The 144,179-nt window shown below is 35.1% G+C and overlaps 6 protein-coding genes, 2 long non-coding RNA genes and 2 pseudogenes across 39 annotated transcripts; 5 read left to right on the top strand and 5 right to left on the bottom strand.

Moving 5' to 3' along the window:
• Positions 1–22,576: 22,576 nt before the first annotated feature.
• Positions 22,577–24,178, bottom strand: LOC110007008 (uncharacterized). Its single transcript, XR_002280477.2, has 2 exons — positions 23,682–24,178; positions 22,577–23,418 (listed from the first exon to the last, which is right to left on the bottom strand). It is a non-coding gene; the product is annotated as an uncharacterized LOC110007008 (long non-coding RNA).
• A 14,400-nt stretch (positions 24,179–38,578) lies between these two features.
• LOC148783361 (uncharacterized) lies at positions 38,579–45,068 on the top strand. The gene is made up of 2 exons (XR_016049661.1): positions 38,579–39,098; positions 44,692–45,068. It is a non-coding gene; the product is annotated as an uncharacterized LOC148783361 (long non-coding RNA).
• A 19,747-nt stretch (positions 45,069–64,815) lies between these two features.
• LOC18431427 (neutral/alkaline invertase 1, mitochondrial) lies at positions 64,816–78,097 on the top strand. Its single transcript, XM_006841552.4, has 6 exons — positions 64,816–66,190; positions 67,807–67,972; positions 68,068–68,279; positions 71,603–72,096; positions 77,247–77,295; positions 77,403–78,097. The coding sequence occupies exons 1-6, from the start codon at positions 65,351–65,353 to the stop codon at positions 77,727–77,729; spliced, it is 2,088 nt and encodes a 695-aa protein (XP_006841615.2). The 5' UTR covers positions 64,816–65,350; the 3' UTR covers positions 77,730–78,097.
• An 8,920-nt stretch (positions 78,098–87,017) lies between these two features.
• On the top strand, positions 87,018–91,177 carry LOC18431428 (gibberellin 2-beta-dioxygenase 1). Its single transcript, XM_006841553.4, has 3 exons — positions 87,018–87,439; positions 89,800–90,148; positions 90,731–91,177. Exons 1-3 carry the CDS (start codon positions 87,102–87,104, stop codon positions 91,001–91,003), a joined length of 960 nt encoding a protein of 319 aa, XP_006841616.2. The 5' UTR covers positions 87,018–87,101; the 3' UTR covers positions 91,004–91,177.
• Positions 91,178–91,663: 486 nt separating this feature from the next.
• PGN (Tetratricopeptide repeat (TPR)-like superfamily protein) lies at positions 91,664–94,580 on the top strand. The gene has a single exon (XM_006841555.3). It carries the CDS (start codon positions 92,315–92,317, stop codon positions 94,049–94,051), a length of 1,737 nt encoding a protein of 578 aa, XP_006841618.1. The 5' UTR covers positions 91,664–92,314; the 3' UTR covers positions 94,052–94,580.
• Positions 94,581–96,442: 1,862 nt separating this feature from the next.
• LOC110007005 (uncharacterized) lies at positions 96,443–113,758 on the bottom strand. Of its 25 annotated transcripts, none has more exons than XR_016049655.1 (8): positions 112,966–113,737; positions 112,635–112,828; positions 111,669–111,898; positions 110,545–110,590; positions 103,796–103,915; positions 97,355–97,416; positions 97,108–97,240; positions 96,443–97,026 (listed from the first exon to the last, which is right to left on the bottom strand). XR_016049655.1 is itself a non-coding variant. In XM_088858633.1 (8 exons), the coding sequence occupies exons 5-8, from the start codon at positions 103,893–103,895 to the stop codon at positions 96,904–96,906; spliced, it is 390 nt and encodes a 129-aa protein (XP_088714759.1). In that variant the 5' UTR covers positions 103,896–103,915; positions 110,545–110,590; positions 111,669–111,898; positions 112,635–112,828; positions 112,966–113,737; the 3' UTR covers positions 96,443–96,903. The 25 variants fall into 25 exon arrangements, 7 of the variants coding, with proteins under 7 accessions (XP_088714759.1, XP_088714761.1, XP_088714758.1 ...); XR_016049654.1 differs by having other exon boundaries at positions 103,810–103,863; XM_088858633.1 differs by having other exon boundaries at positions 97,122–97,240; positions 103,810–103,915.
• Positions 97,820–99,442, bottom strand: LOC148783360 (uncharacterized; annotated as a pseudogene). Its single transcript, XR_016049651.1, has one exon. The product of XR_016049651.1 is annotated as an uncharacterized LOC148783360 (transcript).
• Positions 113,759–117,870: 4,112 nt separating the features above from the next.
• On the bottom strand, positions 117,871–118,551 carry LOC105420444 (putative pentatricopeptide repeat-containing protein At5g59200, chloroplastic pseudogene; annotated as a pseudogene).
• A 1,780-nt stretch (positions 118,552–120,331) lies between these two features.
• SFR2 (Glycosyl hydrolase superfamily protein) lies at positions 120,332–126,656 on the bottom strand. Its single transcript, XM_006841556.4, has 10 exons — positions 125,984–126,656; positions 125,417–125,798; positions 125,031–125,169; positions 124,553–124,719; positions 123,811–124,032; positions 122,338–122,509; positions 121,964–122,197; positions 121,563–121,712; positions 121,125–121,254; positions 120,332–120,671 (listed from the first exon to the last, which is right to left on the bottom strand). Exons 1-10 carry the CDS (start codon positions 126,159–126,161, stop codon positions 120,475–120,477), a joined length of 1,971 nt encoding a protein of 656 aa, XP_006841619.1. The 5' UTR covers positions 126,162–126,656; the 3' UTR covers positions 120,332–120,474.
• An 11,228-nt stretch (positions 126,657–137,884) lies between these two features.
• On the top strand, positions 137,885–143,575 carry LOC18431433 (insulin-induced protein). 7 transcript variants are annotated; one of them, XM_011623986.3, is made up of 5 exons: positions 139,362–139,808; positions 139,944–140,068; positions 142,462–142,650; positions 142,980–143,026; positions 143,113–143,575. In XM_011623986.3, exons 1-5 carry the CDS (start codon positions 139,428–139,430, stop codon positions 143,121–143,123), a joined length of 753 nt encoding a protein of 250 aa, XP_011622288.1. In that variant the 5' UTR covers positions 139,362–139,427; the 3' UTR covers positions 143,124–143,575. The 7 variants fall into 7 exon arrangements, with proteins under 7 accessions (XP_088714754.1, XP_011622288.1, XP_006841621.2 ...); XM_006841558.4 differs by having other exon boundaries at positions 142,980–143,031; XM_088858628.1 differs by lacking the exons at positions 139,362–139,808; positions 139,944–140,068 and adding an exon at positions 137,885–138,224 and having other exon boundaries at positions 142,980–143,031.
• Positions 143,576–144,179: the final 604 nt, after the last annotated feature.

Here is a 144,179-nt window from a genome sequence, read left to right as displayed (position 1 = left end):
ACGAGTTGCTGCTTTTTCGTCTTTGATCAAGGTCTGGAATTTTTGTCTGATCAATCAAGCCTACTTTGATATGTCCATCAATTTATGAGGCCATATGTTCCTGAAGCTTGTTGATCTGTTGTTACTTGTATCTACTCTATCCGAGCCTTCTATTTCTGAGGCTTGTTGATCTGTCGTTAATTTATATGCACGTTGATCAAGCAATCTGACAATGGCAACCACTGCTTTTAGTGGTCATGCTATGCACCTAAAGATCCAACTGCTCGTTTCTGCAATTAGTGTTCAAACTCCAGCTGCTCTCTCTCTCATAACTTCTTGAGTTTGAGGGGGAGTCCGAAAGGAAAGTATATATTGTTTACTAAGTTATATTGTCTATCAGGTTAATATGGAAGGTGTATATTATAATCCTTATATGTAAGGTGTATATTGTAATCTATATATTTGAGAAAGGTAGATACAATATCTTGTATTTATGGTAAGTCTGCGTATAAAAATAAATCTCAAATTCGTATACTATACCCAGATTTACCATAAATACAAGATATTGTATCTACCCTTCTCAAATATACATATTATAATATACATCTTCCATATTAACCTAGTAGACCAGACTAGGGTTGAACATGGATTTTTAAGCCATTATATAGTTCTCGACACCAGCACTACATCTTCCAATAAAATTTAGAGGTGTGCCTTGTATAAGATACCATATACAAACCTCGCCCTAATTAAAAACAACTTGAATCTTTGATGAGGAATTTTCTTATTGAAATAAAAGGCAATGTTTAAAGAGGTTCAGGAATAAGAAGGTCAAAACCAAATGAGGCTTTACTTACTAAATAGTGGTGGAGGGCATTGGAAGAGGGCGATGGTCTGTGGATAAAGGTAGTGAGAGCACAATATGTAATGGCAAAGTACGGCAGTCTTATTAAGAGGCTGGGAGTCAACACCAGCATCAAACGTTTGGAATGTAATAGCAAAGTAAGGCATTCTCATTAAGAGGCTGGGAGTTAATACACCAGCATCAAATGTTTGGAAGGGAATCAACTCATGTAGATCAATTTTCAAAACTTCTAGCAGGATGGTGGTTGGGGATGGCTTATAAATTTACCTTTGGCAAAGCAAATGGATGCCCAGTACCTTCAAGAACTCAGTATCTGAATATTTATCATAAAACAGCCCAGCCATGGATAACAGTCAAAGAGGCAGTATCAGGATTCGGAGAAATAGATAGATTATTTACATGATGAGCCTTGTATCCCATCCTCTTGGCGAACTAGAAGAGTTAGTCTCAACATTTCCATTTCATTGACCATCTGCACATTGTTGTTTGCTGGCATTTACGCACCAGACATTTCGAATTTGTATGGTGCCCTACGCCCACACATGGCGAAGGACACATCGGTTCCGAGCAATAATAGTGGCCTGCAGGCCATAAATCTACAAGGTTATGCCCCCAACAGGAATCCGTCACGTGAGTGTCAAAAAACTACCTTACACATTGGAGATGGTAGAAGGGACCTCTAACGGATGTGATTTGGTTGCAAACTCAAAGATCCCTCATTTTGGAAGTAGAGGGTCCTAAAAAATAAAGGCTGTGCGCTCTAGAATCAGATATGGTCCAAATCTTGCATGGAGCGGTACCCCCTTGAATCAAATATGGCCCAGATTTTGCATGGAGCGGTTAATAAATGACCTTGGAAAAAAGTGGTCAATATGCGCACAATTGAGCCGGCAATCGAGCTGAAATTCATGACTTGAGATTTTTTTTTTTTTTTTTTTGGAAAAATTTAACGAAATACCTCTAAGAATTGAATCATCTAACATTTAAAATTTTTGTAACTATTCCAAGTCATAATCATGGGTCTTTTGATGATTATTTTAAATTAAATCAAAAGATATTGATAGATTGTTAAATAATTCATCTCTCATGGGTATTTGGATTAATTTTTTTTTTTTTTTTTTTAATATCCATACATCTTGAGGTTGAGATGATCAATTTGAGGACTTGAGATATGCCTTACTTCAATAATATATGGTTGAGAGAGAGAAAAAAGGGAGAGAGAGTTTTAAAGTCCAAACATCCAACTTACTAAAAGAAGATTGATAAATAAAGGTCAAGCAAATTGTTGTTGTGTGGTAGAAACGTAGCTAATAACGACAAATTGTTAATGATTTTTTTTTGCAATAAAGTCAAAATCTTTGAACCTTTTTTTGACATTATGTAGGTGATGTTGAGTTCTTCATGTCCAAGCATACTGCGGTAGGATTTAAGTATGGTTCTGGTCGTGACTTTGTTAAACACGGCCTTTGGTCATCACTTTGTATTAATTTAATGACTACCACTGGCTACATGATTTGAACATTCTTCCAACTTTGTTAAAGATTACTCAAAATCCTCCGTTTTATTTTACTTTCTTTGCTTCATTCTTATCACTAGTAATATATATTTTTTAAGCTGGTTGTTAGATTATTACCATTTTTATTCTTTTTTGAGCATGTCCATGGAAAAATTAAGCTAGCAACGAGCGTATCAAAATTGATTTCCCCACTAATCATCATGAAGTAAGTTACCCTAATACTACTTCTTGCATAAGCAATGATCGAATACATCCTGGCTTGTCAAAATGGTTGTATTGATCCAAATTTTTTTTGGTTTTGGACAAATTTTTAAATCTCTTAAAGCATGTTTGGTACGTGTGAAAATGCTTTCATGAAAGTATGGAAAGAATTACCCCATGTTATTAGGTATGAGAGTTTTTTTTACCAATTGGTCACATGAACCAATTGGTGTGAAAAAGCTTTCACGCCTAATCATATGGAGGAGTTCTTTCATGTGAAAATACTTTCAAGAAAATATTTTCATGCGTACCAAATATGTCTTTCAGTAAGAGCCCCCGTGATTTTCTTCTTCAGGATTTTAAAATATAATAAACTTAAGCTGTGTTCTTTCTTGTTTCTTTAATATTAGCTGAAATTCATTGGTAGTATGTATAGTAAGATAGGAATACTAGACAAAGTAAGCACAAGGAAAACAAAATAAAATCTTTATACCCAAAAGTAGATTGACGCCCATCAAACTTAAAACTCTTCTATTTCCCATGATAAAAGCCATAGCCCAAAAACAAAGCAAAAAGTACCTCTTTGGGCCATCGCACTAGTGTGGAGCCTTTGTATTTGAGTTCATCACCTTTACTTATCTTTCCCTTCTTTTATTGTGTTCCATCGCATTATTTATTCTCATTTGTCTCTCTTATTGTGGCTTCCTTTTGGTTGATAAGTGCTACTTCCATAAGCTGCCATTATAGAATAGGTCGTGCTTCTCTCTTATTATTCTTTGTCTTAGGGCACATGAGTCTTACGGGTTTCTAGAAGCTAGTAATTTATGGACTTATGATATTCAATTATATATTTCCATATGGACCACATAGAAATGAATAAAAATTGAGTTGCCGACTGGGCAGTTGGCTTTCAAGTGGGTTGCCAATGTGGGGGTCACTTGGTGCCTCAATTTGGAAGACTCATTCACCCCAAAAAGAGAACAATTGAGTAGGAAAAGCATATGGGAATTGAATCCATGTGTGTGTAAAAGGTTCTCTCTTTTCTTTTTAAGTGTTAGGACTTTCTCCCTATATTGACCATCATCAATGTAGATTCACACGCACAGCACACGGGATAAGAAACTAGCACGGGCTTTGTTGGTTAACGCTTGACGATTTGCAACACTACATCCTAGGAGGGGCCCTCTCCCCACTGACTCACCCAAAAAAACCACACATAGCACATGGGAGAACGCTCACACGCACATACGATATTTTTACGATATTTCATATTTTTTGACAATAGGAATATGATGACTCTTTGGTGGATCTCAAAATTTCAGATTAAAAAAAAAAAAAAAAAAAAAAAATCTCCTATGCAACTCTTTCACCTGATGGAATGAGTAGACTATACTCCAACAATATGATGAACCAGTTCTTTCGTCTTTCCACATGCCGGGCCGACTTTGAGGTCAAATCTGAGGCAAAGTGGCCATGAGTCCAAGCTTAGTTTGAGGAAATAAAATTCGCTTTCCAAAATTATGAGGTTGCAATTGTATTCTCTGTATTGACTCAATATACCATAGAGTAGGTAAGAGTTGGATTTGAAACTATACAAGAAAAAAAGTAAGCTTTTTAAACTTGACTCCTTTTGCACCTCAAGTTGTTTAATGTACAGTTTTTCCTTTGAAATCATTAACCAGTCATAATGATGCACAATAAAATTAAACCATTTTACGACTAATGGACTTGCTATGCTTTCACACTTGTGATCTTCTCCCATGGCAGAGAGAAGGAGCATGTAATTTGGGGAAGTAATCCATTTTGCGACTAATAGAATTGCTATACTTTCACACTTATGGTCTTCTCATCTACTTTCCTTCTATTTCTCACTCAAATCTTAAGAAAGGAATTTGAAATTTGGTTCAAATCATTTTTATTTAAGCTCTCCATCAAAACCCAGTATCAATTTCTAGTATTAAAAATCAAAAATAAAAAAATATATACTTATTAAATTTTGGGGGTTTCTAAACCAGAAATAAAAAATCTGCAATTTCTCTCCTAAAGTATTCCTATTGCATTGGTCTACTAAAGTCCTAAGAATGTGCTCCTAATAAAAACCAAAAATCTTGAATTTTGTTTTTTGGTTTTTTGGTTTTTTTTTTACTATTTGTCCTCCTTTTTCTTTCCAATTTTTTTTTATTGTTGTTTTTTATTTTAGGGTTTTTACATATAAGTATAGTCAATGATCGTATTTTAAAGACCATATTTTTGTCTCACCATTTTACATTAGCAAAATGGTTTGATAGGGCTACGGCCCTATCAAAATAAGTAAAGCCTCACCTCATAATTCATCAAAAATTACGATTCAAACATTAAAAAAACTTTACATCGATCATCTTGGATTGAACATTGTGGTTGTGAAAAAAATCAGGATTTTAAACTCTAAAAAAAGTGTATATTATAACAAATTATCTAGACCATCAATTTCACCCTAAAAATAAGCATTTAGAGATCCACAAGATCTAAACCATTTATTGAGTTTCAAAATTTATTATCAAAGATGGAAATTGATTTTAGATCTATCATGAAAATTTAAGTTGCCGAAAGTGCTTTAGATTTAAGGTGAGGATTTGTTTTGTTTTTATAAAGCTAGGCCCTATAGAAACTTCATCCTATACATAAAACATATACCAAAGGACAATACATAGCATGAAGGCCGTGACAAACATCAACTTCACCATGCATAAGGAGTGGAATGCCTACTTCAACCACCGTGTATTGGGGTTGGCGTGAGAGTTCATGGGGATCATTAAAATGGTCAATTTCCCTCTCTATTACAGGGGTTGTTTGGGTACTTTAAAATCTATTCCATTGCCATGAAATACATTACAAGGAAATCGGTTATTTACTTAGGCTATTTTTTATCCTTTTACTTCCTATGTTGTTATAAATGGAGGAAACAAAAGAAGAAACAAATCCCAGGCTTATTTGATGACTTATTTGACCTATATTTTGCATTTTGGTATTTCTAAGATGGTTTAGAAATGACTCATTTCACAACGTGCCCCTAAAGCGTTTGTGGATTTTTTTCTCTCTCCATAAGGATTTTATTATCTCTTTATTCGTGTGAAGCTTGACTTAGTAGGGATCTGTTGATCTCTTTCTTTAATCGTGATACATGATTTCCTTGTTTTTCATATTTAAAGGAATGAATTTAAGGAAAGTTTCTCTTTTTTTAAAAAAAAAAAAAAGTAAGGAAACATTCTCTAATAAGAATTTTTTTTCTATCTATTTTAGTGCGAGAATGCACCACGGCGGACTCGCTTTTCTACTATTTCAAGTACCACAATGCACCACAGTAGACTCACTCACAAGAATCACGAGAACATGGACCAATAAATCAAGAATGACTTCCAATACAACAGTTTGGCCTTGTTCACTTGAGACAGATTTTATTTTTCCTATGTGTATCTAACGTTGTTCTTGTTATACTATTCTTTTTCATCTTCAAAATTTTATTGTTCAAGAACATCTCGTGAACTTGTAAAATTGCAGTTATTGATATTTATTTTAGGTTGTGGTTGATATTGTCTAAAGAATCCTTTATTTGAATTATGAAGTACCTTGAAAAGTTTATCATGCAACGTTCTCTCTCTCGTCTTTTTATAGCTCCAAACCCCTTTACTTTTTTTGGATTGTGGGTCTTTCAAATTTTACAAAATAAATATGATAGGTTTTTTTTTTATGCACATCAATTTCTTTCATAAATTGATGAGAGATGAGAGAGAATAGATGAAGAAACAGGTGATATGGTGATAGAGAGAGAGAGAGAAGGATAGGCTTGGGTCTTATGGATGAATACAGAGAGGTGGGTTTCTGCTGGAGAGAGAGAGGAATGGAACTATGGCCGCAAAGGTCATTCTCTCATGGAAACTCAGTTCATGCGGGCTTGACCGCATTTCTACAATATGCGGTCCACAGGTACAAAGGTACCCATCAGAAAGATGATACAAATAGGTGGTTCATTTAAAAACAAGTGTAACTAACCGTACAAATGTTTTTTTAATATAATTATTATTTTTAGTTTTAAAAAACAAATTCTCATATTCATGGTCTCCCTGTTAAAATTATATATTCTCTAAAAATTAGGATTAAATTATATTTAAAAAATATGTTTATTGCTACAATATGCAGGATGGCTGCATAGAAACCGTGTCCTTCTCTGATACTGGAATTAAAGGTGGCAGTGTTTACCTGCCTGGTGATAAAGTATGAGGAACAGACGGCATTCCATTAATTTTTTTTCATTATTTTTTGGATGTAGTGTAGTTAGTTTTTTTTTTTTTAGGGGGTAATTCAGTGAGTAAGACAAGCTCCTCCCCATTTTTATAAATAGATTAGGAGTTAGCTTTTTGAAGGTTTAAGTGGGGTTGCGTAAGTAAATAGGAATGAAAACTTCAATGTAGTAACTAGGGTGTGGGGTGACCCAGCCTCTTTCTCAGTTTGATGTCGTTTAGATGGTGGAAGAATTATGTCATAGAGGCATTATTAGTAAGGGAGGATTGAATTAATTATGAAGAAAGGGAGGATTGAAATGTTTATATGTGAAAATTTTGGCAAAGGAAATGTGACCTCCGCCTTGTTTTCGTGTGCAAAGTCATCTATAAGTGTGTGTAGAGGATAAGGGATCCCGTCAAATTGTAATTCGGGCGAGAAACTGACTGTTAGACCGCTCTCATACGGATTACTAACAATTCCAGCTTGAGGGGCGAGGAAACCGAAAATCTGTTAGAAGGTTTAAAAAGAGTTTTCCGATAAAAGAGAGGGAGGTGTAGAAAAGGCTTTGGAAACAGACCAGAAATAAAATTAGAATAAGGAAAGAAATATAACTGATTGGCGACATCAGCACCACTACTCTCCTGTTCTTTCTGTAGTGTTGCCATTGCAAATGCAAGCATGGGCACTGCCAACACCAGTCGTAAAGATTTTTTTCACTAATCACTCCTTCCTATTTAGTGGAAATATTGTTTTGAAAGTGTGGGGCTGACTTTTGCTAGTATGGCCACCCTTACTCATGGCACCACCTATGCCAGGCCTAATCATTCACTTTTCAATTATTTGTACTGCCGCTTTCAATGAAAATATTGTTCCACACGTGTCACAGTTGTCCGGTTGCTAGCATTGGCACCACTAATACCGGCATGACCGCCACTAACACTAAGTTCACATGAGGCTTTGGCCCTTGTTTTCTAACAGGTCCTTAGGTCAGTGGTTCAGGCCAATCATTTTGATACACTATTGCTGACAGCGTTGCCACCTCTGACACGAGCATTAACACCCCCAACACTAGTGCAATTATGATGTTCCCAACTGGATTTCAGGCTCATCTTTCGGCCAATGATTTATTTGTGTTGTAGATTCCAGTAGGCATGTGGCATCGCTAGTCCTGACTTGAGTGTTGGGGACATGGCCTCGTTGTACCCCTTTTCCTACTGCGGTGCCAGTCTTGACGCCGGCACTGGTGGTCCTGACGTCGTGGTCCTTGGTGTCACTGACGCTTGGTCCTGACCTTGTAGTCTCTAGCGTCGCAAGCCTTGACTTGGGTGTTGGCGTCTCTGACACTTGGGCATTTGCCGTCCTAACTTAGGCATTGATGGTCTTGACACTGAGGACTAAAATATCAGTTTTTCCAACAAATTTCCCAGGGCCATAACTTACAAAAGTGCATCATATTCAAGCGATTCTTGAGCTGTTGGAATCTTGTGTCCTCTGCTTTTATTTAAAATCCATTTTGGGCCCAAGAGACTGATTCTTGAGGGCCCTATGACGCTTGGGCTTCAGGGTGTCAGTTTCAGGGTTCTGGGTGTCAGAATTGTGTATGGATTGATTTTTAAGGTATATGGTGATCCTAAAACCTAAGGTTCTGGGATGACTTCAAGATTCATGTGGTTCCCGGGTCTTCGACTTCCTAGAATTTCCTTAGAGGATGGGGTTTCCACATGAAGGACTCAACGATATAAAGCCAATCAGCCTTTCACTAGCCTTTATAAGATTATTGCAAAGTATTTAGCCAGAAGATTGAGAGAGGTATTGTCAATGGTTATTTCTGGTCCAAAATTTGTATTCATAAAGGGAAGGCAAATAACAAACACCATTTTTTGTGCTCAAGAATGCATTAGTTCTAGGAAAGTTGACAATGATCCTGGACTCATATGCAAAGTCAACTTGGAGAAGGCTTATGGCTAAGTGGACTGGGGCATATTAGGTAAAATAATGGAGGCAACGCATTTTGGGTTTAAATGGAGAAATTGGATTAAAGGATGATTATCCACTATCTATTTTTCAGTTCTAAATAGTGATAAAACAAAAGGCTTCTTTAAAGTTACAAGAGGTATTAGAGACGGAGATCAACTTTCTCCTTTTGTATTCACCATTATAGCCAAGGCTTTTAGTGAAATGCCGAAAGCAGTTGAGGAGGGGGTTATTGTTTGGTTTTAAAGTGAAAAGAGGAGGAATTGTGGTCCCACATCTCTAACATGAAAATGATATGTTAATATTTTGTGGTGCTTGTGAAAATGAGTTAGTGGTTCTTAAAAGATTTCTCAGATGTTTTGAAACTATTTCAGGGTAGAGAGTTAATTTAGGAAAAATAAATCCTATTGGAGTTGGCTATAGGGATGAGTGGCTGGCCAAATTTGCTGGAATAATTGGCTGTGGGGTTGAAGAGCTTATCTTGGGCTACCTTTAATTGATACATGCATGAATAGATCTTTATGGGACCCAATTGTGCAACAGATACGGTATAAACTTGACCTCTAGAAATCCATTTCTATCCCTTGGTGGGAAGTTAACCTTGGTAAAAGCTTATTTGTCAGACCTTTCAATACTTAATCTCTATACAAGATGCCTGGTGGCTTGGAGCAAGGCATGCAAGGTATGAACCTCTATGAAGGATGGTGGGTTGGGTGTAAGCGGCTGAAAGTGATGAATAATGCTCTTTTAACTATGTGGTATTGGCGATGTGAACATGAAGAGGACCAATTATGGAGCATTACTCTGGGAGAAGTTATGGGATATATCAAGAAATAGTTTGGTAGCTAAGGGAGTTAATAGGAAGGATATTTCTCAGATGTGGAGAGCAATTGCATAATGTAGAGAGATCTTAAGGAATATAAGGTTTTTAGTAAGAACGGAAGGAATACAAGGTTATGACAGCAAAAATGGATTTGTGACAAACCTCATAAAGTCCAACTTCCTGATTTGTTTGGAAACTTTACTCCCAAAATTATGAATATTGAAGAGAGAGTGTGTGGTTCTGGTACTAATACTACTTGGGATATTAGATGCCATTATAACTGGCAATCTGACATTGTGGCTGATCGGTATATTAGGTGCTTACAGATGTTACAGTCACATTACTGCTATCCCAGGAATAAATATAGAGCGATTTGGGAGCCGAGTGCAAAAGGTATTGTTACTGTGAGCTCTGCATATACTATGTTATTTAATGACAGGTAGATAACATGAACCGAGGATGTCAAGTATTTGGAAGTTGCCAGTTCCCTTGAAGGTGAGATGTTTTATTTGGCTATTATGTTTAAAGAAGTTGCTTACAATTCATTTGTCAAGGGAAAGGGGTAAAATAATTACTAATGTATGTACATTGTGTAAGGAAGACCAAGAAACAGGTGATCATGTGTTTCTACAGTGTTAGTATATAAAAGAAAATGGCCTTGGATTTCTGGTGAGTTGGGGATACAGATATGTCTCCTTGTGCAAGTTGTGGTGTTGATTACTCGGTGAAATTTAAGGGAGAGTGGTGAAGGGGGTAGAGTGCAGTAGAGAATTATTAAAGATGCAGTGGTGCGGGAATTATGGAAGGAATGTAATAGGAAGTGCTTTGAAGACAAAGGTTTGGGTGCTCACAATTTATGTGAGAAGATCAAGATTGTATTTGCTGATTGGGCATCAATAAGAAAGGAATTCTGAGGGACACAAAGACAAGAGTTAATGTACTTTCTAAAAGAAATGCTTATGGTTAAAATACAGAGGACAGTAATTTCAGGAGTATGGGATAAGCCTAGTGAGTGTGTAAAATTGAAATTTGATGGCAGTTCATCTGGGAATCTGGGAAGAGCTGGAATTGGGGGTATCCGAAGGGATTCTGGTGTTACTTTGAAGACTTATAAAGGTCCAATAGGGTGCGGACTTCTAATAAAGCTAATTACATTCTTTGTTGAAGTCCACAAAGAATGTAGTTCAAGGTGATTCATGGAATCACGTTCATGGAATCAAGCTAATTACATTACTATAGGGTGGGGACCTTGAAATTAGTTGATGGATTTCAAGGTGAAGTTATAGTTGAAGGTGATTCCATGAATTTTATTAATTGGGGTTTGAAGAAGGCTGATGTGCCATGGTGTTTGAGGCTATAGTGAGAGAAGGTGATGGATATTGCTGATATGATGAAGGTTATATTTGTACATGTTTACAGAGAGAATAACTCTATTGCTGATCTGATGGCTAAGGAAGGTGTAAATAATCAGGAGTTGTGGATTTGTTGATGGCTGATTTGGAGTAGAAACATATATTTTCAAAGTGTAGTAATGCAAGAGAGTTCAAGGATTGTTAAACTATAATTTTTTTGTTTTTCTTTGTATTGGTCATAGGTACCTATTCTGTAACTTGGACATAATTGTTGTTACTCTATTGAGTTGGTGAGAGAGAGAGAGAGAGGATGTGGTTATGAAGGATGATGATGAAGGTAAGAGAGATTCGAGTAGAAACTGAAAACATGGAAAGCCATGTACATTTCATTGGGGGGAAGAATCCCATTAATTAAGGTCACACTCTCAAACATTCTAGTATATTACTTTTCTATATTTAGAACTCTCACCATAATAATTAAAGGACTTAAAATATTTAATGAGGAATTTTCTTTGGCGTGGGTCAATAGATAACACTAAGTTTTACTTGGTGAAGTGGAACGCAGTGTGTCTACCCAAAGCAAAAGGAGGTTGGGAATAAGAAGGTTAAAATCGACGAGTGAGGTTCTACTCACTAAATGGTGGTGGAAGGCATTAAAAGAGGAAGATGATTCGTGGATAAAGATACTAAGAGCTAAATATGGAATGGAAAAGGACAGCATTCTTGTTAAGATGCAGGGAGTCGATACAACAGCATCACAAGTTTGGAAGGGAGTCAACTCATGTAGATGAATTTTAAAAGTTATTGCGGGATGGTGGTCGGGGATAGCTCCAAAATTTACCTCTAGCAAAGCAAATGGATATTCCCAATACCTTTGAGAATTCAGTACCCTAATAGTTATCAAAAAGCAGCCCATTCATGGACAACAGTCAAAGAGTAACAACACTTCCTGGAATGTTAACTTGAAATACAGGAGAATAAGTGATGAGCTGACCTCGAAGTATGCTTTGCTATAGTCGCATCTATAAAAATTATTTTACTATCCAGAGAGATAGGATTTACTGGTTTGGGAGCTGACTAAGGGGGGTCTTTTTACTGTCAAATCCTTATATGCAAAATTATGTGAGGATAGATACATTTCTCCTTGTAGATCCGCATAAAACATAAGGGGCTTCCTTTGACTACAGTTAGAAACCGATTGCTGTCAATAGAACAACTTAGAAAGGGACGATTAACTTTAGTGAGTGTATGCCTCTTTTGCAAATCCAGCGAGTACTGATCATCGTTTTGTGCTTTGCGGCTTTACAAGGAAATATGTGGATGGATACAACAAATGTTTCTGTTGCATTGGGCGACACCAGGATCGGTTGATCACTGATTTACAGAATGGATTTCCTTTCAATTCACAGAGATGGTCATTAGACTGTGGGGCATCACAATAGCAACAATGATGTGGTGGATATGAAAAGAAAGAAATATGAGATCCTTTGAAAACAAGGTGGATGAAGTTGAGGAAATTAACGATGGTATCATGGAAGCCATTGTTTGTTGGACTCAGAGCAGCTGAAGAGTTCAGGGAGATATAAAAAGAGGATATAATAGAGGTCAAGCACGTGCTTGCTCTCTCCAAAACAAGATGGATAACCAAGTCCGACAAATGGGATAGGCTATTAGAAGGATGGCGTAAATTGTACTTTGACGGTAGCTCAGGAGGAGAGGAAGGACTAGCAGGTTATGGCGTTCTTATCAGAGATCGTAATCAAAATATTATAGAAACATATTCAGGTTCTCTGGAACTGTGCTCCGCCAATGAAGCATAGTTCATGGCTCTAAAAATGGGGTTCACTAGTCTGCAACCTCATCAAGATAAAGTGGTGGTGCTGGGAGACTCAAGGAATGTTATAAAATGTTGTAGGAGCACTAATGAAACACCATGGTCTTCCAGGCAACTAATGGATGAAATGCAGTCAGCATTAAACCAAATGCAAGTCCCTTATTGTCATATTAACAAGGAGAGACAATCTAACCGATTCTTTGGCCAAACAGGGGGCAAACAAACACTCACAACAGCAGCAAGACCGAGGATGATTTAGTATTCTGATATATTGATGGCTAAAGATTTATTTGCCAATCGCTTTTTTGGGGTTTTTTCTTATGCCTATTGATAGAAAAAGGCATGGACAGCATGAATTTGGATCATCGCAATTCAGTAATTTTAACTGTGATGATCTTAATTCTTTCTTCTTGCCTGAATGTTGATTATTTGTTCTTTTCTTGCCGTTTTTTTTGCATGTGGGGAAAACAAATTCAAGTATTAAAAGAAGGTTGCAGTTTGTATAGAGCCTACCTTCAAATAGTGTCGAGAAATGTGGTTTCAATACTGAAAATCTTTGTGATAGTCTTAAAATATATTTTCAATTTTATTTATAAAGTTTAAGCTTCAAAAATAGTATAGATCAACAGATCTATGAAAACTTGAAAATTGACGGTCCAAAATGTATCACAAAATACCCTATTTTCAAAACTTGAAATCCATTTTTTTTCTCATGTCCATGCATATTGATGTCGAGATGATCAATTTGACGATATTTGGATATCAAAACAACCTCTTCTAATGAAATTTTTGAGGTAGGCTCTAATTAGAGCCTCGGCTCTATGTAAGCTTTTCCCTTAAAAAAAATATCTTGTTGTGTATTATCTAGTCTCGCCATATTCAAAATTTTCCAAAGTTTATAGATGTTCTCGATCTTCACCAACTTGGATCTTTAAATTTCATAATTACGAGTAGAAATAGATTTTCAGGCCAAGGATTTTCAGCTCTAAAAATTTATTATCCTTTGAAAGTGTGCATTACTTTGAATGTTTACAGTAGATGCCTTATCTAAACCAACACACAAATATAAATCATGAGGCTTGGATGTCACATGTGGTAATGTCTTCGATTTCGAGTTTGGTTTGGGCGGGTTTATTTTATAAAATATCAGAAAATATTTCGTCTACCCAAAGCAGTGATGAACATACGATGAAACCTTCCATCTGTGCAGCGATTAGGCACTTAGACGGTTCGGATGCGGTTCCTATTTCCGTTAAACATTTAGAGGACTAGGGGCATGAACCCCTTCTTTTCTACCGTTCTTTGTACTTTTAGTCCTTAGATGGTTTGGGCATTAGTCTATTACTTTGTATTACTGCCAAGTGATTAAATGGTTTGGTGTTAGCCCACTCGGCCTCAAAAACTGGCCAATGGCCGGTTTTGAGTAACCGGTAAATCGGCAGGTTCAACTGGTCTAACCAGGTTGGTCTCGGCCGGTACAAAAAGTGTTAAAATAATTAAATAAATAAATCTAACAAAATATGAAAAGTATATTTACAACATTATCAGACAAAGCACATCCAAATGAAGTTAAAAATTAGTGAAAAAAATGGATTTCAAAAAATCGATTTGCGCCGAAAGGTAGTTTTGAAATTTTAAAAAAAGATTGGAAAATATAAAAATAAGTATTCATAATCAAAACATTTTCCATTTTTTTGTCAAAATGATAAAAAAAAACATTCAAAAATACATTATAAACAAATTACTTATTTTTTGGGATTTTATATAAGAAAATTTGAATTTTTTTTAAAATACATGGCCAAACCAACAAAACTTGCCAAAACTGAATCGGCCATGGTTCCAGTTTGATGGGCCGGTTCCGAGTTGGACCGGCCGATTCTGTGAACACTGAGCCCACTCTGTCATGCTTCCAATGTTTTGGAGCTTGGGTCATTGAGCCCATCCATATGTGCCGCTACTGGGGGCATTTATCTGAGTTCATCATCAATCGTGTTTGTGCCTGCAGCCAGTTGACTCTTAAATAGTTGAAATGCCTACTCATCCATCTAAATATTAGGGGCATATTTGATCATTAGAAATGGAAATTTTTGTGCACCTCAAGTTTGGGACTTCAAGAAGCTACAAATTTTGTACTAAATAGGACATTTCGTCCTATATATATAAGGTTAAGAATCATACTAAATAGGAAATTTTTTATTGATGTTACATATATCTCAAAAAACCAAAAGATATAAGTCCGAGAGTCCAAATCTTTTTGGATTTTCATTTATTTTAAAAAATTTATCAATATCAATCACAATCCTACGTAATATATATGTGATTTTAGATACCACCAAATCCAATTGTTACAATGTGAAGAGAAAGGAGAGGGTATGAATGGATATAGAGAGAAAGGATAAAAAGTAAACTAAGTATAAAAAATTTCAATTTGAAATCTACTGACGTGTTCCACTAGTTAAAGGGTATTAGAATTTCACACTCACACTTATCAGGATGGACCGTTTAAAACATGCACACACTAACGCTGTATATCTAAAATATGCAGGATCATTCCCCTAAAAAGAATATTTGGAAAAAATAAAATGGTCAGGATACTGTTTGAATTATGAGGGTAGTTTGGTTATTTTATTTTTAAATTTTTTTTATTTTATTTTTATAGAAGTAGTCCAATGAGGCAAACACACTCAAACTTTATCTTGAACAAATTTTAAAATAAAAATAAAAATAGATGAAGATAAAGCCAACATTTCAAAATAACCAAACAATCGACATTGTACTTCACCTTAAAAGCTATGGATCTCAACCACTAAACTTAATCAAATAGTTGACATCATGTCTCAAGTACTTAGTATTTTCATGTCCATAGGAATGAGTAGAAATTTGGGGTGCCCATTCTTCTAGCTATCAATCGCCTCTAAAAAAATATAAAATAAATATTTTAAAAATAAAATGACCAAACTATCCTTAAAAATTTTGAATATTTTGGTCATTTTATTTTTCTTAAAAAAAAGTTTTTACAAATGCACTCCAATAAGGGACACAAGGTTTCAAATTTCACTTAGATATTATTTTTTTAGAAAAACAATAAAAATAAAAATATGGGATTGTATACTATAAGACCATTTATCTTTAGTACAAGGAGGTCACAATTACTACTAGCCGTTAAATATGAAATTGGATGCTTTAAGACATATCACAAAGTTTAATAAATTTTTTATGAACTTTGAATGTAGTCAATATGACATACTCACAACCACATGATTTGAAATCTGATGGACAAGAATGATTTTGACCTCTTTGTATTAAAAGTTAATGGTATATTTGTATACTTTGCCTAAAAATGTATATAGAACGAATTAGAAAATAACACTTTACAGTCCCTCCACCAGTTCCATATCCAAACCTTCGTCTCCCAGAGGGGCACTGGATTTGGGGTATCCACTTTGTAAGGAAATCAGAAGGTCCACACATGCCTCCCACTCTCACTTTCGGTTGTCAAACTCAAAATCCTAATGAAATTTGGAACTTTCGGCTCCCAAAGTTGAAAGTTTGAGAAATTAAACATGCCTAAACAATCAAAGTAAGGCGCACCTTCAAATAGCATCCAAAGACGTTGTTTCCATTTTGAAATTTTTGTGATGGCCAAAAAATTTATTTTCATATCTAATTGCAAAATTTAAAGCATAGAAAATAGCATACATTGAGTAGATCTCTTAGCACTTGAAAATCTTAAAATTGACGATCCAAAAATTGTATTACATAGCGTACTATTTCCAAGACTTGAAATCTATTTTCTCATATTATAAATCTTGAGGTCAAGATGATCGATTTGAATATTTTTTAACATCGAAACAACATTTTGTAGTAAATTTTTTGAAGTGCGTCCTAATTTGATTGTTTAGGGTGTCACCCTGGTATAAGCTTTTTCCTTTTCTTAAATGCAAAGTGGAAAATATTATCGAGTCAAAGGAATGGGCAAACAATTCGTGAGGGCAAAGCGTGAAGCCATATTGACGTCCCCAAGGTGCTCCAAAGCCCTCATTAAAATAACAATTCACTATTATCCTTGTCCCAAACAAGATTAACAATCTTATCCTTGTCTTCCAAGAGCATTGTGATGTGTAAACTAGTCTTTGGAAATGGGGTTGGAACATTTGATGGTTAGGGGGCGGGTACCTCTATGTAACGACCCACCTTATTCATACCACTAACAATAAATAAATAAATAAAATTGAGTTAACTAGTGTTTTATAGAGCTACTTAATAATGAAAAATACACATTGCAGATATGGTCAACGGTCGTGGTCGGTAAACAAAACCTATTTTAAGGATGCCTATTAAAAAAATAATAATGGTAAAGCCTCACCTCAACATCTCATCGGAAAAATACTTTGACCATAGGAAATCGATATGATGGCTTTAAATTCAGTTTTTACTGCTGATTATGACATTTGTATTTCAAAAAGGGTATAGATAATGAGGATCTATGAAATATTTTTTTTTAAGTTGAAATGGACGATCTAGATAACATGTTACAACATATACTATTTTTAATATTTGAAATCTTAATTGTTTTTTACAACCATAATAGTCGAGGTTGAGATGTTGGATTTGAGGGTTTTTCGATGCTAAAACTGCAATTTCAGTGAGTTTTGAGCTTTATTTATTTTCTATTTTTAATGATGAATATTCACCAGGAACTACGGTGCATCTTCACTATCCTTCTTGAGAACAAATGGTGGGTTCCTCAGCTGTGTATGTTGCAGCATAAATAAGATTTGCATGTTACACAACCTTTTTCGTTTTGGTTGTGTTAGTAATAGACCGAGAAATATCTGGATTGCGCTTCCGGCAGGTACCCTGAAACTCAACTTTGACGTTAGCTCTCTTGACAATCCTGGTTTAGCCGGAGTTGGAGGAGTGGTACGTGATTGTTTGGGTAATACCATTTTTTCCTATGCTAGACCTATAGGTGTTGCAACTGCAAATTATGCGGAGCTCAACGCGTTACTTGAAAGTTTTAAAATTTTTATTGCAAGGAAAATGTTAAATTGAAAAGGACTCCCTGAATGTTATCAAGTGGTGTAACAAGGAGCAATACGTGCTATGGGAACTCCGGCCTTTATGATTGCAAATTTTAGATTTGTTTCTCCTTTATCGGTATCCTTCTCTCATGTTTATGGAGAAGCAAATTTTGTGGCTGATGCTCTCGCTAAAGGTGATTCTTTTTTACCTTTTTTTTATCATTTCTAACAAAAATAATAACATTTGTCCAAAAAAAAAAAGATTTGCGTGTTGACTTTCCCTTATAACATTTTATGAAAAACGCGTCTTACATATTCATTGCTTCTATAATGTATAACGTACAAATATTTAGAGGGTCCAAAAGATTTCATACTCCCACAGGAGTATATTGTTTATTCACTTCCTCAAGTTAAAAACACCATCTAAGAACAATTTTAGAACCTTAAAAATTGAGGATGTAATATGTTCAACCTATAGACTAATCCAATAGAAAAATTACCAATTTGCACTATCCATGCACTTAAAAAAAAAATGTCACACTCTGCAATTAGAAGAGGGGGGAGATCTAAGCGTTTGAAACTTAAAACTTAAAATTCAAAATTATTTCTTTTTTTTAAAGGGAAAAGTTTATATAAGGATGCAATCTTAAAATGTAGAATTACAGATGCACCTCAAAAATCTATCGGAAATGTTGTTTTAATGTTGAAAAGTCCTCCATTGGTCATCTCGATATAGAGATGTATGAATATATATATATAAAAAATAAAAGTTTTCGAGTCTCAGAAATAGTGCATCTCGCAACACATTATCTAGACCGTTCATTTTCAAGATTTTCATATGATTATAGATCTCCTTGATTTTAACCATTTTTGGAGTTTAAAATTTTCTAATTAGATATGAAAACAAATTCTAAGATGATACTAAGAATTTTTTACAACAAAATTTGATAAAATTTAGAGGTGCACCTAAATTGGATTGTTTAAGTTGCAACCTTATAGAAACCGCACCCTTTTTTAAATAATCATCTAGAATTCGTAGGTGGTCTCAAATTGTCATATAAAAAAAAAAAAAAAAAATCCTTCCAAACATGTCATCTACCCAAAGGAGTATTTATATATTATGCTACTGCAGGAGCATAAAATATGTTATCTTCAGAGAGATTGTGAGGATGTATCCAATGGAAAGGTAGTGGTGTTTCGACGAGGTTGTCGGCCACCTTGTAGCTTTGAATCTCTGGTCGGTGCCACTATTTTGTTAATATCAACCCCTCTGTCTCTCTCTAGTATTTTGTTAAAATCAATCTCTCTCTCTCATCCTTATAAGCATACTTTTTTTTGTTTTTTTTTTTAACTTTAAGTATGCCGAAATATCTTTATTTTTCTTTTTGAAAGGTAGTATTCTCTTGGTTGTCTAGGAGGTTTTCCAACACGAAATTTGACCTATTTTTAGTCTTCTAGGTTAGCTTAGTTTTTCTTTATTCCTGAAGGAAAATGCGCCAAAAGAGAAGTTTCACCTTGACTGTCGCGTCTTGGTTTTTGACTAATCATTTCCCTAATATTATTTCAACCTTAATCCTGCTCCCAAAGTAGACCATCATTTCCCTAAACCTAAAGTTTCTGTAAAAATTTGGCTCTTAATTGCACTAACATTGGCAATGGCATCCATTCAAATAGAGAAACAGACAGATATCATTGAATTGAATTGAATTAGTTGGAAAGGTAAGCCAAAAGATTTCCTACTCCCGCAGGCGTTTCTAACCGTTAACTCCCTCGGGAGAAACACAGATAAAGAGTTTCTAACCGTTAACTCCCTCGGGAGAAACACAGATAAAGAATATCTTTTGGGTCTCAAATTTGGGGATATAATCTTCGACAACCCAAAGAATAATCTAAGCCAAAACAATTTCTGATATAAACTCTCTATGTATTAGGAAGAACTTATGGGTCAAGATTGAATAAAGACTGTCTAATTTTATTTTTTTTTACAGGATGGATATAAGAGCTATAAAACTCAAAATTCAAATTTAAAATTTTAGAAATAATCATCTAGTAACTCTTGTATGGTTTTCAAAATTTTAGATTGAGAAAATACCCCCCCAATAGTTGTTTTGAGCGAAGAAGTATATACACAGTACGCTCCCATGGGAGCATATTACTTGCGCTCAAAAAGTAATGATCATAACACCCGGCGAGGATCTGGCATGAAAGATGGGTTGACAAAGAAAAATGGGTAAAGTGAAAGGTCAAATATGCGCTCAAATGAAGAAATTAAGGTATATGACGAATAAATAAAACAACGAAATAGGATCCTTAGGATCAGAACCGTTGATCGTGAGTGTGAGATGGGTGTTGACTCCAGGGAATGGAGCGACCCACCATGTGTGTGTAGTGGCATGCACCACACGTGCAAGGAAATTAAGGTGAGGGAAAAAGGAAAAAAGTGGAAATGATGATGTCCAAAACACCGAACATTATGATATCCACTCTTTTCTAAATAAAAAAATAATTAAAAAAATGGTTTGATAGGGCTCCAGTTCTATTAAAATAAGTGAAGCTTCAACTTATAATTCATCAAAAAATACAATTTAAGGATGGAAAACCTTTATATTGATCATCTCCACCTAAACATATAAATTGTGAAAAAAAATTAAGCTCTAAAAATTATATATATTGTAACAAATTATCTAGACCTTCTATTTCACCTTAAAATAAATGTTTATAGAACCGCAAGATCTGTACCATTTTTTTTAATTTCAAATTTTATTGTCGATGTTAGATGTTAACTTAAATCCATCATGGACAGTTCCATTGCCGTTCTAGACTAGTATTTGTTGTGAGGCTTTATTTGTTTTTCATAAAACCTAGGCCGTATAGGAACTTCATCCAAAGAACTATTGATAACTAAATCCGGAAAATCTCTTTTTCCTATGTAGACTAACAGTTTGCTTCTTCTCCCCAATTTACAGAGATGGGGACAGAGGAATCATGTTTTGGTGAAATGGGGCCATGTGAACTTTGGAGAGATGTGCACATTTTCATAAATCACCATCTATTTTAGTAGAATAGAGCTCTCTCCAATACAAAACAAGGAGATGCTCGTGATGCTAGTATGTGTATCAGGAGAAACTTTCCCTCTAAAGAAGAGTGTACGGATGTATGCTTGTAATAGCTCTAAGAATTGCATTCCAATCTCAAAAGAGGAAATACTCTCTCTTCCATGTGACATTTCTATGCGACTTCCCTAAAATACACATACCAGATAGAGAGAGAGAGAGAGAGAGAGAGGGATTTCAAGGGCTATTGGATCTTTGTGGAAACCAGTAAAAATATTATCAAATTTTGAAATAAAATAAAAAAAATTATTTGTAGTCTTTTTATTATATTTTTTTATCATTTTAATAAATATTGGAAACTGTTTTGGCCGTGAATACTTATTCTTACATTTTTACTTCTTTTTTATTTTTTTAAAATTTCATTGATTATAAATTCATTTTTTAAATTATTTTTCACTACTACTCTTTTAACCTCATTTAAATGTGTTTTGTTTAATTTTATGTTAAATATGTTTCCAAGTTTTTTTATTTTTTAACACTTCTTGACACTGCCAGACCCTACCCGACTAGGGGCCGAGTGACTTGGAACTCAGCCCAAATGACTCGACTACTCAGGCTTGCACCATAGCCGATTCCATCCCCGATTCATGGTTTCCTACACTGGTGGAAACATTGAACTCTATGTCGCATGTTTTTTACGCAATGCGTTCTTTTTGGAAGTCTTGGACTATAATGCATATGTTTCTAATGTTTTTGTAAAGGAAAATTGTTTAAGGCAGATTGGACCGCATTTCTATATATGCCATCGAGAAAGTGTAAAGCATCCATCTTAAAGATGGATGCAAGTAGGTGTTCCATCTAAAAATAATGGAAACTAACAGTCCAAAATGTTTTCTTACTAGAATTATTATTTCTAGTTTGTGAAATTTATTTATTTTTCCATATTCACGATTTCCATATTAGATATTACATGTCTTTAAAAATTAAGTCTTAAAATTCATCTCAAAAATAGATTTAATAAGAGGCCCCCGTTTCTACATACGAGGGCTTGGCCGCATAAAAACCCAATCCTTTTGTAAATAACCAATTTGCCCTCGAAAATACTCATGACGAAAATTTCAACGTCGTATGGCAAAGAGATATCAAAATTGACAAAATACGGTGAGAGCTTAAAAGTGACCAAACTACCCCTGGTTGGGTTCTTCCCTTCAAACTGAGGGGAACTCCATGAACCCCTGTTGAAGGACATTGCCAGAGAACAGTGTGGCATTTCATGTAATACTGCGCTATGTTACATGGCGTTTTTTGAGTACGATAACCTCCATAATACCCAATATTTACAGTAGGGGGAGAGTGCTTTATGAATTACAAAATTTCTACTATATATTACTCTCCGTTAGTGTTTGCTATCTAAGAGAGAGAGAGAGAGAGAGAGGGAGAGATCTATTAGATAAGTGTCTTGCGTTTTGCGGTAATATTATAATTAAACTTTAAAGATATTGTGTACCCTCATGTATGGGCTGGGGCCGAGTTACGTGGCCGGGTCAGAGTTTCTTTTGGGATGAGAGAGTTTTTGTGCGAGTGAGAGAGAGAAGAGAGAGAGAGTCCTTATGAATTACAAGAACCCGACGAGATATTACTCACTGTTTACTGTTTAGAGAGAGAGAGAGAGAGTAAACTTTGAAGTAAAATGACTGATCACAATCACGAGAATGGCACTTACAGCACGGGGAGAATATTTACAATTTGCAGGCTTTGAACTCATCCTTTAGCCCAATACAATGCATAAAAACAAACACCAAACCGAAGAACCTGCACACATAATCCAAACAACACCTGCAAATATTTTTCGCCCTCTCTAATGATTTTCACCGCCCCAAAACGCTTGTCTTTCATCCACAAAAACCATTATTCTTACACAAAAAATGCCCAAGAAGTACTACATACAGCCGACCCATATTTCGTCAAAAAAAAAACAGAAAAGGGAAAAAAGTCATGGCTCATCAATAGGAGGTCATGAGAGTGTATTGAGAAAAAGTGGAATGAAAAGATGGATGAATGACTCAGTCATCACAAGGACGAGAAAATTTAGTTATAGTTCTCGCGCCGATCAGTCCGAAAGCTAGCTCAGGAGGGACAGACAGAAGAAGGAGATAAGGCACAGAGATGAGAGAAAGAATATCACAAACAGATTGCTTAATTGCAACTATACTCATAACGGGGGGTTGGGTCTCTAGCACCGGGTCTTACAAGGTCAAGAAAAGGTCTTACAAGGTCAAGAAAAATGTAGCCCGGGTATGATCCAACAAACAAACACGAGGAGAAAGCTAAAGGTGGAGAAAACTAAAAATGAAAAAACACGACTAGAGAAAACATGAATACGAGAGAGAGACTAAGTGAGAGAACAAAAAATTGTAATAAAGCTCAGGTAGGATAGCGCCAGACTATACTGACACGATCATGTTTTCATGGTGGACTCCAATTCGAGCTAGCGAACCGCTAGAAGCGCCCAATCCGAACATGGTAGTAATGGAAACCTGCAATCCCAATCACTGAACTATAAGAAAGACCAATATGATGCATAATTTTCAAAATGATGAAATAGTCATACAGAAGGGTGAAAGTTATAAATCTTCCAAAATATAATATCAAAATAGTAAAATATTCTCCAAAATCTGATACATTGCTCTTCAGAGAAGAGAACAGCAGAAACAGTATGTATAACCAGGAACAAAATAAAAATATATAAAAAAATGATGAACAAATTATAGAAATGCAAACCGTTGGGTTCCAAACCAACCTGAAGAAACCCCAAATTTCTTTTAAATGGATCTTGCCGTTTTTTCGCTTTTATTTATCTCCCTCCCTCTTAGGGGAGGGAGATAAAGGAACTGTGCCTTGTGGATAACAGAATGAAGAGATAGGTGAAGTGAAGTGAAGTGAAGGAGAGAGAAATGAAAGGTTTGTAGAGGGAAATATGGGGGTTATGAAGGCAGCGGGCAGCACCCTGCCCCGATGGCCGGCCTGCCCGCCGGGCAGAAAGTGACAGGTGCATGACAGCAAGGAAGGAATGTAGCGAGAAGGGGGTGCTCTTCTCTTTTATGCCGTCATCTTTTGGCCCCTGCCCGCAAAACTGCCCGCACTGCCCACCCGCCTATTGCCGTCTTTACGGTCAGATTTTGTAATAACGGTCTTCGCTCGCCCCACTCTCACATTGTTATACTCTCTCAATTTTTCTTTTTTATTTTTATTTTTTTAAAAAGTTTATATAAGATTATAAGAAGCAAGATGCACTCCAAAGTCTGATATAAAGGAGTTCACGAAGTTGAAAAATCTCCCAATTGATCATGAGATATATATAAATATAAAAAAAAAATTTCATGTCTTAAAAGTCGTGCATATTGTAATTTTGATGTTTTTATAAATCTACACCTCCTGCAGTAGAAAAATGTAGACCCTCTCTGTCTCTTCTTTGTGCCTCTTAGATGCACGAACTGAATACTAGTCTCTCCTAAAACCGAAATAAAAGCTTGCACGTGAATGAATGTTTTTAATCAAATACATGTTTCCTATATGTAAACTCACAATATTATGCCTATTTTTGCTATGTTTCATTTATACATTGGTTTGTGCTCACCGTGCAGATAATCCCCAGGTTATGTTCTCTCAAATCTCAAACGTCCCTTCCAACTAAGTTAACACGACTTCTTATTCAAAATTGAAGAAGTTTACAAGTAAATAGAAACATGATCCTAGAACCCTAAGTTGACATTTTCTATTTATTAGAAGAAACAGAGTTTGACTGCTTGATCCCAGTGCCGAGTAATTGGGCTCGCACCCTGGCGAGTCCGAGTTACCATGAGTTGGGTGCCCACCCAAGGATATTAAAATTTTTTAAAAAAATCATAAATATCCTAAGAAAATAAGGAATTTTTTTTATTTTTTATTTTTATGTTTTCTATTATTTTGGAAAAGATTTGAAAGTGTTTTCCCATAAATATTTATTTTTATATTTTTCCATCTTTTTTTATTATATCTAAAACACCTCTCATCACAAGTTGATTTGTTAAGATCTATTTTTTTTTACCATTTTTTAACATCATTTTTATGTGTTTTGCTTAATCTAACTTTAGACATACATTTCTCCCCTTTTTTTTTTTTTAATATTTTTTATAATTTTTTAAACATTTTTTTACTTCTACATTACTCAGCACTAATCGGGTCGAGTTCCCCAGTAGCGGTTTCCAATACCGAGAAGAAAGAAAAATAAATTCATGTAATCCATAGCAAATTCTAAAGCAAAAAATAAAAATAAATAAACAAAAAATCACAAATTGGACAAATTGGAAATTGTTTAATTATTTTCGAATTATAGGGCAAGTAAATGAGAGGGCATATTGGAAAATCCTCTCTTACTATGGACGTGTCGTGTGGGGAAGAGTGGAAAATCCTCATCCACAGTAGCAAGGGCGAAGCGAAAATTCGATCCGTGTCAGGCACTCGTGTATCCACACGTACGGAGGAAAGCATTTCACTATTTCTACATTGCCCCTCCCTTGCAAACTGGTGGCGCATGTAGCCTACATCTTTTCACTCCCAATTTTCCGGAAATTTCGGTTCCATTTCAAAAGTTGAGGATTCCCACCTCGAGGCCCTCACTATAAAAAAAATTGAATTTACTTCCACAAGCAAACAAAAATACCACCATACTTATTGTTTCGAAAATATTAGTTAGAGGCGCCGCACAAAGAGGGTTTGCAAATTCTAGTTGAAACAATGGGGTTAATTTGACCCCCAATTATTTCAAGGAAAATGATTTGATAGGGTTGCAGCCCATTAAAATAAGTAAAGCTTCGCCTCATAATTTTTCGAAAATTGTAATTTAAGCATTCAAAAACTTCACATTGATTATCTTAGCTTCAACATTATGGTTGTGAAAAAAATTAGGATTATAAACTCTAAAAGTAGTGTATATTGTAATATATTATCTACATTGTCTATTTCGCCCTAACAATAAATTTTCACAGATCCCCAAGATCTTGTACTATCTTTTAATTTCAAATATTATTATCGGTTTTGAAATTTGATTTTAAAGTCATTATGAAGGTTTTCGTTGTCACGAGTGCCTTCAGGATGAAGATTTGAGTTGAGGCTTTTTTTTATTTTTATAAAAATTAGGCCTTATAAAAACCTCATCCTTATTTCAATACAATGTTCAAATTGTAAGGTAGGCAACAGACAAGGCCCGTCTAGCCAGAGTTCGGCCCATCCTCGACCCCCAAAGAAGCCCTAGTGATGTCGAGGCAGATCTGCCCAATAGAAAACAAACCATAAAAAAAAAAAAAAAAACGCTCCAGGTCGAGCGGGCCTTGTCATTGCCCTAACTAGGGCCTGGCCTAGCCCTAGTACTTAGACCATGCCCAGCTATGTCCTAGCCCTCAAGCCACATTTGAGGGCCCACGCCCTCCGGGCTGCAAAGCCATTGCAAGCCCAACAATGAGCTCACAATACAGGACATAATCACTGGTGGAATACCAAAAAGACGGTGGAACTAGCCTCCTATGAAAAACTGTGACTTCTTGATATCTGTTTTTTATCAAAGAATAGCGGTGTTATTGCGTTCTGTTTTCCTTTGTTTTATAATATCGGGGGGCCTTGGGAATGGAAGCGGGTTGCACGCGGTCAGGTGGGTGGGGGTTTCATGAACCCGGTCTTCCAGAAATGCCCATGGTCAAATGCCCTCTGCTTTCCATTAAATACTACTTGTAGTATAAACGTTTCCGGCAGAGCCGACGGTCAACGCGCAGACCGGCCTGTTTGTTGGCAGCCGCGGCGGCGAGAATATTCCGGCTGCTCAGATTGATGGTGGCCTATAGGGGAAAGAGGGACTACCAAGGGTATAATGCTCCCTGGGGAATATATCCTCTTTACCCCCTCAGTAAAAACCCGCCTGCTGTTAATTTTAGGACCCCAACCTGCTGTTAATTTTAGGACCGCAAACCCCACCTACTATTAATTTAGGACCTCAAATTTTACGGTAATCGGATATAACATTTTCAATCTATAGTTTAAATTTAATAAAAAAAATTTGCTAATTGTATCACACATGAAAAAAATAATATCTCAAGATTGAATAGACAGCCTAATTTTTAGAGAGCGAGATTCAAGTGTTAGAAAATTAAAATTTAATTTTTTTTTTTCTTTTGACGATAATCACTAGTGATTTTTAGTGGTCTCTAAAGTTTGAAATAGAAAAAATCTTCCAAATAAGTCTTTTGACCGGGGGAGTATAGTATATGTGCCTTTCTCAATTTCTCTGTCTTGGTAGGGCTCTAACTCTCTTTTGCTGGATTGATCAGATGCGTAATTACCCAAATGACCTCTATCGTTTACTTTGGGCAGCTAGGCCTCTCATGAGAAGCAGCTTTAAGGCTTTTTTTTCTTGGAGTAAATGTTGGGCCTCTCTTTTGTTAGAGTGGGACGTTTGTCTTTGTTTATGGTAATGCATTGGGGAAGACAATCCCGGCGTTTTTTTTCAATTAGTTTAGGAGTTAGTGCGTTTTTTTTCAATTAGTTTAGGAGTTAGTTTTTTTAAAATTTTATTGATGTAGTTATCAATGAGAATAGAAACTACAACGTGGTGACTAGAGTACGGGGTACTACCACCACGGCTCCAACATCTTTCCCAAGTGGCGCTTTGTTCTCTGTATAAGTTGTGTAATTGGCGTGATCTTTCTAATCGCCAGCATGCCTTCATATTTAATTTAATTTTATGAGAATGATAGAGTTGATAGGGCTAATTATCATGATGTTTTTTTTAATAGGATGATTTTGATAATTTGACATGGATTCTAATCTTATGTAGTGTGTCAATGAATCGAGATGCTTCAATTCCTATTTGATGGGGTGAGCTCTCCACGACAATCAATCTAACACCTCATAAGTGAGTGCTCAATATACCAAAAAAAAAAACAATAACTTATGCATTTGATGTGTGCTTGTGTTGTAGGTTTGAGAATCCAATTTTATTTTTTTAAATTATTTAGTTTTTTAACTAACAACTTTAATAAGACATTCTTCTTCTTTTTTTGAAAGTTGGTAATTAATGAAAGTAATTGTGAACATTAAAAAAAAAAAAACTAAACTTACTCCGATCATGAAATTTGGGGATTTCAAATTTCGTGAGCTTTTATAACAAAAACAACTTTAAAGCCTTAGTGATGAACCATATAAATTCAATGTTTATCAATTGTTTTGATGATTTTGTATTCCATCTCTACTGTTTATTTTTCTTCCAATTTGTTTGTGCGCAGTTGCTCCGTGGGTTGCCATAACCACACATTCGCCATTTAAGTACGTGGTTGTGGTGATCCATGGGTGCAGTTCGTATAGAGTCGAGGCTCTTAACACTCAAAGTAAAATGCACATTTAAATAGTGTGAGAAATATAGTTTTAATATTGAAAATCTTTACGATAGCCTTAAAATATTTTTTCATCTTTAATTATAAAATTAAGGCTTAAAAAATAGTGTAGATCGAGCAGATCAATGAAAACTAGAAAATCTTGAAAATTGATAGTCCAAAAATGTGTTACAAGATGCACTATTTTCAAAACCAGAAATACATTGTTTTCCCATGTCCATGCATCTTGATGTTGAGATAATCAATTTGAGGATATTTGAGCATCAAATAACATATTCTAATGAAATTATTGAGGTGGGCTCTACTTCGATTGTTTGGAGCCTCAGCTCTGTATAAACGTTTTCCATAGTTAAAAGAGAAGTCTCACGACTAGGCATACAAAGTCATACAAGGAAAAGCTATATAGCCTAAGAAAAGGCCCAAGACAAATTAAAAAGTTCATATTTAAGAAAAGAGCAATGATATTATGCAATAGTTGTAGCATAATATGATGCAACAACGTTAAAAAACTATTTTATTACCATTTGTTTGATCCAAATTTTGAAATATATACTCTTTTCATTCTAATGAACAATAAAAAAAAAGGAAAAATCGAAAACATAATCTAAAAAATATTTTTTTAGCCTAATTGACGTAGGCAATTCATTTTTGTGAAATGCTTAGATCTAGGCTTTAGAAGGATTTTTTTTCATTTCCAATTTTTTGGATGGCTTTATTATCATTAGATGAACGATGTTAAAAAAGAAAAAAATGATTTTGAGTTTATAAAGGCTAAGATCTTGAAATTTAAAAAATGAATGGTCTAGATTCGTTTGTGAAGATTACTCATTTTGACCATATCTAGGGTTCAAATTGAATTTTGTTTTTTGGGGAGATTGATTATTGAGATGAAGAGAGTGTCTGTGCAAAATTTGGGGTCATACAAATACCACAAACACGGTTTTGTTGTATTATACTATGATACAACCGTTGCATTGGATCATTGCTCTTAACAAAAAACGCTTCAATTTACTAAAGTATTTATTGGCCAACAAATGAAGAGAATATAGAGTTTGTGGGTCTTCATTGTGCTTTTTAGTTGTCAAGACTGGATCGAACTGGTACTTTGATCGGCTGAACCACCAACTGATGTCTTCACAGGTCTAATCCATAATAAAAACTGAGTTTAAACAAAAAATAATTAAAAACAATATTTAATCGGTTTTGACTTGTTCATCCGACATATTTCGATTGGTTCAACAAGCTAAACAAAGTGGTCAAAATTTTTCTTGATATGTTATATAATTTTAAACTATTATTTATAGGAAAAGTATACAATGAGACCATTTATCTTTAGTTCAAGGCGATCATAATTAATCTTAACCATTGGATGTGAAATTGGGTAGTTGTATTATTCCATTGATTAAACTCAAAGTTCAAAAGAAATTTTTTTGAACTTTGTGACACATCCAAGCAGTTAAATTTCATATAAGATGGTTATAAATAATTATGACCTTATGCCAAAAGTAAATGATCTCATTGTATATAGTTCTTTGTTTAGATTTTTTTAACATCTTCAAATTTCAATTAGTCAAATAATTAAACCTATTTTGACTGAACCAAACCCTTTATTGACATATGATAACATTAACCAATCCGATCCTAATAACACGGTAATGGCACTCCCTGTGAAAAAGGAAAAGCAGTAAGTCTGTTGGTGACGGGCAGGGGCATTATGGTCATTTACTGAAATAACTGGGCATTTTGGACATGTTGCACAACGGGGCCGCACTAACATGATTCCAACGTTTGATTAGTGAGAGGGGCAGTGCAGAGATTCCGTCAGTGGTCCACGTTCGTCGTCTTCCAAACCCCAAACTTCCCCTCTTTCCAAAGATTCTCTTTCCACAAACGCCCACACGTAACTTTCTCTCTCTACAAACGCCCACGCCTAACTTTCTCTCTCTACAAAAGCCCACGCCTAGCCCAGCCCACCCCACACTATCCCTCTCCCTCCTCACGTGAGGCTTCTCTGGCCTTTTCCCATATATTCCATTTCCTCAACCATGCTCCAAATATGGGTAATTAATTATCCATGAAAATGAATTAAAGACAACCACCCCCCTCAATTTCACTAGTCAAACGGATTTGACCTTTCAATTATTACCCACCTTTTGATCCTTCCTTTTCCTTCTCCCCACCCCTGCAAACTTTCATGAACAAAACTCCTTTTTTAAAAAAAGTAAAATAAAATAAAATAAAATAAACAAAAAGATCAGTTACATTTTATTCCAATCAAACAACCACATATTACATAACTAAAAGCCTCATTGCCACAATTACACAAATCAATACAAAAACAGAAAAGAAATTACAATCTAGCCCAAACTATACATCAGTACTTGCAACTATAAGAATGTTACCCTCCACACCTCGTTTTGCTAGCCCATTCGCCTCCATATTGCTTTCACTATGTAATGGACAAAACTCATTATTGTACATTTATTATCTCGTGAAATTTTTTTGTGAGCATGTATATTGTGCTCCTTCGAGTGCATAATTTACTTTTACTGTTTTGACAAGACCTTTGGGTCAAAAATTTTAGGAACTACTTAAGAATTATTAAATGACTATTCTAAAAATAAAATTGGAATTTGAGTTTTTCAACGCTTACATCTCATCATCTAAAAATTGAATGGTCTCCACTCAATTTCATGGTATTACTTTTCCTAAAAGGCATACAGGGTACAATTAGGATTTTGTTTTTGTTGGGAATAATCTATGGGGTTGAAAAGGTTACATACAATAAATTTTGGGTCGTAAAATTAATTTTAGGCAGTGCTTTACCCGAAGGAGTAAATGGACATTCTACTCTCAGGGGAGTATAATGTCTTTTTGCTTTATACAAAATTACCCTTTAATTAATTGGATTTCAAATTGGATAGTTGTAAGAGTGATATTGAAAAAACTCAAAATTAAAAAAAACAATTCTTAGACTTCCTGACTAACCCAAGCCTTTCAATTTGACATCTAATAAGTAATAGTGATTTGTGACTGCCTTATAATAAAGATAACTAGTCTCATTATATCCAATCCCTTTCTTTAAAAAATGCGGTTTGTATAAAACCAAGGCTCTAAACAATCAAAGTAAAGTGCATCTACAAATAGTATTGGGAAATGTAGTTTCAATATTGAAAATATTTGTGATAGTCTTAAAATATATTTTCATCTTTAATTATAAAATTTAAAGCTTCAAAAATAGTGTAGATCGATCAAAACAAAAAAACCTTGAAAATTGATGGCTCAAAAATGTATTACAAGATGCACTATTTCCAAAACTTAAAATCTATTGTTTTTTCATGTTCGTATATCTTGAGGTCAAGATGATCAATGTGAGGATATTTGAGCATCAAAATAACCTCTTCTAGTAAAATTTTTTAGGTGCACCCTAATTTGATTGTTAAGAGCTTATATTAACTTTTCCCTTCTTAAAAGCAACCAGTAATGGAAGATTAGAAATTCAATCCATTATTATTCAACGGCCTAAATTGCTAGTTTTCTGTTAAATCTATTGCATTAATCATACTCAAGTTCGCTTGCTAGTGCATGAGACACTATAAAGTATAACATGAGGGAAATGTTTCTATGCTGGCCCTCCTGCATAAAAGTTCTATCCTCTCCCTACCATCCAGCCATCCAATTTTGATCAAGAGAGTCACTCACCATTTGATCTTAGATCCGACGTCTCAAAGTATTTTATTTTTATTTTTTTTATACAAATTGTATGAATATGAAATTTAGTAAGCACCATCTTCTCATTGGGGCGCGCCTATTAAAAATATTAAAAATAATTTTTTGATAAAATATAATGACCAAAATACTCTTAGAAACTTTCAAAAGTTTTTTGATCATTTTATTTTATTAAAAATATTTTTTTATATATTTTTTATTAGTGCGAGTTTAATAGAGGAATGGACGTCCAAAATTTTGTGTCAAAATAGTTTATAGAAAAAATTAAAAATAAAATAGTGTAGAGACGTGACATTGTGACTGGGACAATCTTAGCCCTCCGTTCAAAATGGACGGTTGGATAAAGGGAGAATAGAACTTCTATGCCATAAGAGAAGCATAGGAAGCTTGCCTATAAACTAATATTGTCTTAACTTAATCACATCCCTCTAAATTCACATCTAACTTCTAAATCTTCGTTACAAAATTGCTCTCATGATGCCAAATCATAATAGTGCTCTCTATCAAAGCTACAGTGTACGGTTTTACAAGAAAGCTCCCAAGGAAAGCCAAGACTACTAAATATAGGGTACTCAGCTTCAGTCCCCCGGAACACGCAAAGCACGAACAGTGTTCGCAAAATCGAACTTGAACGGTTAATCGAATATGGCCTGGAAGCGATTTAACCGGCCTAGTCAGTAAACCAGCTAATTTAATCGCTCTAATCAAGCAAGTTCTGGGAGGTCAAAAAAATGTTAAAAAAAAGAGATACAAAAAAAATCTACAAAAATATGAAAAGCATATAAAGAATGATTGAAATAAAACACATTCATTTGAAGTTGAAAATTAATGAAAAAAAAAACGATTTTAATGAATCGATTTGTGCCTAAAAGTAATTTTTAAAATTTTCTAAAAAAGATGATAAAATATAAAAGTGAGTATTAATGACCAAAACAATTTTGAATCTTTACCATAATATAAAATTTTTTAAAAAAATACATTACAAATCAAATTCCTTATTTTTGAGAATTTATATATATATATTTTGAATTTTTTTAATTTTAAATGCCGGTTGATCATCAAAACCGCCCAAAACCAGAACTGGGCGGTTAGCGATTAGATCGCCCGGTTTTTCCAACAGTGGCTCTGAGTTAAGGAGATAAACAAATTTCTGCCTACAATTTGAATCAGGCAAACTAGTTTTAATTTAAGAACCAACTTCTATTCAAATCACTTATATTTGTAGCCCTGTAATGGGCTCACGACTCGACTTGGCCAGTGTAGGAAAAATTGAACCAGAACGGTTAACCAGACATTGGTCCAAAAGCTGTGAAATCGGCCTAACTGATAAACCGGTCGGTTCAACCGTTCTAACCGGGCAAGTCTCGGGCAGTCAATTAAATATTAAAGAAATACAACTTTTTTTATTAAGCTATTAAAATTATATTTAAAGAAGGATTAAACAAAGCACATCCAAATGAAATTGAAAATTAATGAAAAAAATGAATTTTAAAGAATCGATTTGTGCCCAAGGGTATTTTTAAAATTTTTTTAGAAAAGATGGAAAATGTAGAAATAAATATTAATGACCAAAATAATTTTCAATTTTTGTCATAATGATGAAAATATTAAAAAATACTTTAAAAACAAAATCTCTTATTCTTTGAGATTTTATATAGTTTTTTATTTTACTTTTTTAAATACCCGACTGTCACCAAAATCGGCCAAAACCGGAACCGGCCGATTCCAATCGAACTGGAAGGTTACCAAGGTGATTTTTCCAACATTGGGCCCAGCCCTAAAAGAGTATGGCTTGTGCTACGAACTGTGGCCCCCAAGGCCAGGCTAGGAGGCCTAGCTCAGCCCTCTTCTTTTCTTGGTTTTTCCTTTATTTTTCTACATTTGTGTTTTGGACAAGGGCCCGGCCAGGGCCAAGGCTGGCCCAACCTGTTGCCATCCTTACCAATTAGAAACCTAAAGTGTCTTATTTTTTGAGCTTTTTGTGGAAAATTAAGATGCCACAATCAAGAACGAGATTTAGTGAGGATTCTAAGTGTCAAATAAAAAAAAAAGATTTAGTGATGATCTAAAACAAGCAAATGCCTCCATAGATTTTAATTTTTTGAAAATGTTGGTCTTCACTAAACTATTTTGGTTCATAAATTTTGATTTGGGTGATTATGGGTACCTGAAACCCTGGAAGAAGGCTTTTCCCCATTCATTTTGGAGTTTCTATTTGGTGTTTGCAAAGCCTCAGCAATCATGTTACATTATTATACGTGAGATATTGGTCCTAAAAGTGAACAAAGTTTTGTAATATGCAAGATGTCGTCGTTTACTCCTAAAAATGGACTCCTGGTCAAAAACATTCAACGCATTGTATTTCAAGGCATGTTTACTATATATATATTTTTTGGGTTTTATAGGAGAATGGAATAGACTTTGGTAGGGGTGGCCATCGAATCAGGTCAACCAAAAACCCAACCGAGGGTCGAGTATAGGTCCAAATGCTTGGACCTGATCTGGGTCAAGCCGGGTCGGGGTTGACCCAACCCCATATAATATATATAAAAAATATGAACTACAAAATATATAAATTATTTTTATTTTTTAATTTCTATAATCGGGTTGGATCTAGGTCCAACTGACTTGGATCTGACCCGGGTCAGTGTCCATGTAAAGTTTTAGTCGGATTGGGTCCGGCACCCAATCTGACCCATTGCCAACTAAAATATTTCTATTTTTTAATTTCTATACCCGAGGTCGGGTTGGGTCCAAGTCCAAATGAGTTGGATCCAACCCGAGTTCGTGTCCATGTAAAGCTTAGTCGGATTGGTTCGAGCTCCAAATCCAACCCATTGCCAACCCTAGCTTTTGGACCCTAGTTGTTTCTCTCTTAAGGATGTGTTTCTTACTTTGGTTTAGAGGATAGAAAAAATGACGAGGGATTTCCTCTGGGGAGCTATGGTGAGAAGAGAAAATATCACATTTTAAGATGGGATAGAGTGTGCATCTCAAAAACCGAAGGGGGATTGGGAATCAAGAAAATTTGAATCATAAATGACGCTTTTGTTGAGTAAGTAGTAGTGGCGCAGCCTTATTCAGAAGGATCAATTATGATTTAGTTATAAGCTAAATATGGTGTCGATAGGTCTGGACTGTGGCTGGGGGTGGGAGAGATAATTTTGCAAGATCTGTGTTTTGAAAAGATATATTTTTATGCAGATCTTACATGCATAGAGATATTAGATGGTGTATAGGTAATAGTTACGAAATTATGGGTAATAAGCATTAGATGGTGTATAGGTAATAGTTACGAAATTATGGGTGATAAGGTGATGCGGAATGTGCAATTGTCTTACAATAAAATGCCCGAAGAGGTGACGTCTCAGTTGATTTCATTGTTGGCTAAACTAGAAGAAGTCTATATCCTCCCGTGATATGGAAGATGAGCTTGTTTGAGAAGTTGATAAGGATGGAATTTATTCCGTTAAATCAATATATGCGCTACTGTTCAATGATAGATGGAGGTTGGTGCTACTATAAGTGGCCGAAATCTAGAAATGACCAATACCGCATAAGATTCAATGCTTTTTTTTTTTTAGCTTGCTGCACAAAATAAAATTTTGACAATATACAATCTCATTAAAAGATGAAAGATTTTGTCAAATGTTTGTCTAATGTGTAAAATTGATGGGGAGTCGGTGGCCCATCTCTTTGTTCATTGTAGCCTTGTAACAAATATTTGGGGATTCTTTTTTTACCTCCTAGGGATTAGAGCGGTCCTTCCTCATGATTGTATGGGTGTCATTTCTCAGTTGGCCTTCCATTTGTTGCCAACATTAGGGAACACTATTTGGAAGATCATTACGGGGACTATTGTTTAGGAGGTGCGGAAAGAAAAAAATAGAAAAACATTTGATGATAAATGCTTACCTACAAATGTTATTATTAATTATATCATCCACAGGTTGTGGAGTTGGCTTTTGGCTACGAAGGAGGGTTTTGAAATCTCTGAGGTGGATATCAGAATGAATTTCGCAAACTTAGCCCTCACACACAGCGTTAAGATAAGGCCAGTTGGTAGATGGTATCCACCTGGTAGTGGGTGCTTCAAGTTAAATTTCAATCGAAGTTTTTGCGAAATCCAGGTGAAGCTAGAGTTGGAGGCATTTTGAGAGATTGGAATGGTGCAATTATCTTTGTTTATGCATGGTGGATAGGTATTGTCACAACTAATTTGGCAGAATTATCGGCTGTACTTTTTGGCCTTCGTTTTTTCACTTCTAAGAATTTAGTATCAAATTGTATAGTGGAAGGGGACTCCTTAAATGTGATTAAGTGGCGCAAAAAAGAGCAATGTATTCATTGGGAATTCCGTTCGTTGTGGAATCAGATCATTGATTTGGTTAGTGGTTTGACCATATCTTTTCAACATGTTTATAGGGAAGCAAATTCTTTGGCTAATGAGCTAGCCCCAAAAGGAGTTACGTGTGACTCTATTCTAGTCGCAGATGATATAAATTTGTTGTAAGCCCACTCTTTTTATAAGATTTTATAACATTTGTCAATAAAAAAAGAAAACAAGAAAAGAAAAGGGAGAACACAAGAAGAGGGGGCTTGTTGCCCCTTAAGAATAAAGAGGCTTTGTGAGTTAGTTACTCTCGGATCATTCAAAATAGTAAATAGGGGTATTTGATATGAAAAAGAAAGGGGTTAGGGTCATAGTGGTAGTATCCCCACACCCAGTTAACGCATTGTGGTATCCATTCTTACCGCTGACACCCCCAATTAATACTTTCAAACTGTACCTCCCCAATCTAATGAAAAAAAAAAAACGGATAGGGACTCGCTGAATTACCATAAAAATGAAAAACTGAATTACTCAAAAAAAAGAAAAAAAAGAAAAAAAAAGAAAAGAAAGGGGCTCACGTTTAATGAATTGAAAAGGAGTTTTAGCTAAAGGGTTTCACCAGGTTTTCTATTGAAATGAAATGGATGTAATCATATCGTGTATTATGGTTTATTGTAGCATTTCCTTGTAGCATTTCCTTTTTATATCTGCACATGGTATTTTGAATGTTTCTGCAGCTTGCAGAACCATATGTTCAGTGTTTTGGTGCGTAGCTTTCAGCGGTTGGTTAATTTCCCAATGAGTTTTTGCGAATCATTTTGCCCCAATTTTCGAAGAGAATAAGGGAATTTGATAATCGAAATTATTTTGATTTGTGGAAGATTATGGCCATGACCTTCTAGTTCAACAAGGACAATGCTTGCGAAAGTCAACAAGCATGAGTCTACGAGGACGAAGATTAAGAATAAATGAACCTTAAGGCTATGGCTATAATCCAATTATGTTTAACACAAGGGGAGACAATACGACCGCTAGTTTGTGGATAAGTTATAAAGAAACTGGATTTTGAAAAGTTACAAGACAAAAGTTAATTTTCTACCCATGTTTCATTAAGAAAATTTTGATTGTCCATCCATGTTCTAAGCAAATTTCGATTGTCCATCCATGTTCTAAACCTCCTTTATATAAGGCCTTAACCATTTCCAGGTTAAGATAAGAAGTTTGGAGTTTGAGTGTTCTAGAAAGAGAAACCCTAACCCCTACAATAATCCAAGGTCAATTTCCTTAACCTCAAACTAACACTAGGTGAGCTTAATTAAAAAAACCCAATGTAGTCCCCAAAAACACCCCTGTGGAGAGAAAGCAACCCGCATTCTAAGGCTTACTGTGGTAAGAGAGGCAAGGTCATGCTCCCCTTCAAGGCTTATATTCCTCGAAAGACAGTAAGAGAGGCTCATATTCCCATCTTTTTAGCAATATCTTATGCCAAATCACCCTCTTGACTTCAATCCGCAGCCGGAATCGTGTAGGAGGCTTCTCCAGGTATCATACATGCCGGGCGGTCTAAAATGCCGGTACATTAGACTTGTATATTTTGTTGCTTTTTATCATGTGAATTTCTTGCTTCATCCATTCTTTTATATATAGATACATATACAGCACATACAAAAAGGGCAAGCAAAGACAACGCATCCAACTCTTGAAGGATGTGAAGCATCTTAGGACTCTTATTTCATAGTCTCAACTCTCAACAAGGACCCCTATGTTAACGTATGGATACGAATATGTATCATACTGATACAAAAAATCAGTATGATTTTTTTGTCATACTGATACAAAAATCAATATGATACATATCCATATATATCTATACGTCAACGCCCCATACCTAAATAATATGATGGAGTATTAAGACCATCTTGTGCTAGACCTCCATATCTATGCCAGAGGTATTAGAGTTGGATAAAGCATAAGCCCACCTCATCCTAAAGAGTTTTGAAGAGTTTTAAAAATATATTTCAAAGTTATTTGCGAGTCCCTGAAACTTGAAACACACTAATGTAATGAACCATAGGACACCCTGAACTGTAGTCCACACCCTAACCATTGTCCAGCCTCATAGTATTTCCTTAATATTATGTAGATATTGTAAATAACCTAAATATCCCATTTTAGAAAACTACAACCTAAAAATAGGTTGGACCTAAGCTAGAAAGGAAGAAAATAACATGTCACAGCCTCAACAAAGCATCTGATTTCAATCAGAGTACCACCATCAAACTCTACAGAGTCTCAAGTACTAATTGGAAGGGACCGGGGCTCAACAGCGTGCACCGCGATGCTACCCAATGATGAACTTTGTGCCACTAAAAGGAGTGCCTTTTGATTTTGGCTAGTCTTGTTCTGTAAAAGGACTCATTCCAGTCCTTTCGGGAGGACCTTTTTGAGGATGAAAAGCCTAACCCTAATCCTTCTCCCTCTTGAGCCCTGCAGCTCATAAGCCCTAAAAGCCTAGGTGATCAATAACCCTAGACCTTCCACAAATACAACAAACTCTTGGAGAAGGACATCCTCCTAGATCAACTAAAGCCTTAGAAGCAAATTTCTAAGCAGCACTTTCTTCTGAATTCAAAATAATTTTGGATAAGCAAAAACTCAAAGGTGAAGGAACAAAGACTCGCATCTTTCATCCGCCTGAACTCCAAGTGCCGGGCCTGAGGGCCCCACCTCTCAGGTATTGCTTTCCCTTTTTTTTATTTTTTATTTATTTATTTGTTATTATTTTTCTTCCCTAAATAAAAGAAATGAAGAAATAATTCGAAGTCATAGCTCACCCAGTGCAATCCACCCGAATGATTAGCCGTATAAACTCCTTGCATGGTAACTAACGGGATTTGGCAAAAAATTTTAGAACTGGATACAGTCAGTGAAATCAATCTCAGATCGAACCTAAATCTATAGTTCCCTTGAAAATGATGAATGGAAGCTCCTAGATAAAAATGAAGAAATTCCTAGCTGCCTACTTAAGACAGATGGTTAAACTTTGGTCAAATCTGATCATTTTATCTTTAATCCAAAGTACCACAACGCTATGCTCTAGAAATTAGGCCAATTTGAGGGTGGATAACCAAGATTCAAGAAATATAGAGCGGATGCCCAACACTCGAAAAATTAAACTTGGCTGGTCCCGAGTAACCAATAAACCAGCTGGTTCGACTTGCCTAACTGGGCAAGTTCCAGTAGATTAAAAAAGTATTAAAAAACTAAATATAAAATCCTAAAAAATTAAGAGATTTGTTTTTTTTATCATTTTGATAAAGATTGGAAAATGTTTTTGTCCATGAATACTTATTTTTACATTTTTCCCATCTTTTTTAAGAAATTTCATAAATACCCCTAGGCATATATCGATTTTTTTTTTTCCACTAATTTTCAACTTCATTTGGATATGTTTGATTTAACGGAAAATTTTATATAGAGTCGAGGCTCTAAACAATCAAATTTGAGCCTACCTAAAAAATTTCAGTAGAAGAGACTGTTTTGATGCCCAAATATCTTCAAATTGATCATCTCAACGTCAAGATGTATGGACATGAGAAAAAAATGGATTGCATTTATGGAAATAGTGTATTTTGTAACGTATTTTTGGACCATCAATTTTCAAGATTTTCAAGTTTTTATTGATATGTCGATATACACTATTTTTGAAGATTTAAACTTTAAAAATAAATATGAATATATATTTTAAGGCTATCAGAAAGATTTCCAATATTGAAACCTCATTTCTCGACAATATTTGAAGGTAGGCTCTAACTAGGCTCTTTACAAACTGCACCCTTTATTTAATCATCCTTTAAATATACTTTTCATATTTTTTTTAAATTTTCACCTTCCTTGTAGCTCGGGACGAATTTGAAACCACAAGAAAACAAGATGAATCCCATAGAAAGACTTATTACCTAATTCACTAGTTCATCCTACAGCACCCAAACTGACCATGCTAAGCTGAAGGGCCAATTCTGATGAGGCAAGGTATTGGGGAGGTTAGTTTTGCGGGTACTGAGATGGTCATTTTCAAAATCAAATCATCAGAGAGGAGAATCAGGAGATCCATAAAGGTCTCTAGATCCAGTGGTACTTAAACACGACTCAAAGAACACAAAAATCAGCAAAAATACTAACCTGAAAATTTACCTAGGATCACCTCTTATTATCGCCCCTTTTGTTTGTGCAAGTTATGTGACCCTAACATATTATGGATAAAGTAATAAAATCCACATAAAAAGAACAAGCAAAATCTTCATTAAATTGCAGGTGTTAGATATGGGCATTTATAAGAATTTAAGTTCGAATCCTTCCAGGCAAAGTAAAACCACTAGGCATTTATAAGAGGAGTGTGTCATTGCCTTTCCCACTACAACGAACCCTAGAGAGTGTCTTTCTGCGATGGGGCTCAAGGAATTATTTTGGTGTTTCCTAACTTGATTCACCTAGGTTTAGGGTTTGATTGGGAGATCTAACTTTGTGGTTAGGGTTTTTCTCTCCATGCGTAAATGATCTTCAACCCCTTAAAAAATGACTTAGGATTGGGCTTTATATAATGCAGGTTTGTGACGTGGGCATAAAATCAACTATCTATATAATACATAGGTGGAAAATCAACTTTATTTCCCATTAGTTTCCAAAAAGGCAATTTAATTGGGGTCATATTGACCAAAATATCAACTTTTACCTTTTTGATGTTTTGGGATTGCATATACATGTCATCCCACCACTTATTTATCCATTTTCTCTCCGTTTTGCGGCCATTTTCTATCAAAAAATGTTAGAGCACCACCCAAGGAACATCTTTTAACAAATTTCATCAAAATAGTCTAAGATTTGAAGGAGTTATATGGGTTTTTTATTCGGTAAAAAACATGATTTTAGCCCCATCTGCAAAGCCATGTCTCCACACACATTTCTTGCTCTTTTATTAGAGTTTGCTTATTCTGGTTCTGCATAATCATAGATAATGACTCTATAAGTATTTTTCCTCAAGTTTCACCCAAAAACTCTAAATATTGAAGGATTTATGGGTGTTTTATTCGGTAAAAAACATGATTTTAGCCCCATCATAAAACTTAATAGTGACTGGGCCTCAAAATCACAATTAAAGCAACAAAAACATGATTTTAGTCCCCATCATAAAACTTGACAGTAATTGGGCATCAAAATCACAATTAAAATTCAAGGGGATCATGGCATATCTTATATGGTTGGAAAGATAATTGAGTCTAAAATCCATAGAATTAAGTTCCATTGTAAAAATTCCCTCTCAATAAAGAGAAATGGCAGGAAAAGTGACCATAAGTCATTTGCCTATAAACTGGAATAAATCACAAACAACCCAACTTCTCTCTAGTTTTGACGATGATCCAATGTAGAAATCTACAAGATGTATACCTTGTCTTAAGGCTCTCGCAACAAGGAACAACATATCCAAAGCCGAGCTCATTTCTCCGCCCCTATAAAATCGTTAATGAATAGTAACCCGATTTTTGCATTTTGAATAGTATGATGTACCCTCCAAATTTCAGTAAATAGGTCGGATCGATCCCAAAATTTTGAAGTTTAGGATTTTCAATGATTATCATTGTCCATCAGGTATCTATTGGCATGTGCTCCTTTGTAATTGTCCACTTTTCCATGCTACCCATTTTGCTATCAATATCATTGCTTCTATATCTTGACCATATGATATCATAACAGCCTGATTTTTGGGGGATGTCTTTCGAGTACATTAGATTACATGCCCAATTTGGTGCCCATTCGCACTTGCTTTTAACCATGACTTTTATTAGCCGTCCGATCATAGGCTCTAGCTCCCGATGCTCGTGTCATTTTTTTTTTTTCGTGGAGTCCTCTGTCAACCGAAATGAGTATATATATTATTTTTATTTTATTTTATTTTTTTTGAGTCCCAGAAATAGTGCATCTTGCAATACTTTATTTATCTAGACCGTCAATTTTCAAGATTTTCATATGTTTGCTAATCTACTTGATTTTAACCATTTTTTGAGTTTAAATTTTTATAATTACATATGAAAATAGATTTTGAGATGATCCTAAGAATTTTTTTACCAAAATTACATGTTATGATAAAATTTGGAGTCATTGGGTTGTTTAAGGTGACAACCTTATAGAAACCACACCTTCTATCTTTTGTACATGGAGGTAACAATTATGAGCGCGTAATGGCTGCATAAAGCATTATGTGCTTGCTAGGTGCGTCTTTTTTCTCTTGTATACCACTTAGCATGTGATGCCTTATGCAGCCACATCCATAAAAATGCTCCCTAGCAAGCAGTTACAATCCAAAAGTAATTCGACAATTTTGGATTTTAGTTTTTAAGGAAAAAAATTATATAAAGGTAAGGCCCTAAACTATCAAATTAAGGAGCACCTAAAAAGTTCACTAGAAGAGGTTTGTTTTGATGTTGAAAAACCCTCAAATTGATCATCTCGATCTCAAGATATATGTACATAAGAAAAATAGAGTTCAAGTATTGAAAATAGTGCATCTTGTAAACCATCAATTTTCAAGATTTTTAAATGTTCAAAGACCTGCTCGATCTATACTACCTTTTCATATTTAAATTTTATAATTAGAGATGAAAAATTTGCAAGCCCTCATAAAGATTTATTATACTAAAATTATATATTTTGTCACTATTTGAAAGCACGCCTTACTTTGATTATTTAGGGCCTCAGCCTTATATCGATAGTTGGATGCTCATTAAAAAGCACAACTACTAAAATATGCTCTCATGTATATTTCCTCGTTTTCCTTAGTAGGTGAGATGATTCAAATTCTCGACACTATGTCTGGAAAACACAATAGGAAATATAACGTCAAGGGTTAAAATCTTTTACAAAAATTTTAAAGTCGTCGAAACGTCCCAACTAATACTAAGGTTTTTGTTTTCTAATTCTCGTTCCATTCAAGTCCCTCGTCAAAAGTTATCTTTATAAATATCCAAATTGTCTTATTCAGCATTGTAGCCTTTATTTTTTGGAAAAATTTCTTATAGAACTCTAATTCCTCATATTATTTCGTATAGAACCTATTTCCGTTTTTTTTCAAGCGGTATAAGTAAATCCCTAAAGATTTCACGGTACCCCTTCATCTCTTATCTCCCTCATTTATTGACTTTTGACCATAAAAACTAGCCCCAATAAATCTTTTTATATCATTTCATCGCAAAAACTTTTTTAACCCTCTTATTTTTTTTTTCCACCCATTAAAAATGTTTTTGAGTTAAAATGGTATAAAAATATTTGTCAGAGCCAATTTTTATGATCAAAAGTCAATAAAAGAGGGAGATAAAAGATAAAAGGGTATGGTGAAATCTTTAGAGGTTTTTTTATGCCGCTTGAAAGAAAAATGGAAGGAGGGTCATCCATGAAATGATACGAAGAATTAGAGTTCTATATGAAATTTTCCCTCCTTTTTTTTTTTTTCTTTTTTCACATGTTAACAATGACAATGGAGGGTGACCGATATGTTGAGGTATCCATGTTGACATATATGGCTATGAGGCCTTACATGTCTTAGCCTATATTTGTAGGAATTCCATATATCCAATAGTCATGTCCATATGAACGTAACGCTTCGTCCAACAGTCATATCCATATGAATGTAACCCTTCAGAAACCCTTTAAAGTTTAGGGAACTTTTTCATTTCTCAGAAACCCGTTGGAGCAATATAATGGTTACCCTTTCTTCTCCCTATAAAATGGGAAGCCTGAGAGATGATGTGTATAATAAAGAAAAGGCTTACATCTCTCTAAAAGGCAAAGGGATAAAAATCCGAGCTATGTGATCACCAGCCTCATGGCACCCCTTCTCTGATCTAGGGTTTGATCTTATACACGTTTCATCAAAATTTACTAACAATGGTATCAAAGCGACTAGGTTCCATCTTCCCCATTTTACTCTGAATTTTTTAACGATGGAGTTTATGTGATTTAGTTGTTACGATCTATGCCCAAATATTGTGTATTAATCGTGCTTCAAAATATCACATGTTGCTTTCTTATCTTGGTTCACAGTGTTATCTTGATTCACAATGTTAATTAATTAAAAGATAAGTATACGTGCACTTCTTTTGTATTGATCAATTTTAAATCAACTCTATCCCATTTTTTTTATGGGTTTTGGTTTAGTGTTTGAATTGTAAGGGTGATTATGTTGTTTACTTTATCTAATAAGATTTAATTTGCTATAAAATAGGACTCATATTTAACTCAAGATAATCATTTGATTTTCTATCTCAACTGTGCAGGTGACCCATCGTTGCTCATTCCTACTTTGATTAGATCTTCTATATCTAATAGGATTTAATTTACTACAAAATAGGACTTATATTTGGCATCAAGATAATTACAAAAATTATTTTACACTTGAGTTGTTTTATTTTTTTCAGGTTAAAAGCCTTTATTCTCTCGCTGACAGATTAGGGCTTTTAGAGATAAATTAAGGGTTTCGCCTTAACGATTAGGTTTGTACTGATAATCGTAGAGTCAACATATCATGCTGAAATTGATAAAAGAAGTTGAAGCAGAGGATGTCTTTCTAGCAGTATCTAAGAGGCATGTTGTAGCAATGGATAATTTGTATGGCGGGGTTGTGATTTATTAAAGATTTTTCTTTTTTGTTGGATTTATCTTTCGAGAACATACATTATACATAATTACATGTCCAACAAAAGTTGACTGCTTTTGGGGTTTGGTTCGAGCGTTAGGAATTATATAATAATTTAAAATTCAAGGAAGTCGAGAAAGAATTCAATATTTAATTGTTTGTGTAAAAATCAGTTTATGCCGAAAGTATAATTTGTGAAGGCATCTGAAATTTGCCGCCACTTGCGGAGACATGTGCCCCTTGGCTTGAGAGAGAAGAATCCGCCCGGCTTTTATATATATATATATATATATATATATATATATATATATATATGCCGGGACCAAAAGATTGATCAAGATGATCTAGAGTTATCATTGACAAATGGGAGTTGCCTTTTAGCAATTTAAGAGGATGATGCTCTGGGGATACATCACAATGAATTGATGTTAAAAAAATAAAATTTAAAAAGAATAAATAAAATAAATAAATAAATTTGCATAGCCGAAATTTTGGCGAAAAGTCTGTGGCAAAAAGGGACCTAAGGATCTCATCTCTCACAAGAAGAGTTCGATAAATCTCGGATGAAGGGAATGGGCTATAAAGGAAGAAGCCCATCTTCAGCCGATTGAGTCTTCGCCTCAAGAAATTGGGCTACACCATCAAATGGTAGTGGTGAATCCAGACAAAAATCATCTTCAAGATCAAGAACCTCCATTACTTTATCAGCAAAAAAAATAAAAATAAATAAATTAATTTTATTTGCATAAACATAAGCTTGCCACAGCGATTGGTCAAATCAGTTACTATGATGGGGCGATAGAGGAAGCATATAGTTGAACAAAGGCCATAAATGCTGTTTGCAGAACCCATGATAGAACTTGCTCAAAAGTTCAGGAGAGTGAAAAGGTAAAACGGTAGTGTTGGGGGTCGATGATTAATCTTCAACAATGGAAATGAAACAATTCAGGAATCATCATCATTCATCAATCATAGGACTGAAAAAGAAAGTTTTCCATGGGAAAACAGCAAAAGGCCACAAAACTTGCTGACCCATGATCATGGGTATCATTAATATGCAACACTATATTATAGTATAATGCACTGCAGAACCATGGGCAATGGGATTATAGTACTATTCTCAAAAGAATGGGAACTTGTCATGCAGTCTTATCAGATCGCTTTGGAGCTATTTGTTTTGGCCGTTTTGCTGATTTAAGGAAGTCTTCAGTTATTTTTAAAACTGAAATAATTCAAAAAATGTTCAAATACAATCTTTTCAAATTTAATGATATTGCTGATATTCAAATAATACCGATTTTCTTGGAAATGTTATCCCTAACGGAAAAAAGATTGTTGAGATCTGGCAGACTGCCACATGGCCATCTTATCAGCCATCAGCTAAGACAGTGATCCTCTGTGGAGATAGATCCAGCAAGTGGCAATATATCATCTTCTACATTGTTGTGCGTGTCTCCATTGTGTTAATGGAAACAGATGTACAACTTATAGCACAGATCTTGTTCAAGATAATTGAAGATCCTGTATAGGGTACAATCCCTTACGAGATGGCCCTACCAAAAAATAGGTGTATGCAACTGGTATTCTTTATATGGTTTAAAATAACATTGAAGACATAGGTACTTAACATTTCATGATGCCATTCTATAAATAGGATATGAAGTAAATAAATTGGACCATTGTGTGTATGTCTTGAAGAGTGAGAGTAAATTCACAATACTCTCAAATATATAAATGATATCCTAATAGCTGGAAATGACTTAGAAATGATTGATAAGACTAGTTGAGATTAAGGATACGGGAGAAGCATCTTTTGTCTTAGGCATAAAAATAACTAGAGATAGAAAATAAAAATGTTGTGCTTAAGCCAAGAGAGATATATTGACTATATTCTCAAAAGATTTAAAATGGAAAATTGTAAGCCATTGTCTAGGCATAAAAATAACTAGAGATAGAAAATAAAAATGATGTGCTTAAGCCAAGAGAGATATATTGACTATATTCTCAAAAGATTTAAAATGAAAAATTGTAAGCCATTGTCTATTCCTGTTGAAAATGAAGTAAAGTTTTCTAAAATAGATTGTTCAGTAGAAAGACAAAAAAAACCTAACGTTCCCTAAACACAAGCTATTGGTAGCTTGGTATATGCAGTAAGACGTACAAAGCCAGATTTGAGTTATGCCATAGGACTTGTTAGTAGATATCAGAGTAATCCAAGCATAGCTCATTAGAAAGCAGTAAAAAAAATTCTAAGGTACATGAAAAGAATAAAGCATCTAAAAAATTGTGTTTTCAAGCAGATAAGCTTGAAGTTATGGGATATTCAGATGTATATTTTGTTGGGGATAAGGATGATAATAAGTCCACCTCAAGACATATTTTTCTCTTTTGAGGGCCTGCTGTTTCTTGGTCTAACAAGAAATAAGGGTGTGTAGTTAAGTACACAGGAAGCAGAATACATTGCATGTAGCATTGTTTGTACTTTTGCCATCTGGATAAAGCACTTCATAGATAACATGAAGCTGCAAATAATCGACGGATCGATCCAAATATTTTGTGATAATCAAGTCGTAATTAAATTAATTCAAAGTGGAGCAAATAACTCCAAAGGAAGACATATAGATGTCCAATTGTTAGTTGAAAAATGTGAAGTAACTCCAAAGGAAGACATATAGATGTCACTACATTCAGGATATAGTTGAAAAATGTGTAGTAATTGTTAGTTACTTGTCCTCATCAGATATGATCGTTGATCCATTAACAAAGGGTTTAAGTGTTGAACTATTGTCTAAGCACACTAGTTTAATGGGACTTAAAAATGTTTAAGTCAAACAACTTTCATGAGTGAGAAATCCGCATTAGTGTGAAAATCCTCATAATAGACTAGCTTAATAGGACTTCATGAGTGAGACATCCGCATTAATGTGAAAACCTTCATAATAGACTAGCTTAATGGGACTTAAAAAGACTTAAAAATGTTTAAGTCAAACAGTTTTCATAAGTGATAAATCCGCATAGCGTGAAAATCCTCATGATGGATATTTGTTCAGTTTTATGAGTGATAAATCTACATTAGTGTAAAAATCCTCATGATGGATGACAAATTCGCATTAGCGTGAAAATCCTCATAATAGATGTTTGTTATGAGATGTGTATCTACAAAAGCGTGAGAAAACCTCATGACAATATATTTTCTTAAAGATCATACTAAAAAAAAAGATATTTTCTAAAAGATCATACTCAAAAGTGGGAGTATGCATGTGACTTATCATGCTTGACCATCATAACCAAGTGGGAGATGTTGACATGTATGGCTTTGAGGCCTTATATGTCTTAGCCTACATTTGTAGGAATTCCATATATCTAATGATCATATCAATATGAATGTAACCCTTCATCCAACGGTCATATATATATGAATGTAACCCTTTAAAAACCTGTTGGAGATCAGGGAACTCTTTCATTTCTCAGAGACCCGTTGGAGAAATACAATGGTTAACCCTTCTTCTCCCTATAAAATGGGAAGCCAGAGAGAGGATGTGTATAACAAGAAAAATGCGTACATCTCTCTAAAAGGCGAAGGGATAAAAATCTAAGCTCTGCGATCACCAGCCTCACGGCACCCCTTCTCTGATCTCGGGTACACTCTTTGTCAAAATTTACTAACAATCCACCCCCTAAACACCGATGCCTCAACCTCATTCCCTTCATTGTTGGTATGATGGAAAAGGCAAGAGCTCTTAAATAATTAAGTTAAGTTTGCTAAAAGGTTTCAACCAAATTACAACGCTGAATTAGTAGGATACTCAGAATATTTTAAAACCCAATGATTTTCTATTTTGATGGGAATCTATTGGGACCAAACCAGTTTGAGATAGTATGGGTCGTGTCCCGGATCTCCCCTAAAATCCCCCCTCATATATTTGTTTTTTTTTGTTTTTTTAAAGCTTATATAACGTTCTTTTAGGTCTTCTTTAAATCCCCACCCATAGATCCATATCTTATTTTTTCCTTTATTTTATTTATTTATCAATATTTTTTGAATCACTAATTTAGACCGATCCATATCATTGATCCAACAATTTTACACAGATTTGTAGGTAAACAATCTGCCCCACCAATCCGGGTTTTAAAACACTTATCTTGCTTGTTCAAGGTCCCCAATCTTGGGTAAGGGCAATTTGGCAAATCTAAAGATTTTTTTGAAGAAGTACAAGAGTGAAATAATATAAAATAAATCCCATGTTGTTAATTGGTTGAGTGAAATAAAAATTAGGAATATTTACATATAAATTATGTTTTATCTTTCATATTAAAAATTAGTCCTATGCATTTTATATTTTACAATCAAGTCCCATTTTTTATGAATAAAAAGTATATTTTAATTTTGTCTCGTTTCTATATATGGTATTATGCTTAAACTTGATATTTCATACTCATCACCATCATACACCTATAAAATACATTTACAAATAATTTAAAATAAATAAAACCACCAAACTACCCCATATAAGATTTAGGGTAGTTTAGTAATTTATTTATTTTAAAATATTTTTCAAAATATTTTTTATAAGTAATGATAGTGAGAAATATGAAAAAATCAAATTTGAGTTTAATCCCTTTTATAGCAAATAGATAAATTTATAAAAAAAAGTATGTTATCAAAAAATGAGACTTAATTGTAAAACATAAAAGGGTGCAGTTTGTATACAGCCGAGGCTCTAAACAATCAAAGTAAAGCACACCTTCAAATAGTATCAAGAAATGTAATCTCAATATAAAAAATCTTTGTGATAGCCTTAAAATATATTCTCATCTTTAATTATAAAATTTAAAGCTTCAAAACTAGTGTAGCTCAAGCAGATCTATGAAAACTTGAAAATCTTGAAAATTGATGAACCAAAAAATGTGTTACAAGATGTATTATTTCCAAAACTTGAAATCCATTTTTTTTTCTCATGTCCATGCATCTTGATGTCATGATGATGAATTTGAGGATATTTGGGCATTAAAACAACCTTTTCTAGTAAAAATTTTGAGGTGGGTTTTAATTTAATTGTTTAGAGCTCTAATTTAATTTTTGAGGTGGGCTTTAATTTAATTGTTTAGCCTTAGCTCTATATAAACTTTTTCCAAAATAAAATATATTGGACTACTCTTTAAAAACAAAACTAGATTTATGTATAAATTCTTCTAAAGAACATAAATAAATCGTTTAGTGTTTACAACAGTCCTTTTAAATACTTTATAAAGAGTTTTGATCCCTTAGATAATAATTTTCCAAATGGATAAATATGCCAAAAATAAAATTGAAGGGCTCCCACACATGTTGTCCTTGTCCAATCTGAATAGACCTTTGCTTGCACGCATAACATGTGCCACTTCATGTCACACGTTTTGCTTTGTCCGCGACCTTCTTGTCCAAATTACCCAAATGACAAGCATCTATCACCCTCCCCCAATGCCTTCGACTAAGTTGCACTGCACTTACAATTCGCTTTTAATTAAAGCAAAGGAAAAGAAGGGAGGAGAGTTTAGAAGGTCCTCTAAGCTTTTTAGGCAACTAATTGCAAGTTGTTAACCATTTTGGGACACCTTTTGTATTGTTGCTATAATATCTTAGGTGTTATCTTTGTTGTTTGATGTTAGAAAGGTCTTCAATTGATCATCTCGACGTCTAGATCTACGAATAGAAAGAAAAAAAGATTTCAAATTTGAAAAAGTAGCGTATCTTGTAGCACATTATTTCGACCATCAATTTCAAGATTTTCAAGTATTTATGTCACACCTCAAGAATTTACAATACTGTTATTCCTGAGATGTGACAGACAAAACATATATACATCTATTGATAGGACAAATTTACAATGGCGAGGTCTTACAAAGTAAATAAAGAAAGCTAGCACAACAACAGTATCTTCCAAGGTTGATCTTGACTAGCACTCACAATGAATCCTCAATTATCCTGAAAAAATGTTTACCATAGTTTGATGAGTTTGGCTACTCAATAAGTGATCATCATAATCCTAAAAATAATCATGATTGAAAGATATCAATATTTTCCAAAATGAAATCTATTAACAGAAATGCATCAACAGTTTCACTTTCAATAAATGCATAATTAAGTATAATCCGAATAATTGAAATGCATATAACACTTTAACGGTAGTGCATAATTCAAAGGATTTCACAAAATACTCTACTGGCGTCCCAAGTAGGTCACTTATATACCCCATCAGCGTCCTGATGGGTCCACTTAATCCCTATCAGCGTCTCAGATAGGTCCACTTAATCCCTGCAGGTCAACTTATACCTCAACGGCGTACCGGATGAGTCTACTTAATCCCTACCGACGTCCCAGATAGGTCCACTTATACCTCACCGGCGAACCGGATGAGTCCACTTGCATACTTAAATTATTTCTAAATCCCTTTAAACATTCGAAAGCAGCAATATCATGTACTCAACATATCACTGAAATCATTAATATGAATTTCACTTAAACCATTAATAACAGTCACTCTCTATAACATTTCAAAAATAAGCAATCAAATATTTTGGGCTCAAATTTAAAAAGGTAGCAGTTTGTAAAGGCATTCTAGCATAATTGCCAATCTAATATGTATAGAAAAACTCTTATAGAAATTCAAGAATACGGAATTATCACAATTTATGGGATATCAATCCACAAATAAACATTTCACAATGATACTATAATCAATTGTAAAAATGCCAATTTTTAAATAATAAGGCAGTCATTTGCACATGAATTTTACAATGTCTAAATATTCAAAACAGTAGAAAGAAATATCACAATTTTACTAAAAGCAGAAATATCACATTTATTTCTAACAATAGACAAGAAAAATAAATAAATTTATTTTTCTAATTTACAGCATTCAAAATTTCTAATATAGATAAAATATCACAATTTTTATTAAAAAGATTATTTTTCAAGATAATGAGGTCACGTGCGCATAAAATTTATCGCACCTAAAATTCATGATAATAAGTAGAAATAATTATTTCATTTCATTTTTAAAAAGAATGGATTATTTTTCGAGACAATGGGGTCACTTACACACAAAACTTATAAAATAAAGATCCTGGATGGAAATATCACTATTTATTAAAAACAGACTATTTTTCAGGAAGACGATGTCACTTACTCACAAATATTTGAGAGGGAGCTTCCGATAAAAAAATTCGGCTCGAGAGAGGAGTTCACTGTGTTTCGACCAAAGAGAGAGAGAGATCTCAAAATTTTTTTAGGGTGGGAGTGCTCACCTCCCCTATTTAAATTCTTATAACGTATTATTATATTATTTTATTACGCTCTACCTCATACCTGAGGTGTCGCGTTAAGAGTCTGCTTTTAACATACGAAAACCACGTCCACTAAAGGACGTGGCAAGCAGCAAGCAGCAGCAGGCAAAAGCAGCAGCAAGCAAAAGCAGGCAAAAGTTTAAACCAAGTAAAAACTTTTGAAAATAGTGATGGTCCCCAAGGACCATCATACTCAAACAGACCATCACCTATTTAAAAGCATCTTTTCTCCTTTTTTTTTCTTTTTTTTTTTCTTTTTGAAATTTTAGGATTGTTACAATTTATAATCTATTCGATATATAATATTTTTTTGACTTTAAATTTCACAATTAGGGATGGAAACATAATTTTAGGTCATGAGCTTGTAACACCAAAACTACATCTTCTGGCATAATACCAAAATTGGTAATTTCACATATGTCTGATAGTGCTTGAATTTTAATATTTTTTTTAACAAATCATAATGATCTGAAATTTTGTAGGTGTACGCGCCTTAGTGAGATGCACATGAATAAAATATAAAACAAATAATTTGAATGATAAAAATTACATAAAATACCCCTATAAAGTTTCAGGGGTACTTTTATCATTTTATTTTATGACTATTATTGTTTTAATATTTCATTTTGGTGCGACTTGGTCACATGTACATACATCCCAAATTTTAGGTAAATCTGATTAGTATACTAATTATAAAAATTTAAATACTATCAGACATCTGTAATGATTAGTACACTAATATAACAATGCAAATACTATCAGACATCTGTGACTGTGTAATAAACTTTGAACGGTGATCTGTGATAAACTTTAAACGGTGATAAAGCCGTAGATGATAAACTTTGAACGGTGATGTGTGATAAACTTTGAACAGTGATAAAGCCGTAGAATATAAACTTTGAAAGATGATATGTGATAAACTTTGAACGGTGATATGTAATAAACTTTGAACGGTGATAAAGGCGTATATCAAGTACCGTAGAACTTCACATATAGTTGTTTTGTAGTACCGTAGAACTTCACATATAGTCAAACTTTGAATGGTGATGTGTGATAGACTTTAAACGATGATAAAGTCGTAAATGAAGTACCGTAGAGCTTCACATATAGTCGTTTTGTAGTACCATAGAACTTCACATATGTGATGAGTGATAAACTTTGAACGGTGATAAAGTTGTAGATGACGTACCGTAGTACTTCACATATAGTCGTTTTGTAGTGTTTTAAAAATCAGTGACCCGTTAAAATCATGCGATCCGGATTAGGTATCGACATATAGTCGATGAAGTACCAATCGGTCTAAAATCATGCGGTCCGGATTAGGTGTGGACATATAGTCGTTTTGTAGTGTTTTAAAAACCAGTGACCCGATTTGAAATCATGCTATCTGAATTAGGTATTTCCAAATGCTGATATGTGATAAACTTTGAACAACGAAAAAGACGTAGATGAAATACCGTAGAACTTCACATATAGTCGTTTTGTAGTGTTTTAAAAATCAGTGACCTTCTGAAATCATACTATCCGGATTAGGTATCGACATATAGTCGATGAAGTACCGACAGATTTGAAATCATGTTATCGACATATAGTCGTTTTGTAGTATTTTAAAATCAATGAAATAATGCGATCCGGATTAGGTATCGCCCAAACCCATCCGGTTTCCACGAAAAAATTTGTAGTGTTTTAAAAATTAGTGACCCGATTTGAAATCATGTGATCGGGGATAAGGTATCGCCAAGACACATCCGGTTTCCACGAAGAAAACAGGATTTAACCAGATACTTTTGAAACCGTGCACTTGATGATGTCACCAAGCTCTGCACGCTACCCAATGCCACGTGAACCAGTCACACTGCCATGCTCACACATGCGGTTTTTGCATTATTAGCTTTTTATATGGCATTTTTCTTTATAGAATCCCCGACGCGGGATTTGTTTGTTTTTTTCTCTCTACTACTCTCTTCTCCGTTTCTCTCTTTCTCTCTCCACTTATGTGTCTGGTTTATATTTTGATCGGGGTACAAAATTTCAACAACCTTTTTTCTCTTCTTCATTTCCTTCTTTCTATCTCCACTTATATGCCACATGGTCTATATTTTGATCGGGTGGATTATATTTTTATCGGGGCACTGAATTTAATATACTTGATATAACATAATGGAGAAATGGCATGAAAATGCTCTACCTTAATGACACTGAAATTTTTCATATTCTATTAATATATCAACCATGCATAATAATAATAATATTAAACATGTTGTGTGCAAAAGCTTTAAACCCGATGGGTTGATTTTTGACAAATAAAATATAAAATACATACCACAATAATACAAAGATCTACATGGTTTATCGCAAAAGGGCTACATTTACGACACGAGAAACTGAAATCCACTATACCAATGAAAGTTGCATCAAATATTTTGGAACGAACATCGACAAAAACACAGGCGAGCAAAATCCTTTTAAACCAATCTCCCTTCGTTCTTTTTATTTATGGCAACCATTAGCGACAACACCAGATAGGGGCACGAGACTAACGAAAAACTGACTCTATCTCTAACTAAAAGGGAAAACCAGTCGAAATCTCAATGGGAACCGTTTATCTACAAGAAACAAACCTCTCAATCTTTGGGATTCTAAAAGATGCATCATCACAATGTTTCTCTTAATATGAAGCTATCTTCTCTTTAAGATGATACCTTGCATCTTATGCACATGAGGTTCTGCCCCTTTCTCTCTATAGAAGAACCACCATTCTTATATGGTGACCCAAATAAGACACATAAATTCTCTGCACTTTCATCCCATATATATAAGATTATGACTCCATGCTAAATATGAAACTTCATATAGATCTTACATATATCTTAAAACCAAGAGATATATCTAAGTGTCGTAAACTTATTGGATTTCTAATTCTTTTAGGAAACTTATCAATATTAATATCAATTCCACAAAATATAGGATTTCCTTATGTTGGTGATTTTGGATAGCACCAAATCCAACACAACCTTCATGTTATTGTAGACGAGAAAAATAATATTGTACTAAATGTTTTATACGGAAATTGGGCAATTATGTTATTGTAGGATCATATTGTACAACAACTTTTTGAGGCATTTGTTTTATTTTTTAAATTTTGATATCTTTTCTATTTCGTAGGGTAAAAATAATTTTTTGATTTTTTTAAAGTCATAACATTAAAATTTATAACTGTTTTATTCTTGTTTTTAATCATATGATATGGAAGCGTTTTTTAATAATTTTTTAATCATATTTATTATAATATTATAATTGATAATTACATAGTGATAACCAAATATTGTATTTTATATATTAATTTATTTGTATTATAAATTATGTAACCCATTATTCTTCTTAAAATTAGATGATACTACAATATATATTAGATTTGTTCTTATCTGTATACTAAAATAATTATAAAATATAAATAAACAATTTCAGTATATAATATTATAGTTAGTTAGGTTGTAATAATTTTGGATCAGTAAAACGAATTAGTGAATATTTTATACTTTCATGTGATACTAATTTTACTTTATATGAGGAATTATTTATTTAATCTTATAATATAAAAGTGTGTTCTAATATTTTTAAATTATTTTGATGCAATATTATAATAAATAATTATACAGGCTTCCAGGCAGGAAAACATCTCAATGTTCACCTATTTTTACAAAATAATGAAAGCACACTCCTAAATTCTTTTATAAACTAAAAGAATATTATTTTTAGAGATTTATAGTGAGTTTTTTTAAAAAAAATGAGACAAAAGTTACCGATTTCAATGATTCTCCGACATCTATTCGAGTCACCAATCTATTTTTTTAAACCTTGATCGGTCGTTTTTCACTTAATAATTCGAGGAAATTGACCATGTCATCTGTCCACTGTGCATCACCCTTTGAGGCCAATTGGAAGTATGGAAATTTGATAAGAAGGTGGCACCCATTTTAGGGCAACCGTAGTACAATAATATGATACAATAACCTTAAAAAGTATTTTATGGTCATTTGTTTGATTTACAATTTGAAATATGCACTCTTTTTATTCTAATGAACAATTATAAAAAAAGAAAAAATAAAAAACACAACCTAAAAAAATGAACACAGACTGTTCATTTTGGTGAGATGCTTAGATCTAGGTCTTAGAAGGATTTTTTCATTTCCAATTTTTTTGAATGACTTTATTATTATTAGATGAAAAAAGTTAGAAAAGAAAAAACCGATTTTGAATTTATAAAGGCTAATAATATATTGAAATTCACAAAATGAATGGTCTAGATTCATTTATGGAGGAGACTCATTTTAACCATACCTAAAATTCAAATTGAAATTTTTTTTTTTTGATGATTGATTATTGAGATAAAGAAAATGCGTGTACAAAATTTGAGACCATACAAATACTACAAACATTACTTTTTAAAAGTATCGTTTCATTATACTATAATGCAACCGTTATATTAGATAATTCTCCCCATTTTAATATCTAACCCGGTGTCTATCTTCCTCGTCAGCAGGTGCACAAATAACAAGTATTCCTCCACTTGTCGTAAACAAATACACGCGTATATAGGACCGTAAAATACATAAAAGGTCGAACTGCGCTAGTGAGAAATACGAACAAGTCAAATTTGAGTTTGATCCATTTTATAGCAAATAGATAAATTTATATAAAAAAATATGTTATCAAAGACTTAATTGTAAAACATAAAAGGGTACAGTTTGTATAGAGCCGAGGCTCTAAACAATCAAAGTAAAGCACACCTTCAAATAGTATCAAGAAATGTAATCTCAATATAAAAAATCTTTGTGATAGCCTTAAAATATATTCTCATTTTTAATTATAAAATTTAAAGCTTCAAAACTAGTGTAGATCAAGCAGATCTATGAAAACTTGAAAATCTTGAAAATTGATGAACCAAAAAATGTGTTACAAGATGTACTATTTCCAAAACTTGAAATCTATTTTTTTTTCTCATGTCCATACATCTTGATGTCAGGATGATGAATTTGAGGATATTTGGACATTAAAATAACCTTTTCTAGTAAAAATTTTGAGGTGGGCTTTAATTTAATTGTTTAGAGCTCTAATTTAATTTTTGAGGTATGCTTTAATTTAATTGTTTAGCCTTAGCTCTATATAAACTTTTTCCAAAATAAAATATATTGGACTACTCTTTAAAAACAAAACTAGATTTATGTATAAATTCTTCTAAAGAACATAAATAAATCGTTTAGTGTTTACAACAGTCCTTTTAAATACTTTATAAAGAGTTTTGATCCCTTAGATAATAATTTTCCAAATGGATAAATATGCCAAAAATAAAATTGAAGGGCTCCCACACATGTTGTCCTTGTCCGATCCGAATAGACCTTTGCTCGCACACATAACATGTGCCACTTCATGTCACACGTTTTGCTTTGTTCGCGACCTTCTTGTCCAAATTACACAAATGACAAGCATCTATCACCCTCCTCCCCCAATGCCTTTGACCAAGTTGCACTGCACTTACGATTTGCTTTTTATTAAAGCAAAGGAAAAGAAAGGAGGAGAGTTTAGAAGGTCCTCTAAGCTTTTAGGCAACTAATTGCAAGTTGTTAACCATTTTGGGATACCTTTTATATTGTTGCTATATTATCTTAGGTGTTATCTTTGTTGTTTGATGTAAAAAAGGTCTTCAATTGATCATCTCGACGTCTAGATCTACGAATATAAAGGAAAAAATATTTCAAAATTTTAAAAAATAGCATATCTTGTAGCACATTATCTCGACCATCTATTTTAAGATTTTCAAGTATTTATAATCTATTCGATATATAGTATTTTTTTGAGTTTTAAATTTCACATTTAGGGATGGAAACATATTTTTAGGTCATGAGCTTGTAACACCAAAACTACATCTTCTGGTAGAATACCAAAATGGGTAATTTCATAGATGTTTGATAGTACTTAAATTTTAATATATTTTTTTAACAAATCATAATGATCTGAAATTTTGTAGGTGTACGCGCCTTAGTGAGATGCACATGAATAAAATATAAAACAAATAATTTGAATGATAAAAATTACATAAAATACCCCTATAAAGTTTCAGGGGTACTTTTATTATTTTATTTTATGACTATTATTTTTTCAATATTTTATTTTGGTGCGACTTGGTCACATGTACATACAACCCAAATTTTAGGTAAATCTGATTAGTATAATAATTATAAAAATTCAAATACTATCATACATCTGTAATGATTAGTACAATAATTATAAAAATTCAAATACTATCAAACATCTGTGACTGTGTAATAAACTTTGAACGGTGATCTGTGATAAATTTTGAACGGTGATAAAGCCGTAGATGATAAACTTTAAACGGTGATGTGTGATAAACTTTGAACAGTGATAAAGCCGTAGTATATAAACTTTGAAAGATGATATGTGATAAACTTTGAACGGTGATAAAGCCATAGATGAAGTACCGTAGAACTTCACATATAGTTGTTTTGTAGTACCGTAGAACTTCACATGTAGTCAAACTTTGAACGGTGATGTGTGATAAACTTTAAACGATGATAAAGCCGTAAATGAAGTACCGTAGAACTTCACATATAGTCGTTTTGTAGTACCGTAGAACTTCACATATGTGATGAGTGATAAACTTTGAACGGTGATAAAGTTGTAGATGACGTACCGTAGAACTTCACATATAGTTGTTTTGTAGTGTTTTAAAAATCAATGACCCGTTGAAATCATGCGATCCGGATTAGGTATCGACATATAGTCAATGAAGTACCAACCGGTCTAAAATCATGCGGTCCTGATTAGGTGTGAACATATAGTCGTTTTGTAGTGTTTTAAAAACCAGTGACCCGATTTGAAATCTCGCTATTTGGATTAGGTATTGCCAAACGGTGATATGTGATCAACTTTGAATAGTGAGAAAGCCGTAGATGAAATACCGTAGAATTTCACATATAGTCGTTTTGTAGTACCGTAGAACTTCACATATGTGATGACTGATAAACTTTGAACGGTGATAAAGTTGTAGATGACGTACTGTAGAACTTCACATATAGTTGTTTTGTAGTGTTTTAAAAATCAGTGACCCGTTGAAATCATGTGATCCGGATTAGGTATCGACATATAGTCAATGAAGTACCAACCGGTCTAAAATCATGCGGTCTGGATTAGGTGTGGACATATAGTCGTTTTGTAGTGTTTTAAAAATCAGCGACCCGATTTGAAATCATGCTATTTGGATTAGGTATTGCCAAACGGTGATATGTGATCAACTTTGAACAATGAGAAAGCCGTAGATGAAATATCGTAGAACTTCACATATAGTCGTTTTGTAGTATTTTAAAAATCAGTGACCTTTTGAAATCATGCGATCTGGATTAGGTATTGACATATAGTCGATGAAGTACCGACAGATCTGAAATCATGTTATCGACATATAGTCGTTTTGTAGTGTTTTAAAAATCAGTGAAATAATGCGATCCGGATTAGGTTTCGCCCAAACCCATCCCGTTTTCACGAAAAAATTTGTAGTGTTTTAAAAATTAGTGACCCGATTTGAAATCATGTGATCTGGGATTAGGTATCGCCAAGACACATCCGATTTCCATGAAGAAAATAGGATTTAACCGGATACTTTTTAAACTGTGCACTTGATGACGTCACCAAGCTTTGCACGCTACCCAATGCCACGTGAACCAGTTACACTGCCACGCTCACACATGCGGTTTTCGCATTATTAGCGTTTTATATGGCATTTTTCCTTATAGAATCCCTGACAAGGGATTTGTTTGTTTTTTTTTCTCTACGACCTTCTCCGTTTCTCTCTTTCTCTCTCCACTTATATGCCTGGTTTATATTTTGATCGGGGTATAAAATTTCAACAACTTTTTTTCTCTTCTTCATTTCCCTCTTTCTCTCTCCACTTATATGCCACATGGTTTATATTTTGATCGGGGCATTGAATTTAATATACTGGATATAACATAATGGAGAAGTGGCACAAAAATGCTCTACCTTAATGACACTGGAATTTTTCATATCCTATTAATATATCAACCATGCATAATAATAATAATATTAAACATATTGTCTGCAAAAGCTTTAAACCCGATGGGTTGATTTTTGACAAATAAAGTACGATAAATAAAATATAAAATACATACTACAAGAATACAAAGATCTACGTGGTTTATCTCAAAAGGGCTACATTCATTACACGAGAAACTGAAATCCACTATACCAATGAAAGTTACATCAAAGATTTTGGAACAAACATCGACAAAAGCACAAACGAGCAAAACCCTTTTAAACCAATCTCCCGTCGTTCTCTTTATTTCTGGCAACCATTAGCGACAACACCAGATAGAGGCACGAGACTAACAAAAAACTGACTCTATCTCTAACTAAAAGGGAAAACCAGCCAAAATATCAATGGGAACCGTTTATCTACAAGAAACAAACTTCTCAATCTTTGGGAGTCTAAAAGATGCATCATCACAATGTTTCTTTTAATAGGAAGCTCTCTTCTCTTTAAGATGATACCTTGCATCCTAAGCACATGAGGTTCTGCCCCTTTCAATGGGAAAACCAGCCAAAATATCAACGGGAACCGTTTATCTACAAGAAACAAACCTCTCAATCTTTGGGAGTCTAAAAGATGCATCATCACAATGTTTCTTGTAATAGGAATCACTCTTCTCTTTAAGATGATACTTTGCATCCTAAGCACATGAGGTTCTGCCCCTTTCTCTCTCTAGAAGAACCATCATTCTTATATGGTGACCCAAATAAAGCACAGAAATTCTCTGCACTTTTATCCCATATATATAAGATTTAGACTCTATACTAAATATGAAACTTCATTTAGATCTTACATAGATCTTAAAACCAAGAGATATATCTAAGTGTCTTAAACTTATTGGATTTCTAATTCTTTTAGGATACTTATCAATATTAATATCAACTTCACAAAATATGATATTTCCTTATGTCGGTGATTTTGGATAGCACCAAATCCAACACAACCTTCATGTTATTGTAGACGAGAAAAACATTATTGTACTAAATGTTTTATATGGAAATTGGGCAATTATGTTATTGTAGGATCATATTGTACAACAACTTTTTGAGGCATTTTTTTTTTATTTTTAAAATTTTGATGTCTTTTCTATTTCTTAGGGTAAAAATAATTTTTTGATTTTTTTAAAGTCATAACATTAAAATTTATAGCCGTTTTATTTTTGTTTTTAATTATATGATATGGAAGCGTTTTTTAATAATTTTTTAATCATGTTTATTATAATATTAGAATTGATAATTATATAGTGATAACCAAATATTGTGTTTTATATATTAATTTATTTGTATTATAAATTATGTAATCCATTATTTTTCTTATAGTTGTAAATAAGATTTTTAAAATTACAGGATACTACAATATATATTAGATTTGTTCTTATTTGTATACTAAAATAATTATAAAATATAAATAAACAATTTCAGTATATAATATTATAGTTAGTTAGGTTGTAATAATTTTGGATCAGTAAAATGAATTAGTAAATATTTTATACTTTCATGTGATACTAATTTTACTTTATATGGGAAATTATTTATTTAATCTTATAATATGGAAGTGTGTTCTAATATTTTTAAATTATTTTGATGTAATATTATAATAAATAATTATACAGGCTTCCAAACAGAAAAACAACATCTCAATGTTCACCTATTTTTACAAAATAATGAAAGCACACTCCTAAATTTTTTTAGAAACTAAAAGAATATTATTTTTAGAGATTTATAGTGATTTTTTTAAAAAAAATGAGACAAAAGTTACCGATTTCAGTGATTCTCCGACACCTATTCTAGTCACCGATCTATTTTTTTAAACCTTGATCGGCCGTTTTTCACTTAATAATTCGAGGAAATTGACCATGTCGACAATGTCATCTGTCCATTGTGCATCACCCTTTGAGGCTAATTGGAAGGATGGAAATTTGATAAAGAAGGTTGCACCCATTTTAGGGCGATGATTTTATGCAACCGTAGTACAATAATATGATACAATAACCTTAAAAAATCATTTTATGGCTATTTATTTGATCTAAAATTTGAAATATGCATTCTTTTCATTCTAATGAACAATTATAAAAATAAAAAATAAAAAACACAACCTAAAAAGTATTTTTTTAGCCCAATTAACACAGACTGTTCATTTTGGTGAGATGCTTAGATCTAGGTCTTAGAAGGATTTTTTCTTTTCCAATTTTTTTGGATGACTTTATTATCATTAGATGAAAAATATTAGAAAAGAAAAAAATGATTTTAATTTTATAAAGGCTATTAATATATTGAAATTCACAAAATAAATGGTCTAGATTCATTTTTGGAAAAGACTCATTTTAACCATATCTAAAGTTCAAATTGAAATTTTTTTTTTAGTGATTGAATATTGAGATGAAGAGAATATGCGTACAAAATTTGAGATCATACAAATACCACAAACATTATTTTTTAAAAGGGTCGTTTTATTATACTTTAATACAACCGTTATATTAGATAATTCTCCCCATTTTAATATCTAACCGGGTGTCTATCTTCCTCGTCAGCAGGTGCACAAATAACAAGTATTCCTCCACGTCAAATATTCACACGAGCAAAATGGAGGACGCTTTAGCAAAGCGTTGCAGTGACTGCCACGTGGAGTGATAACCGCGTACGTCTGTGCCTTGTCGTAAAACAAATACACGCGTATATAGGACCGTAAAATACATAAAAAGTGGAACTACGCTAGGATTGGCAATGGGCGGGGCGTCTCGTCCCGGACCTTCAACAGTATGGTATGGGCCGCGGTTGTGGATGAGTCTATTAGGACGTGTTGGCCCGACCTTTTTTATTGCCTTTTATTATTTATTTATTTATTTTCGACCTGGCGGCTTCTCAACTGAAACCGGCAAAATTGAACCCTTCAAACCCGGGAAAATGATTTGAAAATGTCTGACCTACCTTTTTTGGAAATGGCATCAGCACCCAGACCATTTAAAACTTTTCCAAACGAACCCTTATTTTAGAAAAGGCAAAAATTTATATGAAGATGAGACTCCAAGGCACGCATCAAAAAATTCATTAGAAGATGTTGTGATGCTCCAAAATTTTCAAATAGATCATCTCAACCTCAAGACGTATGGACATGAGAAAAATGAATTTCAAGATTTTAAAATAGTGCACTTCTAATGCTTTTATCGGATTATTAATTTTTTAGATTTTCAAGTGTTTATGGATCTATTCAATCTACACTATTTTTTAAGCTTTAAATTTCATAATTAAAGATGAAAATAAAACTTTAAGCAATCATAAAGATTTTTAGTAATAAGAATCACATTTTCAACATTATTTGTAGTCGCGTCTTACTTTGATTGTTTAGGACCTAGGCCCTATACAAACTACACCATTTAAAAAATGTCTACATATGAAATTTGAAATGATTAGCTGAAATTATGACAAATTATTTTCTCTATTAACATTTTTTGTGGTAGTATCTATTGGTCACGTTCGTTTTCAAAATTTAAATGGTCTCTCTTCTTTTTCGTCCATAAGAGAATATGCATCCCTCGGGTTTCATGGAAAACCTTTCTTTCTCATACATTTTATTTTTATTTTTTTAATTTTTGTTTTTTACATTACTAGCATTTCATTTTTATTTTTTTATTTTTGTTTTTTACATTACTAGCATTTCATTTTTATTTTTTTATTTTTATTTTTTACATTACTAGCATTTCATTTTTATTTTTTTATTTTTGTTTTTTTACATTACTAGCATTTCATTTTTATTTTTTTATTTTTGTTTTTTACATTACTAGCATTTCATTTTTATTATTTTATTTTTATTTTTTACATTACTAGCATTTCATTTTTTTTTTATTTTTTATTTTTACATTACTAGCATTTCATTTTTATTTTTTTATTTTTGTTTTTTACATTACTAGCATTTTATATCATTTCTTTTACTTCCAAAGCTCACTATCCTATTGTCTGCCGCCTTCAATTCTTGGAGTATCCATAATTTTAGCTAGCTTACATATAACTTATATTTTTGGATGTCATTAAGAATTTTTACAAGAAAAATATTTGACCATATACATCATCGTCATCATCATGGTGTTAATGTTTTTCACAATTATTTTAGATCGGGTAAACTTAATTGTATACAATTGCCTCTAATTGATGAGGACATACTGTCATTTTGATAAATGTGTAGGGCATATATATATATATGCGTGTACATTTGCAACAAAAACTGCATCGTGTACGAGTAATATCCAGGCGCTTTCCTCTTTTTCCTCTATTAAAAAACGTTTTCATGTCTCCACCATTTCTTCCAAACTCTATTTTCTTTTCGTCTCTCTACGTTTCAATTTGCAAGCAATCGGATCTTGATATTCATGTTATCGTTATCTACAAGTTTACACAAATCTATTGTATCAATTCCTTTTCCTCACTAGGTTTTGCAGCGATTCTTCTATTTTTCTTATTGAATCTCTCTGTGTAACTGTAAAGAAACCCCATTTCTCTGATCCCTTTGTTCTGTAAGTTTGAAACAAACGCACCATTAGTATCATTTTCTCTCTCTAGCCTTTCCAGTTTTTCCAGGTTGTCTTTTGCTTTTCTCCTCCGATTCCTCTGCAGATATATATAGAACCTCATTTGTTTTACGTTCTTCTTTCGGAATTGTTCATTTACTGTAAATTTGAAATAAGCTCGTCAATTTTCTACCATTGGTCTCTCTAAATTATCAAGATTTTCATTTGCTTTTGTTTTCTGAAGTCTCTGTATCTCTGGTTTTTGAGGAGAACAGGGCACTGTATATACATTTATAGATAGAGAGTGTATAGGGATTATTAATTTGGATTTGGGTTTCTTCTTCTCGTGATATGAATACGAGCAGTTCGATGGGTTTATTGACTGCGAAACCCTGTTGTAGGATGTTGATTAGGTGTAATTCTGTTCTAACGGGATTCTCATCAAAAGCTGTTCCCAAATCGATTGGAAACTGCAAATTTCACAGTAAAACGATGTCATATTCACCTGAAAAGAGGATATTTGGTGGCCATCACTGGTTCTTCCCTTCAAGTCGAAGGCCATATCATTTAACTGAAGGTCTCTCTCAGGGAGCTAAGGTTTCTTTCTATCACTCCAATTTTTCTCCAAAAAGGCGCTTTTTCATATCAGAAATTCGATGTAACTCCACCACTGCTGAGCAGCATACAGGCAATCAGGGTTTCGAAAGCATCTATGTTCAGGGAATTGGTGTTAAGCCCCTGGTTATTGAGAAAATCGAGGAACAAAACCCTGGAGTTAGTGGTAAATCAGATAGTTGTGTTCAAGAGTCTGATGATTTGAGGGATTCTGAAGAAATTAGGTCTTTCAATAGTTCCGAAAGTAGTGAAGAAACAGGAGCTTCTGGTGATCATGTAAGATTCGAAGAGATTAGGGCACCTGAAGTTTCAGGAGGCGTTGAAGAAAATAGGGTTTCTATAGAGAGGGAGGAGTCAGCGATTGAGAAGGAGGCTTGGAGGTTGTTGAATGCTGCGGTTGTGAATTATTGTGGGAGTCCTATTGGATCAGTGGCAGCTAATAATCCAGCTGATAATTCACCACTGAATTATGATCAAGTCTTTATTAGGGATTTTGTGCCTTCAGCTTTGGCATATTTGCTCAAAGGGGATAGGGAGATTGTTAGGAATTTTCTTCTCCACACATTGCAGTTGCAGGTGAAATTTTACTCTCCCCATTATTGCGTTTTTAAATTTTATATTATTTTGATATGGATCTATGCTACTTAACATATGGCTGCTAGTCATAGGAGGTGAATATTGGTGGTTTTACAGAAATATTCCGACGGCTTTATTATTTTTCTTTGTTTCTTATTAGTTCTTTCTGGAGTTACAATTCTGCTTTGGAATTGTTCTGACCATATCCTTGTTGTAGTAGTGGAAAATGGTGTTCTTAACATACTTTCTGCAATTTCGTGCCCTTTTGCGATAGATTTATCAAACAGATCACTGCAATTAGCTACTCAATAGTGCTTTATACTAATGGAGTTTGTGTCATTCATAGATCACTCTCTCTCTTGCTGTGTGTGTGTGTGCGTGTGTGTGCATGTGTGCGTGTGTGTGTTTGTGCGTGTGTGTGTGAGTGTGTGCGGGTACTCGTGCATTTTTGTTCATGTGTGTTTGCACTATATTGGTACGAATTCACATATTCTAACTTCTACATTTTTCGTTTAGTAATAAAACATGGTGTCGAGATGGACTTTCTTTCTCTTTTAGTTGAATCTGAAGCTTGCATCTATGTTGATATGAATTTGTGATAGCGAATGTTTCTATGCATGATATGTTCATATGCATGATATAGTAGCCGACCCCAATTAATAGGGAAAAGGCTATGATGATGACGACGATATAGTAGTTGAAGACCTTATCTTATTTTATTATTTTTGTTTTGTTTTTCTTGTGATTTTTTCCTCAAATCTATGTTACTGAAGTTGTGTACTGTGTAGATATTACCGTGCTCTACTTTCAATTGAATTTCTGTCATACTATTGGAGGTGGTGAGTTTGCAAAAACTTTCAGGTTTCTTTTTTCTCCTTTCTCCATTTTATTTTTAAAATGCAACTGTCCTTACACAAATTCATGCTAGTCAACATCAAAATGCTCTTTAGAGTTCATTGTGTTTATACCACAGTGAAACTTCTCCTGAAATATTACTTTTTCTATTTCTGCAAGTTGGAGCAGCTTAGAAAGAATTTTACCCAAAGCTTTTTATGGCAATGGAAAATGTTGTTCTCGTATACAATTCCCTGTGGGTTTTTTTTCTAATCGAAGTGTATATTCAGAGGATTGGTATTATCGATAGTTTCTAACAATTGTCTTGGAATGTGGAAACTTAGGAGTGATTCAACTTCAAAACTTGGACTAGTTACATGAAATCTCATAAATGACTCCTCAAGAGCCAGAAAACTACTGAAGCTGGAAGAACTAAAGAGATTTTACTGAGCAATACTTGCTTTAAAGCTTCCAATCCTAGCAGAATATTTCCATTCTGTAGTTTCTTCTCTACCTCAGAATCTGCAAAATGATACAGACAACTAGGTGTTGAGTATTATGGGGCTATTTTCTGGTTTCGCTTATTTGAGTCTTTGCAAATCCTGTCTGTACTTTTAAATTTGCCTTTTATGGATGTGGCTTGTCATGGTCATCCTTGCTGCTTAGCCTTGTCAGACTTTGTATTGGAATGTTTTTCTTTGTTTTCAATTTTCCATTAGAGCCTAAGCTAATTAATGTTTGATCATAAGACGGAATATTCATGCAATTGTGTTTTTGTTTAGAGCTGGGAGAAAACTGTGGACTGTTATAGCCCAGGGCAGGGGTTGATGCCGGCAAGTTTCAAAGTGAGAACTGTCCCTCTTGATGGGAGCCATGAAGCATTTGAAGAGATATTAGATCCAGATTTCGGCGAGTCTGCCATTGGTCGTGTTGCGCCTGTTGATTCTGGTTGGTAGCAGCGACATTTTTCTTCTTCTATGCATCTTGTCTTGTCAATGTCAAAGATATATATCTCTTAAAGGTTTATCTTTCCTCATGGGCAGGCCTTTGGTGGATCATCTTGTTGAGGGCTTATGGAAAGTTAACCGGTGACTATGCACTGCAAGAAAGGGTAGATGTTCAAACAGGTATCAAGTTGATCTTGAATTTATGCCTGGCAGATGGATTTGACATGTTCCCAACTCTGCTAGTGACAGATGGTTCATGCATGATAGATCGGAGGATGGGTATCCATGGACATCCTCTTGAGATTCAAGTAAGTTGGGGCCTACATTGCATTATATAGGTCATAATATGATTGCTCATTTGGCCATTTAAATCTGTGTATTTGCCATTTTTTAATCTGGACCTTATGTAACACCATAGGTTTTCTTTTTAGTTCTTTTTGCATTTTACGAATTTGAGTATTATAAGTTGCTCTGTGGTCATCAGTTGGTTGTGCATTTTACGAATTTGAGTAAAATAAAAAGAGGATGATTTTGAATACTAGAAATATTCTACATTTTAGGATGGATGCATCCTAGTCTCTGATTTGTTCACTAACATTCCAATATGTTGATTGAGTTGGAGAGGCATGCCTTAGAGCATGCTCTGTGCATGGAGACTGGTCATCATAGGGAAACTTTCCAATTCATTGGGTGTGCAATTGAATATTATGCATTTTAGATTCATGGGAACTTCAGTCTCTGTATTATGGGGTTTTAAATGCTAGAGATAGCAGTTGAAGGCTTTTATTCATGGTAGTAATTGTTGTTCATCCATAATATTCTGTGTATTAGTTGGTTAAATTGACCTGTTACGATTTATCTAGTTTGAACTCTTTTTTTCAGAATTAACTACTCACTAAACTGTCATTTAAGAGCTGTACATTATACATTAATTTGCCCCAAGTATTTGGAAGATAGAGACATTTGCACAGTCAATAACAAAATATGTAGGTCATTGTCCCGAAAGGAGAGAAGGTGTAATGTCTAGTACTTCACTTTAATGTTTTTATTTTCTTAGGGATTATTTATAGTTGTTGAAAGCTGTGGCCTGTAGGCTAAGGCACTTCTTAGAAGATGAAATCAAAGAGCAAAAATAAGTTTCCCAAATTCTTTTTTTGGTACAAAATGTGTGACATTGTCCCAAAGGAGAGAAGGCCTAATGTCTAGTTCTTAACTTATTATAAAGTTTTATTTTCTTTGGGATTATTTATAGTTGTTGAAGTCTATGAGCAGTAGGCTAAGGATCTTCCTAGAAGATAAGATCAAAGAGGCATTGTAAGTTCCCCAAATTATTTTTTCATTATATTCTTTAACATAAAGACACAAATTCGTAACAACCACTCTCATCAATATAAACTTTAACTCCTATGTTCGGCTTGGACATTTTTCTTATCTAGAGCTATTTTTGATGAGTTTGGAGCAATTTTGAAACCGTAATGTTTCTGTAAGAGCTGTCCTGAATTGTCGATTCCTAACCATTCAATGTGTTGCTGTATTTATGAGATTTTTCAGTTATGTTTCAAGGCTCCCGATATTTGTGTTCAGGTGTAGTGTTGAGTGTTGTTGTCGTAACTTCATCACCTTTTCTTTCACCTTTTCTTTCTAGCATCAGTGTTTTGGTGCGAATAATCAGGCTGTAGCAACTGAGGTTCCTGTAGAAGCAATTGGGGGGATATTATAGCTGTGTGTGATGCTCTGTGCTTAGTATTACTCAGTGCTGTTAGAAGCTTCAGTTGTAAACTATAAAGAAAGTGAATGTTAATCAAGGATCAAGAGACAGTTAAATACACAGGATAAACTTGGATGTAAAATTGAGGTGGCAAAACATGTGAACATATGTGTGCATTTTGACGGTTTGACATTTGGGAGATGGTACCAACATATAGCAATTTGTGCAGTCTCCCTCGCTTATCATTGAGAACTGATGGTGGAGACTAAATATACATATAGTTGGGAGATTTACTTTTGCTCTTTGATTTTATACTAAATTTAGTATGCCTCTTGCATGACATATGAGTAAAATCATCCCATTTGTGAAGACATGAAATAGTTATTTGGTTTGATACTAAACAAAAGCTTTGCATTTCTCTTTCTGATAGAAATGTATTAATACAAAAAAAATGCTTTTTCACGTATAGCATTATTTTTTTAAAATTTAGTCTATTAGACATGGCATTCAAGAGGTTTTGTCCATTAAGGGTTGGACAACTTTGTATTTACTTTCCCATTTCATGAAGTTCACAGAACAAAGAAATTTTCTTGTATTACAAAAGAGTGAACTTTCATGTACAGATGTAAATTTTCCATGCATTGGATTTACAGCAGTTAGAAATTAGAAAAGGATTTGGAGTTTGGAGCAGGAAGTTGACTTTTGTTTGGAGCTATAGAGTTTTATTTCAAGCTATAATAAGTGGAATGAAGATACATGCATATGAAGATAACAATATTTATAAGTGTGTTTGAATACAATGATGTTAATGCTTGCTCACATCGATCACATTTTCTTCAATAATTCCCTCGCATGCTTTGGGAAAATTGAATGGGGTGCATTTTTATATGCTCAAGGCCAGTAGAATAACTATTATAGATCTTTCTGTTGTTTCATCTGTTTTTCCCCTTCTTTTCCTCATTGTTAGGGTTTCGATATGGTGGATGGACTTCTTTCACGAGGATTTTTTACCTGTAGGGGAAGCATTGGACTTGTGGGTTATTGGTTATGAGTAAATTGTTGTTAAAATGTAATTGGATTTTTTTAATAGCAAAATTTTAAGGATGACTTACCAAATCTTACCCTAAAGTTGAACTGTTTAATATTTCATCACAGGTGTGATTTGATAATTTTTAACCCATAATGACGCGTCACTCAATGGGCTATTTGAAATTTGATCAAAAGAATGATAGGCTATTTGAAATAAATCAGAAGATATGGCCGGGATATTAGATAGTTCAAGTCTTAGCTATGATTTTATAAATTTCCCGAATTTCATGTGCAATCCATGAAAGCCACCTTATGAAGGAAACAAGCAAGAGCAATTTCTTCTAGTGTTTGGAAGGCAGATGCGCCATCTAGGCAGGTGCCTAATAATTGAGGAGCTCCAAAACAATGAAGAGGGGTTAGTTGTATACCGGAAGTGCCTTGGCCTCCTAGTGGGCACCTTTAGGGGTCCCTGCACTAGGCGCCTTGTCTCGCAAAGGCGACAGGCACCTAGGACCTCCGCCCTCCTCATATTTGGGTGCCGTAGTGTTTGGCAGTTGGAAGTGAAAGGCTATAAAAGGATATTCTGTAAGAAGAGGTTTTTGTTTTTCTGTGAAATAATCTGTTTCAATTGCCAATCTCAATGAAATAAGGATTGATAGAAGATGATCATTTACTTATTATCTTACTGATATGTTGAGACTTAAGAGTGACAGTGAAAGATATAATCAAATTAACATTTTCCAAATTCTCGAATAGGCATGAAACGTCTTTTGCAAGATATTTTTGGTACTTTCTACTCCTTTTTTTAATAAAAATTATATCCTAAAGTTCAAACAATAAAATCTAAGTTAGTTTTGGTGCTCATCTTGTTTAACTGATGTTTATTGTTCACAGGCTCTGTTCTACTCTGCCCTTCGATGTGCACGAGAAATGATCACAATCAATGATGGGACAAAAAACCTGATGCGAGCTGTAAATAACAGGCTTAGCGCATTGTCATTCCACATTAGAGAGTACTATTGGGTGGATATGAAGAAGATAAATGAGATATATCGCTACAAGACAGAAGAGTATTCACATGATGCTGTTAACAAGTTCAATATTTATCCTGAGCAAATTCCCTCTTGGCTTGTGGAGTGGATTCCTGATAAAGGGGGTTATCTGATTGGCAATTTGCAACCTGCTCACATGGACTTCAGGTTCTTTTCACTTGGCAACCTGTGGGCAATAGTCTCCTCCTTGACTACTCCAGAGCAGGCCGAATCTATTCTTAACCTTATTGAGAGCAAATGGGATGACCTTGTGGGGAAGATGCCCTTGAAGATATGCTTTCCAGCTCTTGAATATGAGGAATGGCGTATAATCACTGGCAGTGACCCGAAGAACACGTAAGTTCCCCTTGACTGACCTACTTTTATTGCTTGATTAAAAATGTCAGGTGGGTTATTATAAAACTGAATGTGGTTGGTTATTAAAAGAATGAAAAAATTGACAGATATAAGAGCTTGCCTTTAGGCCATCTCTAGGACATGGGATTGGTAAGCATGCCTTTGAACCATTCCTTCACTGGTATGCCCATATAGAGGTTTTTGGTTCTTGGGATACCATTTAAGCTAAACCTTTTCTGTGGCATCAGTATTATGACCTAAATAATTCTTTCTGAAGCTCCATGTCACAGATTCCTTCCCCAAAAAAATGCTCAACAATATGTAGAATTTATTGGAAAATTAGTTGTTACAAGGGCTGGATTTAGATATGTACTAGTTGGTCTATGGGAAAATATATCATACATCACATAGACAACCACTGTCCTCCTGATACAGACATCGGATATTTCTCCAGGATATTCACCTGGGTCCAACTAATATCTACCATGTCGCTGGAAATTCATGGTGGATGAGACTATTCCACACTGTGTACATTGGTTAAGACTATGCCATGTTGTTTACCTTGCACCTGTGGTGTTTGTTGTACTTTCTTTGTATTTATACTTCTGGGCTGTTCTTTAGCTTAGGTAACTTAGGAGGATGGAGTACAGTATAGTAAACGCCTATGACTTTAGGTTTTAAGTTGAGATTTCTGGTTTCTGAGGTATATCACAAAGCTTTTTTCTTTCAATCACTTCAGAGGCTCTGTACTCTGTAGCTTAATAAATACTTTGGGGTGTCCATGATTTTAGCCTTGTTCTAGACACTATAGACATTACTCTTGTTTCACATGCCAACATTTTAACTTCAAGTAGTTAACTTCTATTAAAACTTGTCAACAATCATGGAAAAAGTTTTTATAGAGCCGAGGCTCTAAACAATCAAATTAGAGCCCAAATATCCTCAAATTGATCATCTAGACATCAAGATGCATGGCATGAGAAAAAAATGGATTTCAGGTTTTGAAAATAGGGCATCTTATGTAACACATTTTTGGAACGTTAATTTTCAAGATTTTCAACTTTTCTTAGATCTGCTCAATCTATACTATTTTTGAAGCGTTAAATTTTATAATTAAATATGAAAATATATTTTAAGGATATAACAAAGATTTTGAGTATTGAAATCACATTTCTTGACACTATTTGAAGGTGCTCTTTACTTTGATTGTTTAGAGCCTTGGCTCTATACAAACCGCACCATATATATATATATATATATATATATATATATATATAGGGGAAAAAATCTTGTCAGCCCAATGGCGTACTGCTACAGTAAACGCCGATCAGACGATCCTGGATGTTCGATAGTATTTGAATTTTCATTTTTTTTCTACAAATCGGAATGATCTGAAATTTAGAGTGTGTGTACATAAAAAGTAGCTTCTAAAACTATAAAAAAATTATTTTACATGAAAAAATTGACCAAAATACCCCTGTAAAGTTTCAGGGATATTTTGGTCAATTTATGTTTTATGGATTATTTTTTTTATATTTTTATTAGGTGCGCCTTGATGAGAAAAACATACACCTACAATTTCAAGTGATTTGGATTTATAGAAACAAATTAAAATTCAAACACGAAAAGAGGTCGTGACTGTCAGATCGGTTTAGATTCATTCTGGGCCATTGGAATTTACTGTAGCGGTCAACTAGTGGGTGTATTGAATCAACTCCCTATATATATATATATATATATATATATATATATATATATATATATATATATATATATGGGAAAAATTTATATAAGATTTCAACCTTAAAATGTAGAATCACATATGCACTTCAAAAATCTATTGGAAATGTTGTTTTAATGTTGAAAAAACCTTCTAATCGATCATCTCGACATTGAGATGTATGAATATGACAAAAAAAATGTTTTTGAGTCATGGAAATAGTGCATCTTGCAACACATTATCTAGACCGTCCATTTTCTAGATTTTCATATATTTATAGATCTACTTGATTTTAACCATTTTTGGAATTTAAAATTTTCTAATTAGGTATGAAAATATATTTTAAGATAATACTAAGAATTTTATATAACAAAATTACATGCTATGATAAAATTTTATGGTGCGCCTTGGTTGGATTGTTTAAAGTTGCATCCTTATAGAAACCGCACCCTATATATATATATATATATATATATATATATATATATATATAACGCAAGATACTTTATGTTAGCCTACCCCTAAGTTCGCTAGCCTTGATGCCACTCCTATTTCTGAATTTGTTTGACCCCAAAATTTGTCAATAGTCCTGAAAATACTAGATGAACAAATTCAATTTTTTGAGAACAGCACTAGGCAGAGGAGTCAAGGTTGTGGGTTCCACAAGGTGATGCCTAGAGTTCCATTCTCACTAGGTCCCAAGTTAACATTCCAAAAAAGAAAAAGATGAACCAAAAAAATAATTGGACGCATTTAAACAGAGAACTGACACTGCCCCAATTTCTCTCTCCTCAAAAAAATCCAATTTTTAGTTTTTTCTTTTCATTTTTTTTTCAGGGGGTGTTTGTTAGGTCTTAGGTCTAGAAGATGTGTGCAAAAAGTAGGAATAAACATCCTGATATTAAGAAAATAATGGTGGTGTTTTTTTTCATTTTTTTACCCCACCCATATATATTTTCCTTACATCCCCCATCTCCTAGCTGCCCGATCTGAATGGATGGCTAGGATGGCTTCATCTTCAATGCCACACTGACTGTTTGATCTAGATCTGATGTCTTAAGAGTATTTTATTTTCAATTTGTTTTCAACAAAAACATATGAATATGGAATTTGGGACGTGTTATCATCTCAATGGGGTGTATCTAAAAAACTTTTAAAAAATATTTCCAAAACATAAAATGACCAGAAACTTTCAGAGGTATTTTGGTCATTTATTTTGTTGGGAATTTGTTATTATGTTTTTTGCAGGTGCGAGTCTATTAGAGGAGTGGATGCCTCAAATTTGGTGTTAAAATGGTTTGTGTAAAAAAATTAAAATTAGAGCAATGTATAGGTGGCACTGGAATTGGGCAGTCTCAGCCGTCCATTCAGATCGGATGGCTGAGAGATGAGGGATGTAGGAAAAATATATTTGGGTAAGGAAGTGGGTAAGGAAGTATAGTAAGTTTTCCAATGCACGCACGCATCCACACATGCATGCCCCCACCAATGCAAGCGCACTCATAGACACACGCACGCATACACACAAAGACACATAGATCGATGTTGTTGAAGTACGCCACCCCACCCCGCCGCACCCCTCTAAAAGATGATGCTAGCTGTATTTGTTTAATCCCTATTTGTACACATGTCCTCTTGACCCAAAAAACATGCCCATGAAAAGAAATAAAAGGGGGAGCAAAAGTAGTTTTCTAAGCGTAGAGAATTTGGATCGATGCCAGCTATCTGTTTTGTTGCGCTAGTAGATCTAGGGCTAGATTTTCTCAAAATCAATTTTTTTCTTGGGAAGTTCTTCGTCTGGTGTTTTTAATAACATTCCCAAAGGTACAGTTAACAACATATATATAAAAAAAACATTCCCAAAGTTTGGGGTCAAAATTCCTGTTTGGATAGGCATTTTGAGGGTTGCATATGGAAAAATGGATATATATATATATATATATATATATATATATATATATATATATATATATATATATATATAGGGAAAAGTTTATATAAAGTTGCAACCTGAAAATGTAGAATTACAGATGCACCTCAAAAATCCATCGGAGAATGTTGTTTCAATGTTGGAAAGTCCTCTAATTGATCATCTCAACATCAAGATGTATGAATATGAAGGAAAAAAAAACATTTTGAGTCCCAGAAATAGTACATCTTGCAACACATTATCTAGACTGTCCATTTTCAAGATTTTGATATGTTTATAGCTCTACTTGATTTTAACCATTTTTAGATTTTTAAAATTTATAATTAGATATGAAAATAGGTTTTCAGCTAATCCTAAGAATTTTTTATACCGAAATTACATATAATTATATATATATATATATATATATATATATATATATATATATATATGAACAAGCTTTCTATGCTTCCCCTACTGCATAAAACTTATATAGTTCCCCCTATCCAACCGTCCATTCTGAATAGACGGCTGACATGGCCCTAATCACAATATCACGTCTCTACACTATTTTATTTTTAATATTTTTTATACAAAATATTTTGACTCTAAATTTTGGGCATCCACTCCTCTCTTAAACTCACACTCTAAAAAATTAAAAAAATATTCCCAATAAAATGAAAACCAAAATACCCATGAAAGTTTCAAGGGGTATTTTGGTCATTATATTTTTTCAAAAATTTCTTTTCAATATTTTCTTTAGGTGCGCCCCCATTGAGAAGATGGCACATACTAAATTTCATATTCATACAATTTGTAGAGAAAAAACAAAAAAATGAAATACTATGAAGTGTCGGATCTAGATCAAATGGTCAGTGGCTCACTTGATCCAAATTGGATGGCTTAATGGTGGATAATATGTATCTTCTATGCTGTAAGGGAAGTATAGAAACCTTTCCGTATATATATATATATATATATATATATATATATATATATATATATATATATATATATATATATATATATATATATATATATATATATATATATATATATATATATATAGAGAGAGAGAGAGAGAGAGAGAGAGAGAGAGAGAGAGAGATATGAGATTGTCTACAAAGAGATCATTATCTTTTGTACATGGAGGTCACAATCCTTCTTACTCATTAGTTGTCAAATTGGATGGCTTGGAGTGAGTCATGAAGTATGAGAATTTTTTTTTTTTGGAACTTTGTGTTTATTCAATGACACTTTTATAACTACCCTTTTTGAAATTTAAGGGACAAGAATGATTGTAGCCTCCATGTACAAAAGATAAATGGTCTCTTTGTAGACATTCCCTATATATATATATATATATAAAACACTTCTATTTGAATATTGCCCCTTTCTTTTAAATGCATTGTCTTGCCATAGGGATTGTTTGAGAATAAGATAAATCAGTAGGATAGGATAGTGATAATCCGCTGATAATTGATTTTACATTGCATCTAATGCTATGTATTACTGGTGCAGCCCTTGGTCATACCATAATGCAGGATCGTGGCCCACTCTATTGTGGCAGGTGTGTGAGAGTTTTTTCTCACTATTTCTAAACCTTATTTATGGAGCTGGAAGTTTTTGTCAATCCTATGGTTTCTGTGCTTACTTGTTTGCTTTCCTCATATACAGTTCACTGCGGCTTGTATCAAGATGGGTAGACCTGATATGGCTAAAAGAGCACTTGCAGTGGCTGAGAAGAGGCTTTCTAAAGACCTGTGGCCTGAGTACTATGACACTCGGTCGGCTAGGTTTATTGGGAAGCAGGCTCGATTGTATCAGACGTGGACCATAGCTGGATTCCTTACTGCTAAGATGCTTCTTGATAATCCTGAATTGGCATGCATGTTGACATGTGAGGAGGACCTCGAGCTTTTAGAAGGTTGCTCATGCCCCTTGAGTGCAAGCCCAAGGACAAAGTGCTCAAGAAATGCTGCCAGATCACAGGTTCTTGTATAGTGAACCAAGCTTACTTACGTATGTTGACATTTCACAGTGAAAAAATAGAAACATTGAAAGTTGTAGTTGCATGTTTAAATAATGCATGTGAAGGGTTTCTTTGGTGCAAGCGAGAGACCCATTATATTAATAAGTTGATGGGGGATTTGTATGTGGGGGTGGTCTGCATGCACCTGGCGACTGACAAGATTCTTTTGGTCATTTCCTCAACACTGATTTCATTTGTAAGTTAGGAGTTCATTGACTATATCCTGACATAATGCGAAGGATAGAAATTGCAAATGGAAAGACATCTTTAGAAATGATGTATGCCACTGTAGAACTGATTCATAACAATATGTATATTCAGTTGCCTTCTTGTATTTTAATTGTTGTCAATGGCATGTTAGCAGTTGTTTTCCCCATATATTCTGCACTTAAAGAGGGTCCCTATGGTTTATGGACAAGGGCAATCCAAGTCTTTGTAACCCTGGAATAACAGCTACTCTATTTATGGAAACACGGTTTTCTACGAGTCCTAGGACTCGTATGTAGAAATGAATCTTCTTAAAATTTCTTTTTGAGATGGATTGTGGACCTAAACATTTAGGAATATAATCCTAAACATGGAGATCATTAATGCCAAAAGATATTCTATTTCCACGGCAGTGGAATGTTCATTTACTTCCTGGGGTAAAACCCCACTTAGAATTGATTTTAGGGCCCAAAATTTTAGGGATGTAACCTCTTCAACCCCCAGTCTAGCCTTAATAAAAAAAAATATTCCTAATTGTACCATACCCTCTATGCGCTTGAAAAAGAATAATGTCTCCAGATTGAATATAAACTATCCAATTTTCAGATAGTGAGCATTTAAGTGTTAGAAAATTGAAATTTCAGGAAAACCCCACTATTTTGCCTCCACAGTTTGAAGAAAGGGGTGACTTATTTGCCTCTTTTATAAACCAGGCTCATCATGGTGCTTTTCATTAACAAAATGTGGATGAGACTTAAGCCAATGGGTTTAATTGGGAAGACCGATCTAAGGGGAATCATGCCCAGCTATTCTCTGAAAGATAGGCATCAGAAGCGAAGTAGTAGACATGGTGCTCTTAAGGGACCTCCCAATTTTAATTTCTTGAGGGGTCCAGTCTTCAGACCAAGACTTAGAGAGGCATAGGAGAGTTGGCAACGATGGCTTTTGAGGGTTCAATTTTTGCAGTTTCACGACTTTTACATGCTTTTGGGCAGTGGCATATTTTTGTTTAGCAATTGAAAATATGCAGCTGTTAGCCTGCCCTTGTGGGACATCACACAACATATTACTCCATTAATGTGGTTCGAATGTTATGGCAAGCATGCCTCAGTTGGCCATTTGCCATCATTGAAATGGTGTTGTTCAAGGGTATGAACTCCCGAAAATGTATGATATTTCCTTACTCGAGATGGAACAACATTTCATCCTCAAGTTGTCCAACAAAATGGCTTATTGGTGTTGAGATTCATTCAAAATATAGAATTTATTTTCCTCGTAGCATCAATCATCCAAATCTAGTCAAAGCTTCTTACTGACATTGCAATCCTTTATTGTTCAGGAAAGTAAAAAGGCAGAAGCTTGAATGTTTTTGAGGGTCCAGGGATTCGAATATATCATTTTAAATATTAATATCTAAACAAATCATACTTCCAATCTTTATCTCTAAACCCATTCAATGCATATCTCTCTCTCACTAAATCAAACCAATTGAAAGTTGGCATCTCAAAAAGTAGAATTCTCATCTCATATATTAAAGTTTTAATTTTTTCTCAAATATATCATTTTAAATATTAATATTCTTCGAAATTAGAACAAAATAAACCATGACATGTTAAATAGTTCCAATCTTGGGTATTTTTATCGAAAAAGTTCTTATAGAGCCAAGGCTCCAAAAAATCAAATTAGAGCCTACATCAAAAATTTCATTAGAAGAGGTTGTTTTAATGCCCAAATATTTTCAAATTGATTATCTCGTGGAATTGAGAAAAAAATGAATTTCAAGTTTTGGAAATAGTGCATCTTGTAACACATTTTTGGACTGTCAATTTTAAATATTTTAAAGTTTTCATAGACCTGCTCGATCTACACTATTTTGGAAGTTTTAAATTTTATAATTAAAGAAAGATTTCCAATATTGAAGCCGCATTTGTGGACACTATTTGAAGGTGCGCTCTACATTGATTGATTAGAGCCTCGGCTCTGTACAAACTGCACCCTATTTTTATATAGGGATTGTATGACACCGTTTACCTTTGTATAGATACTTTAAAGCCATTTAACAATAATTTTATGTCCTTACTTAATATTGCTAGAGTAATATTTGACAAATTTTTGCCTAAACTTTAAATCCAATGACAATTCCTAACACAACATATCATGGATTTATTGGGACAACAACAACGATACTAAACACAAGAACTACAATAGTGACTAACAAGAATTGCAAACCAAGGTATAGGATTATTGTCTGAAGAAAGAAAACAAAAAAGACTACCGTATAGGATTGCAGTTAACTAGAACAAAACATAAAGACTCAAATATATAAAATTGCGGTCCATCCAAAATGCTATGTTGTATATATCAATATAATAAGAAATAAAAAATAAAAAAATAAAATCAATCAAACTTTTCTATATATAAAAAAAGCAACAAAATGCTTAAGTACATCCAAAAATTTGAATCTCAGGCTAAATTTCTAGCTGCTTAAATATTTAGTGCCACTGAATCTCTCTCTTGCTCTTTATAGTGACACTCATGGTTTAGAGAAAAAAAGATTTTTCGTTGGTCACTCGTCTTTCAACTCTACCTATTATTTTGAAATATATGATCGTTTTGATATCTTATTTTTTAGGGAATATATTGCTTCTATTTTTTTCTTACACTTGTTTAATTTACTCCTATGGTATATATTTATCTCTAAACCAAAATTCAATAATTCTAAGTTAATGAAGAATAAAGTCATAGAGCAGAAGTTTTTTTGAAAAAAAGATAAAATACATATTTATATCGGTTCCATTAAAAAAATACGATTTTTTAAAGATCTTTTAAAAAAACTAGGAGTTCTTAACTGATTTCAAAAAATCAATATTTTTTGAAAAAAATTGTGTTTGAAATGGAAACTGACTACGCTAACTATGCTTGAGACATCCCACTGGCCCCGCGGGGGATATGTTTGAGTTCAAAATTTGGACCCAACACGTGTTAACTCCCAGTCCACAGTTAGATCGGGTTGGTTGAAGTCCATCCTAGTCCTAATCGGGTCAAGTCGGGCTATAATTATTCACTTTTTATATTTTGACCAACACCGGACCTGATCTGGCAGGTCAGGTCTAGGTTTGACATGGATCCAAAATGTCCAAGTCAAGTTCAGGTCCACCTATGCACCTTGTCGAGTTGGGTCTGGGTTGGGCCCCACCTTGACCCCTATTTACGCCCCTACAATACCTACAATAATAAAGCACCTGAGAATGACCAGAAAGATGGGATTGGGCCTTTTGAAACTGTAGCCTAAGGTTCATATCCCGGCTTGCAGACCCAAAATTAATAAAATAATTACAAAGAACTTGAAATAAAAAATAAAAATGAACCATGCATAAATGACCATGACAAGTGTGTCTAGCCAGGCTACTTTTAAGTGTGACATGGATGACATATTATCTCTAATGAGGAGGCTTTGTGTTTGTTTTGGAGTAGTCGTAATATTTCTTTGTTTGCAAGTCTCTGAATGTATCACTCATTCAATACACACTAATGCCTTTATCTAGTTGTCTCAATGTTGGTTTCTTCTGGATGTTGGGACACACATTGTGGCCTACCTAGATTGTCATTTCTTCGGAAACTTTAATACTTGAATCACCAAATGGAAAGCAAAGTTGAATATTGAACTTTCTTTAAGTAAGACCACATACATGACTAAAGACCCACATGCCATGCCGTCCCGGCCGATTTTTGATCCAGATCGGTGATTCTTGATCAAGACAGGTTGGTTTTAAGATATTGTAATAAATTATATAGCATTTTTAACCAAGATTTATTCTTTTGTTAAACATCTTGAAGAAATAATAACTTTACAACAAATGTGACTGGTGCATTTTTTTTAAAAACAAATATATGACGGATTTATATCACCACTCTTTTCAAATATAGTAAAGCAATATATTGTTGAAGCTAACATGAACCTCAACATTGCCAAAATTCTACCATGTCATTGGTTCACATAGCGCTCGGGACCGAGTCGACTCGTATCGGTAGCTATGTATGGTATTTTAATCTTCATTTGATCCTTGTCCAAAGTAAAGCAGCACATAGAAAAAACAAGGATGAATTCTATGTTTGGGGGCTTTTGTAGGCAACAATAATGATGCTGAACAAGAAGCAAAACACAATCATCTATGGAGGAATTCATATTGCCAAATCTTTACACATCATCATTTATGGGTTGAGGGAGACAGCCCATTACCATGAAATTCATTTGCTGCCTTAAATTGCAAACCTCAGGTTGGAAATATAGGAGCATGAAAGATTCTATGCTCCCTCAACAACAATTCCTCCACTAAGAGTACATCTAGACCCTCAAATTCTGGGATATGTAAACTCTTCAACTTAGTGACCACTTTAAAAATAAATAATGTCATAAGACATATCACAGACCATCCAATCATAGTGTCTAAGAACTCAAAATTTATTTATTTACTTTTTATTTTTTTGAAAATAAGGCGATTCTCTAGTGGACCCAAAATTTCAGATCGAAAAATCCTCTGAAGTAGCTTCTTTTGCTAAAAGTGCAGAGCATTATCTAGAGAATACTATACATGCCATTGATGCAATATTTTACTTACTTCGAAGGTTCCAACTTTTGCCGATATAAAAATAAGGGAATGAGTGGGTGTTTCCTCTTCTAAGGAAAATATTGTACCATTTCCCCAACTGTTCTCGGCGGCTTTATATGTAAACATGTATTAAAAGAAAAGTGGGAAAATATATAATGGGTCATTTTAATATTGGGAAAACTTTCCATGTGACCCCACCATCATATATATAATATATGTGACCCCTTATCTTAGTAATCAGATCTGAGTAGATGGTTGAGATGGCTTGAGTCACAATGTCACATGCGGGTTCTTAACTGTCAGATCTTGATCCAATAGCTGAGAGTTTTTTATTTTTTATTTTTATTCTATAAAAAATTTTGAAGCATGCATAGATCTGAAAAGGAAGCATATGATAAAAATAGTGTAAAATATTTACAGTAATAAAAAATTACCCCTAAAAATTTCAAGGGCATATAGGTCATTTATTTTCATAGGCAATATTTTTTTTATTTTTTTTTCCAGGTTTGCCTAATTTTATAATGGGTTTCCCAAAATTTAATAAAAAAAGGTTATGTAGAAAAAAAAAATGAAAAATAAAATAATGTTTTGGCATGTACAATCGTAGCTGAGAAATGGGATCACATGTAGCTTTCTTATTTACATTTGGTATATGGAGATCGCAATTAATCTGGATCACTAAATGTGAAATTGGGCATGTGCATTTATTACATTGACTAAGCAGAAATAAAAAAAAGCTTTTGCAAACTTTGTGATGCAAATTTCACGTGGGATAGTTATATAGATAATTGCGACCTCCTTGTAACTACGATAACTGATCTCATATAGTGCACAATCCTAAAAATTGAATCGAATCCTCTGTTGTCGTTTTGAACGACGAAACTCAATTATTTCCTTGGAGGGGGTAAGGGGGTCCTCACTCATATGAGAGCAATCATTTGGCGCATCACTACGTACATTGAGATACATGTTCATATATTAATACAGTGGGATGCGACATATCAAAATCCGGGTTCATCTAGCCAAAAATGTATATATGATAAATAAATAATTTTTATAAACATTTAGTAGAAGGACATCCCTTTCTATTGGGGAGCTTTGTCCCCCAAACCTACCCCACTTTAAAAATTTAAACAAGGTCATATTCAAATACAGATCCCTTTCTCGAAATTAAATTTAGAGATGAATCTCAATTCATTCTATAAGTATTTCTGCATTAGAACCATAATTTGCAACTTAAAATTATATTTTTGATCTGATGATTCGTAACAAATTAAAGTCAATGGTCTAAAAGTATCTAGCACTGTTTTAAAACTCGATCGGTCACCCACCAAACCGATCTGGATTGCCGATCTCGACCGGGTCAGACCGATTCTCCATTATGAGAATTGGTCTCAAAAGAATGTAAAGGATAAGTTTGAATTTTAGAAAAAACGAAAAATTGTAATGTTTAGGAATTAGGCTACACGGAGGATCCGTATCGTGCGGCTCCCAAAGAGACTAGCCCAAACATAACTGTGCGAGTCCAACCTGGATAGATTCTCACTTTGGACTGTGAACCAGACCGGTCCCATCAATTCTTGATCCAGATCATCGATCCCGATCGTCAGTTTCTAAAATTGAAAATCAAATTATGTTTTTGGCTCGTTACGATGGTGGTCGATTTTATGTGGGAAATTATAAAATCTCTCTCATTTCGGATGGAGGGCGCATTTGAATTGGTGAGTCCAGCCCGTTAAAAAAACGTCGAAATAGATGCCCTGTCCGTCCTTGTATATTACAGTAAAAACATGTTGAGATTTGAAATCTGGATGTGAACTCGTCTTTCTCTTGGGAAGATGGAAAATGATTGATGGTCAGCCCCACGCGTGCCCAAAAGGTTGGTCCTTACCCTGTACTTATCCAACATTAATGGTTAAGTAACAAGCAAAACATTATTAATGCAAATCCCCCACCCATTTCCAATAGTGTTTCAATTAAGAAAACAAAAGGCATAATTAATAATCCCTCATTTGTTTACAAGGAGCAGTCTGTTTTCAACGTTAGTTCATGGGAATGCGCCTTCAAACCCGCAAATGACAGGGACTTTTCCGCGTGTTTTGCCCCGCCATTTCTATGCTTTGCTTGTCTGTGTATGCCAAACCCTAACCCTAATTTTCTCTCTCTATATCTACCCTGATGTCTTTCTCTCTCTAAACCCGTGATGTAGGAGAATATATGCGTACCTCTTTGAGTTTTAGTCAATGTCCCATATCTTCATGGGGGAGACAAGAATCTAGTGCTTCTTTTGGCTGAAAAAAATTGTTTGTAGTGAACTCTCTATCTTCATTGATGTGCTTTGTAACTTTGTCAACCTCATGTTGTTGATGGAAATTTCAATGATGACCTAAAAAAAAATCTACTTCACTGCTAATTATTAAATTTTAAAATAAAAAAATGCGAGCCGATCAACAAACATATGAAAATCTTGATTGAGAATGGATCGTATTAGATAATGTATTGTATTGCTTAGTTTTTCACATTTGTACGTATCGAGGTTGATTAACATTAAAACAACCTTTTCCCGATGGATTTTTGAAAGGTACCATTTTTATTTTTCTGATTGCAACCTTATATAAACATTTTCTTTCAAAGTTAAACCAGTAGTCCCAATGTCTCTATATGCAAATTGTCTCTCTCTCTCTCTCTCTCTGAGCGTGCACACATCATGTCTTGAATCTTAGTGGCATGTATCTATTTGGAGTTTTTCAACTCTCATGTTGCATCAAGACTGCAGTTTTTTATCCTTTTTCCTCTGATGACTCTATCAGAGCATATAACAGTTTTAGTTCTCTGAAAGAGTGGCCGGGATAAATTTGGACTTTGTAGAGGGGTATGGTGAAGGTGTCTTGCAATGCACGTGTGGCTTCTAATGCTTTTACTGCAAAGGGCTTAGACATGAAGATATTCGGTTGTACCTTAACTGATTGGACCTTCGTGTTAGGTGTACCTTAACTATACTTTGTTCCTATGAATGGAAAAGGCACTGAGGAAATTAAAAGAAAAAAAGAGTTAGAGATCCTCCTTTTGGAGCATTTCCTACATTCACTGCCTCTGCTAAAACTTAATCTAGGACGATTTTCAGACTCCCAAATTTTGAAGATGTCAGCCGGTTGAGTGACCACCCTATACGGTAAAATGAACACATACTATGTGCTTGAAATAAATAACATCCTCAGATTGAACGGAGACCATCCAATTTTTTGCAAAAGAAAAATAAATCGAGAATTTTAAAACTCAATCCTAGGTGGAGTTCAAAATTTCCAAAAAAAAAACTCTTTCGCTTGAGGGAGTAAGTGCATTACATGCTCCCGCAGGACTTTCTCCCTCTTGCGAGAGTCGCATATGCCCTCACCCAGGAAATATGAAATAAGTTTACTTTGGCATTAAAATGGCAAATGTCTATTCAAATTTGATAAATTGAAATTAGATTGATTCCAATAGGTCCGAGTTCCTATGGAATATTCCAGTCAACGAATGTACAGTTTTACCATTAGTAGATACCTTAAATTTAATATTGCTCCTTACCTGATTAATAGCCATAAATCCAGCATAAGTACAGGATAAGGGAACAAGCAAGCCATATTCATAATCATAATAATAATTATAATAATGACGATGATGAAGGGTTAGTTCATCCATTTCTAAGTGTTTTTTATTATGCTTGGGGGGGACCATACCAACTCAACATTTCATTATTGTTATTACTATTTATTAAATTGTATTCAGACTTTTCTACAAATCCACCAATGCTGTTGGTAGTGTTGGCGATCAAATTAATTGCAAATCCATTGAGGTCCAAGAGTTCTGTATTATTGTGAAGTTTTCTCTAATCTCTTATAATTTGTGGTCTAAAACAAGTCTGAATATATTTATTTTATACATATCTCTTTTCTGTTTTTAAATTTTTCCAAATTACCCTGTTTGGAACTCTGAGTTCCTAATTGGGTCTTTTTTATTTTATCGAGAAGTTCCAAACCAACTTATTTGTAAATAAGTTTGTTTAGAAACTGAAGTTCCAAGCTGATCTCTCCAGAAAAAATAAAAAAATAAAAAATAAAAATTTATGGAATTTGGAGTATTCAAAAAGGCATTTTGAAAAATGAATTTTTTTTGACATAAGCATAAAATATAAAATATAAATACATTTTAAATCCCATTAATCATAAGAGAGATCATAAAAAAAATCTTATTATTATTATTATTTCTTGGTCTTACCTGATTTAACAAGTCAAGACGCCAAGTCCAAGCCATGCAATCACGCAAGCAAGAAAATTGCAAGGTGTACTTGACCACGCCACTATAATATTTCCAAATTGGGACCATGGAAAATAAAATAAACCAAAATGCATTAAAATAAATAAAAAAACGCATAATTAAGAGAGAAAGAATCTTCTCCCACTATTTATAAGCACCTCTCAACCCCCTTCCTCCAACTCCCCATTCATTTTTCAAAAGTCACAAAACCTTCCTAACTTCACAACCACCATGGTGGTTTTATCAGAGAAGAGCCATCCCTCTCTCTCAAACGTGCCTACGATCGATCTCTCATGTGGAAAGAGAGGGGCAGTTTCAGAATTATTGGTTAAGGCATGTGAGAGCCATGGGTTCTTCATGGTCAGGAACCATGGAGTCTCTCAAGATTTGGTGAAGAAGATGGAGATGGAGGCTTTCCGATTCTTCGCATTGCCGGAGTCTGAGAAGGAGAAGGTTGGTCCGGCGAATCCCCTTGGCTATGGTTGTCGAAAAATCGGATTGAATGGCGATGTGGGGCGTGTCGAGTACCTTCTTCTCCATACGCGTGCCTCCTACCCGATTCGATTAAGGTAAGCTCCTTAACGGGTCTTGTGCATGGAGGGTATTTTGGTCATTTTAGTGAGTTGTTAAACCGAAGGAAATGATTTGGCGAGCCCGGCTCATGTGGGGCGGGTCGTGAGCATAAGGGGTATTTTTGTCATTTATGAATGGGAGCTTGTGAGTGATGGTTAGAAAAGAGGAGGGGAGAGTGTTCAGCTGAGGGAGCTTTGGCATGTTTATCACTTTTCTTGGGAGAAATGTGTTTTGGTGTTGAGTTGAGGGATATTTGAGTCATTTTAATGTATGTTTTGCTTAGTAGGAGATGGGTTTTGTAAGGAAAGGTTGGTTGGTTAGTTAGTTTGCTAAAGAGAATGCTGGGATCTTGCCTTTTGTTGAAGTGATAGGCATTTCGCCCATGGATGTGATACTTTGTCTATTTAGAAAGCGTGAGTCTAGAGATGATTATATTTAATTTTTCTGAAAGTGTCTCAGGAATTTTTAAGAAAGGTTTTTTTTTCATTTTTGTTTTTTTTTTTAGGTGAGTAAGTGGGGAGAGGGCCTCTACCTTTGGTAGGAATTGAGCTTAAGACGTAACGTTAAATAAGTATTTCTGAATATAAATGCAAGAGCATATATGACACGCTCACGAATATTTTTGTGAGAGTATTTTCAAATGAAATAACTCCCCATGTGACTAGGTATGGGAGATTTTCACCGGTTGGTCCCTATTCATTTTTTCACATCAATTGACAACCAAACCAATTGATGTGAAAAAAACTCCTATGTCTAATCACATAGGTACTTTTTTCCGTGTGAAAATATTTTCGTGTGTACCAAATGTGCCCGAAACTTCGATCTACATGGAGAAGTACAGGTAATATTCGTCAAAGAATGCAACAACTTCATCCCTTTGTATTTTTGGTTTTTTATATACTTCTTACTTCTTTCCTGTGAAGCAATTTTTAAAAACAGGGCTCGGCCTCAAAACTTGGCAGGTCCCAAATCTGAGTCATTAGTACAAACTGGTCAGAGTTTGTAAAAGACTCGACCAAGCCTGTACGAGTGATAATACTAAAATATAGGAACCCAATGAGTTTGGTCGGTTCTCGTTTGGACTCAGGACCTTGCCGGGTTAAGCAACTCGGGCGAGACCATGTAGACTCGTTCGAGTTTTAGAACAATACTTCGATGCTTTTGCCAAATTTTTTTTATCTATTTTAAAAACTATAGAAGCAATAGTTCATCGCACATATCTTGGGAAATTCGACCTTGATATAGTTAAGGTATTGGAAAGCTAGGCTCATTGGTTGTTAGATGAACCAGGCTCATCAGAACCGTCATCTACCTTGGTGGGAATGATCTCGACCATTGGAAGACCATTTTAATGGTCTGGATGAGCCTGGGTCTTTGGATCAATCCTCTCACAAAATTGAAATTGAAGGGAAATAAAACAACTGTATGTGAACATGAGTGACACCTATTTCGGTTTTTATGGATGCAAGGTAAATTGGTCCATTCCAAACATCCCTTTAGCTCTCTATTATTGGTTACACGTCCCTTGTTATCAAATTCTTTGAAAGTGATCATCTATTTATAAACTCAATCTTGGAAAGGTTGGCGGATTTGTTTAAATTTCATTTAAGTTTCGGTCGAAATATCGTTTTCACTGTCAAATCAAATGAATGAGTGATATCACATAAATGTTAATCTAGGATAAGATCTCTCACCCAAGAATTAACAGCAAAATAAAATAAAACGAAAAAACAAGAAAAAGAGATTGGACAAGATCTCTCTCCCAATTTTTAACAGAAAAATAAAATAAAAAAGAAAAAGAGATTGAAAAAGTCTCCCTCTTGAAAAAAAGGCTTATAATATCCCTCAAATTTTTTTTAAAGAGGCCAAATCGCCCTTCTTAAAACTTTTAAAAAAATTCAATAATTTTGTTAGATCATCACTAAAATATAATTTAGAAATATGTTTCTACATGAGTTTCGTGTTTTTTTATGAGGATTTGTGAACGTTTCTTATTATATGCACTAATTTTTTATTTTTCCCCTTTTTGATTTTTCTAAAATATTTCAAAGATAAATCAGTTTTTTCAATAATCCACCTGCATATATTTTTCAATTTTTATAGACTTCTAATGATTTATATAACATATTCTGGCTTTTAATGATTTTTAGTTATTTTTCACAATTTTTTACATTTTCTTTGTGGATTTTTGGACCTCTGCCGGGTTCGTGAAAAATTCAGTCGAGTCCACCCTGACTTGGCTGATTACTCAGCTCGGGCCATAGCCTAATCCGAGGCCTAAACCGAGTTTCAAAACATTAATTTTCAATAAAAAAATGATATATCAAAACACTATTAACACGTGGTTTTTACGCAGTCATGCAGCCAAGGAGTACATTACTGCAGTAAGAGACCTAGCATGTCAAATTTTGGACCTCATAGAAGAGGGATTGGGACTATGTGATACTAAACTTCTCAGCAGTTTGCTACGAGACTGTGAAAGTGACTCAGTCTTTAGGCTCAATCACTACCCACCTTGTCGAGATCTAAGCGCCCCCTCACCTCGATATGCAATCGGATTCGGCGAGCATTCGGACCCTCAAATCCTTACCATCCTTCATTCAAATGAAACGCCAGGGTTGCAAATTTCTCTACAAGATGAGAACTGGATCACCATCCCTCCTGACCCGACCTCCTTTTGTGTTAATGTTGGGGATGCTTTGCAGGTGCTCTTCAATTACTTGTTTCTCGGTTACTCATACTACAGTGTTTCCATTGCCTGGTAGGAACCAAGATCCATATGATCATGGTACTATAGCATGGTGGAAAGGGTCGTCACCGTCAGCCCAAAGGTTGGATGGTGATGGAGGGCGTGTGGGACCTACATTGGAAATGATCTCATGTTTGGTGGGTCTCACCTTTTTCCTCCATCACCATTCAACCCATTGATGGGATAGCGGTGACACTAATGATTGTACTGTTACCAAGGATTATAATTATATTATTATAGGAAATGATCTTGTGAGACCTTCCCCCACTTATGTGTGTAGGACCTCAAAAGATCACCATTAAATTTGGTACAAATTTTTTAAAAAATCAAATCCCTCACCTATGTGATAACTTTTCTAGAGATATGTACCAAATTTAAAGGTGATTTTTAAGAGTCCTACACACATGGGTGTGGGAGGGTCTCATAAGATCATTACTCTATTATTATTATGCTGAAACTGAAATTGAACTTTTATTATAGCCATATAAGACCTTCAGTAACCCCTTTTATCTCTTTCTAATATCTCTCTAATCCACAGGTTTTGACTAATGGGAGATTCAAAAGTGTAAGGCATAGAGCCTTGGCTAATGGGTTCAAGCCCAGGCTGTCCATGGTCTACTTTGGTGCACCTCCCCTACATTCATATCTCTCTCCTTTACCCCAATTGGTTAATGAAGAACATCCAAGCTTATATAGGCTTTTTACTTGGTGTGAGTACAAGAAGGCCACATATTCACTAAGATTAGGTCATAATAGACTTGATCTTTTTAGGGCACATGAGCCAAGGATGTTAATTGATAAGGACTTGTAAAGTGATTTTGGGCTTTGCTTTTGTTCTTTGTATTTGTTGTCGCACGCTTGGTGGGGGGTATGCATAGGTGCAAAGATGTATAGTAGTAGACAAATATAAGAAAACAAAGTGTTGGGCATTTTCTTTTTGAAGAAAGGACAGAGAAATGGAAGAGAAAACAAAATGTCATGATATTCATTGTTTTGTCTTTTACTTTTTCTATGCCTCTTATTGCGTGAGCAAGGCATGAGATGACGAAGGATCTTTTTTTCATTTTGTTACATTTTTAGGTCTCTTTCTCATTCGTCCTAAACGATATGCATGCATTTTCTTTTCGTCTATTATGAAGCGACAGGAAAAAATTTATATAAGGTTGAAACCTTATATTATAGAATTACAGTGCACCAAAAAAATCCATCCAAAAAAAAATCGCTTTGAAGTTAAAAAATCTTCCAACTGTTCATATCGATATTGAGATTTATGGATATGGACATTGTGGGTTCGCAACCCACCGCGATCAAGTTGTGTACCCTTTCTTTATGTTAAAAAAAAGAGATATATGCATATGGAAAAAAGAAAGATTTAATTGTAAAAAATGGTCCATCTGGCAACACATCATCTGGACCATCTACTTTTAAGATTTTCGTGCATTTATAGACTACTTGATTTGAATTAGGGGTGGTAATGGACCCGAATACTATTCATAGGACATATGATGGTATAAAAAAAGGTAAAAAAAATAAAATAATAAGCTCATAGTCATAGGGTGTTAATGGATCCGACTAGACCCGGGACCTAACAAATCCAGATATGGGTCCAAATTTTGGACCCAAATATCCGGGTCCGGGTTCGAGTTGTTGCCCCTCCCCTATTACTCAAGTTTAAAATTTTATAATTAGAGATAAAAGTAGGTTCTCGAGCCATCCTACATATTTTCGACACCAAAATTACATCTTAGGACTAGTTTGATGATTATGTAGGGTTACAACCCAGTTCAAACCGCAACCTTTTATCATCGTGTCACTGATATCTCTCAATCCTTAATTGTACTCTCTCTCTCTCTCTCTCTCTCTCTCTCTCTCTCTTCACCCTTCCTCTTTCCAGCCTCGATGTCCAATGCTTTCTTCTTCCGTTTGTTTATAATTTTCTCCTGTTTGTCATGGTCTACTATTTTCTTCAATAGCGTGTTCTTATCTCGGGACACTTTCTCAATGAGTAAAACGGTAGTAGGCACAAGAGAGGATAACTTAGATTTTTAATCTCGGGACATTGTTTTCATGCACCATAAATATAGGAAGAGGGGTAAACACACTGTCCCATGCAAATGACTACATGTTTCTCAAAGCCACCACAATCGTCCTTCATTCTCTACACTCTCTTCATTCTCCCAGTTCTCTCTCCACTAAGATGCTCTCACTCTTTTGCAAATCTGGTCGCTTGAATGAAGCAAGACAAGTGTTCGATGAAATGGCTGAAAGAGATGTGATTGCATGGACAATCATGATCACCGGATACACGTTCCAAGGCCTTTACTTCGAAGCATTATCCTTATTTCACAAAATGCAACTCTTAGGAACCAAACCCAATTCTTTTACCATCTCCTCCTCCCTGAAGGCATGCTCAGCGCTTGGATCTTATTCCCAAGGCACCCAAATTCATTGTCTCTCAATCAAGTTTGGATATGAGGATTCATACACAGAAAATGCATTGTTAGACATGTATATTAAGTGTAACAGATTTCATGAATCTAAATCATTGTTTTCTTATATGAAATGGACAAATGTGATTTCTTGGACCACAATGATCTCGGGGTGTACTCAGAGAGGGCTCCATAGAGAGGCCATTGGGCTCTTTCTTGAAATGAGACAAGATAGCACCAATGTAGACTCGTTCGTCTGCTCAGCCACCCTTGTTGCTTGTGGTTCACTGGGTTCTTTGATCTTAGGCACAATGATCCATGCATTAGTGATAAAATGTGGGGTTGGTTCAAGTTTAATCTTGGCTAACTCAATTGTGGATATGTATGCCAAGTGTTGGAACATGATTGAAGCACACCGGCTTTTTGATGAGATGCCTCGAAGAGATCTTGTCTCATGGAATACCATGATCTCGGGATATGAGAGAATTGGGTCCATAGAGTCTTTGAAAATGTTCAAGCTTATGGGAATTGGCAATCTTAAACCCGACTCTTACACATTTACAAGTGTTATCTCTTTCTGTGGAACCCAATCTGTTCTCAAGTGTGGAGAACAGGTTCATGCATGCATAATTCAGAAGGGTTTAGGAAATTGCATTGCTCTAAGTAACACACTTGTAGATATGTACGCCAAGTGCGGGAGCATCCCTTTCTCGAGGAAGATTTTCGATGAGATGTTAGAGCGAGACTTTGTCTCGTGGACCTCAATGATGATTGCTTATGGAAAGCATGGTTATGGGAATGAAGCACTAGAAATGTTTGATAAGATGATAATAGAGAGGGTACAGCCTGATGGTGTTGCTTTTTTGGGTGTTCTCTCTGCATGCAGTCATGCTGGGCTTCTAGATGAGGGGCATCGAATGTTCCAATCAATGAGCTCAATTTACTTGATTGCTCCGAGGAAAGAGCACTATGCGTGTGTAGTTGATATGCTGGGAAGAGCTGGGAAGCTTTTGGAAGCCTTGGAAATGATAGAGAAGATGCCTTTTGAAGCAGATGAATCAGTGTGGGGTGCCCTCCTTGGAGCTTGTAGAGTGCATGGTGATTTGAAACTTGGGGCCTTGGCCGCTAGAAAGATGTTGGGCTTGAGAGAGGGAAGTGTATCCGCATATGTCTCATTGTCAAATATTTATGCAGCTGAGGGAGATTGGGATAAGTTTGCAAAAACAAGGAGGGTTATGAAGGAAATGGGTGATACAAAAGAGATAGGAAGGAGCTGGATTGAGGTGAGGAATCAGGTATTTGATTTTGTGGTGGGCGATGAGGGATCTTGTAAGGAGATGAGGTCCATGTACGAAAATTTGAGGAGTTTGGGGAGGCATATGAGAGAAGATGGTCATGAGCCTGATTTGACATGCCTGCCTCATGATTGAGATACTGGTGTATAGAATTTGGACAAGAGAAAGACGGGTTTGTTTTTAATCTGTTAAACTGTATGTATTCATAAGGGAATAAGAAAAGTACAAGAATCGAATGACACTCCAAAAAAGGGCCACCCATGAAGAGGGCGCTCTCAAAGCCCATTAGGGCCCAAGAAAAGAAGGGAACCAGATGAATTTTACAAGAATACACAAAAAGGGTTTGTTGAACATAAGGGCTAATAAAAAAAAAGGGTCTATCCTGGATTTTACAAGGGGCAGCAAACCTGACCTTACTATTTTCTCTGAGGAAGCTCATATGTCATGACATTATTTAATGAAGATCACATTTGAAGCCATAAAATCAAAGAGCATGGTGGCATGCCAAAAAACCATGTTTGACAGACTCAAGTGATAAAAGATCTGGACGTTCGTCTACTTCTTCATCTTTTGAGTAGTAAAAGTTCGTCTACTTGTTGCCACTAACTATATAAATTCTTATAAACCACGACCGTTCTTACCCATCAAAGTGTAGATAGTTTTATACATACACAGAGAGGGACGTTGCCAATTGTCTTCCTATTGTGATGAAAAATCTGCTAACCATATATGAAAGCTCATTAAGTTGCCGGACCCAAAATAAGGTGACAATGTTTAGCGCATCTTGCTATTCATGCCAAATAGCAAGATGCACACGCTATCTGTGCGCGTAGGGTAGCAGCATGTAAATCTCGTAATTTTTCCTAATAATGTGTTGCTTCTTGTGAAGCCCTTGTGAGAAGCACAAACCTTTTCCTGTGCGTTATTTCCACTGAGTTCACAGAATTGTTGTAATCGTTTGGGAATCAAATCCTCCCATGTCAGTGATAAAATATAATGATCCAATGTAAATTTTGCCACACTTGGAGGATCTTTCCTTTGAAGGGAACTGCCTTGTGCCATTTAGAAGAATTACTCCTACATGGTAAAATTTCACTAACAGATTTTGTCGAGAATCTTCACATCATTAAAAGAGGCCACAATACCCAAACAATTTGTGTCCCCAGGACAGATGAATCAGCATTGATATGTCTATGTTCTTCTCATAGTGGAAAATATGGCAACAAAAGCTCTAGTCATAGCCAGTGCCATAAAGCCCTGCATCTCCTTATGCGCATAAGTGACTTAAGGCTATTTCTGTAATAAATTAAATACTTCATATTTTGTAGTTGGATCCATTCGATTGTGATTTGTGTCTTTGTCTGTATTTTCCTTTTCTTTTTTCTTTTTTTGGATACTTAATTGGTCCCATTTGGTTTATCATGTGTAATTCTATATACTTAAGGAGTTAATTTCTAGAAGTTTGTATGTGATCAAGAACTTCCCAGTTTAACAGCGTAGAAAGCTATATAACACTACAACGATTTTGAATGACTCTTGATGGAGAACTGACTTCTATATTCAGATCAATTTGTGTCACAAGCAGTGTGGCGTGACTCGCCTGAGACCAGGTATATGCCACAAGCAGTGTGCCATGACTTGCCCAAGTCTACTCGGACGAGTAACTAGGCCTCGTCCTAAGGGTAAGGCTGTGTTTCCCTGAGCCGAGTGCACACCTCAGGGATATAAAAAGAATTTCAAAAAAATTCTAAAATTGGTTTTAAAAAATGTTGGATTGTTTTATAATCATTTTGTATATGATTTGAATGTATTTGGCAAAGATTGGTCAGTTGTTTTTTTTTGCTATAATCAGTATTTTATATTTTCCTCTTTTTTTGGATTTTTTAAAAATGTCCCAAACTGTAAATCGGTTTTTTCTAAATCCATTTTTTCTAGACATTTTTAAGCTTTTTTTAACTATTTAAAGTTCTTTTAGGTTTCAATTTACTTTTACTACAAGTTTTTTTATTTTCAAAGTTTTCCTATTTTTCTTTTAATATTTTTAGGGTCAAAAGGCCCTGTGCTAGACTAAAATCTGCCGATCAACTCGCCTCTGCCAGGGGATGAGTCCCAGCAAACTGGTCACACGAATGCACGATCTAGCCATTATTAATCTCTTTGCTAGACAAACACTTGATCCCACACTTGTGCTCAGTCTCTACTCACAAATCAGATCATCCACCCAGATGCCATTGATTTTTTAATAAAAAGTATGATTTCAAGGGTCATCAATGTTTCAAAAAGCGCTAGGCGGGTCCTAGGCGGATTGGGAGGTCCAGGCCGCCTAGCGCCTAGGCGGGCGCCCAGAACCTGGGCTGCCCAGTTGAATCCAAATAAGGATTCTGCAATCCAGTTGAATCCAAATAAAGATTCTGCACTTATTTGAGTATCAGACTATCTGTTATATTCAAATTATACTACATATTAGCATTTAGCACACATTCCATAAGCATAACCGTAAATCCATAATCCATAAGTCAGTTCATACTCCATAATCCATATCCAATTAAAACTTAAAATATGCCAACCAACCAAATTATAAACAATGAAAGTAACACTTGAAGACTCAAAAGAATCTTCAATAGTTCAAATGTTCAATACACAATACTTCAATCAAAGTTCAAACTTCAAAATAACAAAGTTTAATAATTATTCAACAATCACCATTCATTCATCATTAGAAAATCTTGGGTCAGCTGCATTGGCATCATATTCATCGGAGTCATCACCCTCCTCGACAGATTGCGACTCGTCTTCCTCTGCTCTTGTGAATCTGCCTCTTCTTCCTCCTCTTCCTCCACCCTTGTTCTCTATGCAGAAGCTCTAGTTGCCCTAGGAGGGTCAGTTGATGTCCCTGAAGCATCCATGACCAGGTCCCATGTCAATCTTTCATACCCCTCGACCTCATCATCATCAACTAACCATTCCATAGCATTGTCCATATTTTTTTATCTGATGGGGTCTCTATTATCTCTCTTAGCAAATTTGTCCTTCAAGAATCGATTGTACTTGACATAGACAAGGTCATTGAGCTTCTTTGATTCAAGCTTGTTCCTTTTCTTTGTATGAACCTAACAAAATAAAATGAAAGTGAACTAATTAAAATCTAATATCTATGGTTCATGTATTATTTATAAAATTATACAAATTACCTTCATAGCTTTACCCCTTCAAAAGTACTACAATTGTGCTCACAATCGGATGAAGAAGTGGTTATATTTAAGATTCGAATGGCCAACTTTTGTAAATTTGGAGAATTACGCCCATGTTGGCTCCACCAATGGGCTGCAAAGAAATTAAAAAAATCATAAATAAATAGTAGAAATACTTGATTACTTGAACAGTTAAACTTGATAAAGATAAACTTAAGAATATTATTAATATAATAATATTTAATACCTGGATTAATTGTGATCATTTGCCGCATCGCCATTGGACTCCCAAAAGACTTTAATGAGCACCTGTAATTTGTCAGCTCATCAGGGCATATAATGTCATGCATTTCAAGATCAGGGACTAGCACCTCTACACACTTATTAAATCCATCCATAATTGTGTCATTTGTTTGTATATCCTTGTCAATATAAAACAAAGCTGGGTTTAAAAAATAACCAGCTGCATGCAATGACCGATGTAGCTGCTTATCCCACTTATCATCAATAATCTCCCAAACAGGCTTGTAGTGGGTTTCTTCATTATTGAAATTTTGGGCTATCTCTCTTTTGCATTTCTCCATAGCATCATATATATAGCCCATAGAAATCTTGTCACTATCAACCATGCGAAGGACTTTGATAAGCTGAAAAAATACTTTAAGAGCGTCCTTCACCCCTCACCAAAAAGCCTTAGAAAGTATAATATCTCTCACCTTCTTCCCAACCTGAGCCTTAGACCACTTGCATGCTCTCCACTCATCCGAGGTAAACATTGCCTCAACTGCACTCTCATCGAATGTATGCTATCTAGGCATAAGTACCAAGTCGCAAGTCTTGAGACCCCGGGCCTTACAATCTCTTTCTTCTTTGTAAAGGTACGCATCATGGTGAGGGTGATATGGTGGCTATAAATGAAATTCGTAACATACTTGGCCTTCTTCACTACACCTGATATCTTGATTAAATAGCCAAGAGCCTCAAGCATAAGATCTGTACAATGTGTTGCACATGGTGTCCAAAAGATTCTAGGATAAGTTATGCGCAACAAATTAGATGCAGCAACATTAGGAGCAACATTGTCTATGACAACCTGCACAACAAGATGCTCCCCAACCTCCTTGATTCCCTTAGCTATCACTTCAAATATGTAATGAGCATCATGAATATCATCAAAGGCATCAATAGACCTCAAAAAAACAGTCCCTACTTGACAATTCACAAGCAAATTCATTTAACTTCTTCTCTTCCTATCACTCCAAGCATCAGTCATAAGAGAAACCCGATACTGAGTCCATGCATCTTTCTTAAGTTCTACAACTTCCTTCGTGACATTCGCCGCCTTCTTTAAAAAAGGCTCTGACAGCTCATATGGGGTTGGGGGTTTCATCCCATGGCCAAATTGGCCAATTGCCTCTACTGCAGCATAAAAGCTGCTCAAGCGAGCGGTATTGAAAGGAATACCCACCTCATAAAACCATGTAGCTAAATAATACGCAGCTCTATCTCTCTCTTCCTTCTTGATTCTATTTTCCATGGTGGTTTACTTTTTTGTTTTCTCTCCTGCAATCTCAAGGTCAGGTATCTCTCCTGCAATCTCAAGGTCAGGTCGAGGTAAGAAACTATCCATAAGGCCTCTAACCCGAGGCTTCTTAGTCCCAGAACCAGAAGCAATTATAACTCACTTCCCCTTTCCCCTAATAATGGATTGCTCAACCTCTTGACATCCATCCCCAATCCTTCCTCATCACTATCATCATCATCAAAATTGACTCGAACCCCAGACCTAATATCTGCTATAGAGGGAAATCTCTCATCTTTTTTATTTTCACCAAGTTCATAAAATTCTTTATTTTCTCTTTAACAGCATCAAGAGTCTTTTTACATGGGGCAACATCCCCCCTAATACCGGTAAGATGTTTCTTGAACCGATTTATGCCCCCTTTTGTATCATTTTCACAAAAATTGCATCTTATGTAATTTTTATCATTAGGATCTGGGTTATAACCGTATTCCAATCGAGATCACCACTCCTATTAGATCCCGAAGAAGACATCCAAGAAATAATGCAAACTACTAAAGGCTAAAGTAATAAAAAAAATCACTTACTTTCAGTAACTGAGTTTGATTGCTCAATCTTCAAACTTTCACCTCAAAGATGTTTCTAAATGCTCAAAATCTTCTAAAAGACTCCCTAATAACTTTGCAAAGCATCAAAAAGTAAATATAGTACTAATGGGTGATGTTTTGATCAATTTTGGTCAACTTTGAGTAACCCTTCGATCTTGAAAAATTCATCACAATCTAATTTTTTGTGGCTTTCTCTCTCTAAATTTGGCTCAAACAAGGTTTAGGTTTCAAATGAACCTAGAAGCCTAAATTTTAGGCCTTAAAAAAAAGAAAAATAACCAAATTTGCCCCCACCAAAATAGATTTCCGCCCCCAGATAGGCCACTAGGTTGCCTAGGCGGGCTCCGTACCGCCTAGGCGCTGGGCGGTCCGCTTTTTAAATCACTGAGGGTCGTGCAGGCACACTATTCAGTGAAGGTAACTAACACTTAACAAGACACCTTTGAGCTCATCATGGTATTCAAAGTTAACCTGCTACAGATGTATGAGCCATATGTATAATGATAAAGGTCTTGATTAAATTTTTCCATAAAACAAAATTGTTAATGAAAATTTTCACTTTCCAAACTACTTCAGCCAAATAATAAGTTTTACTAATTCAGCCAAATAATAAGTTTTATGGAACCACTATATGGTGCAAGATCAATCTGGATATACACGTATTCCAATAAAAAAGACCATCATCAATAGCTTAATCCACATAAATATGATTATCCCTCTCTTGAAATTTAGAGTGTAACCCTTTTTGTGGACAGTAGAAAAAATTAGGCAAGGTTCAACTTGAAAAGAAAATATACCCACTGGAAGATCTACTTCGTCAATACTGCCGCATGAACAGGTTGAGAAAAATGAACATAATATGAGGAGCCAAAGACAACTAAGCAAGTTGCAAGCAAGAGCCACTTATAGTTTTGTTTGTGCATTAACACCAGCTCTTTCATCTGCTTTAAATTTGATGCAGATGTATGAAATTTTACTAATGCATCAGCTTACATTATGCCTTGGACCATTTACCTACAATCCGCCCTCTCAACACTTCCATTGACTTTGATTGACCATTGATAAGTGAAACCACTGATGCAGTCGCTCTTTTGCTTTTTCACAAGAATCAGTGACTTTGTTCTTCTCATGTTTGAGGGGAAGATAAAGTAATTTTATTTCTGAAAACCTATCTTCGCACCCCGCCGCCCCCCCCCCCCCCCCCCCCCAACCCCTGTCTCTCTGTACCAAAAGAAAGGCTTCTCTCTCCCCCCCCAACCCCTGTCTCTCTGTACCAAAAGAAAAGCTTCTCTCTCATTAGACTATGATGTGCTCTTATTTCCAGTAGGCCTAAGAAAAGGAATTCTGGTGAAGACAGTTACAGAGGAAGCATGCATGACTAAACATAAAGATTTTCAAGAAGTCAACATCTAGGGCAATTAAAATAGATTTAAATGACAAAGGAATGGGTTGTTGATAGAATTATGTCCATGCAAAAAAGAAACTAAGTCAAAATTCATTTCTTCACTAGAATATTTAATAAATGACAGGCCTTCTAATCTGACAAAGTCTCATAACTGGAGCACTGGCATGTGAATTTTGTATGGTCACGAAATATTATTTAAGGAGCACAAGACAATGAAGTCCTACTATATTTAGACCATTGCTCACAAAATCGCCCGATCTAACCGCTAACCGCCCAGTTAGATCGGAACCGGCGGCCAGTGGCAGGTTCAGGTTTTGGGCGGTTAGGGTGATCAACCGGTATTTTAAATAATAATAATAATAATAATGTATATAAATTCTCAAGAATAAAGAATTTGATTTGTAATGCATTTTTAAATATTCTTTACATTATGGTAAAGATTAAAAATTGTTTTGGTCATTAAGACTCACTTTCAATTTTCCCATCTTTTTAGAAAATTTTAAAAATAGACCTTGAAAAAATAAAATGGGTTAAAATCCATTTTTTTCATTAATTTTTAACTTCATTAGCATGTGTTTTGTTTTAATCATTCTTTACATGCTTTTCATATTTTAGTAGATTTTTTTTGTATTGTTTTTATTTTTTTTCAACACTTTTTTGACCGCCCGGAACTTGCCCGGTTAGAGCGGTTGAATCGGGCGATTTACCGGTTAGGCCGGTTAAACTGCTTCTAGGCCCATGTTCGGTTAATCGTTTTGGTTCGATTTTGCAAACACTGATTTAGACAATACGGATTTGCTTAAAATCAATAGTCCCACAACAGAAAGCTAGCACGCACTGGAAACTCAGCAGACCATGACAACAAAAACTAAGTAAATAATGTAGGTAAAAAATTAACAGCAGCCCGATTGGAAAGGATGCTTCCATTATTTGATAATAATGATCTGAGATTTGTTTACAATGAAGTATGAAATGGCTCATGAAACAGATAATCTGACATCCACAGAACTCAGAATCCACATTGTTTCTAAATCACTTGACTTTTCTGGGAGATCACAAAAGAGCAAGTCATAGGGCAAGAAGGCAGTTTATTAATGCTGACAAGGGATAACAGAAGGATAGCTTGATAAATTAAACCTAACCAATCCAATAACCAAAATACAGAGTGTAACTGTATAAACAATTCTTTCCGATTACAATTAAGAGGCCAAACCTAAGATCAATCAAGATCCACATTGGAAACACCAAATACTAGGTCAAAATTCAAATGTAAAGAAAAATTAACAATGCAATGGATAAAGACGAAAGAAGAATAAGCATTTTACAAAGAAATCAAAGAAAGGGAAATGGATGTATATGTTGAAGAATAGAACCCAATAGGCAAATCAATTGAAGTAGCAACCCCAAGTCCAAAGCTTTATAGTTAAGATGATGGCACTATATTGCAAATAGTAGAGTATCGAGTGAAGTGGCAAAATAACGTTCAAAAACAAGAAACAAAAAATAAAATAAAAAATTAAGGTCAAAAGCAACACAAAAAGTAAATATTACAGATCCAACAAGAACTTTCTTCAGTACAATGCAATGTTTTAAAAAACAGCAATCCATAACAGAATCAACTGATATGGATCGGATTTGTTAGGTGACCAGCCCAATTCTCTTATGGAATTAGTTATAGGTCCTTTAAAATAGATCACCTAGTTTTGTCAAAGAATTGGACAACTATCAGAGAAAAAATAGGAATCGCAGATTCAGTCAGAGAAGGCAATTCCACGAAATTTAATTATGATTTTTCTTTTTTGGGACATTTTTTATATGTAAAAAGCCCAATACACCTTTCCCTCATTTTGTTCCTCATTGCTCAACCAAAATTGATGAAACTCTTTCGAATATGTCTCTAAGCCCTCTACAAGATATCTATATCTATATTACATTATCAAGTCACAGTAAAAGGATGGAAATGTGTCACAAGAATAAGGACGGACACTATCTTCAGAGTAGATGTGGGGCAACTTTTAAATACAAAAACTCCTATCTTTAAGGGAGAGAGAGAGAGAAGTGGAGAGGAAATTGATAGAGAGAAAGGACGTGGATAAACAAGTTTTGATAAACGAATTCATTCCAGATTAAGAGGATTTATAAAAAGGTGCGGTTTGTATAGAGCCAAGGCTCTAAACAATCAACGTAGAGTGCACCTTCAAATAGTGTCAAGAAATGTGGTTTCAATACTGGAAATCTTTGTGATAGCTTTAAACTATATTTTCATCTCTAATTATAAATTTAAAGCTTAAAAAATAGTGTAGATCGAGCAGATCTATGAAAACTTGAAAATTGATGGTCCAAAAATGCACTATTTCCAAAACTTGAAGTCCATTTTTTTCTCATGTCCATGCATCTTGATGTCGAGATGATCAATTTGAGGATATTTGGCCATCAAAACACCACTTCTAGTGAAATTTTTGAGATGCGTTCTAATTTGATTGTTTAGAACCTTGGCTCTATATAAACTTTGTCCTTTATAAAATCAGATAATACTAATCTATATTTTTTAAATGCTGACTTTGAATATTTTTTTTTCTTTGAAATCAGTGCTAACTTTGAATAGGTTCAAAGTTAACATTTGAATCTCTTTAATTTAAATTCTTCGTATGCTGGGAGTTCGACTGAATCTAAATCGTAGAGAAAAACAAGCTAGTGACCAAGAAGGGGAAGTACAGTCAGTTTGCAAGCAAGCTTTATATTTGCTACTATAGGGTAGAGTGTAGACTGAATCCGAATTCAAAAAATGAAAGGAGAAAGAACGAGAAATGAGGAGTAAAGAGCTTCATCCATCCTAAGCTTCCGTTCTTACTTTACTTTAGAATCTTTTTGCTTCAAATCAGATTTAAATCAGACGAAAATCTGTGTTCTTTTTATTTTTTCACCATTTTCATCAGGATCACCTTGAATTAGGCGATCCTGATTGGAATGGGCGATCCAGATTGATCCAATGAAGACTGATTTGGATCCCTATTCTGTTTTTAAATTAATCATACAATCTTAGCAACCAAGGATCCAGGAATATGCAAACATAAAGAAGGAAAATAAAAAAATTTGAAGAAGAAAAGGAAACCATGACCAATTAGAAAGAAGCATGGTGGAGGAAAGGAGAACCTAAAAATGCTCACTTCCTTTTGAGTAATGGGATATCCTTCGAGTTCCCCCAACACATGAAGGTCAAACTGCAGCACAGGAAGCTGGTGTCAAGAGCCATAATTCAGAATGTTACTGTTCCTACAGTACCAAACAAGGCAGATCAGTGTTTAAAAAGGCGTACTGATCATACAGGTTATTTTAAAAGGTAGTGGCCCCCTTTTTACGATCGTAGCTAGGTGCTAAAATAACTCAATTCCAAAGCAAGGCTAACTTTAAACATATGAAAACTGAAATCTAAATCTATAGTCAACTAAGTTACGCAAAACACAAGGTGAAAAACAAAATAAAATCCTAACTCAGAAGTAAGTGTGGCTGATCTATTCCAGATCAGGTTTCATCACAGAAAGCAATTTTGGATGGAAGAAGTCCAAAAATAAACTCAAATCTAAACTTGATGGAACACTTAATCGAGCATTAAAAGTTGCATATTTGATCTTCATCAGTTGACTAGAAAAAAATTCAAATATTAATAATTTTCCTCCACAAACAAAAATATACATTACAACCAACAAAGTTTGACAAATCTGATACTGATGGTAAAGTTAAACTCGAAAACAAACACCATATGGGTCATAATTTTGAGTAACGACCACTGTACCATGTTGAAAGATGATTTCAATAAGATAAAATTGCAAAACGTTATCCCCAATTTGAATTACAAGATACTAGTTATCCCAATGCGATGCTAGAACACATTCGCTGTTGCTTGATTATAACAATAGTACATACAACTTTCACGATCAACTTCTACCTAGATTCATATGTTTGTGCAGACTTCAGCATGCTAATTAGTCTAATGGCAAGTATTTCATGGGGTTCTTTGTATGGACTTGTGGCACATTTAGACCAAAAGTCAGCAGTGATAGAGAAAGTTTAAAGCATTGAAGAGACTTAGCACTTTAGCATATGTAGTGCTTCCTCGAGGAAGAATGTCATGGAAGTCAAGTACTATTTAAACCAGCACATTCCTTGTCGTAAACAATGAAATACAAATCATTCAATGTTGATTTATAAGAATGGTATGTTGGAAATAAAAGGAATAAGTTTTATTGTATTTGATGGATATAACTGTCATTTATTTTTTGTTTAGTCCTTATTTGTCTTATGTTGTAATTATGGTAAGGGTTATTCTTTAATGCTATAAGAGGGGTAGGGGTCACTAGTGACCAATACACCACTCTCTTTCCCTCTCTATCTCTATGTCTCCCACACACCTCTCTTTCTCCCTCCATCTTTATTTTCTTTCCTCTTTCTCTCTCTAGATCCTACCAAACTGTTTACATCTCTACTTTGATTTCAACATGGTATCAGAGCTAGAAGAGAAAAAAAAGAGGATCAATCTTCAAAAAAAAGGTGTGCACAAACTGTGTTTAGGGCTGATGTCATCCTTTGAGTTAGATAACGTCATCATGCCCTAAAAACCTAAATTTTCTTCCGCAGTTACTGTGGCAATGAAGGTGAATTTTTTTATGATTCTGAAATTTTTTTTTAGGATTCGTATACTATTAGCATTTTTTTTTATGTTTTTCTGGAAAAAAGGGAGTGATCAGATCTGAGAGTGTAACCAGATCTATAATACCTTTTATTTGAAGAGATTAAAGGGTGTAAGTTGATCACATTTGTTGATTAAAATATGAGGGTATAACAGGATGTTTAGTACAGTCATCTGAACCCCAAATCACCACAGTCAGGTTTGATGGAACAAACTATTTAGAATGGATCAAGTCAGTTAAACTATTTTGGGAGGAAAGAAAAACTGGGATACATTGACGGCTGTGTAGGAAAACCTAACTAGAAGGATGCTAAATATGCAGACTAGGAGGCTAAAGATATGGCTATTATGAATTGGATATTATTTTCAATGCAGCCTAATATGAATTGATCCTTTATGAACTGTAATACCTCTAAGGAAGTATGGGAGGTAGTCTCTGACTCCTATTTCCAAAAGAAAAATATTGCAATGAATTAGAGCAGCAAATCAATGATTTTAAACAAGGTGATTTATCACTGCTCATCTACATGGTCTTTGGGATGAATTAAGCCAGTATAATCCCATATAGTGTTCTTCTTGCGCAAAGGAACAGAGAGAGACTAGAACAAAAAAAGATTTTTTATCTTTTGTGGGGAGTTAATGAAGAGGATGAAACAATTAGGCAATCAATAGCGAGACTTTGCCATCATTTGCTATTGTTTTTTCTCTTCTTTAGCATGAAGAAACTCGGTGTAAGGTAATGGCAGTGTCTATAGGTGAAACTGAAAGATCCACCCTATTCATAAGTTTCAATGGAATTGAGATGGAGAACGATTTGGGAGCTGTGTTGGAGGCTGAGGTGGTGGATGTGGACGTGGCTGTGGAAACCCCACATCTTATGAGAAGGACAAATTGAAGTACACCCACTGTGAGAAGATTCGACACACAAGGGAAACATGTTGGGATCTAGTTAAACACCTAAGATAAAACTTTCCAAGGGCAAATTCAGCAACAGTCAGTGAAAGTACTACCCCAGTTACTCAAGGGCAGCAAGATATCATCTCTTTTGAACCTCAAGAAGTGTTGCTGACTATTCTTAAAAGAGAGCTCCTGGATCTCAAGCAACAGGCTTCCATTCGAGACCCTTCCTCCTCCTAAGTCTCACATTGCACAATCAGGTATATTTGCATCAACGCATCATATCTCTGGAAATAGCTAAAGCCCCTTGGAATATTGATTTTGGAGCACTGAACATATGACTGGTATGGCTGATTTTTTTCTCCTCTTGTTCCCCTTGTTCTAGTAATAAATAAGATAAAATAGCAAATAGTTCTTTTACTCCAATCGAGGGAAAGGGAACCATACATGTTACTCCTTTTAACTTGTCATCCAACTTATGTGTTCCCAATCTTTCCACTCTTGTCAATTAGTAATCACACAATGACCCTAAATTGCAGTATAACCTTTTCCCTTCTCATTGTGTATCCGAGGACCTGATGACGGGGAAGACATTTGAGCATGGTCTTGAAAATTAAGGGTTGTACGTTTGAGAGACTCCTGATGTTCCTGTCTTCATTGCACATTGAGGGTGGGTAGCCTTAGCATCTCCCCAAGTTCGTGAATGTACATCATAATAAATAAAGGGTGTATTTTTGGCACATAGACTTAGTCATGCATCGTTTTTTACTTTGCATTCTTTAGTTCTTAAATTGTTTGAGTCTCTAGGTCAAGTTCAAATGCAATGTGACATTTGTGGGTTGTCAAAACATTGTAGAACTTCATTTCCTATCAATATCAATAAAAAGAGTGATGTTCCTTTCTCTCTTATACACTCTAATGTGTGGGGTCCTTCACTAGTTGCATCTATGTTCGGATTTCATTTCTTTGCTAGATTTGTTGATGATTGTTCTAGATTTACAACTATCTATCTAAGGAGACACAAAGCTGAAGTTGCTAATATATTCCAAGTCTATTACAAAATGGTTAAAACTCAATATGCTGCACAATAAGTCTTGTGGTCTGACAGTAGGGTTGAGTATGTGTTAAACAAACTCAAAGGTTATCTTTTTGATCAAGGGATTGACTTCCAAACAACGTGTCCATACACACCTCAGCAGAATGGTACAACTGAAAGAAAAACAGACACTTATTGGAAGTCACCTGAGCTCTTTTACTGGGAATGAAAGTTCCAAATTTTTTTTTGGTCGGAAGCAGTTCTCACTGCAGCCTTTTTAATAAACCGCATGCCCTCTCATGTTCTTGAGGGAAAATCTCCTGCTAAAATTATTCATCCCAACTCACCCATGTTCCCTGTACCTCTCATGGTGTTTGGTTGTGTATGTTTTATCCACATCCTTGGCCCAAAGAGGGATAAGCTTGATGCTAAAGCTGCCAAATGTATTTTTATGGGGTATCCATCTCATCAAAAGGGGTACAAGTATTATAATTCTATTACCAAGGTCCGTAAATCTCTATGGATATCACCTTCTTTGAATCTGTTCCATAATTCTCCTCTATAGGTCATGAGTGCTCTCTTTAGGGGGAGAATAAATTACAGTTTAGGAAAGAGAGTAAATCAGTTGTTCCCTTTCCTATTCCCACACCACTTTTATCTGAAGAGAGTGGTTTATCTTAAAGAAATGGTGCGGATTCAAAGAAGTTGAAGACTTATACCATGAGGAAGAAAATGGTGCAACCCTAAGTACTAAGGGACCATACCTTGAATATTAATCCGCAATTAGAAATTATCCCTAACCTAGGTAACTCTTTCACCCTCTCAGAGAATCTTAATTTGGACTTACCTATTGCTATGCACAAGGGTACACGTTCTTGCACTCAGCATCCAATAGGAAACTTCATATCCTACAATTTTGTGTCCCCCTTTTTATTGTGCCTTCATATCTACTCTATCTTATGTTACAATACCTTCCAGTGTTACATAAGCACTTTCACAACCTCAATGGAAAGCTGTCATGGGTGATGAGATGCGAGCAGTTGAGTGGAATAATATATGAGAAATCACTAACCTTCCTAAAGGGAAGAAGGTCGTAGAATGTCAATGAATATTTACTATAAAATACAAAGTTGATGGTACCATTGAAAGGTACAAAGCAAGATTGGTTGCAAAAGGTTTCACACTAACTCCTCGTATAGACTACCAAGACACTTTCGTGCCTATGGCCAAGGCGAACACTATGAGGATCATTGTTTTACTAGCTGCAAATAAATTGTGGCCTATCCATCAGCTAGATGTTAAGAATGCATTTTTACATGGAGACATCAAAGAAGAAACCCATATGGCCATGCGTCCTGGTTTTCAGATTAAGGGGGAGATAAGAAAGGTTTGCAAGTTAAAGAAGGCAATATATGGACTTAAACAGTCTCATAGAGCATGGTTTAAAAAATTCAAAGAGGCACAACTGAAATTTGGGTTCGAAAGCAGTCAAACTGATCATAAACTCTTTGTGAAGAAGGATACTGCTGGAATTACTGCCCTTATTGTGTATGTTGATGTTATTATTGTGATAGGGGATAATGTGAAGAGCATTGAGGATCTTAAATCTTATTTAAGTAAGGTGTTTGATATCAAAAATTTAGGACCCCTTAAGTATTTTTTGAGAATTTAAGTGGCGAGATTAAAGAAAGGGATCGTCATCTCCAGGAGAAAATGTGTTGGATTTGTTACAACAAACGGGGATGTTGGGATCTAGACCTGCAAATACTCCTATAAAAATCAATCATAAACTTCATGGAGAAAGAGGAGAGCTACTCAAAGATCCTAATCAGTATTAACAAATAGTGGGCAAGATTATATATCTCACAATCACTCGATCAGAATTTCTTATGTGGTTAGCGTGGTCAGTCAATTCAAGCATGCACCATGGAAACTCCACCTAGATGTTGTGTACAAAATATTAAGATATCTCAAGTCTGCACCAAGGAAAGGGATATTTATCTCAAATCAAGGACATCATCATGTTGCAGTTTACACAAATGCTGATTGGGCTGGTTGCCAAACTAATACAAGATCCACAACTCGTTTTAGGTAACCTGGCTACTTGGAAAAGCAAGAAGCAGAAGGTGGTGGCAAGATAAAGAGCTGAAGCATAATACTTCTTGTAACAAGATCAAGTGCTGAAGCAGAACACAGAGCAATGGCTCATGATACATGCGAAGTAATATGGATCAAAAGTGTCCTTTTTAATTTGGGTGTTAGAGTTAAGCTTCCCATGACTCTATATTGTCCCAATGAAGTAGTCATTCGTATTGCAAAAAATCTTGTTTTCATGAAAGGACTAAACACGTTAAAGTCGAGGTCACTTTATCAAAAAGCAGGTTGCTGCCAAGATCATTCAGACTCCTTATGTGAAGTCTAAATATCAACTTACAGATATCTTCACCAAAGCCGTTGGATGGGACAGATTACATGATATTACAAGCAAGTTGGGCATGATTGCTATGTATGCGCCAGCTTGAGGGGGAGTGTTGGAAATAAAAGGAATAAGCTTTATTGTATTTGATGGATAGAACTATCCTTTATCTTTTGTTTAGTCCTTATTTGTCTTGTGTATCTAAATAAGGGTAGTATTATCCATAAGTTATAATTAAGATTATTACTTAATGTTATACTAGGGGTAGAGGTCACAAGTGACCACTACGCCCTCTCTTTCCTTCTTTATCTCTTTATCTCTCACAAGTCTCTCACTTTCTCTCCCTCCTTCATCATCTCTAATTTTTTCCTCTCTTTTCTCTCTTTAGATCCTACCAAACTGTTTTCATCTCCACTTTAATTTCAACTTGGTACACAACTACACGCAACTAACTTCCACTATAAACTTCTACCTAGAGTCATCTGTTTTGTTCAGATCTCATCATAAGTCATTCCAATATCAAGCATTTCATGTGGAGTTTTGTTTCTTATGACAGCTCCTTCTCTGACCAGGCTCAAGTTCTTTGCACACGTGGTATGTTTAGCGCAAAAAGAGTGTTGAAGGTTATAGTTTAAAGCATGGAAAAGACTTAGCACTGCAGCACATGTGACCCTCCAAGGAAGAATATCATGGAAATCAGTTGGAATACCATTATGAAGCTTAACAAAAAACGGCAGAAATTAAATGGTTTATTTTAGCAATCATGTCCAGATGTAGTTGGTTTTCCAATGCTCTTAGTAGTGTTAGCATCTACCATGTGTTATGTGTCGATGTATATTTGCATGTGTAAATGTATGAATACATACATATTGAATAAATCAATTCATTGCCACCTTTGTATGACAGAATGATCTGCATATACATGTCAGCAAACAAGCAAACATGACCGGTTAGAGCAGGCAACCAGTAGAAGGGTGATAACAAATATCCTAAGCAGCTTATTATTGATTTTGACATCATAGAATAATCTATTCTCAGCAGAATGAAAGGTTACTCTTGAATACTCATGAAAAGGCATCACATGTATATAGGAATGTGGCATGCATGCAAGGATGCAAGTATGCATATAACGAATAAGTTGGTCCACTATCAAGTTCATTTCACCAAAAGGTAAACATGATGAGAAAACAAAAGATAATACAATAAAATGGGGAAGTGTAAAACACATCCAAAGCACCTTAATTTATAGTAACCACACAAATTATTTTTTGCACGACTGAGGACATGCATGTGGCACATGACCCTATTCAAACATTAAAGGAATGATAAGATCTTCATAATATACAAGTTACTGTATAAAGATAAATATAGAATCAACTTAAGGTATGCAAAATCATTCATGGTGGTAACTTGAACAATTGACTGTGCTATGTAAAACTATAGAAGAAAAAAAAATAGAAGTCCTTTGTCCCTGCTGTAATCAAAATCAATCGAGATGTCAACAGGATTAATTTCAACAATACTGGCCAATAATATATGGATACTCACAAGGGTACTAAAGAAATGCACCAACATCTCTAACCATACAGGGATATGTGAGGAGAAAATAATATGATGATGCAATAAAAAAGTAATAATATGTTAACAAATAGATTTAATACATCTTGCATAACAAAACTTTGAAAAAAATGAAGCAAATAACCCTTCAACAAGAAAACAAATAAAGCAGTATCCAATTTTAGATACATCTTCTCATGTGGATCAAAAAATCCCATTCCAAAAGGGGATAAAGATAAAATTACATATACATAACTAACCCATTCAAACCAATGCATGGTTCCAATTAATTGCAAGTATAAGGATAAGTGAATGTGAAGATGTAACGTTATGTGGATACCCAGTCTGAAAGATTTGGACAAATTGAATATAAAATAAGTAGACAATTTAGCATTTGAAGTAAGAAATGAAAAATGAAGCAACCAAAGATTACCCCAGCATTGGTAGATGTTCGTCATCCTAAAGACGGCCTGCAGAGCCCAATCCTACTCTCAAAATCGGGAGGATCGAATACCACTTGATTGGGATGATTCTCTCAGCATATATATATGAAACCATGGGAGGAGTGATAAGCATCGAACCAAAAAGCCTGAAATTTGCATCCAAAACTCAACCTTCACCGAAATGGAAGACTGCTCCCCAAAATTCACAGGGTCATATTGCCTAATGAAAAGGACAATAAAATGTCAGAGACAAAATCCGATTCACTTAATCAACTTATATAAAAAAAGAAAAAAGAAAAAGTCGACAATCATGGGCCAAATGTATTTGAATCTTCTTTCGTCTATATATCATTTGACCCCTAGCCATGTGCTGTCATTAAGAGAAGCAAATCTCTACATGTTTAGAAAGGATATGACTAAAGACTAACTGATTCAATCTCCTCCTTTTCAAACAAATACTTCAGAATCCTATAATTCTCAAGCTAGTATGATACTGCCAATAAATACTTCAGTTTCAAAACCCGTAAAACTACCTAAGATTGTTCAAAATTACTAGGGCCAACCTAATTTTCTGGAAATTCCCTACATCCAAAGGATTATGGGCATTGGCAAGCCACAAGTTTGTATAGCATAATTCATGGAACTTTTTTCACAAACAACGACATAAAAACAGCCCCAAAATTAATACATATAAAAATCATCTCCAAATCATAAAACCCAAATGATTAAACCCCAGAATCATAAAGCACAAAATGTCAGTCAAGCAAAATCCATAATCTCAGCCCAGCCAGAGCAGTTTTTAAAAAAAAAGAAAAGATCATATGTGCAGCCAAACATGTGTTTTCTGTCTAGTATCCATTCATCTCTACAATTGAAGATTCATTACAACCTTAGTTTTCTTCTCATTTTTCCTCTGAGACTTTCCCCTGTAAATTAAATAAGGATCGAAATGGCACCTGGTTTCCCAATAGTAAAAAATGATCCAAGCTACGTCGAGAAGAAGCGTACAAGGCAGCAACACAAAGTAAGTTGATATAAGCGAGCGGCTTCCACTCTCAATGGCAACCAGAGCGAACAACCCCACAATTGTACCCACCATTAATTGACCAGAATAGAGAGCACCAATTGATCCAATGAGTCCGCAAACAACCTTGAACATCCATTTTCCCAAAAACCCAGAAATTAAAACTAAGAAATTATCCAAAAGAGAAAAAAGAAAAGGACGTTTTACAAAGAACGAAAATTGAAATCGTCTTTCACTTAGTACCATAAAAGAAACTAACCAACCTGAATATTCAGGAGGATCGTTGCAGCAGTTTGAAGTTTGGGGTAGTCCCGCAGCCAGGGAGAACAAGGGACCATCACTCCATACCAGATATAACAGTAAAATCAATTTTTATATTTTCTCTCTTCCTCTCATGTACTTACTTATAAAAGAACACTGCATACTCAACATATCACGAGCGCCATGGAAAAAATGGAAAACTTTTAATTTCTGGCACACAGGGAGGTCACATACTATTGACCATTTGATGAGAACTTGGGTGGAAAGGTTATATGATTGATTGAGGGATTATGTGATTGATTGCCGCTTGTCCGACATCTCTGGCATAAGATAGAAGGGAATTCATTGTTCTTTTTTTTTAAAAGCTCGTTCAATGTAATGTCGAACACACCCATCTTATGGGCTAATTGACATTTTGATGATGTTGAGGTATCTCCAAATTTTCGCCTTTAAGTTGTCTGATATTTTCAACACCAGACGGGTTTATTACCTAGGCCGAGGTCTTTTTGACTATGGTGTTAACAACATCGGATAGACTAACGTTTACAAATCCTCACCTTTGGGTTATCCGTTATTTTCAACACTTTATATGCATGATGATGTTGAGGTATCTCCAAATTTTCGCCTTTAGGTTGTCTGATATTTTCAACATCAGACAGGTTTATTACTTAGGCCGAGGTCTTTTTGACTATGGTGTTAACAACATCGGATAGACTAACGTTTACAAATCCTCACCTTTGGGTTATCCGTTATTTTCAACACTTTATATGCATGTTACTGAGGGATGAGGTATCTGGTGTTAGCAAGATCAAACCACTTAACGTCTCCAAATCCTTGCCTTTGGGTTATCCAATATTTCTCTTGCCAAAGGATGAGGTGTCTGGTTTTAGCAACATTCGATAGCCTAAAGGAAGTATAAAAGTGTGGCCCCATCGAACACCCTGTAATAGAAGAACAGGGCCCGCTGTAGTGCCCGTATCGAACCTACCCAATATTGTTTTGGTAATATTGCTTACAAATTTGTATGAAATAAAAAGGCGGTGATGACTTTCATTATGATCTTTATATAAATGGCAAATATCACCCAAGTGGAATCCCCATCTTAGCATTCCTCACTAGCTCCTTTTGGTAGACTAACCAGAAAAACCACGAGGCCGTAGGGTGAATCGGTGTTTTCCATATGGCCATTACGGCAGTGTTCTTCAACCCTTGATCTCTACTTTGGGATGTGAAGTCTCCATTATTATTCGGGACACAAATGAATCTTTCGTCACCTAAGATCCGACAGACGATTATGTCTCATCAGAAGTGGGAGGGTTTCATGTATTACGTTCCAGGCCCAAAAGTCTTTTCTACTGACTTTAGAGACTCCCATACGATGACTCAAATATTTTTATTTTTTTCTCATCGAATCCAACCACAAGGAGTGTTTTCCGCTTCTCAATTCACATCCAATTTTGGCTAGTGGAGAGATTGTTAATGTCTTTAATACTTTTTCATGCAGCCCACCTCCGCCCTTAGGTTTACAAATAATACTCCATGTAACAAGGTTTTGGGTGTCTTTAGTTTTTCTAGTTCCCTAAAGGAGGTTCCTTTGTAGCTTCTATAGGGTGTTTATCGTGACTGAGGGTGATTTGAAAGTAGAATACCAATGATTTGTGACTGAATTGAGACATGATTTGATGAGGGTAAGTCATCTCGAATGGATTAGGGTTTCTTGGTTCAAACCTCTAAGTTTGGATATGGTTTTTTCGATTAGGGGCTAGCAAATGTTAGGGGGTGAGTTTTCCTTGGAATAATGACAAACTTAGGACTTTTGAATTAAGAATACCTGACATCTCTTTGTTTTATTTTATTTACTGCAGGGTCTGGTATGTATAAGGCTGAGTTAAAGCAAGGTGCGCATTCAAATAGTGCTGAAATATGTTGTTTCAGTAATATAAATCTGAATGATGATCTGAAATTTATCTCTAATTATAAAATTTAAATATTCAAAAACAGTGTAGATCAAGCAGATCTATGAATACTTGAAAATCTTGAAAATTGACGGCTACATAATACATTACAAGATGCACTATTTCTAACACTTGAAATCTATTTTTTCTCATGTCTATACATCTTGAGGTCGAGATGATCGATTGAGGGTTTTTCAACATCTAAACAATCTCTTTTAGTGAACTTTTTAAGGTGTGCCTTAATTTGATTGTTTAGAGACTTACTTATATAAACTTTTCCCTTTACAAAACATTATATGATTATGAGGAAGTGGATCATACCTTCAAAATATCTGAAAGGTTTACCATTGAGGACCACAAAATACTTGGGGGTAGTGATGCACATTTTTATCCAATCAATGAATTTGTCCCTAAATCCATACATTTGAAACTCATTTATCAATAATTGTTTATCAACCCTATTAAAAGCCTTGCGGAGGTCAATTTTTAGGCAAAGGGAGCTCCCCTTTTTGTTTTTAGCTATGTCATAGATGAATTCATGCGCAATTAAAGCTTGCTTTAAGATACTCCTATTTTCAACGAAAACACCTTGAATAGCCCTGATGATCTGACTAAGAAACGATTATAATTTTAGCAATGATTTTGTTAATCACCCTATAGATGACATCAAAAAGTTTAATATGTCTAAAGTTGGTCATTGAGGGGAAAGCTTTTTGCTTACGGATTAGTGTGATGAAGGTTTTGCGAGGGATTGCATGGTGATTTGTGTCTTGAAAGTGTTTTTATAGCTTGAGTAATTTTTGGGCCTATTATATGCTAATTTTTTGTACAATAGGGGTAGCAAGGGACCCGACCAGACTTGGGAACAACAAGTAGACCCGACCTCGGATTCGGGTATGGGTCCAAATTTTGGACTCAAAAAGTCGGGTTTGGGTTTAAAACTTGCACCTGAATACTATTTAGGTCTGGATCCGGATCCAACCGAACTTGATCCGGACCCAACCTATAGTGGGTATTCATAAATATTGCCAATATTTTTATTTCTTAGTAATTTATGTTTACTATGTAAAACAATAAGAAATGTGGGTATATGTGGGTGTTTATAGGGTGGCAATGGACCCAACCAAACCCAGGACCTGACGAGTAGACCGAACCTCGGGTCCAAGTGTTATGGGTCCAAATTTTGTTTGGGTCCAAAACCCAAATCTGAATACTATTCACGTCCGGGTCCAGCTGGACTCAACCCGTTGCCACCCCTAGGTGAGGAACCATTAAATCCTGGTAACTTATTTGGACTAAGACACATGAAAGTGGTTTTAATTTCTTCAAAAGCCACATCTATTTTACAATGATTTACATACGAACCAAAATTTTTCCTAAAATACAAATTGTTCCATTTGTAGGTGACAATTACAAAGAAGGTCGATCAGCCTTTTTTTTTTTTTTTTTCAAAATTGCCTTTCGGTCTAATGATGGAATCCTAAATCCGAATTTAAAATTTTTTTATTTTAGTTTTTCGTTCTTAAGGCAGTGCTACTAATGAAAAACTAGAAAAAAAAAAAAAAATCAGTCCAAAAATATCTTCGGACCGAGGGATAATTTTGAAAAAAAAATAAAAATAGACATTTGATGGACTTATCCACCTATCATGGAGCATTTCACATTAAATTTTTTTTTAATAAACCGTACATAAATCACTCTTAGATGTCATTATTAGGCAAAAAGCAATAATGCACGTCGTGTTGGACATTAGATGCAACCAAGTTTTTATTATCAAGTGACCAATCAATGAAATCTTACTTCGAAAGGAGTGAGTTATAGGAGAAACTGGCCAAGGGGCACACTCATGCCATTTTTTCTCTCTACGTGTTGAATTTTTTTCATGGGGTGCTCTTGCATGACCACACTTTACACATGCTCCCTCAAATTAACTGCATATTTCATTTAAAAAGTAGTGATCCACTTCAGAATCATTGGATTATTATTTTGAAAAGAAAAATTTAGACTTTTTATTTAAATAGTCACATTTGAGAGACTCAGTTTGTAATATGCTCCCTCAGTAACGCATAATACTCTTTTTAATACCATAAAAATGAGTGAAGGTTGGTTACCAACTCCATTCTTCACTCTAAACACTCAAAAGAAAGACAAGGGAATCCCTGTTTCACTTTTTTCTCTTTTTTGGTAAAAAGCTCCCTTCACTCAAAACACTCAAAAAGAAAGAGAAGGGACTCCCTGTTTCAGTTTTTTTTCGCTCTTTGGTAAAAGCACAGTTTGGAACTCGAAGTTCTGAAATGGTTCATTTATAAAATAATCCATTTGGAATTTTAAGTTCCGAACCGATCTTTCCATCACAAAGAGCAAAAATCTTAATAAACAAGAGCAGATTCTAAATTGCAGGATAACTTCTTTGGTAAAAATAACAATAATACTTAGCTCAACCCTTAGATTAGATATCATTATCATCATCTAAGTCTTATCTCTATTTGAAACTGGCTAACTCTTACATTAGATGTAAAATTCTAAAAATTAAAGTACATCACAAAATGAAAGAATTTGAATTTCAGTGGCACACCTAAAACAGTTTAATTTCATATCCAACGACCAAAACTAACTATGACCTCTTTATTCAATTACATATGTTGGCACATTTGATATACATGAAAATATTTTTGTGAAAGTATTTTCACATGAAAAAACTCTTCCATGAGATTAGATGCAAGAGTTTTTTCACCCCGATCCGTCCCAATGCATTTTTTCACATCAATTGGTAGTCAATTGGCCAATTGGTTTGAACCCACGTCTAATTACATGGGGGGAGTTCGTTCATATAAACATACTTCCACAAGAAACCAAACAATGGTATATTTTTCCATATAAACATACTTCCACAAAAAACCAAACAATGGTATATTTTTCCATAAACACCGTAACCGCACTGCCTTCCATCATTTACAGTACATTGAGACTCTCAGTGGTGTTCATACCCTCTCTCACCTTATCCCCTTCACTTATTTTGCATTGCCACTCTTTGTGGTGATCTCTCTGTGCAACATTCACTACCAAGCTCCAACCCGGCTCCTTCCTAACACCAAAATCAGCCATCATCCTCCTCACTCCCAATACCCCATCCCACTGTCCATTAGACGCATAAACATCCGAAAGCATCACATAACATCCATCATGCCAAGGCAAATTCTTCATCATCTGTGCTCCCATCGCCTCACCAAGCCCCACATTTCCATGCACCATACACGCACCTAGCAAAGCACCCCATACCACACTATCAGGTTTTATTTCCATCTCTCTAATCACCTCTACAGCCTCATTTAGCCTGCCATTTCGAGCCATGAGGTCGATTATGCACCCATAGTGCTTAATACCAGGCTCTATACCATAAACCTCTCTCATATCTCTAAACTGTTTGAGCCCCTCATCCACTAGGCCACCATGACTACAACCATGCAACAGACTAACAAACGTTACATTGTTAGGCCTCGACCCAGCTCGAACCATCTGCCGGAACTGACTGAGCGCCTCGTGGGCGCGGCCGTGCCTCCCTAGTCCCCCGATCATGCAATTCCAAGAGGGCGTGCTCTTTTCAGGCATGAGAGAGAAAGACTCCAGAGCCATGTCTACGCTTCCACATTTGAAATACATGTTAACTAGGCTTGTTCCTAGAGTGAGATTGAGAGTTAGGCCTCTTCTCTCTATATATGAGTGAACCCACTTCCCCCGGTTGAGGTCTCCTTTTCGGGCGCACCCACTTAGGATGCTCACTAAAGTGGCATTATTAGGTTCTAAGCCTTGTTCATTCTTCATCTTACTAAATAGCTGGGTTGCTATGTTGAATTGCCCACATTTTACATACCCATCGATAATGGCACCCCATGAGACCTCATTCTTTTGGGGCATTTCTTCAAACACTCTGTGTGCATCCTTGAGAGAGAAACAATTAGCGTACATGGAGATCAAGCTAGTGAGACAATGAATGCTACAATCAAGTCCATGTTTATATAAAAGGCAATGTATTTGTTTGCCTTCTTGTAGATATGACCCATTTGCACATGCGCTTAGAACAAAAGAGAAAGTGTAGCCATTGGGGTTAGCTAGAGAGAGAAGCATATGGTGGTAGAGAGAGATGGCTTGTTCTGGGTGGGAAGAGAGAGAAAATGCCTTGATCATAGTGTTCCATGTGTATGTGTCGGGGGAATTGGTGTGGGCAAAAAGGAGGGAGGCATGAGAGAGGTTTCCCATTGGCGCCTCCACACAAAATTTAATCAAACGGCTGGAGACAAAGACTTGGTTTGATATACCGGTGGTTACGATTTGGGCATGGATTTGGTGTAGTTGGTTCATATTTGGACATTTTTCTAAGAGAGAGAGTAAAGGGTGGGATAAGTTTAGAGGAGGTTCAGAGGGGGAATTGTTGCAGTGATTTGGGATGAGGATATGGAAATAGGAGGCTTTAAATTGGTAGAACAGAAGATTGATGGATTTATGGGTTGAAATTTTCATTATTTGGCTCTCTTCTTCATTTAGCAGGTTGTAGAGAGAGAATCAGCAACTTTGTGATTTTGAGCATGGATGCTCAATTGAGCACGCAGGTGTGTGTGGGATTTGAGTAAGACCTACATATAGGACTCAACTTTTTAAGCCACACGGCACTTTTAAGCCATACTAAAATTTAAAGTAAACTTTTATTTCAATTAATTCGCTAAAGGCGAGTGGTCATAACGTTATGTCTTGAGTTTTATTGCTATTGGAAACCGTTTGTGTTGAACTACCAAAAAAATATACTAGGATCGACAAAATGAGTATGGTTTCTGAATTTGGGAGGGCCTTTGATCTCATGGTGTATACTTATTCCACCGAGTAAAAAGCTTGTTTCAAAATATTTTTTCTATCTAAAATTTTGAAATCCATGAACATTTTGGAGGGGTATGATCATGGAGATTAAATGCTCAAAATTGGCAACTCTAGCAACCGCTACTGACTGGGAATCTAGAATACATGCGGTGGTAAGGAATTTCAAGAAGTGGCATGTCTAAGAAGTTATTAGCATGAGAGTAGAAAGTAGGGCAAACCAATGGCGAACCCAGGGAAACTAAAATCAAACTTCGATGGGAGTTCCTTTAGAAATTCAAAAAACTTGTAAAGCTCTATTGACATTTCGTATAAATGATCCAATTTAACATAAAAAAAAAAAAACACAAGGACCAATGACATCTTAGAATCTTAATAAAAAATTTGTTCCGAGTTGGAGATTGTTTATCAGGCAATACGTAGTCCTGCCTTCAAAATAGACCATTCTAAAATGTGACGACAGTAAGATCAAAATGCAAAGACGGAACAAAATCATGAACAATTCCACTCCCTCCCAATAATATTTGATATTTGAAGAACTTCCTCATTTTTCTTTCGCCAGTAACAAACCCTTATAAATGATTAAAGCAGCCTACAGATGTATGTGCCAAAATCCATCACATATCATACATTCTTAGGAGTTATGGTACATTGCTTCCGACATTTCCATATGTTACTTGGCAGAACATATCAAAGGTTCAATTCAAGGGGTTGAAGTTCCAAATGCTTTTTATCAGATTTACGAGTCTGCTTCTTTTTTATAAAGAGAATGGCAAGGATAGTTCTAAACAAGCGGCTCAGTGGGTCCTGTAAGCCATCCATTTCATAGTGCCCAAATCTCCAATCTCTTTGAATAAGAGGTCTTTGTATTGGATAATCCAGCCCTCCTGTTAAATGGCATAGATCAATTTATGATGAAAAAGCTATCAATTTAAGGTACAAGCATTCAAAGAGAAGGCTAGTTATGGACATAAATGCGAAAACAAGAAGGGAAACAAGCTTAAATACTGCTCATAAATGCGAAAACAAGAAGGGCAAGCATATCATATACGGGCATAAACTGTACAGTAGAGCAGCTAACATCCATTCCCGTTGTTAGAACATAGTGATACACAGTAATCCCTACTGATGGTTCAAGTAGGGTTAATCTCCACTGTCTGTCATCAGGATTGGATCGGGGATACCACAGCTATGTATAGTGGACCATGCAGCAGTCGCATAGGGTATCCTTGCCCAATGAAGAAAGCCTTACAGGTTATCTCAGGAAGAAAATCCAATACAAGTTGTACACTAAGTGTTACCTGCATATGAGAGTAGCCAAAAAGATCAAGGGGACTTACCGGCATACATAAGTCCATGTTTATCAACTTCCCTGAAAAATGGCCGAGCTTTTTGTTCAATAGCTGCACTCTGGAGCTCAGTCCATGCCCTTAGCCGATCCAGTTTTGTAACCTTACCTGTTGTCACCACCTGAAAGCAACAAGTACTTAATTCGAGCATAAAACAAGACCAATGAAAGAAAAAGCTGAAAGCAAAGAAAGAAAAAGCTGAAAGCAAAGGAAGAACAAAAAAGTGAAACACACATTCACGTGTTGGTGCCAATGTACAAACACATACAATAGATCCAATCTTTACGTATTGAGCACTTGATACAGCGGAAGTAAAGAGTTGGACGGAGAGGCCAAAATACTCTGATTGGCAATGTCTATTGAGATGGGGATTTCATTTCTAGATTGAAAAGATTCAACTCAAAAGATAAATGAACCTCATCCTAATACCTTCGAAAATAAAAAATATGAAGGGCGTGGAATACGTGCAAGGCCATTGGAACGATCCACTGCTACCAGTCCAAACTTGGGGCCATAGCCATCAGCCCATTCCCAATTGTCTGATATTGTCCAAAACAAGTAGCCAAGCACAGGAACACCCTACAAGAAAAAACCAACAGTTCACAACAATAGATGATTATAAATTATGAAAGGGCATTTATAAAAGGGGAAGCATGCAATAGCCCATCCTGGTGTACCAGATTGATGTCCCCGTTTACCCCACTCCAGTTAATCTCCAAGTACCCATCAATGGGTACTTAGCCCAGGAGTACCTTATATCATCCTAAGGACTATGGTATGCTTTCCCATTATGTGGAATTTCATAAATATTGAGTACGAGGAGAACAAACCTCACGTATGGCGGCATAAATAGCAAGCAAATGTTCCAATATGTAAGGTCGACGAATCAAATCAGTCTCATCAGAGATCCCATTTTCAGTAATGATGAAAGGGACTTTAAGGTGCTTATATCTCTCATGAAACTGAAGCAACATTCGGTACAACCCATCAGGATAAACACCACGCCCAGATTCACTGTATTCATCATTCGCTACAAGCTTCAAGCCAGGGCCAGAAACCACTTCCTGAACACCGAAGTTTATTTCAGCAAACAAGTCTAAACTTCATATGAGTCAGTTTTGTATGTAGATAGTCAAGTATATTATCGAAAATGAAGAATGTACTTTGGTGTGCACAATAAGTTGTGTCAATGGAAATGGAGGACCTGGCCATAGTAATTTATCCCTATGAAATCAAGCTTGTCGCTTATGCTGTCCACATAGGGAAATAAAGTTAACGAATTAGCCAGCACAACGGCAGGTACATCGAATAGACCATATGGCCTCATAAACGAAACGTGATGTGCTACCCCCACTTTCCATTTCGAACCAGTGCTACTGCAAAAAATAAGAAAAAACTTGAATCAGAATCAAATGGTAACCCCCAAAATAAGAGGCATATCTATAAGCAAGTGAACAGATCCAACAGTAGCCATAGGCCCTCAGTGCCATCACCATCCAACCAAATGACAAACAATAGAGAGTGATGTAGAGAGTGGGACCCACCAAAATAAAATAGTGATGATGACTATCATTGACTTTCCATAATCCATTAGGTTTACATTCTCTCACTACCACTCTATTATTTGCTCAGATAGTGACGATTCCTACGGACTGTGGCTCCAACAGTCCAACTGATTATAGCATACATACCTTGCAACCAAGTGACCACACCTAGCTACCACACTAAGCAGGCAGCACTCCTAGACTCATTTCCAATGTAAACATTCTGCTTAACAATAACGTTCGTGGTATGTATAACAGCAGTCTTTGTTTATTTTTTTTGGGTAAATATGTCTGACTGCAAGCCTGGGTAAAGAAGGAGGGTTGTGTTGGGTAGGGCAGCCAGAGTAAAGCTTTGCCAAATCTTGTAATGAATCCTAAACCTATGAGCAGAATGGTGGAATAAGATTAATGTAGCCGATCCCAAATAGCTAGGATAAGGCTTAGATGATGATAATGGCGATGATGATGAAATATGTGTGACTGCAGTCAGTATTAAACAATCGTTGTTCCATGGACACCAACATAAGCATCAATGTCCAACACTGTTTGAAGTATCCAGTGCTCCGTCCAATTAAGCAGATACAGCAGGTGTTGTCCATATAAATATTATGTTAGTCTAATAATACTCTTATATGGTATATATACTATAAATTACATAGCATAGTTACACCGGTAGAGCTCACTGCGCAACTTGGAGAGGTCCTGAGTTCAAACTTTTAAGGAATGCTGTTATGTTATTCATATTAAAAAAAGATGTTAAAATAGTATATAAAAAATTGTATGCTTTATACACGTATGTCCAACTGGGATAGTAGTAGAACCTACCTGTCTTCAAGAGGTCCTCAGTTCAAATCTCATGGCTAATGTTCAATATAAGTTTTATTGTTCGGGCCTATGTCTGGAGGTGTTGACATGTGACCGCACAGAGAAAATATGATGTGTGAAGGTAACACAGAATAATCCTTTTCTTTGTTAATGAATATTTTACCTTTTTCTTAAAATTATAGTCTTTTTGAGGTATGATCGTATTAGTCAAGAGGAAACTACCTTACCTACCCTAAGAAAATACAACGACATTTGAAACAAAGGTGTAAATGTTTCAGAAGACCCGTCACAAGTTTAAGGATAAAAACCTGTTTGCATGAATATAATCATAAGCCTTTGAATGTGCAACAGCCATCCAGTGCAAGGCTTGTGTGTAAACACCCATTGGTAGGGCAGATGTTGCAACCTCAAGCATATCAGGGTGTCCGCCAGGCCAAGCACCAGCACAATAAGTCAGCATGCAAAAGACATGTGGCTCGTTAAATGTTATCCAATAGTCCACAAGTTCCGAGATACCATCCACAGCAACCCTGCATAAAATAGAGCCAGGAAATCAGTTTTGGAGGGATAACAGAACTCAAGGAAGAATTGCGGGAATAAAGACTGCAACAAGACAGCTCGTCAACTGCACTAATTTATACCAGGACGTAACCATTATTTCAATATCAAAATAAAAGAAGAACAATGATAACACATGGAACTTATATTACAATTCTTCAATTTTCCACTGCCATATGGCAGCTCACATAAGTAAAGCATAGATGAGTGTCATAATGAAGCCAATGAGCATGTGCAAACAAAACACAAATATGTAGACCTCAGAATCTTAACAATGGTATTAAAACACTACTATACAAGCGATAAAGTGAAGCTTCATCTTCGGGAGAACAGCATATATGAGAAATAAAACATACTGTATATAGAAGAGGAGTTCTCCAAATAATAGTGGTTGAAGTCCCAAACTAAGTTTCAGGTGCCACAATACTTTTAAGATGCAAAATTCATAATTCTCCCACAAAAACATATACAATCCCTGGGAAAGTAACTCACTTAGTAAACTCCATAAAATAGTCGACAGTTTTCTCAAGTTTCCATCCACCATATTCTCCTGCCCAAGGTGGAAGGGAATGGTGGAATAGCGTCACCATAACCTTCATCCCATAAGATCGCACCTTTTGAATGATCCATTTGTATCGTTCAAGTGCAGCCCAATTGACCTGCAGAAGTAAATTCCAATTAATCAATTTACCTAATATAAACACCACAGAATTCCAATGATTTCAAGCAATTGAAGTTCTTCACGCTATACATATAAGCAATCTTCCAAACCCAAGCTATACCTAATAAAGAGGTAAAGACTATAACCCTAAAATGGAAACCCATAGAATTGGCAAATACAAAAGGGATTATCACAAATTAGCAGAAATTTGATTTTCACTTGCCTACATACCAAAAATTGGAAGACAGAAACATTGGAAGAAAGAGAATAGGGTGAAAGTTTAAATAGACAGCTCCTCAATGTACTTACTGATCTTTGAACCCCATCAACAGGTTCCTCAGGCATAATCCTCGTCCAGTCAATGCCCATCCGGAAAACACTAACACCAGTATCTTTAGCCAACTTCAATTCGGTCTCAGGATCAGACCAAAACCTCAGTCTTTCTTTCCTGTAATGAAAACCACAACCTGAGGTGCTTTTAACTATGATGAAGTTCAAGAGTATGAAAAGATTTGGTTCCTATCTGTTTTGCCTAAAATCTAATTCTTTCCACTAAATTCCCAAAGCCTGCCCATAACAGATTTCAAGCATGACTTTGATAAGAAGAATACCAAATGAGATGCAGAAAATTAAAGAATTCAGAAAGCCATTATCAAATAATAAAAGAAAGACAGCAAAGGCAAGCAAGAACTTACGGGTTCGGCACATTGTGCCAAGCAGCAATGTTATGCTTACGTTCAACATGCTGCTCACCCTCCTCCTCTTCTTCTTCCTCTTCCTCCTCGTCCTCATACTTCTCGTACCCTCTAATCATGGCCTCCATTGCTACTTTAAGAAACTTCTTATTTTTCTTCTTCGCTCTCGCACTAACAGAAGAAGAAGAAGAAGAAGAACAAGCACCCTGTTGTAACGCTCCATCTCCAGATGCTGAGCCCATCAAAGCATCAGCAGGCTCAGAAGAAGAAGAAGACTGTGCACATGGCGTCTCCTCTGCAAATTGAACCCATGCATCGTCCAATCGATCCTCCACATGAGCAGGAGCAGTTGCAACTCCAAAGAAGAATCCCCCTTCTGCCTCTGCAAATTCCCGAACCCATCATCAACATCAGAACTCCTTTAATGAGAGAATTATGGCTTATGGTTTTTAGTTGATAAGTTTCGCTCCACAAAAAAAAATTCAGAAAAAAAATTAGGGTTAGGTTTCTTATTTGATTTGTGCTGTTTGAAATAGCGGTTATGAAAGCGTTTTGGGTTTTCCCCACCATTTGCATCTATGTTGAAGGTAGCAAGAGTGTCCGAAGATTCGGCCAGAGGTGGATTGATGGGCATGAGGTTTTTCCGCCTGAATCTAGAAAATGAGAGGATGTTTCCTGCCACTGTAACGGTGACCAAGATGCCAGCAATCTTAGTTGCCGAGACCAGAAGAGAGACAAACGCCATCGCTCACTATTACTTGTCGCAGTGGCTCTCTCCAGATTAGGGCTAGAAGAAGAAGCTGGAGATCGTTCCTTTGGCTAAGATTCTGGAAAACTCAGTCGCAGAGACCAAATGGGGCACGAACTCCATTGCTCACTGTTACTGTAAATTCGGACCAGAACAATAACTATACCGTTACATTGAGTAAGATTTCCAGAGAACTTGGCTCAAGAGCTCCGAGACATAGAATAGCCATGACTGCGATACCAGTAAGTTTAATTGCAGAGAGAACATAAAGATATCAGAATTAGCGTCAATCACTAGCACTGGAACACCAAATAAATAGTTATTAGTACTAGTACTGGTAGTCATTAATTGTAGTTTGTACAGTTGCCGGAACATTGAGGAGGTGAGAGGATCCCGGCGATAAGAGTCGCCGTGAAAATTTTTCCGGCGAACTTGATATTAGAGAGAAGGGAAACAGAGAATCAGATAGTGACTGATTAGCTCGTGTCTTCTGAATTTGGCCAAGAAAGGGCTCCAGACGAGTATCATTTCGGGAGGTCGGTCGACACGTGGCACGTTTTTTTATGGTTGATGACTGAGGCCTCTGATTTTTAGGATTTGGCCTTCTGGATGCCACGTTTTTATGGGCACGAATGTATTTGCGCTTTGCACGCAAGCTATGATGACTAAAAAATAAACCGAAATTTATGTACGGATCGGACTAAAGTTCCGTTGTAAACTTATAACGATATGGTCTAAAAATAAGCCGTTGTTTTCGAGAATGATAGGATCTCTTCTTTTTCTTTTTTCTTCTTCTTTTTGTTTTGGTTTTTTGTTATTGTTTTTTTTTCTTTTTTAAGTTTATTTATTTATTTATTTTTTTCAATCTAGCCTCCCGCCTTATTTATGCTCTCAATATCGTTTTTCTTTTTTCTTTGCTCATCTTTTCTCGCACTCTCTGCATAAACATCCCCTGCTGTCGGGCCTCTCTCTCCCTTTCAACCCGGTAGCGTCTCTTTCACTCCTTATCTCTCCTTGCTAACGGGCCTCTCTCCCTCTCAAAGCTCTACTTCCATTTTTTATGTAGGTCTCTCTTTTATAGATTTGAGCTTTTTTTTTTTGGGAAAAACAGTGAGTTGCTCAAAGAAGGGATTTTTATCCTCAATTTGAAAGATTATAGGCAATCTCAGGTTTTGTGGCAGATCTAATCTCCAATTGAACCCAATAATCTCAAAAATCAGGTATGTCTTCGTCTCACTTCCATTTTTCTTATTTTTTTAAGGTTTTTTTTAGTTTCATAAATTTATAATTTTTCTAGTTACATATGATTTTACAGTTAAAAATTTGAAATTTGGCTGACTTTGTTTTGCATGCATTTATTTTACAGTTATATTTGTTTCTAAAATTAAAAGAAATTATGGGTTGTGCTTTGTTTGGGTCCTCTTATGCTTTGTAATTGGGCAATTGTATGGCGGTTGTTACAATATACATGTTTTTTTAGCCTTGTCCCTGCCAATGATGTTTTTAGTTTTTAAAAACTATTGTCAATAATTGTTTTTATATGTTCATGTTCAATTTAGGATTCGATGTCCTTTTTAAGCGATACTTGCTATATCCAATGTCTGATTAGGTTTAATTTTTGCAACCAAATTAAGGGATGTCTATCTGCTTAAAAAAATATTGGCTTGCTATGTGTTTCTTATAAAGCTATGATAATCGGGAGATTTTTAAAGAGTTTAATCATCTGATTCTTTTTTTTTACATTGCATTTGATTGTGTAGATTAAAGTGTTCATTTTTTATATAATGAACATACATGTTCAAGTGGGTTGCTCCAATTTCATGGTTTAGGATGTGAGGTTTATATGAGTTAAGGCCCTTAATAAAATTGTTATAGTCAAGAATAGTGGGAAGATGTTGATGACTTATCTTATGTTGTCGCGCCCCAAGAATTTACAATACTGATATTCTTGAGATGTGACAGTCAAAACATATATACATCTCGTTGATAGGACAAATTTACAGTGGCGAATTCTTACAATATAACAAAAGAAAGTTTAAGCACAACTACAGTATCTTCCAAAGTTGATCATGACGAGCACTCAAAATGAAACCGCAGTTATCCTGAAAAAAATATTTACCATAGTTTGATGAGTTTGGCTACTCAATAAGTGATCATCATAATCCTAAAAAAAATCATGATTGAAAGATATCAATATTTTCAAAAAGAGGTCTATTAACAGAAATGCATTAACAGTTTCACTTTCATGAATGCATAATTAACTATAATCCGAATAATTGAAATGCATATAACATTTTAACGGCAGTGTATAATTCAAAGGATTTCACAAATTACCCTACTGACGTCCCAAGTAGGTCACCTATATACCCCATCAGCGTAGTGATGGGTCCACTTAATTCCTATCGGCGTCTCAGATAGGCCCACTTAATCCTGCAGGTCCACTTATACCTCACCGGCACGACCGGATGAGTCCACTTAATCCCTACCGGCGTCCCAGATAGGTCCACTTATCCCTCACCGGCAAACCAGATGAGTCCACTTTTATACTTAAAGTATTTCTAAATCTCTTTAAACATTCGAAAGCAGCAATATCATGTACTCAATATATCACTGAAATTATTAATATGAATTTCACTGAAACCATTAATAACAGTCACTTTCAATAACATTTCAAAAATACCCAATCAAATATTTTGGGCTCAAATTCAGAAAAGTAGCAGTTCGTAAAGACATTCTAGCATAATTGCCAATCTAATATGTATAGAAAAACTCTTATAGAAATTCAAGAATACGGAATCATCACAATTTATGGGATGTCAATTCGCAAATGAACATTTCACAGACAATGCTATAATCAAATGCAAAAATATCAGTTTTCAAATAATAAGGCAGTCATTTGTGCATAAAACTTATAAAATAAAGATCCTGGATGGAAATATCACTATTTATTAAAACGGATTATTTTTCAGGAATATGATGTCACTTACACATAAAACTAATAAAATAAAGATATTGGATAGAAATATCACTATTTTATTGAAAACTGACTATTTTTCAGAAGAATGCGATCACTTACTCCTTAAATTACTCTGATATGTAATTATTGTTGCCTCACAAGCATCAACCAAAATATATTATTGCTGTTGAAGACCCCCTCAAGCTTGACTGATATTGGCTGAGTAACATAGTTCTTCGAACTCTAGAAGGACTACCATCCAAAATCCATAAAGCTCCAACGAAAAGTCCAAACTAATCTATAAGATTTACCTCACCATCTTCCAACTCCCACCCAGTAAACACGAGAGAGAGTGAGAGAGCGTGTTTGATGAAAGAGAGTCCCAGCCCCTGTTAAAACTAAGCTTGGTAAGGGTTTTTATGAGAGAGTGAGACCTTTAAACTTTTTAAGACCTTTTTTAAAGGTGTCTCAACTACATGGATTGGGCTGTTGAGTTAGCCATGTCAGGTGATGAACCATCAACTTTTAAAGCCCATTTATTATTTATTATTATTATTATTATTATTATTATTATTATTTATATAAAGCTCATCCAAGATAGAGAGAGACATTCTTATAGAGAGACTCTGTTTAGGAGAGAGAGAGAGGTACTTTTTATGACACCTCAAGTAAGAAGTGTCAATAAAATATTAAATGAGAATATAAAATGGGTAATAGATTATAATATAAAATGGGAGATGGCATACTAACCTGCTACGTCAAAAGTAACAAGAGAAAGGGCCAAACACGTTAATTTTGGTATTATAGGTAACAAAAGAGAAAGCTAACACATTAATTAAGAAGAGTAAGATAAAGAGTGGTCTTTTATGGACCACCCTATGTAAATAGTCCACATGGTATAATATCAGTATGATGGACTCTCATTCAAAATTATTTCTTTATGTAAGTATTATATTATATTATATTTATTTATTTATTTATTTATTATTATTATTATAATAATAATAATAATTATTATTATTATTATTTGTATTTATTTCTATCAACAATATTAACATTATTTTTCAGTTCCCAAAATTCAGGGTCATTACATTCTTGCCCTCTTAAAGAAATTTAGTCCTCTAAATTTGTGTACTTGATTACTGAAAAAGATAGGGATATTTTTATCTGATTTCATCTTCTCGTTCCCAAGTTGACTCCTTTTTTGAATGGTACTACCATAATATACGAACCAAAGGAATCTCCTTGTTACGCAACACTTGTACCCTCATATCCAGTATCAAATTTGGTTGTTCAATGAAGGATAGGTCCTTTTTTATCGATAAAAGTTCATATTTCAAGATATGGTATAGGTCAGGCTGATATTTTTGTAGTGATGATATATGGAAGACATTATGGACGTTTGCCAATTCGGGCGGTAAGACAAGTCTATAAGCGACACCTCGATTCTTTACAGGATTTTAAATGGTCCGATGTAACGTGGGCTCAGCTTTCCTTTCTTGTCGAATCTCATAATGCCTTTTATTTGTGAGATTTTTAGGAAAACTTGATCACCTTCCGTAAATTCAAGATCTCTCCTTTAGTTATCGGCATAACTCTTTTGTCGACTCTGAGCTGTCCTGAGCCTTTCTCGAATTAATGTTATCTTATATGTGGTTACCTGTATAATTTCTAGCCCCAAAAGCTTTCTTTCACCAACCTCGTCCCAACAGATGAGTGACCTACATTTCCTTCCATACAAGGCTTCATATGGTGCCATCTGAATACTGGCTTGGAAACTATTATTATAAGCAAATTCAATCAAGGGTAAATAGTCATCCCAACTTCCTGTAAAGTCAATGACACAGGCCCTCAGCATATCTTCCAAAGTTTGGATGGTCCTCTCTGATTGTCCATCAGTTTGGGGATGAAAGGTAGTGCTAAAGGTGAGTCTCGTCCCCATAGCTGACTGTAGCCTAACCCAAAATTCACATTTACTAAGTTTGGCATACAATTTATTTTCTCTTAATATTTGCAATACCATTCTTACATACTGCTCATGTTCCTTCTGATTTTTGGAATAAATTAAAATATCATCGATGAATACTACAATAAATTTATCCAAAAAGCGCTTAAAGACCCTATTCATCAAATCCATAAATACAGCCGGTGCATTGGTTAATCCAAAAGGCATGACTAAAAATTCATAATGGCCATACCTTGTTTTGAAAGCTGTATTAGGAATATCTTCACTTTTAATCTTAAGCTGATGGTATCCAGATCTAAGATCAATTTTTGAAAATACTTGTGATCCTTGTAATTGATCAAATAAAACATCAATTCTAGGTAATGGATACTTATTTTTAACTGTCACTTGGTTCAACTGTCTATAATCGATACACAATCTCATGGTTCCCATCTTTCTTTTAAACAAACAATACCGGAGCACCCCAAGATGACACACTGGGTCTGATAAAACCTTTATCTAATAATTCTTCCAATTGTTGTTTAAGTTCCTTAAGTTCTGCAGGTGCCATTTTGTAAGGTGCCTTAGACGTTGGGGTTACCCCTGGTAATAATTCAATAGAGAATTCAATTTCCTTATCAAACGGTAATCTTGGCAATTCTTCCGAAAAAATGTCGGGAAATTCTCAGATCACCGGAGTGGTATCCAAATTTATCTCTTCCTTCCTATCTTCTTTGGTATAGGCAGGAAAGCCTTGACACCTTTTTCGAAAAATACGATTAGCTTGAATACAAGAGATTAAATATGATGAGGAGTCTTCTTTGATACCATTGAAGTAAAATACTGGTTGATTCCGAATACTAAAGGTAACCATTTTCTTGTAACAATCAATACTTGCATGGTATGCAGAAGGCCAATCCATGCCTAAGATTACATCAAAATCTTGAATTTCTAGAAGTATTAAATCTATCAACTGTTCATTTTCTTTTATCTTCATTACACAAGATTGTACACTATATTAGTGTCACTTGAATTTTTCATCGGTGTGGCTACTTCTAGAATGTATTCTAATTGTTCTGGTTTTACTTTTAAGTGGCATTCAAAGTATGGTGACACAAATGAATGAGTAGATCCAATATCAATCAAAACATGAGCTACTTTTTGAAAGATAATAAGAGTACCTTGGATCACTGATTTTGAGGCATGAGCGTCTTGCTGAGTGATGACAAATACTCTTCCCTTTATCTGAGGCTTTTGAGCTATCTCTCCCTACTTTGGAAGCTGTTGCATCTTTAAGTTAGGATATTATCTAATCTGGTGCCCCAATTTTCCACATTTAAAATAGGCTCCAGTATTCCAATAACAAGGGCTCGATCCATGGTTTTTCCCACATTTTTTACATGGTTCTATTGGGCTTTAAAGTGGCAAAAGCCTTGGCTTCTTGTTTGCCCTTTCAAACTGATGTCGATTAGATGGTGTGGGTCTAACCTGACTTTTCTGATTTTTCGTCTTTTGGTAACCTTCAAAATCTTTTTTCGACAATTTGGGCTCGATCCACTATTTCAGCATAAGTTCTCAATTTTAATACTGGTATTCTGCTTTTAATAGCTGGCCTGAGACCCCTTTCAAATTTTTTCACCTTTCTTGCCTCATTGTTAATCATATGTGGTGCAAACCTGGCCAATTCAGTAAACTTGGCTTGGTACTGTGCTATTGTCCGGTTTCTTTGGATTAATTCCAAAAATTCCATTTCTTTTTGGTCTCGAATAAAATAAGGAAAATACTTTTCATTAAATGCCTCTAGAAATACTTTCCAAGTCAAGGGTTTATTTTCTTTGACCAATACTCCTTTTGCCATTCGCCACCAATGTTGAGCTTCACCTTCTAACATAAAAACTGCCAAGGCCAACTTCCTATCATCAGGACATTCTATTACCTCAAATACTTTCTCCAATTGCATAATCCATCCTTCAACTTTCAGTGGGTTTACAGTACCCTTAAAAGAAGGTGGGTTCAATTTCTTAAATTGTTCGATATTACTCTCACCATTTCCCGTAACTAACTGCCTGGGTGGATTATTGTTTTCCATCTGATGTTGCACTAGAGCAACGATATTTTCCAAAGCATTGTGAATTCCTTCCATATTAGCTTCAGCTATTCTGGAACTTGACTTTGTCCCGGTCTGTACACACAATAAATGTGATTTCAAGTACATTCTTTTTAAATTTCCTAAGAATCTTAAACCTATTTCTCTGATTGAATCTTAAACCTATTTCTCTGATACCATATTTGTCACGCCCCAAGAATTTACAATACTGATATTCTTGAGATGTGACACTCAAAACATATATACATCTCATTGATAGGAAAAATTTACAGTGACGAATTCTTACGAAGTAACAAAAGAAAGTTTAAGCACAACTACAGTATCTTCCAAAGTTGATCATGACGAGCACTCAAAATGAAACCGCAGTTATCTTGAAAAAAATATTTACCATAGTTTGATGAGTTTGGCTACTCAATAAGTGATCATCATAATCCCAAAAATAATCATAATTGAAAGATATCAATATTTTCAAAAAGAGGTCCATTAACAGAAATGCATTAACAGTTTCACTTTAAAAAATGCATAATTAACTATAATCCGAATAATTGAAATGCATATAGCATTTTAACTGCGGTGCATAATTCAAAAGATTTCACAAATTACCCTACTGACGTCCCAAGTAGGTCACCTATACACCCTATCAGTGTCCTGATGGGTCCACTTAATCCCTATCGGCGTCTCAGATATGTCCATTTAATCCTTGCAGTCCACTTATACCTCACCGGCGTACCGGATGAGTCCACTTAATCCCTACCGGCGTCCCGGATAGGTCCACTTATACCTCACCGGCGTACCGGATGAGTCCACTTAATCCCTACCGGCGTCCCGGATAGGTCCACTTATACCTCACCGGCGAACCGGATGAGTCCACTTGCATACTTAAAGTATTTCTAAATCTCTTTAAACATTCGAAAGCAGCAATATCATGTACTCAATATATCACTGAAATTATTAATATGAATTTCATTGAAACCATTAATAACAGTCACTTTCAATACCATTTCAAAAATACCCAGTCAAATATTTTGGGCTCAAATTCAAAAAGGTAGCAGTTCGTAAAGACATTCTAGCATAATTGCCATTCTAATATATATAGAAAAACTCTTATAGAAATTCAAGAATACGGAATATTGACAATTTATGGGATGTCAATTCGCAAATGAACATTTCACAGACTATGCTATAATCAAATGCAAAAATATCAGTTTTCAAATAATAAGGCAGTCATTTGTGCATAAAACTTATAAAATAAAGATCCTGGATGGAAATATCACTATTTATTAAAACAGACTATTTTTCAGGAAGATGATGTCACTTACACATAAAACTAATAAAATAAAGATATTGGATAGAAATATCACTATTTTATTGAAAATTGATTATTTTTCAGAAGAATGCGATCACTTACTCCTTAAATTACTCTGATATGTAATTATCGTTGCCCTACAAGAATCAACCAAAATATATTATTGCTGCTGAGGACCCCCCTCAAGCTTGGCTGATATTGGCTGAGTAACATTGTCCTCCGAACTCTAGGAGGTCTACCATCCAAAATTCATAAAGCTCCAACGAAAAGTCCAAACTAATCTATAAGATTTACCTCACCATCTTCCAACTCCCATCCAATAAACACGAGAGAGTGTGAGAGAGCGCGTTTGATGAAACAGAGTCCCAGCCCCAGTTAAAACTAAGCCCGGTAAGGGTTTTTATGAGAGAGTGAGACCTTTAAAATTTTTAAGACCTTTTTTAAAAGTGTCTCAACTACATGGATGGGGCTGTTGAGTTAGCCACTTCAGGTGATGAACAATCAACTTTTAAAACCTTATTATTATTATTATTATTATTATTAGTATTATTTTATTTTATATAAAGCTGATCCAAGATAGAGAGAGACATTGTTATAGAGAGAGACTTTGTTTAGGAGATCGAGAGAGAGGTACTTTTTATGACACCTCAAGTAAGAAGTGCCAATAAAATATTAAATAAGAATATAAAATAGGTAATAGGTTATAATATAAAATGGGAGATATCATACTAACCTGCCACGTCAAAAGTAACAAGAGAGAGGGCCAAACACGTTAATTTTGGTATTATAGGTAACAAAAGAGAAGGCTAACACATTAATTAAAAGGAGTAAGATAAGAAGTCGTCTTTTATGGACTACCCTATGTAAATAGTCCACATGGTATAATATTAGTATGATGGACTCTCATTCAAAAATTACTTCTTTATGTAAGTATTATATTATATTATATTTTGTTTATTTATTTATTATTATTATTATTATTGTTTGTATTTATTTCTATCAACAATATTAACATTATTTTTCAGTTCCCAAAATTCAGGGTCGTTACATATGTAGTTGGTCTTATGAAGTTGGTAAATTTTAAACTAGTGTGGAATGTTGTTTTTCAATTTAGGTTACTTGCTCTATCCAATTGCTATGTATTCTATTATAATGTTAACATTGCCTTATCATTAAGATGCTTGATGCAAGAATTTTGTTTTTGCTTTTGGAGAGGTGAATTTGAGGATATAGTTTAGTCATTGTATACATAATACATTCTGTTTGTATGCATTGTTCTATATTTTATTGTTGTTATATATAAGGGTGGGGTTTGTATAGAGTCGAGGCTTTAAACAATCAAATTGGAGTCTATATTCAAATAATGTTGAGAAAAGTGATTTCAATATTTGAAATCTTTGTGATAGCTTTAAAATACATTTTCATCTTTAATTATAAAATTTAAAGCTTAAAAAATAGTGTAGATCGAGTAGATCTATGACAACTTGAAAATCTTGAAAATGAACGGTCCAAATACGTGCTACAAGATGCACTATTTCCAAAACTTGATATCTATTTTTTTCTCATGTACATGTATCATGATGTCTAGATGATCAATTTAAGGATATTTGGCAATTAAAACAACTTCTTATAGTGAAATTTTTGAGGTGGGCTCTAATTTGATTGTTTAGAGCCTCGGCCTCGGCTCTATATAAACTTTTCCCTATATATAATGACTGTGAAGCAATTCATTCATCAAAAGCATTGTTATGTACTCTTCTCAGTGATTGTTTGATGAATTTATGAAAGTAGATTCTATTTAGAGAAAGCTTTTTGGATGGAAATATGACTTTGATGAATGAAATTGTTTTGAATTACAATTTTGATGGATCTATGATTCAAATTGAATAAATTGTTAGTTGTGAATGGGTTCCAAACTGTGAATGGGTTCCAAGCTAAGGTGAATTTTGACAGATGCTTATTTGTCTAAATTCCCATAGGACTATTTGAATACTTTTGCTCAGTTGTTCAACTTAAATTCCTTCACGAAATATGCTTACCAAAAAGAAAGTTTGCTGCATGTTGAAAGATATATTATGGTGCACCAAGTAGTAGACCAAAGAGCTTAGCCTGAGCTCCTATACTTTCAAAGGCACCATGTCTCTAACGATGTTTGGGAAGGAGATGTAAATGTTTTATAATAACTTAAGAATAGCTACCTACTTGATCAACATTATCTTGATAAATGACAGTTCAATGACTTCTAAAATTTTGACCGGAGAGAAAAAAATTTGTTGACGAGAGATGTAGTAACGTTTGGAATTGGTCTAGGCTGTTTACACCAGCACAAAGTGCCCCTGAGAGCAAGGCTATTGCCCCTTGTAAATCTAAGCCCACGAAGGGTCGACGACAACCTAATCATTACAATGGTTGAAAGATGGCAGCTCGAGACTAATTCAGCACATTTTGATGATCATGTCGGTGAGATGATGCCTACGTCATATGTTGTTTGGATAAGATTATGGCTCAATGTGACTGGGGACCCATCATTATAGAGGATTACATTCCTTATCACCCATATTTGCATAGATGGCTTGGAACTTCTCCTAGAGGTTCGTTTGATAAGTTAGTGACTATCAAATTCAATTGGTTGAAGGAGAGATTCATGATAATGCAACGGAATGCTATCGATGAGGTCGTTGAGAGGCACACATGCGTTTATTTGTTGTATCTTGTTGGGAGCACGATTTTTGCAAGTGCGAATGGCAATGAGGTGCCCACAAGGTATCTGAAGCTCTTTGAGGATTTTGATAGAGCATAGCGATATGCATGGGGTGTTGAGACACTAGCATATTTATTCTACTCTCTTTATAAGTTTGTTATCAAGAAAAAATCCCACGTTAGTGGGTCTCCAATGGTTTTTAAGGTAATTGTTTATGGTTAGTTGTGCGTAAGTGTGGTAAGGTTTTTATGTGATTGTAATTTTTAAAACCTGATAAGTTTATAAACTTTAATATATTGTTTGTTATTAATTCACTATGCAGAGTTGAACAGTTGAGTATTTTCCCACTTTGCAGCATAATGATGAGGTGAGAAAGGTTAGAGTGGGCGAGGCACGAGCGAAGCGATGGAGACCTTCCGTTACAAAGAAAAGCCCTTCACACATTGTTGCCTACTACCATCAGGAGATCGACCTCCTTGATTCATCAAAGGTTAGCACAACCACAATTACTTCACTACAAAATTTGATTACATTGAATAAACCTAATGTAAAAGTTTAATTATTGTAGGGTTCACATTATACTTGGTAAATGGAGCTTATTTTTCTCAGATTATAGGTTCAGTGGCAGCCATATAACATGTAACCCAATAATGGCTAGATGGATTGGGATGGGTGTGACCTCCGCAAGGTGTAATTCCTATATTTTTTTTTATAACATTGCGGAGTGCTATTTGCCAGAGCGAGTGTTACGATAGTTTGGCTTTTAGCAGGGAGGAATGTCCGAATCCAGAGAAATGGGGATGAGGAGAGAGGCATGGTAGATTGGTACATTCATGGGCGCATGAGTTAGCCCCACAAATCCAAATATGGGAGGATTACTGCAAATACTGGGTTGGGGTAGTTGGTGTTAATCATGATACCGAGGATGGGTGTCCTCCGCATACTACATGCAATGGTACTCGAGGGTGTCTAGAACTCAAATTTGGAATCCTACACGACCAATGGGTGTAATATATGCCCCAAGAGGATATGCCGACAAGTCATGGTAAGAAAATGTTGTTGATTTTTTTAATTATTTTACAATTAAAATTTTATGGCATGTGACATACGCATTTTACAATATTTGTCTATTTGCGGATTAGCATGGTGCAACACACATTGCAACACCTCAGTTCTGTATTGGATTCTGCTGATATGGGACCCATCGCTCGAGAGAATGTAATAGCTGCCCATGGGGCGTTGTCCAACCAAGAGGTGCAAGCTGTCGAGGAGACAGATGAAGAGGAGATGATGGACGAGGAGGAGGAGGAGGCAGATGCAAAGACGAGGAGGAGGAGGCATTGTCCAACCATCTCTCTCCGACTCTCTCTCTCTCCTTGCAATGCCTAAAACCAAACTCAATCCAATATGAAAATATATTGTTGCCCCCAATTATAAAATTGAAAGTTTAAAAAATGATGACAATCAAGCACATCTATAAACACTTGAAAATTCTACAAATAGGTGGTCCATATAATGTGCTAGAAGATGAACTATTTTTAGGACTAAAAATTCCCTTTTTTCATGAATTTGAATATCGAGGTCGAGATTTTTAGTTTGAGGGTTTTCCAGCATAGAAACAACCTTTTCTAGTGGTTTTTTAGACGTACCTTATTCATACAGTATAGGGTTGACACCGTATATAATTTTTTCCTTTTAATTATTCCATCTCGTGATTATGTGTATTTTAAGGGATCTTTTGAAATTAAATTTTAAAAATAAGAATAAATTATTAAATAGCGCATCACCTTTCGGAACTAAATTTTAAAAATAAGAATAAATTGTTGAATAGCACATTACTTAAGTTCTCCCCCCCTCCCCCCACTCAAGCTTCAAATCGACCATCTTGGCCTTGACCATTATAATTGTTAAAAAATAATAAGATTTTAAGCTCTAAAAATAATACATATTGTAGTACATTATTTAATCCATCTATATCATCCTAAAAATATGTGTTTACGGATCCACAAGATCTTTATCAATATTTTGGCTTCACATATTTCATAATCAATGTTGGAAAAGGTTTTCGAGGAGGCTTTACTTTGTTTTCAACTTTTCATAGAGCCTTGCCTTGTGGAAAATACATCCATTTATAATTAGAGATTATATACAGTGAGAACCTAGGTCATAAATACTTACACGATCCGTGGGTGGGTCACAATGGTTGGATGGCCTCTTCATTTACTCCTGCTCTTCTGACATTTTTTCCATGTTAGGGACACAGAGGGCAAAACAAGTGCAGTGGCCCGAAGTCCCCACCACACGCAAAATTGTTGGCCAAAGGATTCAGAGATTGAGATCCATGGGAACTATACGATCTCAAGCTGCGTTCTTCTTGTTCCCTTCAGCTTTCCGTCTCACTCCTTCCCATCATTCCAAAAGAAGTCCTTTCTCTCTCTGCCCCTCTTGTTGCAACCTAAAGAATACCTCCAAAACCCCACTCTCTCGCTCCTGGCCTAGAATTTCTCTCTCCCTCTTCGGCTCTGGTTTTATTTTGGGTCCTCTCATAGATGGCATCCATTCGAGGGTCCAGCTTGTAGTTTACCAAAATGGGGCCATCCAAATTGGACCTCTTTATACAAATTTATGGGTATTTTGAGTTTTTCTCCTTTGACATTTTCTGTGGTTTTTATTGTATTGTGTTTTGGTTTTGCATTGATATTTCTTCAAATAAAAGTATATAGAATTGATAGGTTTTGTGTTATATGGGGTGCCATTGAATTAGGTTCCTTTGTTATTGGGAGTATTCTACTGCACTGTTGGGTTGCTACAACTGTTTTTGGATGAAAGAGTTTCTTCCAACTCCAATGATACACAAGGAAGCTTACCGAAAACAGCACTTTCCCTTATGTAAGTGGGTTTTCTTCTCAAATCATGAAGAATTATTATTTCATCTCTCTCTCACTTCGAAAATGCGAGTTATGAAGATTAATCCAGAGAGAGATTTGATTCAAAACTTATGGATAGTTAGAGGGGGAAAATTATTGATTAAGGGATAGAAAGTAAAAGTGCGATTTTTTGTGCTAAGACAAAAGTTAAGTATTGCTCCCCAGTGAAACTTACAAAGGCCATCCTTTCAACAACCGAAAGTTTTAGTGTTTGATAGGTTTGAAACAGTGGTTAACTACTTGGGGCCGAGTATCTCCGGCTCGGCCCCTTGCTGAGCCGATTACTCGGGTACAACTCAGCCATAAAAATAAAAAATAAAAAAATAAAAATTATATAAATTTGTGAGATTGATCAAACGCATATATTTGGGAAAACTTAGGTTTTGCTCTAATAGGTGATAAGTTTAGAGAAAGTAGACTTAGGTGGGTTGGTTGCTCTAATAGGTGATAAGTTTAGAGAAAGTAGACTTAGGTGGGTTGGTCATGGGCATCACAAACCAAACCTAGTGCAACACTTGTTAGGAGGTACGAGTTAGTTAAAGTAGAAAAGCTAAAAAAGAGTAAGGGGCACGAGTTAGTTCAAGTAGAAAAGCTAAAGAAAAGCTAAAAAAGAGTAAGGGGCACGAGTTAGTTCAAGTAGAAAAGCTAAAAAAGAGTAAGGGGTAGACCCAAAAGGACATGGTTTGAAGTAGTGAGAGAAGAGATAGAGGCTTATGGCCTATCTCAGGGTGTGACCCTAGATGAAGCTGAATGGTGGACCGGGATTTGCGCAACCAACCCCAAATAGTTGGACAAAAGCTCTGAAGATGATGATGATGTAAATTTGTGAGATTGATGTCTAAAAATTATGTATGTACTTTGGATTTTTTTTTTCAATGGTTTGTCACTTTTTCTTGTCCATATACCCTATGTATGTATTTTTCTCTCTTTTTGATTTTTAGTATCTCCAACTGTAAATCTGGTTTTCCGAAATCCATGTTTTGTATATTTTTCAGCTTATTTGGACATTGTGGGTTGTTTCTGATTAAAATTGCTATTTTATTATTGAGCAAATTTTTATGTTTTAAAATTTTCTTATATTTTTTAGTGCTTCTTGGGCCTGTACATTACTCCACAGTATCCTCTCAGACTGGCCAAGTCACTCAGCTTGGGCCAAGCCAGGTCCGAGGCCCGAGCCAAGTTTGAAAATATTGGTTCAAAACATATGTGCTTCCATTGTCCTGTTATGTTTACATTTGTTGAAATGTTGGTTTCATGCATGGTTAGGAAGAATTTGTGATAATTGATGATTTTATTATTTTCAAAGTAAAGAAGTATATTAGATAAAACAAGTGTGAGTTGAACTGTTCCCCAATGTTGTTCTGCTCACTCCCATATCTTCTGAATATTATTTTAGCATTATTTTGTTTAATTTCATTTTCTTATTCATATATTTACTTTGTAAAAGGGGAATTCTTCTTAGGGTCCTGTTGATCAAGTTACTCGACTAATTCATATATTGGACTGCTCTTATAGATTGAACTGGTCACTTCTATATGTTCTTCTAATTTTTCTAAGTTTTATTTCATTTTCTTTTATTTCCTTGGCTTCTGATTTCACTGAAAAAGAGTAGTTTCTTATTTTTCCCTTGATCTGATTATTGGTTCCATATAAGGAAATGAACTGTCATAAGTGCAATGTTATGCATTCTAGTACTCTCGCTCATTAATTTTAACTAGTTAGTTATCTTTTTATCTTGAAAACGAATTACTTCTTATGTTTTATGTGATCAGATTATTGCATCTATTCTTAGAAGTGAAATACTCAATGGTCATGTTGTCTGTTTCTAGACATTTTGATATTCTTTCTAGGTACTTTTATTTATTTTGTGAAAAGTGATATGTTGTTATCTTTTTGCCTGATCAGATTATTTGGGAATGGATTCATCCACTTACTTGCACTGTTAGGATTCTACTATTCAGTCATCTTATGATATTCTTTCTTATTATTTTTGTTCTTTTTTCATAGTTAGTAATAAGTGCATTTTCTGCTTGATCAAACGATTTGTTTCATTCAACTATTTGATCTGTGCTTGAGATTTGGTTGTTGTTAAATACCATTATCTTATATATTTTTCTCATTGTTTTTAGTTTGTTTATGTTTATATATTCTAGGAAAAGTATATATTCTTCTAATTTTTTTTTTACTCTGTAAGACTTTCTATTGCACATGTAAGTGAACTGTTCTTAAGGGGGTTGTCCTGTTCTCTCATATATATTTTTCGTTTTCTTTCATTATCTTTCAGTCCATTTATTTAGTTATTAATGTTGCTTTTCATGCAAAAACTTGATGTCTTCATATATTTTGTTTCGTCAGATTATTGGCATCATTCATAGAGATGAGTGCTGAGATGTACAAAGCTGGGCTTCCCTCTAGCACAGAAACCTACATCTTGTTCGCAGTTGCTGAGCTTATCTGGTTCTTTTTTGATGGGACATGGTTGGGATTCACATTGGCTTGCATTGTCGGCTTTGGTTGCCCTTTGGCAGAAATCCCAATTATGAAGTATGTTCAATGCCAACTTTCAAGCAACAACCACCAATTTAAATTGACCCTCTTGAGAAATTGTTATTATATTTTCGTTTTTGTTAAATTTGGTCTGATTCTTTTATTCTTTTGTTGGCTGGAGATTGATGGGCTATTTCTTTATTTTTGATCGTTGCTATTTGTTGGATTTCTTTTTTAATGTATTGTTTGCTGCTTGTTTTTTAGTTTTTTTTATTTATTTAAGTTTTGTCAGTCTTTATTCTTCTTTCTATTTCCTTTTTCCTAGGTTTATATGTTTCTACTTTTCCCATTGCTTGTTAGTTTATGTATGTTTCCTGTTTCATCAGGTTATGGAATCTATGGTATTATCCCCATCCGGACATCAATGTCTTTGGTGAGGTATTAATAATTGTATAAGAATTGGAACATTACTCTATGTACAACACTCTGATAAATGTTTTATTATATTTTGTGCTTCAGGGTTTAGTTAGTTGGACTAGCACCTGTTACTTTGTTTACACTCCTTTCTTGATCAACTTATCTCGGTGGCTGAATTCAAGCTCATCGCTCACCATCAAGGAGATGACAGAGAAGGCCAAGATATCTTCTCCAGATCGTTGAGATGAGGTGACACTCAAGCTAAATATCATACATGATATAAGGCATGTATTCATGGCCACTTGGTGAATTCGTGCCATCATGTATCATAGGTGCATATATTTGTGCACCTATTCACATGTTTGTAGGTACTTGCTTCGGGTCGTATATTTTCATTTTAATGCATGATTGAATGAAATCACTTAGATATCTGTATTTGTAAGTATGCATGTGCATGTATGAGTATTCTTTGTATTTGGCATCCATAAGTGTGTGTACCGATGCTTGTATTCTTGGGTGATTGATTATCCATGTGCGTATGCATGCACATACGTAATTCCTTGTAGTTGTGATTGCATTCTTGGGTATCTTCCTTGTTTTTTTGTTTTTGTTTAGATCATTGATATTACTTGGCGTTAGATTTGAGAATGGCTAGTACCTTTGTGGTTTTGGATGAAATTTTGCATTTACTGGTATGAGCATCTACAGTCCAGTACTCATTGGATGGTGGATGCTCACAAGGAGGCTGCTGTAATATGGCATGTAGGTGCGGTACCTTATTTTGTCGGGACCATATATTATGCCTATTAGAGAGCATATTGGAATGTATACTATCTCACTAAGGTGCATGCCACCTCATTCCCATTAATTAAGATCCACTGTCTGGCAAATGTTGGATGGTGGAGATTGGACTGGAGAGAGAGAGAGAGAGAGAGAGAGAGAGAGAGAGAGAGAGAGAGAGAGAGAGAGAGAGATCTTATTGGTTAGGTCAAATTATATCTTTAGAAAAGAATGTATGTATAGTTCATCTCAACTGGTCCAATCTCCATTGTCCATCATTGGTGCGATGCTTATCAGTGAGAGAGCTTATTGGTTAGGTCAAATTATATCTTTAGAAAAGAATGTATGTATAGTTCATCTCCACTGGTCCAATCTTCATTGTCCATCAT

The sequence above is a fragment of the Amborella trichopoda genome, chromosome 2, assembly GCF_054954075.1.
Source record: "Amborella trichopoda isolate Santa Cruz 75 chromosome 2, AtrichopodaSantaCruz75HAP2 v2.0, whole genome shotgun sequence".
NCBI classification, from domain to species: Eukaryota; Viridiplantae; Streptophyta; class Magnoliopsida; order Amborellales; family Amborellaceae; genus Amborella; species Amborella trichopoda.
The sequence above is the reverse complement of the archived record's forward strand: the minus strand, read 5'-3'. Positions and strand labels throughout refer to the sequence as shown.

Coding starts and splice junctions, on each gene's coding strand:
- SFR2 (XM_006841556.4), bottom strand. CDS start 126,161: ATGGCGTTTGTCTCTCTTCTGGTCTCGGCAACTAAGATTGCTGGCATC. Junction 125,799..125,983: donor CTTCAACATAGATGCAAATG/GTGGGGAAAACC, acceptor GGGAATTTGCAG/AGGCAGAAGGGGGATTCTTC. Junction 121,255..121,562: donor CATATTTTTTATTTTCGAAG/GTATTAGGATGA, acceptor TGTTGCTTTCAG/GTGGTGACAACAGGTAAGGT.
- LOC18431427 (XM_006841552.4), top strand. CDS start 65,351: ATGAATACGAGCAGTTCGATGGGTTTATTGACTGCGAAACCCTGTTGT. Junction 67,973..68,067: donor TGTTGCGCCTGTTGATTCTG/GTTGGTAGCAGC, acceptor CCTCATGGGCAG/GCCTTTGGTGGATCATCTTG. Junction 72,097..77,246: donor GGCAGTGACCCGAAGAACAC/GTAAGTTCCCCT, acceptor TTACTGGTGCAG/CCCTTGGTCATACCATAATG.
- LOC18431433 (XM_006841558.4), top strand. CDS start 139,428: ATGTTAGGGACACAGAGGGCAAAACAAGTGCAGTGGCCCGAAGTCCCC. Junction 139,809..139,943: donor CTCTTTATACAAATTTATGG/GTATTTTGAGTT, acceptor CCATTGAATTAG/GTTCCTTTGTTATTGGGAGT. Junction 140,069..142,461: donor AAAACAGCACTTTCCCTTAT/GTAAGTGGGTTT, acceptor TTGTTTCGTCAG/ATTATTGGCATCATTCATAG.
- PGN (XM_006841555.3), top strand. CDS start 92,315: ATGTTTCTCAAAGCCACCACAATCGTCCTTCATTCTCTACACTCTCTT.
- LOC110007005 (XM_088858631.1), bottom strand. CDS start 97,736: ATGGTTGATAGTGACAAGATTTCTATGGGCTATATATATGATGCTATG. Junction 97,241..97,354: donor AATGATCACAATTAATCCAG/GTATTAAATATT, acceptor ATTTCTTTGCAG/CCCATTGGTGGAGCCAACAT. Junction 97,027..97,121: donor ATTGTAGTACTTTTGAAGGG/GTAAAGCTATGA, acceptor TTATTTTGTTAG/GTTCATACAAAGAAAAGGAA.
- LOC18431428 (XM_006841553.4), top strand. CDS start 87,102: ATGGTGGTTTTATCAGAGAAGAGCCATCCCTCTCTCTCAAACGTGCCT. Junction 87,440..89,799: donor TCCTACCCGATTCGATTAAG/GTAAGCTCCTTA, acceptor GTTTTTACGCAG/TCATGCAGCCAAGGAGTACA. Junction 90,149..90,730: donor ATGTTGGGGATGCTTTGCAG/GTGCTCTTCAAT, acceptor TCTAATCCACAG/GTTTTGACTAATGGGAGATT.